Source organism: Pinus tabuliformis, chromosome 8 (genome assembly GCF_031772625.1).
Source record: "Pinus tabuliformis cultivar Carrire ecotype Pingquan chromosome 8, CPIR1, whole genome shotgun sequence".
In the NCBI taxonomy this organism is placed as follows: Eukaryota; Viridiplantae; Streptophyta; class Pinopsida; order Pinales; family Pinaceae; genus Pinus; species Pinus tabuliformis.
In genome coordinates, this window is record NC_142294.1 from 2,019,507,151 (window position 1) to 2,019,651,329 (window position 144,179).

The following is a 144,179-nucleotide window of genomic DNA, read 5'->3' on the forward strand; positions in this document are numbered from 1 at the left end:
TACAACCCTTGCAGCCCACTTCAAGTTGAGTATTGAATTATGTCCTAGTGATGACAAGGAGAAAGAAGAGATGAGCAAGATTCCTTATGCTTTAGCAGTTGGCAGCTTGATGTATGCCATGGTATGCACATGACCAGACATTGCATATTTAGTGGGAGTAGTGAGTAGGTTCCTTGCCAATGTAGGAAAAAAACATTGGCAAGCAGTAAAATGGATTTTGACGTATCTCAAGGGTACTAGTCATGATTGTTTATGTTTTGGTCATGATGACACTGTGGTTGAAGGATTTACAGATGTAGATATGGCTAGAGATATGGACACCAAAAAGTGCACTATAGGTTATTTATAAACATTTGCAGGTGCAGTAGTATCTTGGGTGTCAAAGCTACAAAGAATAGTAGCCCTCTCTAAAGGAGACGTAGATTACATCACTGCAACAAAAGCTTGTGAAGAGATGTTGTGGATGCAGCAATTCCTAGGAGAGATAGGAATAAAGCAGGAAAGTATGTGTTATATTGTGATAGCTAGAGTGGAATTCAATTGGTGAAAAACCCAACATTTCATTAAAAAACCAAGCACATTGACTTAAGGTACCATTGGATCCGGCATGTGTTGGAGGAAGAACAATTATCCTTGGAAAAGATCCATACAGATAGAGGCATGGTAGAACTCAGTGTGACTTGATTCATGACTCTTATTTGGCTTCAAGTGGGTGAATGTTAAGTTTGAAGACAAATTCATGTAGGATTCTAGATCCTTCTACACCGCCTTAGTTTCTATATCTCCATCCAAATCACATGTAGGATTCTAGATCCTTCTACACTGCCATTAGTTTCTAGATCTCCATCTAAATCACATGCAGGATTCTAGATCCTTCTTTAGCTTGTATAAATTTGTAATTTCTCTGGCCAAAGAAGGAAAGCCAAGGTCCAGGCTTGTTACGTAATGCAAAGTTATTTTTGTTCTCGAGTGATTGTTTTATCTATTCCACTATTTCTAATTGAGTAATCTTGTTGTTTCTCCATTTTTCTGTCTCTGAAAATATTCTTCGCTATTGCCGCCTAAGTCTCTAAGTATAAATCTACTGTGTGTTATGTATGCTCTGAACTAACAGAATATGATGTAGATGGGTGGGAGGTGGCTATGCCTCTTAGGGCCAGTGAAGGGAAAGTATTTTTTCCCATGATTTGAAAACCACCTACTTCATTGTTATTCTGCCAAGAGATGAGAAAGGAAATCCAGAAGTTAAAGACTCAAGCAGGCGTTGAACACCATTCGCATTTTGATACAGATCTCCTTGAGGATATTTCAAATTAGTTACCTGACCTTGGTCATACTAGGGGAAGGAAGAATCAATAATTGAATTCAATCACTTTGCACTGGAAAATGAAAAAATTTCTAGGTTTGGTGGTTAAGGATAAGAAAATGGATAAATGCAATGTACACTCCACTCTAGAAGGCATCAAATTAATGCTCAGAAGCTAGAGGTTTTGTTTGGGAAATATTGATTATCTCCTTATGCACATGGAGGGTCACATTGTGTGCAAGTTTGATAGCAGTGATTTTATGGACCCTCCGAGTTCAAGCATGAGAAGGTCAGCTACAATTTCCTCCTTCGAGAATGAGTAGATATGCAAATGGTCGATAACTTTGTTGGGCATCTATGTGGTTGGTCTCAAGCCTAGTGAATGGGGTCCCTACTTGTTTGAAGTTGTTTATAGTGTTCAAATGCTTATTTGATGGATTGTCTTGGTCACCTTTGTTTTTTTGGATAGTTATTTGATATTTTTGGATGTATTGTCTCGGTTGCCTTTGTTTTATTTTTGTTGTATGGGGTCTTTCGTAAAATAAGCCCATGTCCCTATTTTTTTGCTCAAATGGTTACTTGATATTTGGGATGTATTGTCTTACTTGACTTTGTTTTGACTGTGTTGTATGGGGTCTTTCACTCACCAAACCTGTGTTCTTGTTCTACTATGTGACCTTGGGGCAAAAATGGGTTATAGTTTTGTATGAGATCCTAGTCTTGTTTCATGGGGAGGCTCAATCTTGCTTTTGTTTTGGGAAACATTGTGAGGAAATTCAAATCCTTGTGGAGAAAATGAAGATCACTCTACTTTTTACATCTAAATTTCGAGTAATATAAAGTCATAATTTACAAAAAAAAAACGATTAAACAAAAAGAAAAGGAACATTAGATATAAAAGTGAGCAATTTTATCCCACAAGGCATAAAGCAGAGGGTGTCAGGTTGTTCGGTTAAGGCACTGCATGGTGTAAAGGCCATTGATTTGAAACTCCATGGGAAAAAATCCAACCATGATAAGGGTTGGTGTAGCCTAAGATGGGTGCAATCCCCTAATGATTTTGATAGTGAAGAAACTCCTGGATTGAAGCTATTCAAGACACAAGTTAAGGATGACAAACATCTTAGGATTCACATAACCTATCAAACCAAAAAACGTGAGCAATTGTAAAAAAATAAATAAAGGAATTTACATTGATATAAAGAAAAAAATAATTAATTTAAATGAAAGAGATGAAGAAAAAAGTAAAGAGAATAATTCTTGGAAATTAAGATTATTATACAATATATAAATTAAATATTAATTTTAAGTAAATATATTTTATTATAATAAAGTTAATTAATTTGTATTAATTTCAAGGTATATTAAGTGTATTTTACAAAAAAATTGATGATTTTTTTTTGGAGAAAATGATCTCCATCAATTATTGCTTTTGAGCATAGAGAAATAATAGTAACATTGGCAAATTTTGAAATATGAGTTGCAATTGCGTTTTTTAAGCAATTAAAATTAATAATAATAATAATAATAATAATAAAATTAACTTGCACCCTTAGAATGAATAAAAAATGGATTATGAAATTTAAATCCTCTAATTTAGGTAAATATTAAGTATCACGCTATTTCTTTATTTACAATATTTTTTAAAATCAGCATATCATGGTTAATGTTTTCCTAACATTAACAAGGTCCCTTGGTTTTGAGGAGAAAATGTAAAATCCATGGAATTTGTGAATTGTTAAATGACCATAAAGCCATGAACTACATTGTAACTTAAGATTATCAAAATAAAAGCTTAGCAACTATATGTTTCTGGTGGGAAGGGGACTAAAAGACAGAAAATTGAACTACAAGGGGAGTTTAAGAAAATCAATCCCCCAACTTACGATGGAGAGGTGGTGGAGGCGGCTGAAGCATGGCTAGTAAATATGAACAAATAGTTTCAAATATATGAATACGATGATAATATGAAATCAACGCTAGTAGTCTATCAACTGCAAGGTAAAGCCATCTTATGGTGGGAAGAGATAAAAATGGTTCGAGGAATCAATGAGCAGGAAGTTACTTGGGAACAGTTCCAAAAGAACATTAAAGATAAATACATGAATAGGTGGTTCTATGATAAAAAAGCCATAGATTTTCATGACTTAAAATTGGGACAACAGTCCATGGATGATTTCATAACTAAGTTTACCTCTCTGTTAAGATGTGTCCCCCTACATCAGTGAAGAGAAAGCCAAGGTGTAGTGGTTTACTAGCAGCCTACCCAGTTTCATGAAAGAGAAGTTGGAATTCAGCAACTCGAAGACAACGGATGAAGGATTCGAAAGGACCGAATTCTTTATCAACAAATGAAGAAGAAAGGGGGAAGTACCAATGACGGGTTAAGTAGAAAAGGGCAAGAAAATTTATCGAACAAAAAAAATATAAAAGATGTTGTAATTAAGAATGAAAAAAAAATCATCGAGTGGGCCTCCAAGTAAAAATAAATAGAAGTTCAGATTTCATAATGAAATTAGACAAACTCAAGTGTCTAACAGACTAGAGCCCATTCAAACCCAGAAGCCCCCTTTGCAGTGTTGGGGTTGTGGGAGACCCAACTATTATAAAAAATACCCTCACCTTACCAGACTAGAACCAACTGCTAACATTCAAGAAGCTTATACCATCAGTGAGGTGGAAAGGATTATACCAAGGATCAATGCAACCTTAGAGGATCATCAAGATGAATATCAATCTGCAATGTTGGAGTTTGAAGAAAAGATAGTCAACCATCCTCTTTCTATTTTGATAGACCAAGGTGCATGCCTGAGTTATATTAGTCTAAAAATAATTTATTTATGTCATATGAAAAGTGTGAAATTTATAAATCCTTGGTTAGCGCAACCAACTATGGGAGCTAAGATAAGGCTAACCGCAAAGGTAGAGGACTGTTTGGTGAAATAGTTGGACAACAAGTTAAGGAAAATTTTTATGTGTTACCGCTAGGCTCCTATGACATGCTGATAAGTATGAATTAGATAGAAAACTATTGGACCCTAGTAAAATGTAAGGATAAGACTATTAATTTTCTTACTGATGAGGGTGTTAAAAAAGAAATTTCGTGCATTAGAAGAGAAATCAAGTTACGCCCAATTACATCAAATAAATTGGGAAAGTGCTTTCGCAAAGACTACCAAATTTATGTTGTTCAGGTGGGATATACCAATTCTAAAGATAAGGTATCCACACTAGAAAACATACCAGACATCCAAGAGTTTGTAAATTTCTTCCAAATGAAATCTCATGACTGCCTCCTAAGAGAAACATTAATTTCACTATAGAACTAATTCCCGGAGCCACGCCTGTATCCAAATCCCTTATAGAATGAGTATCATTGATTTGAAAGAAATAAAGATGCAACTCCAAGAGCTATTAGACAAAGGCTACATTCACCCTAATGTGTCCCCTTAGGGAGCTCCAGTTTTGTTTGTAAGAAAAAAAGTTGGCACTCTTTGCTTGTGTATTGATTATAGGCAACTGAATAAGTTAATGACTAAAAATAAGTACTTATTACCAAGAATTGATGATCTGTTCAGTCAAGTTAAGGATGCTATTGTGTTTTCAAAATTTGAACTACGATCTAGATATCACCAGATAAGAATAAAATATGAATACATTTATAAAACAATGTTGTAGAACACATTATGGGAATTATGAGTTCATTGTTTTTCCATTCAGACTCACCAATGCTCTAGCAACATTCATGAGATTGATGAATGGTATTTTTCACCCCTTCTTGGACAAGTTTGTTCTAATCTTCCTTGATGGCATTTTGGTTTATTCTAGGAGTTTGGAAGAGCATAAGGAACACCTCTGGATAGTATTGCAAACTTTAAGAGAAAACCAACATTATGCTAAATATAGAAAATGCGATTATTATAATGACCAAATTGAATACTTAGGAAACATCATCTCCTCTGAAGGTATAGCGGTAGATCCGACAAAAATTAGAACCATCATGGAATGAAATATTCCAAAAAAAGTAGCAGATATTTGTTCTTTTATGGGTCTGGCCAAATACTATCGTTGCTTTATAGAAGGGGTCTCTAGATTTTCTCACCCTATAACCTCCTTTCAAAAGAAAGGGAGAACGTTCAAGTGGCTAGTTGAGTGTCAATAAAGTTTTGAACAATTGAAACACTTACTACGACTCTCGTGTTGAAATTTGTGGATCCGGGGAAAGAATTCATAGTTTGTACAGATTCCTGTTAGGAGGGCGTAGGGGGAGTTTTGATGCAAGAAGGTAAGGTAGTATCCTGGAAATCTTATACGCTAAAGGAGAATGAGTAGAGGTACTCTTCCTATGATTTGGAGCTAACAGTTGTAGTCCACACTCTAAAAGTATGGTGATGCTATTTTCTAGGAAAAAGATTCCTACTAATGACATATCATATTAGTTTAACCAATTTATTTAAGAAGCCTAACCTGAATGCACATCAAGCTAGGTGGACTGCATTTCTAAGTGAATTTGACTTTGAAATTAGACATCTTAAGGGGAAAGAGAACCATGTAGTTGATGCGTTAAGTAGAAGATTGCATTATGTATATCAAATTTCATATAGCCAAGTGGAATTTAACTTTTACAAGCAGATTAAGGAAGCTGCCCTAAAGGATCCAAAGTATGAATATTTATGGAAGCAAGCTTAACTTGGACAAAACTCTGGAAGACAAACTGAATATGGTATTAACATAGACCATTTGTTGATTTTTAGAGTGAGTATGTATGTTCCTAATCAGCTATTTCTTAGAAAAAAATTATTAGATTAATTCCACATAAGCCCTTATACAGCTCATTCTGCATATCAAAAACTATTTTCGACAATTAAAAATAATTATTACTAGCCCAGAATGAGGAAGGACATTGCAGGATACTTAGAAAAATTCCTAAAATATCAACAGGTCAAAATGGAACACCATAACCCTACTAGTTTTTTGCACCCATTACCCATTCCTGAGTGGAAATGGGATACGATTACCTTATATTTCATAACCAGATTACCCATATCCAAAAAGCAAAATGATTTGAACAAGGTAGTGATGGATAAATTGAGAAAAGGAGCTCATTTTTTCCCTAACAAATCCACTTACCAAACTTCCCAAGTGGCAAATATATTTATGAGGGAGATATTCATATTACATGGCATGCCAAGAGTGATAGTTTCTGATCGAGACATAAAATTCACCTTTGCATTTTGGAAGGCTCTCTTTACCAGATTGGGTACTGAAATCCGCTTCAGTACTACATTCCACCCACAAATAGATGGGAAAATTGAGTGGGGGAATCAAGTATTAGAGGATATTTTGTGCATGTATGTGATGAACAACTAGGCAAGTGGGAAGAATACCTTCACTTAGTGGAATATTCTTATAACAATAGCTACCATGAGTTGCTAAAAATGAGCCCTTTTTAGGTACTCTACGGGAAAATATGTAGAACACCTTTTAATTGGAATAATCCTAAGAATAAAATTATTATAGGACCTGACATGTTAGAGGAGATGGAAAATATAGTGAAAAGGGTTTGACAAAATTTAAAGGCTACTCAGGACAGACAGAAGACTTATGCTGATAAAAAAATAACTTACCAAGAATTTCAGGTGGGTGACCATGTTTATGTACTCATTAAACCTAAAATAAGTACACTTAGATGGGGAAGTTGTGCAAAATTAGTACCTCGATACTATGGACCTTTCCAGGTTTTGGAAAGAGTAGGATCGATAGCATGCCAACTTGCACTAACCATTCATATATGAGTTAATAATTTGTTTCATGTTTCGCTTTTAAATAAGTATATATATGATTCCAGACATACCATAAATTGGCAAGATGTACAAGTAATTTATATGTTGTAAATTTATAGTTACCAATTTTAATGCAATGAGTGAATGAGGCTAATGACCAAGTCATGATTGTTTGACAGGTCGAATCAAACGGAGAGTTTATGGTAGAACCTCTATGTATACTCGACCAAAGAGAAACAATGTTACGGAAGTGAGCTGTCATCCAAGTTAAAGTGTAGTGGAGACACTTTACCGAGGAGGAAGCCACCTAGGAAGATAAAGAATTTATGCAAGAGGCATATCCCAGAGTTTTTCCAAAAGGTAGGAAAATAAATAAACACTGAGAATGGTGTTCCCCTCGAGAGGGGAGAGATGTGACATGCCTAGGTGTTGTAGATATTTATTATTTAATTTTACTATTGTGGACCTAATAATTTATCAAGTAGAGTAAAATGTTGGGAACTGTATTATTCCTAAGTAATAAATTAGTTTGTTAAAAGAAAAACTATGTTGAGTCCTAGAATTTACGGAGGAGACCATAGTAATTATGTTTGACCAGAAAGTTAACAGTTAAGGGCAATTATCTCTTATTTTCTTTCCCTAGAGACGAGAAAAATATCTTATAGGGAGAGAAGGAAAAAAAGAGGAACATGGAGAGAAAGAATGAAAAAACGTAGGAGGTTGTTGGTGGATTATTATTGCGCTGGACCATAGCCAGTGGGAACTCCTAACTGCAAACTTGTTCAATGGAAAAAGTCTAGGTTGGACTCGGATTTCTTGATGCCAGTGAATTTAAATTGAGAAAACTATTTCCTAAGTTACTATTCTGGAATTGAGGAGCTTGGGGGGAGAAACTGGATGTAATATCCAATTTCTCATTGGAAGGGTGGTGTGGTCTTGTCTATAAATTCTTGGTCATTGACATAGAAGATAATTATTCATGTAGTTATAATTTATTTTCAGGAGTATGTTGGGTAAAGATGTCATTTTTTGGACAGTACCTTGTAAACATGAAAAGTATAACCTATTATTTTTAAATATATACTTATTCTTGTGATGGCTTGTGAAAAATAAAGGTGGCATATGAGGCTAAATCATAAGAAGAATGCGCAATCTATTCTATTTTCGTTTTGGAAAAGTATGAGAATAATTGAAAAAACAGTTTTATTTTCATTGATACTTTTAAGAACTCTCAGTAAGGTTGGTAAACCTTAAGCTAAATGGGTCCAAACATATATATATCACAAGGGGCCCCTTTAGATTAAGGTTTATATCTATATCTATATATATATATATATATATATATATATATATATATATATATATATATATATATATATATGTATGTATGTATGTATGTATGTATGTATATGTATATATATGTATATACACACACACACCCGATTGTCAGATAAGAGATTGGAAATTTAAATGACTAGTTCCAAACAATGTGCATAAATTAAGAGTAACCCCGCTTGAGGGTTTCTGATGAAAATTAATAGAAAAACACCTATTACAATAGAAGATCCATAGAGGGTTTCCTTCCAGATTTATTTCTCGAGCTCAATTAGATTGTTGACAGCCGGAGAAACGATTCTGGAGAGTGTTGCTTTGTTGAGAAAATCAGGATGAGTATGTTAGTAAATAAAGAGAACGAATTAGGTGAAAGTGGTTATTTCATTCTCCTTTCCCTAACAGAAATGATTATAAGCTAGAGAGAACTGTAGGTTTCAAAGATTTTTTTTCTTTCCCTTAAAAAACATAATATATGGACATGTATAAATCAAGTAGCATAATCTTAAGTTGAATTGTTCTTAGAAACTTCAACAACCAAATGTGTTTCACAATTTTATAAAAGAAGTTGTTATCACTCAGATTTTTTCCTTAGAAGTTATTAAAGAAGGAATAGTTTGAGGTAACCACAGACCTAATCTTTTAGACTCGGGTTCTAAACAGAGAAAGGTCAAAGTACTCATCAAAAGGGATGTCTTTAATGAATAACCACTCACCAGGGCAAGAATTGGATCTAAAAGCAAGTCTAGGGCTTACTGAACTTTCTTGTCTTCTTATTATTCTTGGAATAAGGTTGGGATTGTCAAATATAGGGGGAGTATTTGGATCATGATTGGCCCTGGTATAGTGAGTTCTCCCTGAAGCTAGATTTAGAGCTTTTTCTAATTATTTTGCTTTTTCATGAATTTTTGAAATAACTTCTAATAACCCTTGAAGATGCTTAAAAACAAAAAATTGAATTTCTCAAAGGTTTATTAAGACTGGGGTTTTGAGTTCCCCATTATGGTCGCCACTATGTTATCACTCAGATTTTTTTCCTTAGAAGTTATTAAAGAAGGAATAGTCCAAGGTAACCACAAACCTAATCTTTTAGACTTGGTTTCTAGCCAACCTAAGTCTAGAGAGGGCTCTCTCTTTATAATTTAACTTTGTTTTGAATAAGATTTTAGGCTAGTTCTTAGCACTTATGATTGTTTTGTTTTGATTGGATGGTGGAATTAAGAAAACAGATGGGCAGAGCAAGTATTCAGGCCATTGGGCTATGGAGTCAATCAAGAGTGGTTGAACTGGATATGATCAATCACTAAGGTAAGAGTTCACAAGGTAGGCTAGCACAAAAAAAGCAAATCTGTAGGTTCAAATGGATGAGGTAGTCCTAACCATGGCAAAGGGTAATGAAGGATCCTTAACTAGGATTAAGATGAAGAAAGGAAGGATGATCAGTAGCAAAGGGAAATTAAGAATCCTTTACTATGGACCAAAGGGGGGGTAAACTATGGAAGTAAGGGATAAATTAAGAATTCCCATACCAAGACAGTTTAGTAGAAAACATAAAAGAAAGCAAACAATTAAAACAGAGAGCATTTAAGCTAATTCTGATAGTATCATTCCTTGTTTGCTTTTAAGATTTTGTAAGACACACATATGAATATTTGTAACATGAAGAGAAAAAAAATATTTAAACATGAAGAGATAATACTTATTTGTTCCAACTATTCACAAGAATCCAGTGAAATGTCCTCAGCTTTATTTCATATTCGGCAAAAATAGTCTAGTCTTCATTACAATAGCTCCTTATCTCAAAATAAAATGTCTACAGAAATCTATTTTAATCCACCCTAATTACTTCAATTTGTGAAGTATTTATACAAAAATTGATACAAAATATCTCATAACCATATGAGAATTATTCTAGGGAAAATAAAATATCTTCAGCACGAAGATAGAGACAGCTGGAGAACTGTTTTCATGTTGTCCCTTTTATTGTGACTGTGTTGGTTGTTGTAATTCGGATTTGGATCTTTCAATTTCTTTGTAGTTATGTGCTGGAATCACTCTCTATCTTCGACCTACTGATACTCTTTACCTGTTCTTCTTTGACTCTATATTACCTGTTTTACTTGACAACCATTTTTTACCATGTAGATTTACTGTCGTAACTTTATAGTAAATCTGTAAGTTTTGTCCACCATTCACTCTCAGGTAATTTCATCCTTATCATTTTCTTGTATATCTCATCAACTTCTATAAACTTATCAAAATTTGGCTTGCTTGTAAATAAGTGCTTGACCTCATGTTCTATGTAAAACAGATTTTCAAGACCATCATATAGTACTTTTCCAGTGGGAAAAGATTTCACCCCTAAAGTACTAGCTTGGTTTCTAGTCATCTTGTTTAATCTTTCAATGTAATCTTCCTGGTTCATCAACTTGTCATGTGTTACCATAGGACTGGGAAGTCCTTTTTCTCTTAATATGCCATACTTTTTCATAAAACTATCAATGCCTGCTTGGATGCTCTGACATCTTTTCTCCAAATTGAGCATCGTGTTCCTCTTGGTAAGAACCTTCTTTATCAATGATGGTGGTTGTTCTATCATCCATTTCTAGTTCATCCAGCTAGTACCTATCTCTGTTGTTCAAAAATGTGATTAATTGATTGGCTTCTTCAGGCTTATCTCCCAATTTTTCCACTGTCTTGTGGATTGCTTCTATGGCTACTTTGACTAATTCAGTTTGCTAAAAAATAACCTGAATAGAAGGCCAAACATCATTGGTGGAATCAATGATGTTGGCCCAAATAATTTCTTTCATGTCTCCCAATGGCTCTTGCAATGTTAATTCCTTTTCAAGGACTTTTATCCTTTCTACCATCCTTTGGTTCTTCTGAGCTTCTTCTTTCTGTTGTATTGTGCAAGTTTACAATTGGTCTCTAAACATGACACTTTTCTCTAAGTTTCTTAAGCTCAGTGACTTGGATACTCATTTCCTCCATGGCCTTAATCAATTCAATAGTTTTTTCTGTTGGTGTCCCTGTGCTTGTTGATGTACCTATGCCTGTTGATGTACCTGTGCCTACTGATGTACCTGTAACTGGCAAAGAAGTAGCTGGTGGAATTGTTGGTGCTAATGTAGCAGCCAAGGTGGAGGGAACTATTGTGGAAACTGTAGGAATTATAGTCTGAGGAGTGGTGACCAACTCACTCTGTTTGGACTATATTAAATTGTCTAATTCTTTTTCAGTCTCCTTCAATTGCTCGTTCAACTTAAGGACTAGGTCCATAAGCTCTTCCTCCTTCTGTGTTTCCAATACTTCAACTATCTGAGGATTATGTAGAGGAGGAATTTTGAGCTGATTCTTCAGTGCAACTATGTTGTCGTTTTTCTTCTTGATAAGCTTCTCTGTAGCTTGCACATCCTTGGGATCATGTCCCAATTCTATGATCAAGTCCTCTAAGGAATTTATTCTAGTGTCTTTGGCCTGTGAAGAGGCCTTCTCCAATTGGATTTGTACTGATATATTATTTAGCGAATTCTGAAGTTCATGGGCTGCAATTGCTTTATTGGTCAAAGTGGAGTAGACCATTTCACCAGTTTTCTTATGTAACTCAATTTGGTTAATAGGATGGATATCCTTTGCCAATACCTCAAAATTTGTCTTAAGATAATCTGCCATTCATTTGGGTTGTTGCGTAGTTGGTTTCAAAAAAATCATCTGCATTTTCCCTTCTTTTATGTCAAAGGCTGACATTAGCCTTGTTTGGTTTGTTGGAGCCATTTTCAAGTAATGTGCATAACTTTGAACTTTTAATCTTTCATTCCTGGCCTTGATTTCTTTATATTTCTCTTTGATATCTTGGCTCTAGCTAGTAGGAGCCCTGAAGGAGGATACTTCCACACTTTGTTGTCTTTCCAACATTTGAACCTATGAGGTGGAATGTTCTTGTGTGCCTCCCGAAGGAGTGGTATGCATGCTTTCTATTCTCTCTGCACCTGTAGTTCTTGTTGTCTCCTCAGTACACTCATGCTCTGACAATGGATTCAGCCTTTGCCTCTTAGCATAGGTTTGGGCAACAGGTTTGCTGGAAGGAGTAGCCTCCTCTCTATCTCTTTTGAGGTTCCTCTTCTCATTTAGAGCAGTCTGCAAAATAGGAGGATTTCTCATGGTTTTTTCTGGCTAAGCAAGTTCCTCTGAAATCTCAGGTTTTTCTGATTCTTCTGGCTGTTCTGAAAGTCCTGGTTGCTCTGATGGCCCTGGTTTCTCCGATGGCCCTTCTTGCTCTGATGGCCTTGGTTTCTCTGATGTTTTCCCACTGTGTCCCTATGATTTCCTCTGAGATTGAGACTCTCCTGGCACCTATACAAATGAATCCTCATCAAGTCTTCTATCTAAATCTATCAATACATTAGAAACAACAACCTTTATGCTATATCAATCTATCAAAGTGTTTTCCACCCATTCAAATTGATTATCATACCGTTTAATTTCAAGGATTCTATGGTGGATGTAAGGAGATAATTTATTCTTCTGTCTCCTATTGCAAATGAAGTTTAAGGGGTCATAATTCCATATAAAACTTTGCTTCAGTCTCAACCTTTGGAGGATTTCATCTACTTCCTTTCCTGCTTCCCTACTATTACATATGAATGGGCTAAGCTGACCCTTTATTTTAAGTTAAGCCTTCTTATTGGCTTTCAAAAAATTCAGCTCATCTGAATTGATCATTTGCATGTATTATTCCAGAGCAAACAATCTTATGGGTAGGTATCTAGGCAGTTTGTAGGGAGCCAACTCATATCCATAGATTCTAATTTTAGTGTGGTTATGGTACAAGTACCAATCCCCCACTTTATATTTCTTAGACAACTATAGGACCCTCCTGATGTCTGCATTGATTCTTGCGGGGGGGGCTTCCTAGTAGCATAGTTGTCACAAGGTACACAAAGAGATCTATGAAATTTGTATAAGAATATTAAGAGTCAAATTGATGGCTTAATGAAGTCCAGAAAATCACTGATCTGGGGTTGCCATTGGTATCAAGATTTTGGAGGGAAATTGGAAATCTATCAGCTTGATAATAAAATAATAAATGATATAGAACTGAGGAATATTTAAACACTCATTAATTTTCGAATCTCATAAATTGATCATGTATTTTATCAGAAATGAACTTAGCATAGTCAAACAGGATGGCTGGTGGCTATCTAGGAGAGTAGATGGACATAAAGGCTGTAATGATTTCATCAACAAACTCACGGGTAGTATAGCCTAGCACTGGATATCATGTCGATGATGTCTCGACCAAGATTGGAAAATACAGTCCATAGGTGAGGGGGAGAGTCTTTTGGGGTGTATTGTTCTTCTCTGATGAAGGTCTGGTATAACTAAGCAAGTCTGATTGAGGTGAGTGTAGGGTATTTGTTCAGCATATCTCCAATAGAAAGAGGAGTCAAGCTTTGGTTTGGCTGTAATTGTAGCATTTCGTTAATGGATTCAACAGTGATGGTAAATAGAACATACTGGTCAGGGGTTCTCACTGCCCTTTGGATGGGATCATAGTTCATGTGGCAGTAATGTACAATCTCTGAAAAGATATGAACTCTAGGGAACCGGTACTTAGGTAAACCTGATTCCCAAAGTCCAATGGAGTCTCCATGGTTCAGGTACTGGTCTTTGTACTTGCAGAATAGTTTCAAAGGGGATTTTTGGGCGGAAGTATCTTTAATTTGGAAATCTTTTTCTGCAAGTGGGAGATGGTCTAAATCCCTATGAGGAGTCATAATGGGCATGACATTCAATGCAATTGGGGCACCCATCCTTGGCTCTTGTGGATTCAAGGACACGGGCAAAGGGTTTCAGTGAAATTGGGAAGAATTGGTCTATTCCAGGGTATTTTAGAGTCACCAGGAAACTTATCTTACTAAATTACTTAGTATTTGAAGAAATTTAGTTCAGGTTTGGTAAGAAAACAGGGTTTCTCAAAGAAATTGGGGTAAATACCTAGTCCCGGCTTTTGAACAGAGTAATGGTGTTTGTGCCCTATTTGTAGGAAGTGCACACAGTTAAAAGGTGGTTGAGAATTTCAGCAGGTTCATTAAGTTGACGGTTGGTAGTAGTTTGACGGTTGCACGTACTTTTGTGCTTTCTTGGAGGTCAGAATGTTCTTTTTTCTCAATAAAATGAAAAAACTATAAGTTTTTGCATTTTACTCATAAAGTCAATGACTTTGGTGGGTACATTGGGAAAAGGACAGTTGGTGCCAATGGGGGATGTGACGTTTTGGCATGTAGAGGAGGTGGTAAGCAGAATCTATCACACCACTTTTTGGGATAAATCAGATTTGGGGAGAGGCCGCCCGATGTGATTCATTGGGCACCACGTATTGGCGGGGTGAATAGTGAAACCACTTACATCGAGCGCGTAAAGGCTGGCCTTTGGAGGTCGCTTGATATGAGTGTCGATCGTTGGATCTAAAGGGGTCAGATCGCACGGTGATCGGGGCAATGATTTGATCGGAGATTTAATGGAGGGGCCCGACGGTGTTTTAATGAGTGAAAGGATTAATTAACTGCAGATTAGGGAGGCTTAATGATGTCAGGGGTGATTTGATTGGCGGGGACAGATTATTAACTAATCATTGATTGATTAATTAATCTCTTTAACTCGGCAGGGGGTCAAGGTTATTAATTTTTCACTAATTAACTTAATTAATCCCTTTAATTAGTTTATTAATAAGGCTTATGTTTCAAACCTCGGGGGTGGGATATTAACATATGGGTTTTAATAAAATATACGGGAAAGGGTTTTTCTTTGGGAGTTAATAAATCTAATTAAAATTAGTTAATATGAAATGAAAGCGGAAAATAGATTTTGCGCTAAGTATAATGTGTCTGAAACTTATTTACATTTTCACATTTAGACATTATAACTTAGGCTTAATGCATATTTGTGGGTTTTTGTGGAAAAAAAAGGGGTTTTCTATGGGGGTAATTACTTTCCCTAGGAAAATGGTGATTTTACCTTAGGAAAATGGGTTTTTTAGATGAAATGAATGAATTATGGAGGGGGTGAATGTTGGTGTGGGGGCTTTAGTACTTAGACCCTATAAGTTATTGGGCTGAGGGTCCGGTCCCTCCAGAAGTTAGAGTAATGCTCTTAGCCCCTTTAACTTAAGGTTTTAGGTACTTTGACTTTGCTTATGGGAAATTAGTAAAATTAAAAGTAAAATAAATGGGGAACTTAATCACTTAACTTTCTGTAACTGCTAAATTATCATCCATACTTTAGCAACTTGATGATGAAAGTAAATGATATGATCTTAGCTAATCATTCATAACAATTCTACAACCATTCAACTACTTACCATCTACTCATCCTACCATTTTTTCTACTCTTTATTAGGGTTCACTTAAGCTGGCAAACCCTTATCAAAACCTTTTTCTTTCCTTTTACAAAAATAATCTATCGAAGTCTATCCTTATTACATCCAAGGGCTCAGATTAAACTGTTGAGCTCCTTTTATTCACTCTACCTAATCTAATTATCTGTCAAGTTTAAACGGTTTGGTCAAATTTTATTCTCTATCTCTAAGCATGAAATTCAAAACATGGAATAACCAAGATTAAACTGTTTGGTTACCATAGATTGTTGCATGAATAACAAGTTTCACACAATCATTATTATGCAAAAAATTAAATAGTAGTGGCATTTGGACTTGCACACTTTCATGGTCTTTTTTTTCTCGGGGTTCATTTTTTCATCTTTTTTAACCTTTTTAAATCTTTTTGTCCGTTGATTTTTCTTTTGGGACGCACCCCCTTTACATTTTTTTAATTTTTTTGATTTTTTGAATATGGAAAACATTTGCAGAGAGAAAAGGTATGTACATATTACAAATTTGTCCTTAGACATTCAAAAATTAGAACACCTATTGGTATAGCAACATAAAAGAAGAAACACCAAATGAATGCTACTCGCAAAGATTACATACGGGAGAGTAATCACATACACATGTGATCATAGCATGTACCAAATCAATTAAAAAAATGCATTAACCAAATAGTTTACACAAAATGAAAAATAAAACTTCCATTAATGTCACAACTAAGGAAGAATACAAGAAAAAGTATTCATGAAAGAACTTGGCTGTTCTGAGAATTTTTAAAAAAAGAAATGGGGCATATAGCTTAAACAAGCACAATAGTTTGGTATTGAAAAAGCAACATTCATAACGATGGTTTCTAATTGCATTACAACGTATCCAAAGTGATTATGTGACAATAAAAGACCAAAATTGGTGAAGAGAAACCAACCCATATTCATTTTTTCCTTGAGAAACTTTCAAGGAAATTATTACAATCCATACCCTTACTCAAACCCAAAAGTTCTCACAATGGAATTTACTTAAGGAAGGTATAGAGTGGAAACTCTATTACATTTTAGGAAACCTCAATTATATTAAAAAAAAATACCAACCCATTCTAATTTCTACATGGAATAAACCCTCAGTTCACTCTAAGACCGAAAACACATGACAGAACCCTCGAAGAGGGGAATATTAGTAAAGAACACCTGTAAGTTGCGGCATGTATGAAAAATGTTACAACGACACATAGAAGAAAGCCTTGAAGCATAATATCTACTTGGAGCAATGTGTTCAAACCCACGGTGTTGTATCTGAAGACAATATTTTTCCCTGAACTTAAGAAAAAAAACTGGAACAGTTTTCACTGCAACCACAAAAATAGAAAGGGATTTAACGTACTACCTTTTGTTAATTTGAGGCAGACTCGAAACCCAATAGTCGCGACCACATGGAAAACATGACCATTGCTTTTAGAGACAATAAAGAACTACAACAGTTAAGAAGAAGTAAGAAACCAATAATTAAGAGTGAATCGTTTACCATGTTGCATCTGCTCCAAGATCAAATCATCCATTTAGCCACGAACTGGGAGGGAACAACAATAGAAAAAGGAAGATCTAGAATTAGTCGTTGTAGGTGACCTATAGACACCGACATCCTTACACATAACCATGGAAGAAACCCTACTATGGGAGTGTGGGTTCGGCAGAGAGGTCCTTCCAGGCGACTAAAGGGAACAAATGGTCGGTTGTGAGAACGATACAACTGGGTAGTTACCCTTACCAACCTATAACCTCTAGGTGTTGTCAGATCATGAGATTCGTAGATCGACGGTGATGAAAGGACCAAATGTCTCCTTGTTTGTGTGATAGAAGGGTCGAGAACCTGGGCAAGCTGGCAAGGCATTAGTGCCTAGCTAGCTTCAACCCTTATCAATATTTAACCAAATGTAATTTTCGATAATTCGGAAGGGAATAGTCAATATATAGTAACCTTCAGTAATATATATATATTAACCAAAGCACTATTATAGATATGAAATGAGGAAATAAAAAAACAACATAAGATAATCATATATATATATATATATTATACAAACATGCTCGTAAAGGCAACCAAGTTAATTAATTGAAGGTAGCCAAGTTTATTTGAAAAAAATCTTATATCAAAAGTCATATTTCATATTGAAAAAAATTATTGGTTAATTAAGTATGAATTAATAATTTATTTTTATTAAAATCAAGATTAATGAAAATATTGATTAATTAAAAGTATGAATTAATAATTGACTGTTGTTATAATAAAAATATATCCTTAATCTTTAAAGAACACAAGGTTTATATAATGATTTTTCAAAACCTTTTAGTTATCTTTTAAAGAGATTCGAACTCGCATCATGATAATCGTTACAAGAAGGAACAATACAATTTAGACACCTATTTTAGAGAACAAACAAAAAACGAAAGTTTTTTACAAGAAAATGATTCCCTCTAGTAACCTTCTCTCTAGTGTTTTACAAGACTATAAATTCCCTGGTAATTGTCAAACTTGGGAGCCTTGTTCAGAACTTGCCATCGCCCGAACTTGTGGTGAAAGTGATTGAATGGATTAAAATTGCAAAGGTATACTTGCAATATTTATACTTGTCGACAAAATCTAGTGCTGAACATTGGTTATAGCGATGGGTTTAGTTGAATGTATGGGTCAATTGTGATAGCGAGAATGTTTTATAAATGTAAGACAAGGATTTTCACATTTTGGTTGACGATATCACCCTTTTCCTGGATTTGGTTTATCTATTGAATTTTCTTCCTCTTGTCTTCTTGGACCATGGCTTTTTCCTTCGGCTTTAGTATATTCATTGATTTTTCTTGAGGTTTTGTTATTGTTTTTGTTGACAAAATGTAGCCACATACTTTTCATGTTGTGTGGTTGAACTTGGCTATAGTGATGGGTTCACTTGGTGATGGGTTAAGGTTGAACTTGGTATAGTGATGGGTTCGAGAAAGGGAATTGTTTTATATATAATTAGTATTTTGACCCTGTGGATAATAGTATTCATTTATTTATGGTTTCCATCTACCTAAATTTCTGGTAGAAAAGTCTGGTTATTACAAATCTTTGGATAATGGTTTCACTATGGTAGAAAAGTCTTGTTGCTACAAATCTTGGAATAACGGTGTCACTATTTCTTTGCCCTGACTCTTTTTACCCTCATTCACTACACTTTCTCACAAGTGACGTCTCTTATGTCATCGTTGGGGTTTTTTTAACCTTCATTCACTACATTTTCTCAACATTTATACATAGGTAGATAGAGCACGAGGACTTTAACCTAACACGTTGGGTACGAAACCATTCACTCTACGATGTTGGCCATGAAATTTAGAATACTAACTTGTTTTATTTGGAGGTAGGTTTTAGAAGATGTGCTTTTGGCTGGTTGTATTTGGCACTTAATTCACTTTATCTTTAGTGAGTTTCATTTTTCTCACTAGTCAAGGTTTTATGCTTTTTTCGGAAAACCAATGATGTACGATTGATTTAAATTTTTATGGGAAAAATTATGTAGGCAAAGTTTCAACATAGACGTAAAACATTGAGTTTTAACCTGTGAAACTATCTTGTAAAGTTCGTAATACCTATGTTTTTGTTTTATTTTATTTTTATCTCAAAATAATTAGAAGGGAACTAAATCATTTTGATTGTTGGTTTTTTAGAAATAGTTTGTTAAAAAAAATGAACATTATAGTGAAGACTATTAGGGTTAAAAAAACTAAGAGAAGTGGTGTTTAGACACCATTGCTTGGGATCCCACTGGTCTTGAAGGAAAAATTATTTGGACTTTTTCCACCCTTAAAGAGACCAAATTAGAAATAAATAACATAAGCAAACCCATGGGTTCTCATAAACCATCAGTGACTTGACTATGTCAAGCTTACTTGAACTACCCTAACAATAGCCCTCTTAAAGTTCACTCGAGGAAATTAATCTGGTCCCAACCATTCACCAACAATCTCGCGCGAGATCTCACAATCCTCCCTCAAGCTAGGACGCCAATACACTTGTCACCTTGGTACCTATCCAAGTGGTCTATTCCAGAACTTGATGACTCCATTCACCACTACACTACATGTATGCCTTATCAAAGTCCCAAGGCCTTACAAAAATCTGTGTCCCGAAGCAACATGTATCCCTAAACAATAAGTCTTATAAGTTCCTAGGACATACACCTGTCCTGGACCAAAACACTTAGGGTGCTCAAACACCACTCGTGTTATCAAACTAGTGGTGTTCTCATCACATATTGGTTCCTTCATTATCCTCAAACCAGTGACTCCATCTTTGTTTTCTGATCCATACGACCACTCTCTTACTACATCTCTAGTTTTGTTGATCCATATCTTGCCTTGGCCTTCCTCACTACTTTTCTTGCTACTCTTTATATTATTTTCGTTATTTACTGTATCAAATCATTGAACTCAAAAACATTGACTAGATTGTTTCATTCAAGCTCCATTCAAGCTTCACGCATGAGCATACTCTAATAAGTAACTCAACAACTCAGCACACAAATCAATTCATCCTCTACAAGTAGCAATGCATTCTCTTAGCAACACACATTCATACAATGTACCACAACACATTGACTCCACCCAAACTGACTTCTAGCACACTCTCATGTTGGCTCTAGCCACTATTAGGTTGGCTCTGGATCTAGCCACTCCATTTTACATTGGTTGCACATGCTCAAACAAAAAGTGCACCACTTTAACACTTGTTGGCTTCTTCCTTACACTTTGCACACTAGGCATTGATTTAATTCTTCCATAGACACTACATTAAAGTGAACATTCTTTGCTTAATAGATTGTAGCAATGACCTTCCTATCCAACAACTTTCATGCTTCATCTTCCATTGTTGGGGGTTTCTTTGCCACTCCTTCAATTAGCAAATATTGATCCTTTAGAATTAGTGTACCCTCCATTTATGATTTTCATGGGATGAAATTGACCCCATTCAACTTCTCCATATCACTTATTGTAATAGTCTACATACTGTCAAGTAGACTTAGTTCACACCATTAACAATAAGAACTTACAACTTTGATACTAGTTGCTAGGATCATGAAACACAGAGAAAAATGGTGATGTTTAAAAATGGTGTCCCAAAAAAAAAATTATTTGGAGTCTTTCCACCGTTAAATAGACTAAATTATATATAAATACCATAGATAAAAACCATAAATTTTTATAAACATAATTACTCTTAATTGGTTCACTCCGAGTCTTCTCTTCCTTTGCACACCTGAAAACGTGAAAATGTTAGTCATCCTGATTCACTTGTCCACTATAGAGTCCTCGACACGGGGACCCCAGAATCCGATAGCTGGGGCCTTGTGTTGTACTGCAAGGGGTACCATCTTCGTGGCTTTCGTATTCATTACATGCAATTCAAGCGATTGAATGTGAATCATCTCTAACCAGCCATCTACCAGGCAGAAGCGAGGGTGAAACACTAGCACATGCGACAAGGGATAAAGCCTACTCATATCTTCTGTTACTTCTTGTAAATTACCAACTTCTTTCACTATTCAACGGTTGACTAAGATAAGGATGAAATTGACTAGTCACTCATTTCCATGAGTTGCTTTCTCTATAAATTCCACTCTTTGTATGTGGGAGATCACAACAGAAATCTATAGCGAATAGATATCTGGAAGTTACTAACGCTGTTGTGTTAAGTTTGTTTAGTGTATGATTTTCCTGTAGAAATCTACTTCCTCTTTTGCAGACAAAGATTTAAGAGACGACACGGTCTCTACTCCTATACTTCTGGGCTCTCCAAAAGATCACCGAGGTCTCCCCAAAAGATCAGCAGCCGCCCTAGTTATCGGTGATACTATTCGGGATTTTGCTAAGACGAGTACACTGCCGGAAGTTGAGATGAATTCTTCTCTGGAAGATCGAAACAATAGAGCTTTGGAATTCATCGAGACCATCACCACATATGCAGACAAAGTGGACTTGGGTTCTCTCCTCAATCTTGTCGAGAAATGCAGACACCGAATACTTGAGAAGATACGGTCTCAATGGATGAAGTGACAAAGTCACTTTCAAGAAGTGTGTGCCAGTAATCATTTATGATGAAAATTACTGTTCCGAATACGAAAAACATTAAATCCTTCTATTAGGAGTGTGTTGCCATCCTGTATATTTCGAAACTTGTAATAGAATAATAGCACTTTGATGAATTGGATTATACAGAATAATACATGGTCAATGTATAGATTTGTATAGATTTTAGAATGTTTTAGATATATAATAGGAGTTGTTTTGCTTATCGCATATTTTGAAATATTTGATAAATCAAATTTGCAACTACTTATTTGACAGAAGATTCCAGAATACTGAAGCTGCTCACTTATTACATCTATAAAATAATCTAAGATATGGACATATGCTCAAGTTTAAATAGATAAAATTAAAGTCAATTTCTAATTTTCAAATTGGAATATCCAGAATATGCTAAAATCTATATAAAAAATGACCCATGTCTTTTATTAGTATCAATGGGTTGCAGAAACTTGGATCTTGACAAATTTGTGTGACACATTCTACACAGCTTGGGAACCTCTGCTGGTGAACAGAAGCTAATGCCCACCATCCACGAGGAATTGGAGAGAAAAGCTCTTCTCTATAGTATTCTCATGCCCGTCATCAATCAGTGAGTCTTTCTCTTTCTTAAATATGTCCAATTTTCATATTCAAATTTGTTGGAAGTTTTCTTATTTTTGAATTTAAATTGGAACATTTTAGGAATATTTTTAAATTCAATGAACGATAACCAAGTGATTTTGATGAAATATTCTTACCATCTTTTACATATTTATAATATTCCTCGAGTTGAGTGTTAGACTGAATATTCTGACCATCTTTTACATATTAATAATATTCCTCCTTATCATGGAACTGGTGTTTTCATATATATGTTATTATCACCTTGAAACTATATAGAAAATTGCATTAGTACATGGGTTACCTTTAATATATCTTTGCATTAGCGTGAAATTGGTGTTTTCATATAAATGTGATTATCACGTTGAAAGACTTTGGTTAATCATATCATCTTAAAGAGTAAGGCCACCAAGTTTTGAGCCAATCTCATTATCATTGAAACATTTTATGTTACCTCGATATCCAAACCTACCAGACAACTCATGTGCATAAATCATGTCTTACTGATAAGGTGGTTAAAATCCACAATACATAACTCAGTTTACTTTGGCATGTGTTTTATGCACAAGTTGGATGTGGTATAACCTGGTTTGTATTTTTTGGGTATATTTGGCTTATTATTGTAGTGGTGAAATATGGTGCTTGTCAAGAATTTGTTTCAAGTTAAATTTGCACAAAATTGCATTGTAAATTCTCTATTTTGAATTTAATAGCTATTCAATGTCAAGCTCATCTAATTCCCTTGGAAAAAAAAATTTGAAGTTAGATTTAAGACTTATATTTTATGCATACATTAATAGTTACATAGGGAAAGTTTATTTCGATATGATGATGAAATGCCATGTACTTTGTTATCCATGATAAACCCTAGAAATAATGTTTAGTTTGATTAGTCATTTTAGATAAGGTTTTTATGTTTAGGTTCATGTGAAAGTTGTCATATGGTACATTGTTTGCTAGGGTCATCATAAAAAGAGGAAAGATCATGATTCCATTTGTTTTGAGGTCATCGTTTCATAATTGAATTATCTTACAGTTTTGCAAACTTTCGCAACAACTCTAGTTCAACAAATCAAGAATTCGCTATGAAAGTCCCAGTTAGTTCTTGTTAGCTCTGCTACATGCTGTTGATTTTCCAGGAGGAGGAATGAGTTTGGTCCTTGGTCGCTGGCTCAGAGATGGTTTATAATGGTTATCATTGCCTCTCCCTATTTTCCCGCTCACTTCCTTTTACTCCCCACACCTCTGTTTCCACATCCTCTTCCATTCTCCTTATTTCCCTTAAATCCCATTATTTCCATATTCCTATTTAATCCTTTTTAAACTCTGCATAAACCCTTTTTTCTCGGGATCCCGCACACTTTTAGTTTAAACACTACAATACCCCATTACCCTTGTTTTGCACTTGAATTTGGTGTAAAAGTTGTTTTTCCTTAGCACCCGGGTTCTTTAAGTTTAAATGTTATATAACCTGTTCTAACCCTTTTCCTATCCTTTTTCATGTCTTTTCACCTGTCATATCCATTAAAAGCATGTGTTGTAACCCGTCAACCATCCGATCCTCCGCCTGTTGATCCAACACCATACGCTTCTCCCGCCACTGGTACCTGCGCACGCGATAGCCCGCGGGGAAAGTGGTTTCCCCCACCATCCCATCTGTCATGCAGTGCTTATTTACTGGATCACACAACCATATACGAAAAATGCCCATTCCCGTAGAGCAGTGTGGGGAAACTACTTACCACCCATTTGTACGACTCCCGCTCGTTAACCTGCGCTCACCTCCACCACCTGATAGCCGTCAGATATTCCCGACTATGATCTGATGACCCTTGTTCGTCCGATCCCATTGTCATCCGATATCTTCGTACATTGGTCTCCGCTGCTCGCTTGTTTAATCCAACGGCCCACGTTTTATTCCCGCTTCTTCCCGATAGCTGTTGTGAAATTCTTCCCGCCGTCAATCCACGATATCCAATGGTGGATCTGCCTCCATGTTGCTTGTGCCCACTGCCTCTGCCACACTGCCAAGGGACGAAGGATAACAGTGATCAGTGTCCCATCAGCACTCTGCGCATTGAATCCTTAGCTACCACATTCAAAGAATAGCACAACTAAGGACGAGAAGGAAGATCCTCGAGTAGTTCAATGACTACAACAATTATTGAAATTCATTCAAATAATACTTCACCTATTCAGGAAGGACAACAAAGTACCAGTAAATTTCAAATTGATCCATTAAAACAATCAAATTGTATCAAAGAGCATGCCTGATAGTAAATGTGGTTGGTGAGCAGTTGTGACCCCGCCACGCATAGGTTATGTAGAGGAATTTTGTAATAAACCTCCATATATACCCAGAAACAAAATGTAAGAGGGTTGATGAATGTTATTTTGATGTAAAGTTCAACTTCTGGATATTGTAACTACTGTGATATCTGCAGCTTCTGGTCTTCATTTTCAGCTAATGCAAGCTTCTTTTGTTGTCAATTGATCAGTTTCCACTTCTTCTTCTTTGTTCCACGCTGCGCCTGTATGCATTTTTCATTTTCTCTTGATGTTTAGCAGTAGAGGGGCTGTCATCCCACCTCTATGTTAGAATCTAGTTAGTATTATCGAATATGTATGCAGGTTTATGTTGTTTAATGCCAGAGAGCTATCATCCTATCTGTGCATTAGAGAATAGATTTACAAACCTTTAAGTGGTTTCCGCTAGCCATCAGAGGGTCCTGTGCATTTTCTGGTGTGATCAGTATTCCCCATCATCACATTTTATTTAAAACTGTGAGTAATTGGTGGTCTAAAGCCTTGTAGCCTGGGGGTGTTCACTCATGTCTGGGGTCAAGCATAGCAGAAGTGGTTATCTGGCTTGAATATGTGGTGGGCCCCAGTATTGTAGCAATAATGGTACAACTCCTGGGGCTCCCTATCTCTAATTTTATCAACCCGATAGTTTGTACAAACTTGGAAGCGACGGTGCTGTATGCACAAGTACTAGCTCTTGTCGCAGCTGTCACTTGGTCAGCTGGCACAAGTCCGCTAGGGCTCAAGCCAACTTCTATATGCTCTTCAGAAGAAGCTTTCTAGATGATGGACAAAGGCTATCTCGAGGGAAATTGATCTACTTTGCAAAAGTGAACTGAAAGCCAACCAAAACATGAAACCCTAGTAAACCCTAATTTGACTAGTTTGACCTCTATGACGCAATAGTGAAAGTGCAAATGTCTAAAAAGGATGCCATTACCTCTAATGATGTGAAATGCATGAACTCAAACTACTTCTATGAAAAAGAACATTGTTTTTGTATTTTTTCTTAAGTTGATGGAGTGATTGTGATTTTGTTCCTTATTAGGGTTTGGTTGTGCAGAGGTGGTGCGAAAGGAAGGAAAGCTTGGGAAAGGTCAGGGGGGGTTAGGAGAGGTTCCAGGGGATCTCTAACATCATCCCACAGAAGTTCCACACATCCAGATGTTCAGCAACCAAGTTTGCAGGCTTCTACAGGATGTCTATAGGGGATCCTACAGGAAGTCTCGGGATTTCTACAGGAAGGTCTGTGGTTGGAGTTTTGGGTGATGGAGGAGTGGAGGAAGTGTATGGGTGAATAGGTAGGATGGAAATGAGGCTTGTGATGGCTCAGGAACAGAGAACTAAAGTGGAGAAAGAGTGCATGCATGGATCTATAATTAAAATAACTATGTGGCAGCTTGCATGAAAGCATAAGACTGCGTTTTTGTGGTTGGTACAACCCACACCCCCAATCTCTAAACAGAGATGGCAGCGAGTGCACTATCAACCTTTTCTTGACTCTAATGAATTACAATCCTCCTCCTCTAATCTAAACAACTAAAAGCACTTAAACCATAAGCTAATCCTACTTCAATCACACGAAACAAATCAAATCACCAGACTGGAAATTCTAAATGCATGTCAAAACAAAGTAAATAAAGTGTTGCAAGGAAACAAGTAACGATACAAGGAAGAGGAGGTCTATTGCTCTCAGGTTGGGCCCTAACCTAAGAGCTATAGCTCCCTTAAAAACTTAGAATTGAATCCAAAGCTGCCTGCCTTTATTGAATAATCATGAGTCTAACATCATGCCAAAACTGGCTTACAAAAAGACTAATTGGCTAACCAAATTGACTAACTAGCTAATCCCAAAAATGACTAACTACTAGCTACGAAAATGACTACCAACTAGCTTCCCAAAATGACTAACTGAAATGAGGTCTTAAGCCCTCTTATTTATACAATTTGAGGACCCAACAGTCCTCCTAAAATTTAGGGACTTGGCTGCCCAAGACTTGTAGTTAACAGCAGTCCAACTTGACTTGGTTGGCTGCCCTTGTGCTCATTGATTTGGTGGCCTTTGAACTCCGAGCTGATGGTGGAGAATTCGAGGTAAGGGCCCATAAATGAGGGGGACACCTTCCTACAAATCCTCTAGCTTGTTCTCCCACGAATTTGGCTGCCAAGTGCTCATTAATACCTTCAATTTTGTCTCCAAGTTGACCAAAAAGGCTACACAAAGCACCCATTAGACTTGTTGGCATAATGACTAACCAAATTCACTCTATTAACATAAAAATAATCAAAAACATGCAATAAACAAATGAGAATGGTGGACTAAGCCAAATTAGGAGGTTGAATGAGCCCAAATAATTGTACATTTTTGGAGCTCATCATCAACCCCCTACTAAAAGTGTTGCTCATCCTCTGAGCAACCAATCTCTCTCCTCATCTTTGATGGCCCTGATGGCCTCCTTGTCATGCCAAGCTTCTGAAGTGATGTCCTCTTCTCTGTCATGAAACCATGCTTCTTTGCTTCTTCCCACTACTTGCTCCTTTTCCTAAAGAATTCTCAGCTTGGGTATCATTGTGCAAGTATATTCAATCTGATGGCGGAAACGGTGGTGAAAGGAGATGAAACCAGTGGAGGATGGAAGAAAAGAGTGGTTGCATGCCTCCTCAACAGACTTCAAGCTTCAAATCCCTCTCCATAATTGATTCTGGCCTGCCAAAAGGCTTCTACAGGATGTTTTTGGTAAAAATACAGAACTTCCTGTAGAAAGTCCTGTAGCTTCCTGTAGAAGGTTGAACCATGACTAAATTGTGCCCGAACCTTGAAAGAAAAGAGTGTTCATGGAGGGGATGAATGTGCTTAGGGTGGCCAACACAGGTGCTGCCTCCTTAGCTAAAATCTCGGCCGATTTCTCCTTTTGCTGCCCTCTTTTCAAACTTCCTGTAGAAACAGTTCGCTGGCTTCCTGTAGAAACAGTCCTGTAGTGGCTTTTTCTGTCTTCCTGTAGAAACAGTATTCACTGTTTTGGCCTGCTTGGCTGAGGGTGCCTTCTCCTCGACCTGTGTTGTGGTTGCCTTGGGTGTGTCCCTACTTGTTTTGACATTTTTAGTCCTCTCTGCCCGTGTTTGAAACCATTTCTCCCTTGGTGTTTGCGTTTTTACTCCACCCACAGCTTTGGCCTCAGCAGCTTGTCGTTTTTCTTGCTTTTCCTCTAGCTTTTCTTGTTCCTTTACCTGTGGCTTTTCCTTTGGTGGTCTGTCTGGTTATATTGCTGCTGCTGCCCCAAAACTTGACAGTTAAAATGAAATTAGGCTCTCACAAACAGAGTGCAGAGCTTAATTTTCACGCCCACCATCATACATATAACCATCTAAAATTCACATTTTTCACACAGGTTAGCCCTGACAGTGATTTATCTTTTCTACAAGAGAAAAAATGTTGTAACAGGAACTATGGAGGAGAATATTGATGCAGAACCAACGAAGAAATTTCATGAAACCACAAGTAAACTGCTATTTTGACCCACAGGAAGACTTGTTTTAACTTTCCCTACTCCAAACAATTTAATTTACCACCTTTTGAAATTTCATGCACAGGTATGGCGTTTTTCAAGCCTACCTCTCTTCGAAACTCCAATTTGTCGGAGAAAAATCCATTTTCTCTGCTTTTGAAAGCTGTGTCATACTGTCTGGAGAACTTCTTCCTGTAGAACACTGATAAGCAGGGGGTTTTTTTTTTTTAAAAGAAAATGGCCAAGAAAGCTTGGTTTGCTGCTATGGAGCTTGTTGCAGCTGCAAGGACGAGGATAAACTAGAAATAATAGCTGTGAGAGTTCGATGGCTGTTTATGAAGATTTTCGTTGATGGAGGGTGAGCTGGCCAACTACACGTTGGCCCCATGCAGACTGTCGGTCCTCACTGCAGTGTTTAACTATTTGTTCTTTGCCTATAATCACGTCCATCAATCACGCTGAAGTTTAACTGTTCACCACTGCCCGTTTTCAATTTCCTTCCTGAGATGGCTGAGCGCACGTGTCTCATTCACCCACCAAGTGTTGTTGAACTGGATGAGACTGGCCACCAATTTGTCTAAATCCAACCATCTCATTGTTCATGCAGTTCTCGAATTACATTCATGCAACAGAGGAATTAGTTTAGTCACGTACCTGCAAGTCGACTGGCTGCTGTGAAGCTTTTTGCTGCTGCATGCTTGGATTCCTTGGTTGCATGAGGGCGTGGCTGATGATTTTTTATTGCTTTTCCTTGTGCAGGTGTCCTCTGGCCGGATCTGAGCTGCATGCAATCGTTTCCACGTTCAACTCTGCCCGTTCAAGCTGCTGCTGCTGCATGGTCACAAAACCAGAACTTCTTTTTGCCATTTCTCCCAAACGGTAGATCGGATTGATCTGAAACTCGGTGAGCATGTTCCTACCATCATTATGCATCTCCCATAGCAAATTCGTGATCAATGGATGCACGGATTTCGAGAAAAATGGAAAATGGCTGAAGATTTCAGAGCTCGATTTCTCGGAAACCGTGCATCGGAATCGGCTGAAACTGCTTGGGTAGGTTACTATCACCCATGTGCATCTCCCCATGAAACAGGTTTTAAAATGGATGCACGGATATGGAGAAAATGCAAAAATGGCTGATGGTGATGGAGGCTGATTTCTTGGAAACCGTGCACCGGAATTGCATGAAACTGCTCAGGCATGTTGTCATCAACCTTGTACAATTCCCCATAAAACGGTTTGTCAAATGGAAGCATGGTTTTCAAGTTATGGCAAAAACAAATTATGCTCTATGTGTTTTTGCTTCAAGGCACTTTGCATTTTGGTTGCATGGGATGACAAAATGAATTTTGGTTGTGATGCAGCTATAGAGATGATGGAGGAGGAGTTGGAAGACTGCATGAGGACTTCTGAACCCTTGAGGAAGCTACCATGTTCGCCAAACCACTTTTTGAAATGCATGCCTAGTTTCCCACAATTTCTACAGGAAGTTCCTGTAGAAGCACAATGAGAAGCACAAGGAGGTGAAAAAATGATGGATGAAGGCAAGGGATGGACACACAAGTGCTTGTAGGCCTAATCAACAGATTCCCACCATTAGATTCACTTTTGAAATTGGATTTGGCTCGTCCAAAGGTTCTACAGGATGTTTCCTGTAGAAATATAGAGCTTCCTGTAGAAGGCAAGAAAATTCCTTTGACCTTGATTTGAGTGCTCCTCCTGTCATGAAACGTCCTTCTTGCAACCTACAATGTCACTGCTGCAACATGAAATTATTCAATGGAGATTAGATTTATTTTTCTTTTTCTTTTTTCTCTTTTTTTTTTTTTGAAAAACAACTAGGGCGCCTCATGGAGGTTTTCACCCTAATTGCCTGCCTTGGGCGCCTCCAAGGGAGGTTTTCACCCAAATATCTTATTCTCTTTTCTCTTTTTTTTCCAACCCATTGACCGCCTCATGGAGGTTTTCAATCAATGAGCCAATCTAAGGCGCCGCCAAGGAGGTTTTCACCTTAGATTTTTATTTTTCTCTTATTTTCATTTTTTTTTTTCTTTTTTTTTTTTTTTTTTTTCTCTACCCTACCCTACTTGAAAAACAAAATCATTTTCAAGTATAAGAATACTTCCAATGGAGCCATGTGCACATCGAGATTAGAGAAAAAATGATGTGAAGGCTCGAAATGCATGCTTGGACAACTATCCAAATTTTAGAGACAAAATGATCTGACTTTGAAAGTACAAAACATAGCTGAGGAAGAGAGTACTGCTGCAACTTAGTGACTGTCTGGAACCATGTCTCAATATAGCTTTGATATCCTTGGTTCTTTTGCTGATCTGGATCATTCTTCATGTCACCTTCTAACATGACCTTCTCATCTTCCTCTTTTTGCTGATCTTTCTCTTGAGTACATGGAGGATTTGATGATAACCATGAGGGAACTCTCTCGGTCTCTGATTCTGATCTCTTTTCTTCATCAAGTGCAGCCCATGGTTCTTTGATCTCCTCTTTTGAACCTTCTTTTGCCTTTGATCTTTCAATGCTTGCAACATAGTCTCTGCTTTGCAACACTCTTCCTGAGCTATGGTGAAGATCATTGAGCTCAAGAGGAGTTGTTTGCATATGTTGTGCCTCAGATTTGCAATGGGGTTGAGCTGCTCCATTGTATGGCTTTGGAAATGGTACGGGTAGTTGAGTGGAGGTGTGAAATTGAGATGGAGATGGATGGCATTGTGGTTGGATAGGCATTTGGGGCTGCCTTGGTGGAGGAGGAGGCGATGGTTGTGGATGAGCAGGTGGTGGAGGACAATGAGCGGGATGAGAGTTGTACTGGGGCCTCCACTCCTGATAAGGTGCATTCCACTGAGGCTGTGGCTGAGCATAAGAGTGAAATGAATGAGCAACTGGTTGGGCATAATATGGATCTGTGAAGGAACAAGGAGGAGGTGTGAACCAGGAAGGATGAGCAGGGGGACCCCAAGAAGGCATGAAAGTGGCTTGATAGGGGTCATAATAGGTCTCGGGTGTCCCTTGCAGTTCTTGTTGGTAAGATCTAGGTCCATATGGCCTCCTTTGGTTCATATAACGGAGTGATTCAGTGGCTCCTTTGGCTCTCTGATATGCAGCTTTGATTCTGGGTAAGGAAGGGCACTGATCTGTAGGATGGTATTCTTCACAGATGAAACACACTTCTAGGGAGTGCATTGGACATTCGTTCCTAGGATGCTTTCTAGTGCACCTAGGACAAAAAATGGCCAAAGCCCTCTTGGCTTCTTCTTGCTTCTTTTGGATCCGCAAGGTATCCAGTTGCATGGCAAGAAACTGCCTCATATCACTCTTGAAATCTTTGATCTGATTTTCAAATTCATCTTTGGACAAGATGTTGCTCCCAACATCTCTGCTTGTAGCCATTTGCTCCAGAGGAATGTTTTCTTCTTCTTCTCCCCTAGAGGTTCTTCAAATATGTCTTGCTGTCCACCCAGGGGTTCTTCAATCACAGCCATCGAAGAAGAGAGAAGGTTGTGTGAAGCAGTGGGGGTGTTTTGTAATCATTTTTCTAACTTATCTCTACTCCTACAAGGCATGAAATGAAATCTTTTTTTCTTGATTTTTGCTTTTTTTCTTCTTCTACTTGCAAAACTGAAATAAATTGAACTGCAACTAACTATCTCGCTAAAATGAACATGCGGAATTGAAATGAAAGCAGGAAAAGACTAATCTATTTTGCTCAAATGAAATTCCAGGAATGAAATGCTAGTCTACGCTTGCGGAATTGAAATGCTAATCTACGCTTGCAGAAATGAAATTGCGGAATTGAAATGCTAATCTACGCTTGCAGAAATGAAATTGTGGAATTGAAATGCTAATCTATGAAAGCAAGAAATGCTAATCTACTTTTGCATAAATGAAATTGCATAATGGAAATGAAATAAACTACTTAGCAGAAGGTTGTAGTAGAAAATAGAAGAATAGCAACAATCACCAATACTCTGCCACTTCCCCGACAACGGCGCCAAAAAGATGGTGGGCCCTAGTATTGTAGCAATAATGCTACAACTCCTGGGGCTCCCTATCTCTAATTTTATCAACCTGGTAGTTCGTACAAACTTGGAAGCGACGGTGCTGTATGCACAAGTACTAGCTCTTGTCGCAGCTGTCACTTGGTCAGCTGGCACAAGTCCGCTAGGGCTCAAGCCAACTTCTATATGCTCTTCAGAAGAAGCTTTCTAGATGATGGACAAAGGCTATCTCGAGGGAAATTGATCTACTTTGCAAAAGTGAACTGAAATCCAACCAAAACATGAAACCCTAGTAAACCCTAATTTGACTAGTTTGACCTCTATGATGTAATAGTGAAAGTGCAAATGTCTAAAAAGGATTCCATTACCTCTAATGATGTGAAATGCATGAACTCAAACTACTTCTATGAAAAAGAACATTGTTTTTGTATTTTTTCTTAAGTTGATGGAGTGATTGTGATTTTGTTCCTTATTAGGGTTTGGTTGTGCAGAGGTGGTGCGAAAGGAAGGAAAGCTTGGGAAAGGTCAGGGGGGGCTAGGAGAGGTTCCAGGGGATCTCTAACATCATCCCACAGAAGTTCCACACGTCCAGATGTTCAGAAACCGAGTTTGCAGGCTTCTACAGGATGTCTGCAGGGGATCCTACAGGAAGTCTCGGGATTTCTATAGGAAGGTCTGTGGTTGGAGTTTTGGGTGATGGAGGAGTGGAGGAAGTGTATGGGTGAATAGGTAGGATGGAAATGAGGCTTGTGATGGCTCAGGAACAGAGAACTAAAGTGGAGAAAGAGTGCATGCATGGATCTATAATTAAAATAACTATGTGGCAGCTTGCATGAAAGCATAAGACTGTGTTTTTTGTGGTTGGTACAGCCCACACCCCCAATCTCTAAATAGAGATGGCAGCGAGTGCACTATCAACCTTTTCTTGACTCTAATGAATTACAATCCTCCTCCTCTAATCTAAACAACTAAAAGCACTTAAACCATAAGCTAATCCTACTTCAATCACACGAAACAAATCAAATCACCAGACTGGAAATTCTAAATGCATGTCAAAACAAAGGAAATAAAGTGCTGCAAGGAAACAAGTAACGATACAAGGAAGAGGAGGTCTATTGCTCTCAGGTTGGGCCCTAACCTGAGAGCTATAGCTCCCTTAAAACTCAGAATTGAATCCAAAGCTGCCTGCCTTTATTGAATAATCATGAGTCTAACATCATGCCAAAACTGGCTTACAAAAAGACTAATTGGCTAACCAAATTGACTAACTAGCTAATCCCAAAAATGACTAACTACTAGCTACGAAAATGACTACCAACTAGCTTCCCAAAATGACTAATTGAAATGAGGTCTTAAGCCCTCTTATTTATACAATTTGAGGACCCAACAGTCCTCCTAAAATTTAGGGACTTGGCTGCCCAAGACTTGTAGTTAACAGCAGTCCAACTTGACTTGCTTGGCTGCCCTTGTGCTCATTGATTTGGTGGTCTTTGAACTCCGAGCTGATGGTGGAGAATTCGAGGTAAGGGCCCATAAATGAGGGGGACACCTTCCTACAAATCCTCTAGCTTGTTCTCCCACGAATTTGGCTGCCAAGTGCTCATTAAGACCTTCAATTTTGTCTCCAAGTTGACCAAAAAGGCTACACAAAGCACCCATTAGACTTGTTGGCATAATGAATAACCAAATTCACTCTATTAACATAAAAATAATCAAAAACATGCAATAAACAAATGAGAATGGTGGACTAAGCCAAATTAGGAGGTTGAATGAGCCCAAATAATTGTACATTTTTGGGGCTCATCAATATGCATCATTTCTCTCATTCATCCACCATTTTCCAACAATTTTTTTTAGTTTGTAATGTTTCCGAGCATCTCTGAGATACAACCTAGGAGAATTTCTTGGGGTGATAACATTAATAGGCGCTGTTGCCAGGGAGAGGAGAATTGAAGCTCAACTTCCCTGGGAAAACAACACAGCTTCAAGCTTTGGTGATAGACAAGGTTTGAACACAGTTTATGGTTGTAATCATCTATCTGGCGACTCCACTGGAGGAAGACAAACCTTTGGCGACTCCACATTGAAGTTCTAGCCAATTTTGTGAGACATACGAGAAGAAATCCTCAGAAATCACCAGCTGAACTAGTGCCTGCCCCTGAGAGGATTGTCAAATCGAAGAAAGAATCATAGAAAGGGGCATCAGGATCAGGTAAGCCTAAGAAATCTCTTGCATCTCTGAAAGATAAAGTTTTAGTTGAAGAATTACAATTTAAAGATTTAGATCCCAACACTGTTAATAAGGAAATTCCTTCAGATATCAGTACAACCCCTTTGTCAGCTAGTTCCCCTTTGAATCTCAGTCCAAAGAAAACTTCCCATTTAGTCCAAAACATCCTTTGGTCTCTGCCATCCATCACATTACTTCCTGTTATTCAATCTGCCATTATTCTTCCACATATCCCAATCATGGCAGGACAGCAAGCACCCACAAAGATTGAGAGAATTGTTGCTGCTATATATGGACCTCTGGTTTTTCCTGTTCCTTTAAATTCGATGCCTGTGGGAGAATATCATAAATATATGCCTAAATTCACTAGTACAGAGGGAGTAACAGCAGAAGAATATCTTGAAGCTTTTTACAGTTATGCTGACAATTTAGATATAAGTGAAAATGATGTATGTATGAGAGTTTTTGTTTAGAGCCTTGATGGAGAGGCTAGGAAGTGGTTCATAGAATTACCCCAGAGATCTATAATAGATATTGAAGCCTTAGATGACGCATTTTTGAAGCACTGGGGAGATAAAAAAGACTTTTTGTATTATCATACTGAGTTTGGTAACCTGAAGAGGGAAAATGGTGAATCTTTGCCTGATTTTAATAAAAGATTCAATCGTATGTATAGTAAGATACCAGCTGAGGTAAAGCCTACTCCCACCTTTGCCAAACTCACTTATGCCAATGCTTTTGACTCTGATTTCTACCCGTTATTGAGAGAAAGAAGATGTGCCACTCTAGCTGATATGCAGGATGCACACTAGAAGTAGAATATAATATCATGGCTGCAGAAAGCCTAAAAAATCAAGCTGACAGAAGGAGGCAGAGAGGTCAGGCTTATACTTCTTCTACTTCATCTTCAGAGCCTAAATTAGACAAAATTACTAAGATGATAGAGTCATTGGCTGCTGAAATTTCTAAGCTAAAAGTTGAGCAGAATTCAACAAAAACAAGGCATCAGAATACATTTTCTTCAAGAAATCCAAATCCTTTCATAATAGAAAATGAGCAGTTACAAATTATGCCAAGGGGTGAAGAATCAAAAGAAGATCATAAAGTTAAAGCTCCTTTCCAAAATGTAGTCATGGAGGAGGAACAATTTGAAGAAGATGAGGATGAAATTCACTGCATGGAAGATAAAGGTCGTGCTGCATTTTTTACTCTGGCTGCTTATGAAGAATCATTGCTGCAAGAACAAAACAGTTAGGAGTGGGATAGAGGATCTCTTCTACAAACTGAGGAGTAGCAGAGATATAACCTGAGGTTGAATGCAAAAAAGGTCAAAGAAATTTCTGCCCAAAGAGCTGTTGTCCAAACAGAGTCACAGAATACTAGGCAAAGAGGACCAGCAGCTGATCTAGTCATCCTCAAAGCTCTAGTTCAAGAGGTAAAAGGTTCTGATAAGTTATCTTCTTCTTTCAGCTTTGAGTCAGAAGTTTATAAATTGAAAATATCTGTGCCTCTGGTAGAGTTGGTGAAGAGTGAAGTATTTAGAAAGCCTATCCTTGAGGCTCTTGAGCTAGAAACCACACAAACCTCCACTGACTCTATCAATTTGCAAGACGACAAGCCTGCCATTGTGCTTAGCCCCATGATTGAGCCTACTAATAATAATTCTCCATCTTTTTATGTTTCATTGACCATTCATGACAAAATCCTCCATAACTGCCTGCTAGACATAGGGGCCAACCAAAATCTAATGCATAAAGCTGTCATGGAAGAGTTAGGCCTTGATATCACCAGACCTTATCATGATTTATTCTCTTTTGATTCAAGGAAAGTGAAATGCCTAGGATTAATCAAAGACCTGGCCATAACCTTAACTCAGCTGCCCATGAAAAGTATGATTATGGATATTGTGGTAGCAGATGTCCCTCCTAAGTTTGGCATGCTGTTATCCAGAGGATGGATTAAGAGACTAGGTGGGACATTGTAGAATGATCTATCTTATGCCATTGTCCCAGTGTTTGGAGGAGAAAGAAGGAGGTTTTACAGAGAAGCACAGTTGGCATACATCATCAGTGATGAGAAGAATCCTACAAATCATCCCATTTATGCAGTGGACACTGATTTTGGAGCATGTATCCTCCAAATAGAAGAATCTCAGAAGGCCTCATTGCAGATCAGGAAACCAACAATTCAGGCCAAAGAAGAGCAAGGAAGTTAGGTTTGGGAGATGTTCTTTGATGGAGCATGTTCCATGTATCCGATGCGGATGTGCACAAACACTACAAGACAAGCACTGATGCATGGATTAGAGTGTACATGTCTACACATGTTGATAGAAGTGGTTCTTACAACCAATGATGGTCACCTGTACAATATGAGTATGAGGCTTTGTTGTTGGGCCTTAATGAAGCAAAAGACAGAGGAATCAAGAATATAAAGGTGTTTGGAGATGCTGATTTGATCATTCAACAAGTAAATAAAACATTTCAAGCAAAGCACCCAAGGCTGAAAGCATACAGGGATGAGGTATGGAGAATCAAAGATTGTTTTGATTATTTCTGTATTTCATACATTCCTAGAGCCCAGAATCAGCTTGTTTATTCCCTTGTTGTTTATGCTAGTCTATTTATACCTCCCATGCCTCCCAGACTGGTTTATGAAGTCCAAATGAAGTATAGACCATCCTTGCCTGATAATTTCCACCATTGGAAAGTTTTTAATGATGACGATGAGATAAATAGGTTCTTGCAAGTTATTGTTGAATTTTCTGAAATGCAAATTGACCAAGAGAATTAAGCCTTGGAAGAAAGTCCCCAGTCCCATCTTAGAAATAAAATTGGTAGAGACAACATTGTCCAGCTTCCCAGCAACCATATTCCTAAGGGTTTAATTCCTCTTGAAAGATTGTTTGACCAGAATGATGTGCCTTACAATGCTGCCCAAAAAGAATACCAATCTGCAATCTGTAAGCATGATATAGGAAGTCCAGGTCAGCCTAGATATGTAAATCTATCCACTCATTTGTCAGCTGATCAAAGTGTTGAAAACTGCAATTTAATGAGGCAATTTGCTAATGTGTTTGCCTGGGAGTATAGTGATCTGAAACGTATGATAAAAACATAATTCAACATAAAATCCCTCTGGAGAAAGACACTATTCCTTTCAAACAAAAGCTGAGACCAATAAATCCTATGCTTCTTCCACTGATTGAAAAAGAAATTGAAAAATTGCTAGCTGCAAAGATCACAGTTCCTCTTAGATATTCCAAATGGGTAGCCAATCTAGTAGTGGTGAGGAAGAAGAGTGGAGAAATTAGACTATGTTTCGATTTCAGGAATTTAAACAAGTGCTCAAAGAAAGACAATTATCCCCTGCCAAAGATGGAGCATTTGCTGCAAAAGGTCTCAGGAGCCAAAGTTATGTCTTTCTTGGATGGTTTTTCAAGCTTCAATCAGATTGTTGTGCATCCAAATGACCAAGAGAAGACTGCATTTACCACTCCTTGGGGCACTTTTATGTATGCCAAGATTCCTTTCGGATTGATGAATGTTGGAGCCACCTTTCAGAGAGCTATGGATATAGCATTTGTGGGAGAGAAGGACAAATTTGTCCTTATCTACCTTGATGATGTAACAGTTTACTCCAGCAGTCATAAAAATCATTTACAACATTTAAAAAAAAAGTGTTTCTGAAGTGCAGAAGGTTTGGGATTTCAGTCAATCCTAAAAAGTCACAATTTGCTTTAGAAGAAGGCAAGCTGTTAGGACATGTTGTGTCTGCTGTAGGTGTTCAGATTGATCCAGAAAGAGTAAAAGCAATACAGACTTTGTCTGTCCCAAGATCAAATAAATATGTCCAATCCTTTCTGGGCAAAATAAATTTTGTTAGGAGGTTTATACCAAATTTTGCAGAACTAGTGAAGCATATTACGTCCATGTTGAGAAAAGGGTCAGAGATAAGATGGACTGATGTAGCAAGAAAATCATTTGATTCCATCAAAAAGCTATTATGGAGGCTCCCACTTTAATAAGTCCAGATTACAGCAAGGATTTCCATATATTTTCTTTTGCCTTTGAAGACACCATTGCAACGGTTTTATTGCAAGCAGATGAAGAAGGTTCAGAACATCCAGTAGCACTTTTCAACAAGAACTTGAGGGATGCTGAACTAAGGTATGATATTATTGAGAAACAGGCATATGCCCTTATCAAATCCTTGAAAGCCTTCAGAGTTTATATCTTGCATTCCAAGATAATTGCATATGTACCCTCTGCTGCAATAAAATATGTCTTGACACAACCTGATGTTGATGGAAGGAGGGCAAGATGGATTGCAAAGATGATAGAATTTAATATAGAATTGAAGCCTACCAAGCTTGTCAGAGGTCAGGGGCATGCCAAGTTATTGGCTAAGGAAAATTGCATGTCTTTAGATATTGATTTCCTATGTACATTTACATAAATTGGTCAGACAGATAAAGAAGAGGAAGCAGCTGAACCGGACAGAAAGAAGTCAGTGGCCAAAAATCTAGCTTCTTGTGAATGGTATGCTGCAATAATTAATTTTTTGCTGAAGCTAGAAATCCCTTCAGGATTTACTCAAAGTCAAGCTATAACTATAAATCTTAGGGCAGCTAAATATTGAATCAATGAAAATCTGCTCTACTGGAGGGATCCATCTGGAGTTTTTTTAAGGTGTCTAGACAAAGAACAATTAATAGAAGTCATGCAGCAATTTCATTCCATCATGTGTGGAGGGCACCATTATTGGAAAACCACAACGCATAAGATTCTCAGAGCTGGGTACTATTGGCCCACTTTATTTTCTGATGTATTTTCTTTTGTTAAATCTTGTGATAGGTGCCAAAGATTTGAAGGAAAGCAGCAATTGAAGTCCCTGCCCCTAAAACCAATACACACAAAGGGACCTTTTCAGTAGTGGGGCTTGGACTTTATTGGAGAAATCAATCCACATTCCAGTGGCCAGCACAGGTGGATATTAGTAGCCACTGATTATATCACTAAGTGGATTGAAGCAGTCCCTACTAGGAAGGCTGATCATAACGTGGTCATGAAGTTTTTGACAGAAAATATCTTCAGCGGATTTGGTTGTTCACATAAATTAATCACAGATAATGCAGCAGCCTTCAGGGAAAAAGAATTGGTGGAAATGTGTGATTCTACGAGTATTAAACTTGTTCATTCCACCTCATATTATCCACAAGGAAATGGTCTGGCAAAATCCTCTAATAAAAGTCTGATCAGGATAATTAAAAAGTTGTTAAATGACAATAAAAATAATTGGGATTCAAAGCTCGAGTATGCACTATGGGCTGACAGAGTGACCATTAAGAAATCCACAGGAAATTCTCCTTTCAAGCTGGCATATGACACTGAGGCTTTATTTCCAATTCAACTAACTCTCCCTGTGGCAAAATTCCTTCAAGAAGAGCAAGATGAAGAAGAAGACATGGAAAAAAGGATCATTGATTTAACAGAGGTACATCAGATTAGAGAATAGCTGGTTGAAAAGGTTGCAGCACATCAGAAAAAGATCAAGGAAACCTTTGACAAGAAGGAAAAAATAGATAATTTTTAGGTTGGTGACTTGGTTTTGAAGTGGGATGCAGTAAAGAAAAAGAAAGGCAATCATGGGAAATTTGATGCTTTCTGGACAGGGCCTTTCATCATTTCATAGATTTAAGGGAACAACACCTTCATACTGAAAAGTATGGGAGGAGAAGCAGTTTTTTATGCCCCAGTTAATGGGCGTTTTCTGAAAAATTATGTTATTTAAGGTATTTGGCCTTAAAAGTTGTAAATATTTGGTTTTTATCAATTTTATATAGGCAAACTAGACTCCATGCCCAATGGAGCACTAGAAATTTTGGCTAATGCATTTTCAGCTGGAAAGGCATTGATCTGCAGGTTCTTGAGACCTCACATGGAGGATCTCATCCCCAGAAGGAGCCAGTGTTAGCTTTGCTACATGCTACTGATTTTCCAGAGGAGGAATACGTTTGGTCCTTGGTTGCTAGCTCAGAGATGGCTTATAATGGTTATCATTGCCTATCCCTATTTTCCCGCTCACTTCCTTTTACTCCCCACACCTCCGTTTCCACCTCCTCTTCCGTTCTCCTTATTTCCCCTCAATCCCATTATTTCCATATTCTTGTTTAATCCTTTCTAAACCCCACATAAACCCTTTTTTCCTGGGCTCCCGCGCACTTTTCGTTTAAACACTACAAGACCCCATTACCCTTGTTTTGCACTTGAATTTGGTGTAAAAGTTTTTTTTTTCCTTAGCATCCGGGTTCTTTAAGTTTAAATGTTATATAACCTATTCTAACCCTTTTGCTAGCCTTTTTCACGTCTTTTCACCTGTCATATCCATTAAAATCACGTGCTGTAACCCGTCAACCGTCCGATCCTCCGCCGGCTGATCCAACACCATACGCTTCTCCCGCCACTAGTACCTGTGCACGTGATAGCCCGTGGGGAAAGTGGTTTCTCCCACTGTCCCATCTGCCACATGGCGCTTGTTTACTGGATCACGCGGCCATATATGAAAACTGACCATTCCCGTAGAACGGTGCGGGGAAACCACTTACCACCCATTTGTACGACTCTCGCTCGTTAACCTGCACTCACCTCCACCGCCCAATAGCCGTCGATCTGCCCGACTGTGATCCGATGGCCCTTGTTCATCCGATCCCATTATCGTCCGATATCCTTCGTAGACTGATCTCCACCACTCACTTGTTTAATCCAATAACCCACGTTTTATTCCCGCTTCTTCCCGATAGCTGTTGCGAAATGCTTCCTGCTGTCAATCCACAATATCCAATGGTGGATCTGCCTCCATGTTGCCTCTTCCATGCTGCCAAGGGACGAAGGATAACAGTGATCAACTTCCCACCATCACTCTGCGCATTGAATCCTCAGCTACCACATTCAAAGAACAGCACGGCCAAGGACGAGAAGGACGATCCTCGAGCAGTTCAATGACTACAACAGTTATTGAAATTCATTCAAATAATACTTCACCTGTTCAAGAAGGACAACAAAGTACTAGTAAATGTCAAATTGATCCATTAAAACAATCAAATTGTATCAAAGACCATACCTGATAGTAAATGTGGTTGGTGATCAGTTATGACCCCTCCACGCATAGGTTATGCAGAGCAATTTTGTAATCAACCTCCATATATACCCAGAAACAGAATGTAAGAGGGTTGATGAATGTTATTTTGATGTAAAGTTCAACTTCTGGAGACTGTAACTACTGTGATACTTGCAGCTTTTGGTCTTCATTTTCAGCTAATGCAAGCTTCTTTTGTTGTCAATTGCTTACTTTCCACTTCTTCTTTGTTCCAGGCTGTGCCTGTATGCATTTTTCATTTGCTCTTGATGTTTAGCAGTAGAGGGGCTGTCATCCCACCTCTCTGTTAGAATCTAGTTAGTATTATCGAATATGTATGCAGGTTTCTGTTGTTCAATGCCAGAGAGTTATCATCATGTCGGTGCATTAGAGAATAGATTTACAGACCTTTAACTGGTTGCCGCTGGCCATCACAGGGTCTTGTGCATCTGCTGGTGTGATCAGTATTCCACATCGTCATATTTTCTTTAAAACTGTGAGTAATTGGTGGTCTAAAGCCTTGTAGTCTGGGGGTGTTCACCCATGTCTGGGGATAAGCATAGTAGAAGTGGTTATCTGGCTTGAATATGCATCATTTCTCTCATTCATCCACCATTTTCCAACATTTTTGCTGAGTTTGTAATTTTCCTGAGCATCTAGAGATACAACCTAGGAGAATTTCTTGGGGTGATAATATTTCCATAGCAAAACAATCCATCCTAACACTTGTCTCATTACAAAAGTTCGTTGCTGTGTAATGGTATTATTCTAAATGATTGTTAGTGATGTCAAAGTTGTATTGAGTTATAAAATGCCTTAATTCTCGTGTCTTCCACTTCTTTTCATTCACCCTTACCTCTCCTTTTCCACTTTATACCATCTGTTGCTATCAAAAGTTCACAAGTGTTGTTACTGAATAGGGTTTTCGTTTTCAAAATGAGTCTATCCATGGTCTGAGTGTGGTCTAGGTGTTCTCAAATTGGTTTTCAGGTAAAGAGGAAGCAGCTCCTTACATGTTTATAAGCACGACAACAAAAAAACAATACAAAGGAGGCGTTTAGTGTGTTATGAGCCCACAGATATGAAATTTCTTGAAGAAGACCCACCTTTTATACAACCATTTTCCAACGTGGGATGTGTACAATTTTTCCAAAAATTGCAACGTTTTCATGCGGAAATCACTAAAGACTTTGCCATAAATTTCACTGGGAATGGCACGAAGGTTGGCATCTTGAGTTTGAATGTCTCTCTAGACACCATTGCCCATGCTACTGAAACCCCAAGGTTAGGGGAGACATGGTTTAAATTCTAGAGGTTCCAACTACAAAATTGTGATAAATTTTTGTAGGAAGAACATTGAGGGATTGATATGAAAGTGGGCATCTCCAGAACCTACTTTAAGGAGCATTATTCCAAGTTTCTAATGGTTATTCAAAAATATTTTACATGTGAAGGAAGGTTCCACATGATCTACCAATACCACTTTAGATTGTTGCTCCACTTTGTGGGTAAACAACCCTTAGATATCCCCTTCTATCTCTTCGTAAGTCTAGGGAAAATGGATGACAAGGTTCAAACTAAACCAGACACAAGAAGCACCTCTATTTTTCATCATGATCTTATCAAATTGTTAGTGGTTGAAGAGTTAAATAGATTGAACAAATATTGTCTTACCTTTTTTTTCTTAAGTGGATATGAATTAGATGTTGCCACCCCCTCTAGGAAAACTCCAAAATCTAAATCCACAACCTGTAAAAAAGAGCATCAACCAGTAGCAGAACAAAAACCAATGGTAGAGCAGCAACCAATGGCAGAGAAACCTATAATTGAATCTTCCACAAGCACTAAAAGGAGGATGACCAGAAGACAGACTAGATAATAGAGTACAAAGAAGGGCAAGTTGACTGATATTCTAGAAGCTATAGAAATTGAAGAAAGCCCAGTTGAGCAGCCTATAAAAGTGACCAAAATTGAAACCAAGAAGAAAAGTAACAGGGCTAAGAAATTATACTTTACCCAAGAGGAACATTGTTTCATTTTTAGGCCAAGGAAACCTGTCACAAGATCAATGCAGCAAGTTGAGGAGATACCTAAAGTACCATTGAACAAAACATAACCATCAAATAAGCCAACAAAGAGAAAGAATGGCAAGGAGGTTGTTCAAGTAAAAAGTGAAATAGAGGTTATACAACAACAATTAAGGGAAGCCAGATAACAAGTTATCAAAACCAAACTTCAATTTTAGGAATACCAAAATGAAGTGTTAAAACGAATAGAATTTTATTATGAAATTGCAGACAAAGCTAAAAATATGATAAGGAGGACTTTTCCCTTCCGCAGAATGTGGGATCATATGTATAAAAGGAATAACTAGTTACAGGAAGATATGAAAAGCTTACAGGGATAAGTCACACACTAGAAACTCAAATTGAAATGATCCAGGTTGAACTCAAAAAGAAAAATCTCAAGATCATTACTGAAGTAGATGTTACTCCATGATATGGTAAAATTTTCAATTTTGTCTTCACTATACCTAAACCAGTAAAGTTAACCTTATATATAGTCAACATTGCATTAGGAGTAATAAGGAAGCATTAAGAATCATGAAAATTAGAAAAACTCGGAATTTTGGAACTTTCGTAGCAACTCCCAATAATGAAGCTGAGAATTTGCTATGAAACTATTGTAGCTTTTCATGGAGGTTAAGGTTGGTCTAAAACTTAGAAAAGAAAGTTCTAAAGGCATATGCTTAGCTTACGAACATCAAAGAAGACCTCAGAACTAGCAGAGAGAGAAAAGAGGTAGCATAAGGGTGTTTTTTGAAGTTTCTACCAAAGTTTGCTATGAAACTGTTGAAGACTCTGTTTTTTGCTACGAAATCATAAAAACTATGTTTTTCTACTTTTTCTAAAGATTTTGAATATCAAAAATCTACACTCTACATGGATTACAGATCATGAAGGGTGTCCACTTCATCATGCAAAACTCGTATTTCTCAGAATTCCAAGTCAGCACATAGCCACATCAGCATAATAGCCAACTCATTAAAGAGAAAAATTAGAAAAAATAAATTTAATCATTATCAACATGTTGAAGGTGTAATGACACTCCAGCAAATCCAGTAAGCAGTTGAGCTCGGTTATCTTCATCAACAGAAAGTGGTTAAATATCTTTTCTCTATAAATAGGTAGCTTTTCAACTTTGATAATGGTTGATGGATAATGTGAATAACTAACCCTATGTAATCTCTTGATCCTATTAGTAGAAAATTTGTAGCAACTTTTTTTTTGTACCTGAGATTCCTGCCATGGCATTCATGTGTTCTTACCATGTTGTTTTATGTTTTGCATAATATCTTGATTTCTTGGAAATCTTTTCAAACTGCTCCAATTTCCTTCATTTACTATGTATGACTGTGGATGTTAATTTGATGTCATTTTTAAAGCCGTAGATGCCTCAGCTTCCATTAAACATTGTTGTTGGCCATAATTTGTTTTAATTTGGCTCCATGCCCAATGGTGGTAGTGATCACATTTTTCTTCACCTGCAGAACCACAAAAAAGGAATCAGATTTAGTCATCTGTTTTTTGAGTTATTTCAAGTAAATTTGATAAACATTTGAGAGAGATCCCTCTTAGATTGAAAGGACTAACTTCCATTCCAAGTGGTATGAAATAGTCACACTAGGTTAGAGGTTGAGACAACCCAACTCTTTCTAGCCCAGTGATAACATACTCTTTGAAGTGACAGCCAGTACCAGTAGAGGCTTCATAGGCCAAGTCAACTCTTAATTTTGAACCTATGTTTTGTGTAAATCATGTCAAAGTAGCTCCTCAGAGTGCGATTCAGAGTCAAACCATACTTGTAGTCTTAACTTACAATTCAAATGCAAGTCAAATTCATCTAATGAATTTGTTACTGTGATTTCCATTTATTCATGAATTTGATTTTTGGTGATTTTTTTCTCATGTCCATACTTGCAGAAGTTTTTAGGATTAAAACTCTCTAAACCCAATCTTAAGGAGTGATAGTTGAAACAAAGCAAATGTTCCAAGCATTTTTATGGCTTTAAGAGTGGTTCCAACATGGGGTGTCCATGAGTAGGGCTAATGGTTTAAATACAAGAACTTTCCAAAGTTTAACTCTCTGCCTTGAAGGGTTTATGTAACCATAAAAGAAAGGAAGAAATATGCCCATATTATAGGGATTAAGTAGCTTGTCACTATGTCTCCCCTGTACCCATGAATTTCAAGTCTCACAAGGGTCTTAGCTTTGTAAATTCTCTTTCTGAATTTTATAGCTATTCATTGTTAAGATCATTTGGCTCCCTTGAAAAAATATTTTGAAAGTTAGATTTAAGATTAAGATTTTATGCATTCATTAATAGTTACAAAATGAATCCCAAACATCCTAACCTAAGACAAAATCAAACTAAGACCAAACATGTTACTTGAAATGGAACAAACCGTAAAGAAGGTTCGTCAAAATTTGAAGGATGCCCAAGACTGGCACATACTAAAACACAAACTATGCAATAATATACTCTTGAGTGTTTATAAAGCTCAATCTTGTCTTTGAAAAGGGAAGAAAGGACTTCAAGCTAGTGCAAAAAATTTGAAAGGGGCTAGTGAGGAGAGAAAAAAGTCAAATTTGCAACATCCATATTGTAATACAAAGCTATAATGATGAACATGAAGGATGTCAAATTGAAAACAAAGAAATTGGAAATCTGACAGGAACATTGCAAGACTCACTTTGTCACATTTACGTTTCCTTGAAATTTTTTTATTATTTCACTACTTAAATATACTAAACATCTATAAATATCTACTATACTGTAATATGAAAATGATCCTATATATATTTTAGACTTGTAGGTATACACAACATAATATTTGTAATAAGGTTTTTCCATTCATTTTGTGTTAAATTCCTTTTACAAAGGAAGAATTTAAGCCAAACAAGCAAGTGCATTTTCTGTTATGAGTAGGATATGTAGCATTGTGCCTAATTTCTCTTTTATTTTTGTTATTAACCTCTCGGAATTGTTTCATTCAACATACATTACTTCCAAGTAGATTAACAAATGATTGTTGTCTTGAAAACGTATTTGGTAGAATAACTCTAGAAGTTTGAATAAGTTTTAGTTCAGTGTAATAATACAAATAAATGGTAAAGCTAGATTTATTTTTATTTTTTTTCTGGGTAAAAGTAACTTCTATTAAGCAGGAAAATATTTACATAAGATACATCAACAGAGGGGACTGGGCCACCCTCAGACTATGACAGCTGGGACAAAAAACTCAGACTCAGACCTTTGAGACAGCATTACAAAAAGAGGCCAGATGTGCCTCACAAAATGTCCAGATGTGCCTCACAAAAAACCAGAAGTGCCGCGTGGACACCATTACAGTTCACAAAACCGACTCAGAAACACAAAGCCACTATAGGGCCGAGAGCATGGACAGAGCGAGATTTGAAAGAGTGACCAACAATGACATATGCAAAGACAAAGCAAGACCTGGAACAACGCTGTTGAACAGAATTAGGAAGGGTGACTGGGCGTCGCCGGCAGTTGCTGTTGCGGTGGGCTGGGCGGTAGCCATATGACGGACTCTTCATCCACCTGGATGTGCCCCTCCATACCCTGAAGAGCGTGAACCGGTTCTGCAATCCCAGTTTGGACACATTGATTCATAGCTGGCTGAATCTCTTGCATTGATTCATCGCAGATGGAATTCTCTTGATGCTGAGCCTGCGGAGGCTGGACGACATGAGCCATGGGCGCTTGCGGACGGGGCATCCTGTGCAATCTTCCCTGCATATCCCCCAGCAGAATTTCATTACTGTGTAGACTGTCAAAAGCAGGGGAGGACCCGGTGGGGTTGATTGGAGGAGCCTCGGAAAGATACACTGTAAAATTGACCATGATATCCGTCTGAAGGAGCCCTCTGGGAATGCGAAGGCGGAAGGACTGATAGGAGTCCCTCATGAGCAGAAATTCATCCTCTGAACTGGAAGATGAAGGGGAAATGGTGGCCATCGGAGCTATCGGAGGTGGTTCCTCCCTCTCAGTATCGTAACGAACCCCCGAACGCCCACCTCGACATGGCACCCCCCGACGACGCATCTTCGATCCCCAGCTAAGCTCCTGAAGACACTGCGCAATATGCTGGAGGTAGTGATGCAGAGCAGTGGTTTGCCCTCTGCCCACAGCATACAACATTCTCTTAGCAGCATTCTCTGCGGACGCAGTATATAGCCAGGCCTGCGCTCTTGCCAACTGCTGCGTATCCAACTCCATCAATTCAGATCTCCTCGAAACCGGAGCAGTCTCGCTTACCATCAATGCTGCCTGAACCACGCTCTGATCTCCCGTAACCTCAATCGCCTGGAACTTATCTCCCTTAACATCTACTGCCTGGTGCTTTAATTGTTTGCTGCATGCCATCGCATACTTGTACCTGCTCTCTGTCTTGGCATTGAGACAGGTAGCAAGTTGCGGTGGTGCCTTAATGGCCACCTGCCACTTACCCTTGCTAGACACCCGCATCCGGGGAAAGCTAGATTTATTTATTACTTTATGTTAAAATAAGTAATTTATATTGCAAAGTAAAAAGTTCCTAACTAGGCAACATCTATAGCACATAACATATCACATATTCTTCATTTATAATATTATTTGATATGCTGCACACCACGTTGCCTTTGCACCATGTGGTGCAATTGCTAGTTAAGTATGTATAAATAATAATCCGTGCTAAAATATTTATTGATTTACCACATTGAATATTTTATTATATACAACATTAAAATATTTTCTTTTAACAATTTTTTTCTATTTATGGATATATATGAAGTTTATATCGATATAAATTTCGTGCTGAAATATTTTTGAATACTCTCGCGTTATTTTACTTCTAATTACTTTACATGAAATTAGTTTAAATGCGTAGAGTATTAATTTCATCGCCATTTACAATTGGCTTTCAATTGAGTAATAATGCATGAGATTTCTAAGCATGCATAACTCAATGTTTGTAAAGAATATTTAAAGCTTAATAAATCCCCACTGTTTTGATTTTTCTTCCCTATTTGAAATTTTAGAGTAACATCTCTATTTATATTGTGCACTACCTTTTTTATTATTCTTTTGTGTAATCTATTTTGTTTTTGTGTAAAATTGATTGGCAAAATGCTAAATAGTTAAATGGTTTCAATAATCATAAAATGATAAAGATAATATATAGAGATATAACTAGTGCAACCATGTAAAGTAAATGTCTGGTAAATGTTGATAGGTATCAGTCCATAATAAACATCAAAACACTTACTTTATCATACATCTCAAGTTGCTAAATTAAAAAAATCATAAGAATTAACTAAATTATAATTGTATTTAAAAATAACAAGCAGAGATCCATCTTAAGTATGGATATAGGGGGATCAAATTGCTTTACATGCAAACTTCTTTAAATTGCAAAATACATTGTATTAATTTTAATTGTACTTTTGAATGCTAAGTAGAGTATGCAAATTAAAATGGTTTTTTATTATTAATATATTTTTAAGTATATATAAATATTAATTCCTATTAAAATATTTTATTGATAACCCACATTGAATATTTTTTATATACCACATTAAAATATTTTATTTTAATAATCTGTTTTCTATATATAGATATATGTGAAGCTGAAATATTTTTGAAAAGTATAATATTTAAACATCTTATTCGCACATTTTTTTACTTCTAATTACTTTACAACATATTCATTTTTTTAATTATAGGCGACATTATTTTTCTATTTAGAACATAATTTTTAGAATGAGCTTCTCCACTCCAAGACTCGGTATTAATGATAAAAAAAAAGTAATGTATTAATTAAATATATATACATTAAAAAAATATGTAACAAGATTCTTAAATATGGAGATTCACCCCACTTTATAATGAAGATTCTTAATCTCTAAATAGATTTTGTCACAATAATATGGGCCAATACCATGGCTTCTCAATACCATATGCCCAAAAAACTATAACTCATTTCATATGACACTTATTTATAACACCATATTTAGTTAACAAATTTAATTAAAAAGTAAAAAAATGCATAATTACTTTGAAAATAAATTTGAGCATTTGATTTATGTATGCTACTAAAAATAATTTAGAATATTTTCTGAAGGTTAAATCTCTACAATCCACCTTATCCTTGTTGATAATTAAATTAAAATTAAATTAAATTAAAATCGTGAAACACTATCAATATAAGTATAATAATTTTTTATAAAAATATAAATACAAAACGGCCCATGAAAAAGGCTAACATAAAATGACAATGAGATCCACATAAATAAAATAAGGAAAATGTTTAAAATAAATGATTTATTTTGCGCGAATTATCACACCTCTATGATGTGTTGTTTGTTTTTTTTGGCCTTTCAAAAATTTGCAGCGTAGGTTAGTATGTCTAGCTAATTTAGCTCAATTTTTGGTAGATGGTAGACGTAGAAGGACCTTCTTTGTTCATTGGTATAATATTTTCCAAGGTCTTTATCTTTGGGGTTCTCTAAGAGAAATAGTGTAAATTGTCATGAAAATTTGAGGGAATTTATGCATGAATTCTATTAGAACTATGTGGGGTTTCTTGGTAGCTGGATGTTGCACGCTTTTTCTACGTCTACTGTCTGGGGTCTTGTGTTATATCAAGTATATTTTGGTGTCTCGTGGTTTTGGATTGTGAGATGTCTATTGAGGAATGGTGAGTCTTTTGCAGTCCTTATGTTATCTCAGTAGACTTTGACACTTTTTTTGGAGGTATGGGGAGTACATAATTGGATTAAGGCCATGTCTTCAAGTTGGCTCATATAGTCTCTTCTCTTGTTACTTTGTAGGTCGTGTGATTTTCAATGGATTCTCTAGATGTACCTACAGTGTCACAATGATGCCTCCTAGACAAAGAATATGATGCAGATGGGTGGGAGGTGGTTGTGCCTCTTAGGGCCAGCAAAGGGAAAGACTTTTTTCCCATGATTCGAAAACCACCTACTTCATTGTTATTCTGCCAGAGATGAGAAAGGAAATCCAGAAGTTAGAGACTCAAGCAGGGATTGAACACCAATCCCATTTTGATTTAATTGTCCTTGAGGATATTTCAAATTAGTGACCTGACCTTGGTCATACTACGGGAAGGAAGAATCAATACTTGAATTCAATCACTCTGCAATGGAAAATGAAAAAAATTCTAGGTTTGGTTCTTAAGGATAAGAAAATGGAGAAATGCAATGTACACTCCACTCTAGAAGGCATCAAATTAATGCTCAGAAGCTAGAGGTTTTGTTTGGAAAATATTGATTATTTCCTTATGCACGTGGAGGGTCACATTGTGTGCAAGTTTGATAGTGGTGATTTTATGGACCCTCCGAGTTCAAGCATGAGAAGGTTAGCTACAAATTCCTCCTTCGAGAATGAGTAGAAATGCAGATGGTTGATAACTTTGTTGGGCATCTATGTGTTTGGTCTCAAGTCTGGTCAATAGGGTCCTTATTTGTTTGAAGCTTTTTATAGTGTTCGAATTCTTATTTGATGAATTGTCTCAGTCACCTTTGTTTTTCTTTGTGTTGTATGGGGCTTTTCGCTTGTTAGGCCTACGTGCCTGTTATTTTTTTTTGCTAGTTATTTGGTATTTTTGGATGTATTGTCTCGGTTGCCTTTGTTTTATTTTTGTTGTATGGGGTCTTTTCTAAAATAAGCCCATGTCCCTATTTTGTTTCTCAAATGGTTACTTGATATTTTGGGATGTATTGTCTTACTTCCCTTTGTTTTGGTTGTGTTGTATGGGGTCTTTCGCTCACCAAATATGTGTTCCTGTTCTGCTATGCGACCTTGGGGCAAAAATGGGTTATAGTTTTGTGTGACATCCTAGTCTTGTTTCATGGGGAGGCTCATTCTTGCTTTTGTTTTGGGAAGCATAGTAAGGAAATTCAAATCCTTGTGGAGAAAATGAAGATCAATCTACTTTTTACATCTAAATTTTGAGTAATATAAAGTCATAATTTACAAAAATAAAAGAATTAAACAAAAAGAAAAGGAACATTAGATATAAAAGTGAGAAATTTTATCCCACAAGGCGTAAAGCAGAGGGTGTTAGGCTGTTTGGTTAAGGCACTACATGGTGTAAAGGCCACCGATTCGAAACTCCATGGGAAAAAATCCAACCATGATAAGGGTTGGTGTAGCCCAAGATAGGTGCAATCCCCTAGTGATTTTGATAGTGTATAAACTCTTGGATTGAGTCTATTCAAGCCACAAGTTAAGGGTGACAAACATCTTAGGATTCACATAACCTATCAAACCAAAAAAAAAGTGAGAAATTGTAAAAAAATAAATAAAGGAATTTACATTGATATAAGGAAGAAAATAATTAATTTAAATGAAAGAGATGAAGAGAAAAATAAAGAGAATAATTCTTGGAAATTAAGATTAGTATACAATATATAAATTAAATATTAATTTTAAGTAAATATATTTTATTATAATAAAGTTAATTAATTTATATTAATTTCAAGGTATATTAAGTGTATTGTTCAAAAAAATTGATGATTTTTTTTTTTAGAAATTGGTCTCCATCAATTATTGCTTTTGAGAATAGAGAAATAATAGTAACATTGGCAAATTTTGAAATATGAGTTGCAATTGCATTTTTTTAAGCAGTTAAAATTTAAAAAAAAAAAAAAAAAACAAAAAACAAAAAACAAAAAACAAAAAACAAAAAACAAAAAAACAATTACCTTGCGCCATTAGAATGAATAAAAAATGGATTATGAAATTTAAATCCTCAAATTTAGGTAAATATTAAGTATCACATGATTTCTTTATTTACAATATTTTCTAAAATCAACATATCATGGTTAATGTTTTCCTATCATTAACAAGGTCCTTTGGTTATGAGGAGAAAATGTAAAATCCATGGAATTTGTGAATTTTTAAATGACCATAAAGCCATGAACTATATTGTAACTTAAGGTTATCAAAATAAAAGCCTAGCAACTATATGTTTATGGTGGGAAGGGGACTAAGAGACAAAAAAATGAACTACAAGGGGAGTTTAAGAAAATCAATCCCCCAAATTATGATGGAGAGGTGGTGGAGGCGGCTGAAGCATGGCTAATAAATATGAACAAATACTTTCAAATATATGAATATGATGACAATATGAAATCAAAGCTAGTAGTCTATCAACTGCAAGGTAAAGCCACCTTATGGTGGGAAGAGATTAAAATGGTTCAAGGAATCAATGAGCAGGAAGTTACTTGGGAACAGTTCCAAAAGCACATTAAAGATAAATACATGAATAGGTGGTTCTATGACAAAAAAGCCAAAGATTTTCATGACATAAAATTGGGACAACAATCCATGGATGATTTCATAACTAAGTTTACCTCTCCATTAAGGTGTGTCCCCTACATCAGTGGACAAGGTGCAGTGGTTTACTAGCAGCCTACCCACTTTCATGAAAGAGAAGTTGGAATTCGGCAACCCGAAGACAATGGATGAAGGATTTGAAGGACCGAATTCGTTATCAAAAAATGAAGCAGAAAGAGGGAAGTACCAAGGGTGTCCATTAAATACAAAAGGGTATGAAAATTTATTGAACAACAAAGATATAAAAGATGTTGTAATTAAGAATGCAATAGAAAATCATTGAGTGGGCCTCCAAGTAAAAATAAATAGAATTTTAGATTTCAGAATGAAATTAGACAAACTCAAGCGTCTAACAGACTAGAGCCCATTCAAACCCAGAAGCCCCCTTTGTAGTGTTGGCGTCGTGGGGAACCCCACTATTATGAAAAATACCTTCCCCATACCATATCAGAACCAACTGCTAACATTCAAGAAGCTTCTACCATCAGTGAGGTGGAAAGGACTATACCAAGTATCAATGCAACCTTAGAGGATCATCAAGATGAATATCAATTTTCAATTTTGGAGTGTGAAGAAAATATAGTCAACCATCCTGTTTCTATTTTGATAGACCAAGGTGCATGCCTGAGTTATATCAGTCTAAAAATAATTTATTTATGTCATACGAAAAGTGTGAAATTTATAAATCCTTGGTTAGCGCAACTAGCTATGGGAGCTAAGAGAAGGGTAACCACAAAGGTAGAGGACTATTTGGTTGAAATAGTTGGACAACGGGTTAAGGAAAATTTTAATGTGTTACCGCTAGGCTCCTATGACGTGTTGATAGGTATGAATTAGATAGAAAAGTATTGAACCCTAGTAAAATGCAAGGATAGGACTATTCATTTCCTTACTGATGAGGGTGTTAGAAAAGAAGTTCATGGCATTAGAAGAGAAATCAAGTTACGCCCAATTACATCGAATAAATTGGGAAAGTGCTTTCACAAAGGTTACCAAATTTACGTTGTTCATGTGGGATATACCAATTCTAAAGATAAGTTATCCGCATTGGAAAACATACGAGTCATCCAAGAGTTTGTAAACTTCTTTCCAAATGAAATCTCGAGACTGCCTCCTAAGAGAAACATTAATTTCACTATAGAACTAATTCCCAGAGCCATGCCTGTATCCAAATCCCCTTATATAATGAGTATCACTGAGTTGAAAGAAATAAAGATGCAACTCCAAGAGCTATTAGACAAACGCTACATTCACCCCAATTCGTCCCCTTAGGGAGCTCTAGTTTTGTTTGTAAGAAAAAAAGTTGGCACTCTTCGCTTGTGTATTGATTATAGAAAACTGAATAAGTTAATGATTAAGAATAAGTACTCGTTACCAAGAATTGATGAAATATTTGTTCGATCAAGTTAAGGATGTTATTTTGTTTTCAAAAATTGGTCTACGATCTAGATATCACTAGATAAGAATAAAAGATGAATACATTTATAAAACAATGTTTTAGAACACGTTAAGGGCACTATGAGTTCATTGTTTTTTCCATTCAGACTCACCAATGCTCTGGCAATGTTCATGAGGTTGATAAATGGTATTTTCCACCCCTTCTTGGACAAGTTTGTTCTAATCTTCATTGATGGCATCCTGGTTTATTCTATGATTTTGGAAGAGCATAAGGAACACCTCTAGATTATATTGCAAACTTTAAGAGAAAACCAGCTTTATGCTAAATATAGAAAATGTGATTTTTATAAGGACCAAATTCAATACTTAGGAAAAATCATCTCCTCTGAAGGTATAGCGGTAGATCGAACGAAAATCAAAACCATCATGGAATGACCTATTCCAAGAAATGTAGCAGATATTTGTTCTTTTATGGGTCTGGCCAAATACTATCGTCACTTTATAGAAGGGGTCTCTAGAGTTTCTCACCCTATAACCTCCTTTCAAAAGAAAGGGAGAAGGTTCAAGTGGTTAGTTGAGTGTCAACAAAGTTTTGAACAATTGAAACACTTACTACAACTCCAGTGTTGAAAGTTGTGGATCTCGGGAAAGAATTCACAGTTTGTACATATTCCTGCCAAGAGGGCATAGGGGGAGTTTTGATGCAAGAAGGTAAGGTAGTATCCTACAAACCTCATATGCTAAAGGAGAACAAGTAGAGGTAATCTTCCTATGATTTGGAGCTAACAGCTGTAGTCCACACTCTAAAAGTATGGTGACGCTATTTTCTAGGAAAAAGATTCCTACTGATGACATATCATAGTAGGTTAACCAATTTATTTAAGTAGCCTAACCTGAACGCACGTCAAGCCAGGTGGACTGCATTTCTAAGTGAATTTGATGTTGAAATCAGACATCTTAAGGGGAAAGAGAACCGCGTAGTTGATGCGTTAAGTAGAAGATTGCATTATGTATATGAAATTTCGTATAGTCAAGTGGAATTTAACTTTTACAAGCAGATCAAGGAAGCTGCCCTAAAGGATCCAGAGTATGGATATTTTTGGAAGCAAGCTTAACTTGCACAAAACTCTGGAAGACAAACTGAATATGGTATTAACATAGATAATTTGTTGATTTTTAGAGGGAGTATGTATGTTCCTAATCAGCTATCAATTAGAAAAAAAATATTAGATTAATTCCACAAAATCCCTTATACCACTCATTCTAGATATCAAAAACTATTTTCTACAATTAAAAATAATTATTACTAGCCCAGAATGAGGAAGGACATTGCAGGATACTTAGCAAAATTCCTAAAATATCAACAGGTCAAAATGGAACATCATAACCCTACTAGTTTGTTGCACCCATTACCCATTCCTGAGTTGAAATGGGATACGATTACCTTAGATTTCATAACCGGATTATCCATATCCAAAAAGCAAAATGATTCCATCAAGTTAGTGGTGGATAAATTGAGACAAGAAGCTCATTTTTTCCCTAACAAATCCACTTACCAAACTTCCCAAGTGGCAGATATATTTATGAGGGAGATATTCATATTACATGGCATGCCAAGAGTGATAATTTCTAATCGGGACATAAAGTTCACCTCTGAATTTTGGAAGGCTCTCTTTACTAGATTGAGTACTCAAATCCAGTTTAGTATTGCATTCCAACCACAAACAAATAGGAAAATTGAGTGGGTGAATCAAGTATTAGAGAATATTTTGTGCATGTATGTGATGAAACAACTAGGAAAGTGGGAAGAATACCTTCACTTAGTGGAATCTTCTTATAACAACAACTACCATGAGTTGCTAAAAATGAGCCCTTTTTAGGTACTCTACGGAGAAAGGTGTAGAACACCTTCTAACTGGAATAATCCTAAGAGTAAAATGATTATAGGACACAACGTGTTAGAGGAGATGGAAACTATAGTGAAAAGGGTTCAACAAAATTTAAAGGTTGCTCAGGACAGACAGAAGACTTACGCTGATAAAAAAATAACTCACTGAGAATTTCAGGTGGGTGACCATGTTTATGTACTCATTAAACCTAAAATAAGTACACTTAGATGTAGAAGTTGTGCAAAATTAACACCTCGATACTATGGACCTTTCCAGGTTTTGGAAAGAGTGGGACCGATAGCATACCGACTTGCACTACCCATTCATATACGAGTTAATAATTTGTTTCATGTTTCACTTTTAAAGAAGTATATATGATTCCAGACATACCATAAATTGGAAATATGTACAAGTAATGTATATGGTGTAGATTTATAGTTACCAATTTTAATGCAATGACTGAATGAGGCTAATGACTAAGTCATGATTGTTTGATAAGTCGAATCAAATGGAGAGTTTCTGGTAGAACCTCTGTGTATACTCGACCAAAGAGAAATAATGTTATGGAAGTGATCTATCATCCAGGTTAAAGTGCAGTGGAGACACTTTAGTGAGGAGGAAGCCACCTATGAAGATAAAGAGTTTATGCAAGAGGCATATCCCAAGTTTTTAAAAACAATAGGAAAAGAAATAAACACCGAGGACGGTGTTCCCCTCGAGAGGGGAGAGACATGACACCCCTAGGTGTTGTAGATATTTATTATTTAATTTTACTATTGTGGACCTAGTAATTTATCAAGTAGAGTAAAATGTTGGGAACTGTATTATTCCTAAGTAATAAATTAGTTTGTTAAAAGAAAAATATGTTGAGTCCTAGAATTTACAGAGGAGACCCTAGTGATTACGTTTTACCAGAAAGTTAACAGTTAAGGGAAATTATCTCTTCTTTTCTTCCCCTAGAGATGAGAAAAATATCTCAGAGGGAGAGAAGGAAAAAAATAGAGGAACATGGAGAGAAAGAATGAAAAAAATGTAGAACGTTGTCGGTGGAGTATTATTGAGTTGGACCACAGCCAGTGGAAACTCTTGATTGAAAACTTGGTCGATGGAAAAAATCTAGGTTGGACAGGGATGTCTGGATGCCAGTAAATTTAAATTGAGAAAACTATTTCCTAAGTTACTATTCTGGAACTGAGGAGCTCGGTGGGAGAAACTGAATGTAATATCCAATTTCTCATTGGAATGGTGGTGTGTTCTTGTCTATAAATTCTTGGTCATTAACATAGAAGATAATTATGCATGTGGTTATAATTTCTTTTCAGCAGTATGTTGGATAAAGATGTTATTTTTGGACAGTACCTTGTAAACATGAAAAGTATAACCTATTTTTTTCAAATATATACTTATTCTTGTGATGGCTTGTGAAAAATAAAGGTGGTATATGGGACTAAATCATAAGTAGAATGTGTGATCTATTCTATTTTAATTTTGGAAACGTATGAGAATAATTGAAAAATCTGTTTTATTTTCATTGATACTTTTAAGAACTCTTGGTAAGGTTGGTAAACCTTAATAGAAAAACACCTATTACAACATAGGATCCATAGAGGGTTTCCTTCCAGATTTATTTCTCGAGCTTAGTTAGATTGTTGACAGCCGGAGAAACGATTCTAGAGAGTGTTGCTTTGTTGAGCAAATCAGGATAAGTATGTTAATAAATAAAGAGAACGAATGAGGTGAAAGGGGTTATTTCATTATCCTTTCCCTAATAGAATTGATTATAAGCTAGAGAGGACTGTAGGTTTCAAATATTTTTTTGTTTCCCTTAAAAAGCATAATATATGTACATGTATAAATCAAGTAGCATAATCTTAAGTTGAATTGTGCTCAAAAACTTCAACAACCAAATCTGTTTCACAATTTTATAAAAGAAGCAACACCAAACAAATGCTACTGCTACTTGCAAAGATTACAAATAGGAGAGTAATCACATACACATGTGACCATAGCATGTACCAAATCAATTAAAACAATGCATTAACCAAATATTTTACACAAAATAAAAAATAAAACTTCCATTAATGTCACGACTAAGGAAGAATACAAGAAAAATAATTCATGAAAGAACTTAAATGTTCTGAGAATTTTAAAAAAAAGAAATGGGGCATATAGCTTAAACGAGCATAATAGTTTGGTATTGAAAAAGTAACATTCATAACTATGGTTTCTTACATTACAACGTATCCAAAGTGATTATGTGACAATAAAAGACCAAAATTGGTGAAGAGAAACCAACCCATATTCATTTTTGCCTTGAGAAACTTTCAAGGAAATAATTACAAGCCATACCCTTACTCAAACCGAGAAGTTCTCACAATGTAATTTACCTAAGGAAGGTATACAATGGAAAATATATTACATTTTAGGAAACCTCAATTATATTAAAAGAAAAACACCAACCCATTGTAAGTTCTACATGGAATAAACCCTCAATTCACTCTAAGACTGCAAACCCCATGACAGAACCCTCAAAGAGGGCAAAATTAGTAAAGAGCACCTGTAAGTTGTGGCATGTATGACCAATGTTACAATGACACATAGAAGCAATCCTTTAAGCATAATATCTACCTGGAGCAACGTGTTCAAACCCACGGTGTTGTATCTGAAGACAATATTTAACCCTGAACTTAAAAAAAAAAAAAAAAAAAAAAAAAAAAAACTTAGAATAGTTTTCACTGAAACCGCAAAAATAAAAATGTATTTAACGTATTACCTTTTGTTGATTTGAGGCAGACTCGAAACCCAATAGTTGTGACCACAGGGAAAACATGACCATTGTTTTTAGAGACAGTAAAGAACTATAATAGTTAAGAAGAAGTAAGGAACCAATAATCAAGAGTGAATCATTTACCATGTCGCATCTGCTCCAAGATCAAGTCATCCATTTAGCCACAAACTAGGAGGGAACAACAATAGAAAAAGGCGGATCTAGAATTAGTCGTTGTAGGCGACCTATAGACATCGACATCCTTACACATAACCATGGAAGAAACCCTACTATGGGAGCGTGGGTTTGGCAGAGAGGTCCTTTCGGGCGACTAAAGCGAACAAATGGTCAATTTTGAGAACAAGACAACTAGGTAGTTACGCTTACCAACCTAGAACCTCTAGGTGTCATCAGATTGTGAGATTCGTAGATTGACGCTGATGAAAGGACCAAATGTCTCTTTGTTTGTGTGATAGAAGGGTCGAGAACCTGGGCAAGCTAGCAAGGAATTAGTGCCTAGCTAGCTTCAACCCTTATCAAAATTTAATCAAATGTAATTTTCAATAATTTTGAAGGGAACAGTCAATATATAAGTACCTTCAATAAATAAATAAATAAATATATATATATATATATATATATATATTATACAAACATGCTCGTAAAGGTAACTAAGTTAATTTGAAAAAATTCTTATATCAAAAATCATATTTCATATTGAAAAAAAAATTATTGGTTAATTAAAGGTATGAATTAATAATTTATTTTTATTAAAATCAACATTAATTAAAATATTGATTAATTAAAAGTATGAATTAATAATTGGTTGTTGTTATAATAAAAATATATCCTTAATCTTTAAAGAACACGAGGTTTATATAATAATTTTTCAAAACCTTTCAGTTATCTTTTAGAGATATTCGAACTCGCGTCATGATAATCATTACAAGAAGGAACAATACAATTTAAACACCTATTTTAGAGAACAAACGAAAAATGAAAGTGTTTTACAAGACTATGATCCCTCTAGTAACCTTCTCTCTAGTGTTTTACAAGACTATAAATTCCCTGGTAACTATCAAACTTGGGAGCCTTGTCTGGAACATGCCATCACCCGAACTTGTGGTGAAAGTGATTAAATGGATTAAAATTGCAAAGGTATACTTGCAATATTTATACTTGTCGTCAAAATTTAGTGCTGAACATTGGTTATAGCGATGGGTTTAGGTGAATTTATGGGTCAATTGTGATAGCGGGAATGTTTTATAAATGTAAGACAAGGATTTTCATGATTTGGATGACGATATCACCCTTTTCCTGGATTTGGTTTATCCATTGACTTTTCTTCCTCTTGTCTTCTTGGATCATGGCTTTTTCCTTCGGCTTTAGTATATCCATTAATTTTTCTTGAGGTTATGTTATTGTTTTTGTCGACAAAATGTAGCCACATACTTTTCATGTTGAACTTCACTATAGTGATGGGTTCATTTGATGATGGGTTATGGTTGAACTTGGTATAGTGATGGGTTCAAGAAAGGGAATTGTTTTATATATAATTAGTATTTTGACCCTATGGATAATAGTATTTATTTATTTATGGTTTCCATCTACCCAAATTTCTGGTAGAAAAGTCTGATTATTACAAATCTTTGGACAATGGTTTCACTGTGGTAGAAAAGTCTTGTTGCTACAAATCTTGGAATAACAGTGTCACCATTTCTTTGTCCTGACTTTTTTTACCCTCATTCACTACACTTGCTCACGAGTGACGACTCTTATGGCGTCGTTGGGGTTTTTTACCCTTCATTCACTACATTTGCTCAACATTTATACATAGGCAGGCAGAGCATGAGGACTTTAACCTAACACACTAGGCACATAACCATTCACTCTACGGTGTGGACCATGAAATTTAGAATATTAACTTGTTTTATTTGGATGTAGGTTTTAGAAGATGTGCTTTTGGTTGGTTGTATTGGGCACTTAATTCACTTTATCTTTAGTAAGTTTTATTTTTCTCGCTAGTCAAGGTTTTATGTTTTTTTTTTCGAAAAACCAATGATGTAAGATTGATTTAAATTTTTATGGGAAAAATTATGTAGGCAAAGTTTCAATATAGATGTAAAACATTGAGTTTTAACCTGTGAAACTATCTTGTAAAGTTCATAATACCTATGTTTTAGTTTTATTTTATTTTTATCTCAAAATAATTAGAAGCGAAATAACTCTGTAGAACAGAACTAGGGTTCTGAGAAAATACTCAACGGCGCCGACTGCACAGCACGGAATACGCTCACGGACTGAAAGGAAATCTCTGCGGCGTGACAGAGCTGCAGGGCATTAGCGCTGCGCAATGGAACATCCTCAGGGGAGGGCGTCAGAGCCCTCCCCTTCACAGCACGATCCTGAGCAAACGGTTATCTTTGGATCTGTAGATCAGGAAATCTTAAACAAAGGGAAAAAGCATCAAGATGATGACAAGGAGACCGGAAATCGGAAGGACAAAGACAGCAATACACAAGAAGGAAGAGAAACTCCAGAAGAAGGCCCGAAAATATCCTCAACAACATGCCGACCAGTGGCCAAAGAACGGCCACGAATAGAGCTGCCGGGAGACAAGATTGACAGAAGAATAGAGTACATGAAAGATCATGCCCTCATTGGGAAGTTTATAGGGTTTTGGCCGACTGAGAAAGCCTTATACGGCTGGATTGCGGCGAAATGGAAACCCAAAGGAGATGTCACTCTGCAGCTAGGGCCGAAGGGCTTCTTCACTGCAATCTTTTTCTGTCTAGAGGACAAATACAGGATTCTAGGAGCAGGGCCTTAATTTTTTAACTCAGCGGGACTGTATCTGAGGGAATGGATTCCAAGATTCAACCCAGATAAAGAAGATCTCACATGGGCGCCGGTTTGGATCAGAATGTACTCTCTTCCAGATGAATATTGGGATGAGGACATTCTCAAGGGTATAGGAAATGGAGTGGGAGAATACATCAGAGCGGCAGAAGAAACCAAATCACGTAGATACATCTCCTATGCTCGAATATGTGTCTTTATCCGCCTGAATGAAGCTTTACCAGAGTCGGTAACTCTCGCCCACCGAGATGAAGAATGGATCCAGCCTCTCGACTATGAACACGTACCCTTTCGTTGCAGAAAGTGCCATGCTCTGGGGCATCTCTTCAGGGACTGCCCTCAAAACGCCAAAGCCAATACCCCTGACCCTTCTGAAAGCCTAACCCAGGAAGGCTTTACCAAGGTCCCAAGCCGGAAGCGCTCGCATAAAAAGCCCCAGAATGGGATCAAACCCCAGTCTAACAAAACCCAAGGCCCAGTAACTAAGAACAGCTTCGATATTCTTGCTCAGACCTCCGATGAACAACCCCTGATCTCTGAGACCAACCCTGCTCGCCCTTCTTCCTCATCCCAGCCCCCTCCCTCAGATCCCCCTCCCAAATCTCATCCCCCCATCATCATCCCAACTATCCTCAGCAGAAGTCAGAAAGAAACAACAGAGATTCACAAGGATATGGAAGTCGACGGAAAGGCAGACCTCCCCCAGGACTCAGAGATCAATATAGAAGAAAGCAGTCAAGTGCAACAAATGGAAGAAGAGCCAAAAAGCATAGATCTAAATGGTCTGGATATTCTGGAATTAGAACTAGCTTGCAAAAAGAGAGCATACGACACAATATCAGAGAATCAACTCAATAAGCTCGAAGTGGTCATCTCGAGAGCCTATCATCAGCACCAACTAGGGATACAACCAGGAAGTCATTGGGATGGCAGCCTACGCCCAAAGGACACTAAAAAGAGAGGAAGAAAAACAGATCTCCAGCGAACGATCGAGATTGGGAAAATCCTGGTAGATTCAGGCAGGTATGCTAAGTTGACGAAGTACTACAAGCCCTCCATTAACAGTTGAACCATGAAGCTTGTATCATGGAACTTAAGAGGGCTTAACAGCCCTGGAAAACTCAGGATGTTAAAAAACATGATTAAAATGGAAAAGCCACAGATGTGTTTTCTCCAGGAAACCAAGTGTAACAGTTCTACACTAGGCAGTATACTCTCAAAAGCATGGCCAGGTTGTCGCTCAGTTGCAGTAGACGCCTCGGGAGCCTCAGGAGGGCTTGCTATAGTATGGAATACCCAAGCGGTAACCCTCACAGATTTTCATGCCTCTCATCACCTCATACAGGCGGCCTTTCACATATTGGGTACCAACATTCATGGCAACTTATCAAATGTATATTTCCTGCAAGATACAGGAAGCAAAATTGCCCTCCTTGACACTATAGCAGCTCTGAGCAATAACAGGAGGCACCCACTATGGATTGTTGCAGGAGACTTTAACATGATCACTAAAATCGAGGAGAAGATAGGAGGGAGAATCAGAATGGAACCAGAAGTTGCTCGCTTCAAGGACTTCATCCAAACTGCGTCTCTCATAGATATGTTGTTCTGTAATGGTACCTTCACTTGGAGAAATCGCAGAGCTGGCAAACATCAAATTGCCTCCAAATTGGATCACTTCCTCATCTCAGACAATGCGGTTCATCTAGGAGGAGACATCTCAGCTGCAATACTTGCACACACAGGGTCGGATCACTGGCCGATTGCTCTACAATGGCAAAGACCAGGAGACTTGACAAAAAGACCCTTCCGCTTTGAAGGGTTCTGGCTTTCGCACCCTACATTCAAAGATTTTGTCAAGACCACTTGGGCATCTTTTGTCCCTCCAGAAGGGTCAAAAATGTATCAGTTCCAACAGAAGCTAAGATTTCTAAAAAATCACCTAAAAAGATGGAATAGGGAGACCTTTGGAAATATTTTTAAGGCGCAACAAGAGTTAAATCAGGAACTGGTGGATCTCCAACAAAAGATAATCACAGAAGGGCATACGGAGGCAACCCTGGAACAGGAACGGCTCATCCACAGCCAGCTCGAGGACAGGAGAAAGCAGGAGGAAATCTATTGGAGGCAAAAGTCAAGGGTCAGATGGCTGAAGGAGGGGGAGCGCAACACCAAATTCTTCCACAGAACCACAGTGCAGAGAAGGATGCATAATAATATACCTTTCATCCAGAATCAAGAAGGGGCAAAAGTAGAGAAGCATGAGGAAATCGAAGAGGTACTCCTCAATCACTTCCAACATGTCCACCATGAACCAATGGAAGATCGGCAACAAGCTATTAGAAAAATAATCAGCAACGTGCCAAAGCTCATCACGGAGGAACATAATGAGCTTCTCATACGCCCTATTCTCCCCCAGGAAGTGGATGAGGCAATGTTCCAGCTTAAAGAAGGAAAGGCCCCTGGCCCAGATGGATTTACCACCATGTTCTTTCACGCTTTTTGGGATATGATAAAGTTGGAGGTTTGGCAGATTGTAGAAGAATCAAGAGCCCTGCGCTGGCTTCTTCCCTCCCTCAACTCCACCTTCATCACTCTCATCCCTAAAGAGGAGGACTCTATCACCCCTGATAAATTCAGGCCAATAGCACTATGTAACGTCATCTACAAAGTCATATCTAAAGTTATTGCAAACAGGCTTAAGCCACTCTTACCTCTGCTCATCTCACTGGAACAATCGGGGTACGTGGAAGGACGACAGATAATGGATGGCATTCTCCTCACGCACGAGATAATACACTCCCTCAAGCATTCAAAGCAAGCAGGTATGATACTCAAACTGGATCTCTCTAAAGCGTTTGATAAACTCAGCTGGACTTATATCCAACATATGTTAAAAGCTTTTGGATTTTGCTCCATGTGGATCCGATGGATCATGAGCCTAATCACTTCCACTCACTTTTCCATCCTTGTGAACGGTATCCCCTCCCGCCCCTTCAAACCCTCACGAGGTATCAGGCAAGGGGACCCCCTATCCCCCTTCCTCTTTGTTCTTATGGCTGAGGGTCTTGGTCGACACATCAAACACGCCCTCCATTCTCAACAGCTTAAAGGCATTTCTGTTCACAACACCCCTGCCACCTCTCATCAACAATTCGTTGATGACACCATGTTATTCGGCTACCCCTCTGTCTAGGAAGCCTCTCGCTTAAAAACCCTTCTCAATGATTTCTCTGAAGCCTCTGGCACCCATGTCAACTGCTCCAAATCGCAGATTTTCTTCTTTCACACACCTCCTTCTGTTAAATCTGCTGTCACTCGCATTCTGGGCTTCCCCTCTGCAACCCTCCCCTCTAAATATCTCGGAGCTCCCCTCACTGCCTCAGCCATAAAGCATCCCGCATGGCGCTCTCTCCTAGAGAAGCTTGATTCCCGTCTCAACCTCTGGACATATAGATCTCTAAATTTAGCCAGTCGGGTGGTGCTCATCAAGTCTGTCCTTCAGGCAATGCCTCTTTACCTTTTCTCTATCCTAGCCGCGCCAAAGTGGGTCCTAAAGAGAATAAGGAACCTTCAGCGTGACTTTCTATGGGGCAGCTCGGCTACTAATCGCAAGTGGGTGCTGGTTAAATGGACTACTGTATGCATGCCCAAAGACAAGGGGGGCATCGGGCTGAGGGACCCAGAGTATAGCAATTCCATTATGAACGCCAAGATCTGGTGGCAATGGATCACTAATCCTGAAAAGCCCTGGGTAAAAATCTGGACAGCCAAATATGCCAACAATAGACCTCAAGAAGAGCTCATCAGATTTATTCCCACCGAAAAGGGGTCGCTAATCTGGAATGCGGCCAAACAACACTATCAGCTAATTCAACAGCACAGCTTCTGGGAAATTAGGAATGGTCGCACGGCAAGATTCTGGACAGATGCCTGGAACCAGATGCCCAAGCTTACTAATGTTCTTCATCCATCTCTGATACCAGACAGGCAGGAGCAGCAGCAGGAAAAAGTCCAACAATTTTGGGCACAGGAGACGGAGCATGGATTCAGAAAATGGAGACAGAATAATCAAATACTCAATAATACAAATATCCGGGAGGCAGAAGAGTTGGAGAAAGAGTTAAGGAAAAGAAGCATAAGGCATGATGAAGGCAATGACATCCTCAGATGGGGATACCAACCCAAAGGGACCTACACCACCTCGGAAGCTTACAAATTAGTCTGCAGCTTCCCCACTCCTTCAGATCCATTATGGAGCAAAATATGGGGTCTTGGATCATGGCCCAAAATCTCCTTCTTTCTCTGGCTGGTGGGACATAAAAGAATTCTCACATGGGATAAACTAAGGAGACGAAACTTTCATGGTCCCTCTATCTGTCACAACTGCTATCAAAGCGAAGAAACTCTTCAACACCTCTTGGATACTTGCCCTCTAGCCAATAAGTTATGGGAAAAGGTGAGCTTCAGATGCCAAAAAAGATGTAGAGGGGAAAACGACATCATTAATTCCATAAGACAATGGCCAAAGAACCCCTACAAAAGCGAGATCCTCAACTATCTATGGAACATCATCCCGGGAACTGTCCTATGGAACATTTGGAAGGAAAGAAACAAACGTATATTCAAAAACAACTGCTCTCCAATTGAAGAAATTTGGAACAGGCTACATGGGAATCTCAAAGAAACGATGTCGCTTCGAGCATGGACAAAGGAGGATTTCCCCTCTACAGATAATGAAAAAAGCATTCTTGACAACTGGCAATTGCATCTGCCTCAAGAAGTCTCCAAGAATGGCCCTTCTAATAGCAGCATCAAGGACAACAGCCGCTGGAACGCCCCCCCTAAAAACTCATACAAACTCAACTTTGATGGGGCTTCCAAAGGCAATCCTGGAGAAGCTGGATTTGGAGGAATATTGAGGAACCATGAAGGCACTCCTCTGCAGATCTACTTTGGCAATATTGGGTGGGATACCAACAACTCCGCAGAGTTAGAGGGACTCTGGCAAGGTCTCCTGCTAGCCTGGAACCTCAACCTTCAACCCCTGATTGTAGAAGGCGACTCCCAGATCCTTATAAACATGGCTACGCGCATACAGAACGGCTCTCAAGCTAGGAAAGTTGCTTCCAGTTGGAGGCTAGAAGCGAGGCTGAATGCAATTGAACAAGATCTGCGCAATAACAGAGCCATCTCCTTCAATCACACAAAAAGAGAGGGCAACAAGGTAGCTGACCTCCTGGCCAACATTGGGGTTGAAAATGAACAGACCCTCCTATCAGGAAACACGGATATCATTCCAAACAATCTCCAGGTCCAGGAATGCGAAAGCCTGATCCAAAGAGATGCAGTTTTCCCGGATGCGGGTGACACGACGGCTAGCCATGACGAGCCACATGACATACATGTGCCGCCTCAGGTGTAAGGATGGCATTCAATGCCTGTTCGCCGCCATGGAATATATGGCAAGGTATATCGCAGGTCGGCATTCATTGCCGCATTCAAGTCACGGGCTCGACTGCAACGAGCAGTTATGGTGTCCGAGGATCGAGGTTTCGGTGCAATGGTTAGAAAAGGTGATGGAGGGGCTCAGCGAATGCTGCTTCACGCTCAACGTTTGGCATTCTTCGGTCTGGACGTCGCCTGGTCTTCGGCTCTCCGGGAATCAATACCTGACGTCCCTCGTCTGGTCTTCGACTCTCTGCTTAAGGTATATCATCTCAAGTTTGAGGGGCCTCTGTGTCAATTTCGCCTCTGGGTCATTACCTGTTGCCCGCTCGCCTCTTTGCCATTTCCGCCTCCCCACCCCGCTCTGCTCATCTCCCTCGACGCTCAGGCAAAAATGGTCAGGCCTCGACAGCGATTACTCAGCCGTCGAGGCTCTGCACGCGGAGGGTCCTCTCGGCCTACTGTGGAAGATCCTCACCCCCAATGCTGTTGCTGCCGTTGTCATCGTCTTTCTGCAGCCAATCCTATTCTACCTAGAAAATTCTTGGACTCTAGCAGCCCTGACCCTGACTCAGTGCCTTCGCCAGCCTTCGGTTCAGCCATCTTTACCTTCAACAGCTCGATGGACAGGCCCCGTATCAATGCCCATGTCTCGGTATTATTTCTGGAGGAAGCTCCATCCGATAGCGAAGAACTCCGCGGCAAGGGGACGCAACAGGGTGAAAGGCCAGAATTTGACCAGACCATGCCTGGAAAGGAAGCAGAACAGACCCCCGGCCTTCCCCAGCCTTGGGAGGCGTCCACGTCCAAGAAAGACGACATCAAAGTGGACCCCTTCCCTTCAGCAGAGGAATTGGGAGAATTCGGGTGGTGCCCGATCGTCGAAGAGAAGCCGGAGGAGTAGCTGGTCCTCTGTGCAGCATTACCCTCTCCAGCATCACTCAGGTTCTGTTTCGGCTCTCGGCTTATGTCATATGGTCTTAGTGCATGTTTGTGTCTTGTTTTTTGAAGCCCCTGCGTGGGAAAATGTTGTTGGCTATCTGCTGCCCCTGGGCGGGCTTTCTAGTTTGAAATGGTTGCTCTTTTTTGAAGTACATGGAACCCCTGCGTGGGATGTTTTGGCTAGTTTGAAATGGTTGCTCTTTTTTGAAGAACATGGAACCCCTGCGTGGGATGTTTTGGCTAGTTATGGCACCTCTGCGAAGGTGGCTCTTTTGATATCTTATAGTCCAGAGTGCCAAAGTCTGGCCTCTGGGGATGAAACTCCATGATTGTAATGTTACTATTGTTACTGTATATAATAGATTAGTTTTTTTAGCGAGAAAAAAAAATTAGTAGCGAAATAAATCATTTTGATGGCTAGTTTTTCATAAATAGTTTGTTAAAAAAAATGAATATTATAGTGAAAACTATTAGGGTTAAAAATATTGAGAGAAGTGGTGTTTAGACACCATTGCTTGGGATCCCACTGGTCTTGAAGGAAAAATTATGTGGACTCTTTCCACCCTTAAAGAGACCAAATTAGAAATAAATAGCATAAGCATAAACCATCAGTGACTTGACTAAGTCAAGTTTACTTGAACTACCCTAATAATAGCCCTCTTAAAGTTCACTCGAGGAGATTAATCTGGTCCCAACTACTCACCAACAATCTTGCGCGAGATCTCACAATCCTTCCTCAAGCTAGGATGCCAATACACTTGTCACCTTGGTACCTATCCAAGTGGTCTATTCCACAACTTGATGACTCCATTCACCACTGCACTACATGTATGCCTTATCAAAGTACCAAGTCTTTAAAAAAATCTGTGCCCCTACGCAACATGTATCCCTAAACAATAGGTCGTATAAGCTCCTAAGAAATACACCTGTCCTGGACCAAAAACCTTAGGGTGCTCAAACACCATTGGTGTTATCGGACTAGTGTTGTTCTCATCACATGTTGGTTCCTTCATTATCCTCAAACCATTGACTCCATCTTTGTTTTCTGATCCATACACCCACTCTCTTACTACATCTCTAGTTTTGTTGATCCATATCTTGCCTTGGCCTTTCTCACTACTTGACCTCTCTCTCCATATATCTCCAACCCATGTTATTCATCCACATCCTTGTCATCATTGTGCATCATCTTCCTAGCTTTTCTTGCTACTCTTTATATTATTTTCATTATTTATTGTATCAAATCATTGATCTCAAAAACATTGACTAGACGGTTTCATTCAAGCTCCATTCAAGCTTCATGTAGGAGCATACTCTAATAAGTAACTCTCTCAACACATAAATCGATTCATCCTCTACAAGTAGCAATGGATTCTCTCAGCAACACACATTCATACAATGTACCACAACACATTGACTCCACCCAAATTGACTACTATCACACTCTCATGTTGGCTCTAGCCAGTATTAGGTTGGCTCTGGATCTAGCCACTCCATTTTACATTGGTTGCACCTGCTAAAAAAAAAGTGCACCACTTCAACACTTGTTGGCTTCTTCCTTACACTTTGCACACTAGGCATTAATTCAATTCTTCCATAGACACTACATTAAAGTGAACATTCTTTGCTTAATAGATTGTAGCAATGACCTTCCTATCCAACAACTTCCATGCTTCATCTGCCATTGTTGGGGGTTTCTTTGCCACTCCTTCAATTAGCAAATACTGATCCTTTAGAATTAGTGTATCCTCCATTTATGATTTCCATAGGATTAAATTGACCCCATTCAACTTCTCCACATCACTTATTGTATTAGTCTCCATATTCTTCAATAGACCTAGTTCACACCATTAACAATAAGAACCGGCAACTTTGATACTAGTTGCTAGGATCATGAAACGCGGAGAGAAGTGGTGGTGTTTAAAAATCTTGCCCCAAAAGACAAATTTACTTGGATTCTTTCCATCTTTAAATAAACTAAATTATATATAAACACCATAGTAAAAACCATAAATTTTTTATAAAAATAATTACTCTTAATTTGTTAACTTCCCACATTAATTCATTAAATAAATTAAATTAAATATAAATACCATAGATGAAAAACCATAAATTTTCATAAACATAATTACTCTTAATTGGTTCACTCCGAGTCCTCTCTTCCTTGCACACATGAAAATGTGAAAATGTTAGTCATCTTGATTCACTTGTCCACTATATAGTCCCCGACACAAGGACGCTGGAATCTGACAGCTGGGGCCCTGTGTTGTACTGCAAGGGTACCGTCTGCGTGGTTTCCATATACAGTACGTGCAATTCAAGCAATTGAATTGGAATCAGCTATAACCAACTGCAATGCCGAGCGAAACTGAGGGTGAAACACTAGCGCGTGCGAGAAGGGCTAAAGCCTACTCATACCTTCTTCTGCTTCTTGTAAATTACCAACTTCTTTCACTATTCAATAGTTGAATGAGATAAGGATGAAATTTACTCCCATGTTTTTGACTATTTGCTCATTTCCATGAGCTTCTTTCTCTATAAATTCCACTCTTTGTATGTGGGAGATCACAATAGAAATCTATAGTGAATAGATATCTGGAAGTTACTAACATTGTTGTCTTGAGTTTGTTTAGGGTATGATTTTCCTATAGAAATTTGCTTCCTCTTTTGTAGACAAACATTTAAGATATGACACAGTCTCTACTCCTATACTTCTGGGCTCTCACCTACCAAATCACCGAGGTCTCCCCAAAATATCACTAGCCCTAGTTATCAATGATACTATTCGGGATTTTGCTATGATGAGTACACTACTGGAAGTTGAGATGAATTCTTCTCTGGAATATCGAAACAAGAGAGCTCTGGAATTCATCGAGACCATCACCACATATGCAGACGAAGTGCAGACTTAGGTGCTCTCCTCAATCTTGTCTAGAAATGCAAACACCGAATACTTGAGAAGATACGATCTCAATGGATGAAGTGATAGAGTCAGTAATCGCTTATGATGATGTGAAGCCTGACATATGTCGTATTGCTAGCGAAGACACTTCCCCCATTCTTTCTGCTCATCCAATTTCTGAATTCCTCACAAGGTATTAACCATCTTCACTCTACTCTGTATTGATCGAGCAGAAAACAATTAATGTTCTGAATACAAAAAGCATTAGATCCTTCTTTAATATAATGTTAGGAGTAGCAGGTTGTTTCCCGTTTATTGTTTTATTATCCTGACAAATTATTTCATGTTTTTACCTATAGAGTGCAGATTTCGAAACTTGCAATAGCAAAGTCAATAATTTGTCTTTGCGGCTAACACTTTGATGAATTGTAAAATCCCTAAACTTAAATCGATTATGGATTCCAAGATATTCCATATGGGCGTGGTCAATTATTTAACCTCGCCCATGTAGGTAGGATGCCGGAGGGAATTCTTCAATCAACATAAGGACACATTGTAAAATATTTTTGAGACTGGTTTTGTATAGATTTTAGAATGTTTCAGATATATAATAGGAGTTTTTTTTGTTTATCGCATATTTAAAATATTTGGTAAATCAAATTTGCAACTACTTATTTGATATAAGATTTCAAAATACTGAAGCTGCTCACCTATTACATCTATAAAATAATCTGAGATATGGACATATGCTCAAGTTTAAATAGATAAAAATAAAGTCAATTTCCAATTTTCAAATTTGAATATCCAAAATATGCTAAAATCTATATAAAAAATAATTTTAAGTGTGAAGCTAAATTCATGCAGGATTCTAGATCCTTCTACACTGCGATTAGTTTCTAGATCTCCATTTAAATCACATGCATGATTCTAGATCCTTCTACACCACCATTAGTTTTTAGATCTCCATCAAAAACGCATGCAGGATTCTAGATCCTTCTTCAGCCTCTATAAATTTGTAATTTCTCTGCCCAAGGAAAGAAATCCAAGGCCAGGTCTGTTACATAATGCAAAGTTGTTTCTTTTCTCTAGTGATTGTTTTATCTATTCCACTATTTCTGGGAGTAATCTTGTTGTTTCTCCATTTGTTTATCTTGAAATCATTCTTTGCTATTTCCGTCTAAGTCTCTGAGTATAAATTTGATGTGTGTTATGTATGCTTTGAACTGACAATTGGAATCAAAGCTAGGGTTGAATATCCATCGTGCAAGCCGCTTAGTGCCATCGCCTTACTCTGCAGCATTCATTAAAATGTTGGTTGTTACCTTTGGAGCTGTTGAAGCATCTATCCAAGAAATCAGAAATCGCTGCAAAGAAGAGAGTCTAGGAAAAGGATCTGTTCAGGAAATAGCTGAGGAACGTTAAGACAGTTGTTGCAAGAAATAAAAAGGCCACCGGCATATGGTGAAATGTTCCATGAAGCCTAAAACGTGGAGTGCATAAGTGCTTTACGTGGAGTTCATCATTTTTTTTTCATCAAGCTTGCACGTATACAAACCAACATATGTATGTGTGAAATGTGAAAAGGTTAAAACCTTATATATGTTTTTATATTTATATAATTATATGTTGGAATTTTGAAAAGTATATTTTAAAAAGGAGCAGGAGTTTTGAAAAGGGTATTTTAAAAGGAGGAAGGTCATTATTACTAAATTTTAAAGAGTAATAATTAAAGTTTTATTGTTAAGAAGAGTTTTTTTTTGGGCATCAATATATTGAAAATGGAGACAATAGTTACAGATATGGAGAAGTTGAGCAGGGCTAATTTTTCCCTGTGGAAATCACAAATGGAGGATATATTGATTTTGAGGGATCAATATTTTCCAATTGAGGGCACAACAAAGAAACCCTCATCGATGACAAATGAAGAATGGAATAAGCCAGATAAAAGGTCGATTGCAACAATCCGCCAATATCTAGCAAAGAATGTGTATTTCAATGTGTCCAAAGAAAAGATGGCTAAAGGATTATGGAAGAAGCTCCATGATCTATATGAGAAGGACACGACATGAAACAAAGTGTTCTTGATGAAGAAGCTTTATAATCTAAAAATGAAGGAGGGTGCTTCAGTTGCTGGGCACTTGAATGCATTTAATATTATTACTAGTCATCTTGCCTCTGTTAAAATCATTTTAGATGATGAAATTAGAGCTATTTTGCTAATGTGTTTCTATGCCGGACAGCTAGGAAAATTTAATTGTAGCTATGAGCACTTTAACAACTACAGGGACCATGAAGTTTGATGATGTCAACAATAGTTTAATGAATAAGGAACTGCGACGCAAGTCAATTGTGGAAAACCAGGGAGAAGAAGCTCTAGCTCTAGCTGATCCTGGTAGGAGAATGGATCGAGGCCAGCAAGGGCGATCAAGATCGAGATGCTGATCAAAATCAAGGAGAGGAAGGATCATCTTCTTTCATTTTGGAAAACCTGGGCACATGAAGAAAGAATGACGATTTTAGAAGAAAGGACAAAAGGATCAGAGACCATCTAATACAAATCACAAGTCATCCAGTACAAATGAAGGTGAGACTACTGTTGTAGCCACAGATGGTGATGTGTTGTTTACTGTTTCAGTAGAGGATGCATGTGTATATACATCTAGTAGTAGATTTGATTGGATCCTTGACTTTGGGGCATCTCACCATGTAACCCCATGTAAAGATAGTTTTTGTTTCATATAATCATGGTGATTATGGTAGAGTGCATTTGGGGAATAATCATTTTGCAGTATTGTTGGAGTGGGAAATGTCTAGATCAAGATGAAAGATGGACAAGATATACTGTTGAAACAGGTCAGGCATGTACCATAAATGCACACGAGTTTAATCTCTATCGGACGATTGGATGATGAAGGCTATTGCACAAGCTTTGGAAAAGGAGGCTCAAAAATTAGCAAAGGAGCATTGGTCGTGGCCAAAGGACCCAAGATAGGAACATTATACACATTGAAGACACTGATAGGAAAATCAGATTTGGCTTCTGTCACAAAAGAAGGAAATTCAGTAGATTTGTTGCATAAGCGTTTGGGTCACTTGAGCGAGAAGGGCTTAAAAATCCTTGTTCGTAAAAATTTATTGCTAGGTTGGAAATCCTACAATCTTGATCTTTGTGAGCATTGTATATATGGTAGAAAAATAATGGTTTCATTCCTAAGAGGTGGCCATGACAGAAAGAAAAATGTGTTATAATTAGTACACTCAGATGTGTTTGGGCATGTTAACATCAAATCATTAGGAGGAGCATCATATTTTGTAACATTTATAGATGATGCATCTAGGAAGGTTTGGGCATATCCTATGAAAAGTAAAAGTGAAGTGTTTGGAATATTTCAAAAATTCCATGTTTCTGTTGAAAGGGAGACTAACAAATTGCTGAAGTGTTTAACAACAGATAATGGTGGAGAATATTGCTCAAATGCATTTAAGGAATATTATAATAGGCTTGGCATAAAGCATGAGAAGACTATGCCTGGTATTCCTTAGCAAAATGGTGTCACAAAAAGGATGAATCACACCATTATGGAAAAGGTGCGAAGTATGTGGTCCAATTCTGGTTTGGAGAATAATTTTTGGGCTGAAGCAGTGAAGACCGCTTGCTACCTCATAAATATATCTCCAACTACAGCCTTGGATAGTGGTATCCCTGAAGAAGTTTGGACTGGTAAGAATTTGAATTATTCTCATTTGAAAATATTTGGATGTGAAGCATTCATACATATTCCCAAAGAAAATAAAACTAAGCTAGATGATAAATCTATGAAATGCATTTTTGGGGGATATGCGGATGAAGATTTTGGTTATCGTCTATGGGACCCCATCAAACATAAAATTATTAGAAGCATGGATGTTATATTTAATGAGTCAGAAATCTTTAAGAGGATTGTAGGTGAGTTGGAGGTCAAGAAGGCTATTGACAGGTTTTAAGAGCAACAGGAAAACATACCACCAATACAAGAAAATGAACAGCAAATTCAGGAGCATGAAGAACAAGAAGTGGAGAATGATGAACAACAAGAAGAAGGAATCTTGTAGGAATCTTTACATGAGATTCAACCTGATAATGCACCACCATAGTTGGTTCGCAAATCTTCTAGGCCTCATAAGCCTTCACAAAGGTGTCCTCCTTCAAACTATATTTTGTTGACTAATGAAGGTGAGCCTAATTGTTTTTAAGAATTCTGTAAAGTTGAGCACAGTGAAGAATGGAGGAAAGCAATGAAAGAAGAAATGAACTCTTTGCTAGAAAATAAAACTTGGGAGTTGGTAAACCTCCCAAAAGGTAGAAAGGCTCTACAAAACTGAAGGGTTTATAGGATTAAGCATGAAGGTGATGAAAAGGAGAGGTATAAAGCAAGGCTGGTGGTGAAAGGTTTTAACCAAAAAGAAGGTATTGTCTTCACTGAAATTTTCTCACCTGTTGTTAAAATGTCATCCATTAGGGTCATTCTTGGTCTAGTTGATGCTTTAGACTTAGAATGTGAACAGTTAGATGTAAAACCTGCTTTCCTTCATGGTGAATTGGAGGAAGAAATTTATATGGAGCAGCCAGAAGACTTCATAGAAAAAGGCAAAGAAGGCCTTGTTTATAGGTTGAAGAAAAGTCTCTATGGGTTGAAATAGGAACCTCAACAATGGTACAAGAAATTTGATTCATTCATGTTGGAACATGGTTTTAAGAGGTTGGAATCTGACCATTGTGTCTATATCAAGAGGTATGATCAAGGAAAGTATATCATATTATTGTATATGTTCGTGGCATGTTGATTGTTGGGCATGATAAGAATAAGATCAATAGGTTAAAGAAAGATTTGTGTAGCAAATTTGCAATGAAGGATTTGGGACCAGCACAACAGATATTGGGCATGTGGATTATGCATGACAGGAAAAAAAAAAAGGTTGTGTTTGTCACAAGAAAAATATATCAAGAAGGTGCTTGACAGGTTTAATATGAAGGATGCCAAGCCAGTTGGTACACCCCTTGCATCCCACTTCAAACTAAGTACTGAATTATGTCCTAGTGATGACAAGGAGAAAGAAGGGATGAGCAAGATTCCTTATGCTTCAGTAGTTGGCAGTTTGATGTATGCCATGGTATGCACACGATACATTGCATATTCAATGCGAGTAGTGAGTAGGTTCCTTGCCAATCCAAGAAAACAACATTGGCAAGCAGTAAAATGGATTTTGAGGTATCTCAAGGGTACTAGTCATTATTGTTTATGTTTTGGTCATGATGAGACTGTGCTTGAAGGTTTACAGATGCAGATATGGTTGGAGATTTGGACACCAGAAAGTCCACTACAAGTTATATGTATACATTTGCAGGTGTAGCAGTGTCTTGGGTGTCAAGGCTACAAAGAATAGTAGCCCTCTCTACAACAGAAGCAGAGTACATAGTTGCAACAAAAGCTTGTAAAGAGATGTTATGGATGCAACAATTCCTAGGAGAGATAGGAATAAAGCAGGACATGTGTTATATTGTGATAGTCAAAGTGCCATTCACTTGGTGAAAAATCCAAAATTTCATTCAAAAACCAAGCACATTGACTTAAGGTACCATTGGATCCGACATATGTTGGAGGAAGAACAGTTATCCTTGGAAAATATCCATACAGATAGGAACCCTACTGATATGCTCACTAAGATTCTACCACGAAATAAACATGATTTATGTAGAGGCATGGTAGGACTCCGTGTGACTTGATTCATGACTCTTATTTGGATTCAAGTGGGAGAATGTTAAGTGTGAATCCAAATTCATGCAGGATTCTAGATCCTTCTACACCGCCATTAGTTTCTAGATCTCCATCTAAATCACATGCAGGATTCTAGATCCTTCTACACCGCCATTAGTTTCTAGATCTCCATTGAAAACACATGCAGGATTCTAGATCCTTCTTTGGCCTTTATAAATTTGTAATTTCTCTGGCCAAGGAAAGCAAGCCAAGGTCTAGGCTTGTTACGTAATGCAAAGTGATTTATGTTCTCCAATGATTGTTTTATCTATTCTGCTATTTCTGATTGAGTAATCTTGTTGTTTCTCCATTTGCCTGTCTCTAAAATTATTCTTTGCTATTGTAGTCTAAGTCTGTTGTGTGTTATGTATGCTCTGAACTAACAAATGTCCCATATCTTTTACTAGTATAATATCAATGGGTTGCGTAAAATTTTCAAGACTCCTGACAAATTTGTGTGACAAATTTTGCGTAGCTTGGGATTCTCTGCTGGTGAAGGGAAGCTAATGCCAACCATCCAGGAAGAATTGGAGAGAAAATCTCTTCTCTATAGTCTTCTCATGCCCGTCATGAATTAGTGAGTCTTTCTCTTTCTTAAATATGTCCAATCTTCATATTCAAATTTGTTGGAGGTTTTTTTATTGTTGAATTTAAACTGGGACATTTTAGGAATATTTTAAAATTCGATGAACTATAACCAGGTCAATTTGATAAAATATTCTCACCATATTTTACATATTTATAATATTCCTTCAATTGAGTGTTAGACTGAATATGTTCAATGGTTGGAGATGCAGATACATGGAAGGAATTGACAAGGGAAAGGGAATGTATTTCTTCTTCATAAAATCGGAGGCAAAGACTCCAGGAGGGTTGCTCGCACATCCCGTGCTAACGAGCTATTACAAGAGTAACCACTTCAAGGAGAGGCCTTATGATCCCTACAATGTTTACACCAGTCCTAGCAGACTGTCCATTGTCAGGATTCCTACCAGAGCATGTACTCTCAACTGCTCTGTAGCCTCCTTCAAAATAATGGCGTCCTAAGGATGGGAGCCATCTTCGCTTCTAGATTTATCAGAGCCATAAGCTTCTTGGAAGAGCACTAGAAACAATTTTTCCTCAACACAAAAAATGGCATTCTCAACAAAGAGGTGACTGATCCATCAGTGAGAGAGGTCGTCGGGGAGCTTCTGCACCCAAATCCAGAATTAGGTGATTTTATTGAAAGGAAATGTTCAATAGAATCTTGGCAAGGAATTATAACTCGGCTGTGGCCGAACAGTAAGTATATCGATGTGATTGTGACTGGTGCAATGGCTCAATATATTCCTACTTTGGAATACTACAGTAGAGGGCTACCCCTAGTATGCACCATGTACGCTTCCTCCGAATGCTACTTTGGACTTAATCTGAAACCTCTCTGTAAGCCTTCAAAAGTGTCATACACTTTACTCCTAAATATGGCCTATTTCGAGTTCCTTCATGTTCACCGGAAACGAGAAGCAGGTGGTGACACACTAGATTCGCCAAAGACCTTCGACGAGAAAGAGCGAGAGGAGTTGGAGGAAACTTGTAGACATGAAGCTTGGGCAAGAATACGAGCTTGTGGTCACCACATATACTGGTAAAGCTATATGTACAATATTTTCAATTAGACATTTGTTTGTGTATTCTATTGGTGTGAATGTTGCATTAAAAGTACTCGTTTTATGCAGGTTTGAATCGTTACAGACTCGGGGATGTGCTACGTGTGACTGGCTTCCACAACGCTACGCCTCAATTCCATTTTGTATGCAGACAGAACGTTGTGTTGAGTATAGGCTTAGACAAAAAGGATGAAGTAGAGCTTCACAGTGTGGTACAGAACTCTGTTAAGCATATAGAGCAGTTTGACGCACAGTTGATCGAGTATATTGTTAGGGTTCAAGAGAAATAAATATAACAATCAAGAAACACACATTCAAACCATGTACACCATGATTGTTTGGAAAACCCCAATTGGGGAAAAGCCCAACCAACAATAGATCTATTATTGTCCTTGGCTAAAACATAGCCAAGCCGACCAACAACCTGATCTTTCACAGCTCAACCATGGCTACCTACAATGGAGAATACACAAGCCTTTTAAAGGCTTCAACTACATGTAATACCATGAGCTCAATACCATGAGTCACCAATACTAGGTGCCCAAAACCACAACTGTTAACCATGACTGTTGACATAACCTCAACTCCACCATAGGGTCAAGTTTATCTAAAAATCCCCCCTTTGAACTTGACTTTGGGTTTTCCTTGGCCAAATCTAGCCAATTCTGCTAAGTGAGCCAGCCACCACTCACCTCCAGGCCCTACCAAGCCAATGTCAAGGTGTTTAAGAATTTCACATGTTGTCCTAGCTCAACATGCTTCCACATGCTCCCCTATATCACCTAGGTCTATATCCAAACTTTACCAGTGATTATTTACCGGGGTACACATGCCATATCAAGTCTTACAGTCGTATGCCCATTTACATGTAAAAAAAAAATACAATATTTTTTCAAGTTACTATCCTAGCCTTAAGTCACTATTCACTTAGCAACTTGCTTCCACACAACTTGAACCATTTGCATGTCACCTTGTGAGACCGCTATCTCACTATCTCTTATAACTAATGCTCTTACCAAACCTCTTCATAACCCTTGCGATTATTGTATTTCACGAGCATAAGGCTCTTCAATTTATTGATTATATCACCTAGAATCTTGGAGACACATTCAATCATGTATTACACCATCCTCGGTATATGAAGTTCACAGTTTCTAATCTAGAAATCTAGAAACCATATGGACGCCAACACATTCACAACACTGAATTTCTCCAGTTTCAATGATCAAGTACGAGCTTCACGTCTTCCCTCACATCATCATCATCATCATTTCTAGCTTCCCTCACATCTCTTCTCAAAAAAAAGTATGTGACAGCAAAAGAAAATATGTGACAGCAAAAGACAAGAAAAGAATGCCATGTTGGTTAGTCCCATGCCTGTGAAATTTTACATTTACCATTATTCATATTCATGGGAGAAGAAAAACTATGAATTGAAGCTTCCATCTTCTAGTCATCAAACCGCTGCAGAATGACCGTGACGTTCAAAAACAAAGTTGTGAACCATATATCGTCGTGGTTGGAGTGTGCAAGCCTTTCCTATCCAAGCAATCTCAGGCCTCAATGGATTTATAAATCTTGAAACTACTGTGAGCATAATAAACCAACTGTTGATATTTGCAAGGTTCCGACTCTGCCCCCACTCAGAGGCATCACGAGATGACTTTTCCTTGCCCTTTGTTAGAGCCTAAATCTGCCTTAGGCTGAAGGAAGGCAAAATTCAGGATAACCACAAACCACGCTCAGTCTGGTAGCTAGCCCTACCACAACAGGAGAGGGATCTCTCCGGGTCACACTCAATAAAAATAAACAATAAGGTCTGAGATGACTCAAAATGAATACTGATTTTAAGCTAATAAATAAATAAGAAAGAGGTAATTTAATGAATGACTGAATTTTCTGGGCTGCGTGGGACGAAGGACAGCATGAGCTAGGAAATTGAATCAAAGATGCAGAATATTTTGTGAGGCAAGATAGGCAGGGGGTTTAGCAATCAAATTGAAGTAATATGGAGTGGAAAGACCGTTGAGCGTTTGAAAAGGGCATAACCAATGAATCCTTTTCAAACAGAAGAAGACACATTGAGGCTGAATGCTTTTCCAAGGCAGAGCAATAAACTGGATTCTACCTTTCTTACTTAAAAACATTCAACTAAAAATGATTATGAATGAACTGTAAAACATAACAGGATACACATGAAACAAAAAGAGGAACATATTCTAAACTCATACCGTATGAATCTCATGAATCAGAGCTACATCATTTTATTAATTTCCTGGCCAAACTGTACAGTGAAGCGCTGAGTTTTCTTTCACACCTTTCCCAGAAACTCCAACCCTTTACAAATGATTTTCAATACAAAAATAAACTCCACTATGATAAAATGGATTGACCAAAAATAGGGGATGTTTAATCATTATTAACAGAAGATGAAAAGCCAACCATCTGTAAAAGGAGCAACGTTCAATATGAAATCTGTCTGATGACTAATGAGTAGGCAGAACTTGTAGCGCAGACCTTCTGAGTCGTAACTGAAGACAAAAATAGACCTCTGATCCTATTTCTACTGCCTGGTACTCTTCAATTACCCAGAACTCAAAGTTGAATAACTCATGGCAAGAAGTCAAATGTCTTCTTAACCCTGTAAAACTGGCGCAATGAACCAAACAAAAGGGCAGGAGAAATTTTCAGTAACTTCTGTCTTTTGCAATGTATTGTTATAATACCTATAATTGAAAATCACATTTCCATTCCCCAATCGAATAATACGAATTATGAGCATAATTGCAGATCCTTCCCATTGCAAACATTCCTAGGGTCCACACAATTACAAGGCAAATCCGTATGTTGTTGAGCGTTTTGAGCGAGGTTTGACCGTTTCTGGGCCTCTGGCTGTATGTGCCGCGCGGCAGGCCCAATGCACTGTGCGTCACTAGTGTGCCACGCCAGTTTAAATTTACACTGTGTGTTCATGCCCAGTGCATCGCGCCAGTTGCCCAGTGCTCCGCGCTTGGCAACTTAATGCGTTTTTTGCCCAATTTCTCACTTGATTGCCCTGCCTTGCTTCTCTTTTACAAATGATCTTTTCAAATGAAGGAATTGCTTATAAACAAAGAGCCTTTGAGATTTTAGCTCATGAAACCCACTTTCATAATGTTTGCAGAACTTTGGCATTTTCACATAACTCTGTTTTTGCTTCCACTTTGATTTGTTGAACTAATGATGAATCTCTTTGTCTATTTTGCAAGGATGAATGGCCTGGAACTTTGCAAAGGATGACTAGGGCTGCTCCTAAAGATTTTCACAATTGAAAAACTTTGACAATTACATGACATAAATGACAATTTTCTTCAAAACGGAGTTTTGAAGAAAAGTCATGATCAAGCGATATAACGATGAAATTTTGCGATGAAAACTTATTTGGAAACCTCCCTCATATGCCTGCTGGTGTTATTAGTCATTCTGAAGACTAAACCCTAGACCTAGTGACTGAAATGACTTTCTGATCAAGAGACTAAAACGGGACTGTAAGTGACTTTAAAACTTGATTTTAATGAACAGACCTGAGCGAACAGGGCAAGGCATGAGGGGTAATGAATGACAAGACCCTTCCGTCAGATTATGGCATGCCCCTAGTGGAATGCAGATGATCGAGCTGAATGAGATACCTAAACATGAAATGCAACCAAAGAGGTTTTGATCTCTGACGGAGGGATGACCAGACTGACTCTAACATTGTCTCCAATGGGGATGGTGTCTCCTTGGAGGTGCCAAGAACTGTAGATCTCTAGAAGAGCTAGACAATGCCTTTTCCATTGGGCTATGGAATCATTATTTCGACAAAAAACACAAAACCCTTGACTCATTTATTAAATGAAACTTTACTCAAACTGACTCAAAGACTAACTTGACAAACTCAAACCAAAACTGAAATAAAATGGTATATACAATGACCATCTAAACAGTGGAAAACTTTTCAGAAATGGTACCACTTGAGCAGCCGACCATTGACCAGCCCTCATGGACAATCTTCCCCGTTCATCTCCTTCAGAAGAAAGGCATTCTAACCCCGATATGCTACAATCTTGAAGGGACCTTTCCAGAGATTCTTGAACTTACCGTGCTTACCCTTTTCCTCATTCCTTGCATCCCACTTCAAAACCACATCATCCAACTGAAATTTTTCCACCTTTTCTTTTCTATTATAAATTTTCTTAATCTTCTCTTGCAACTTGGATGTGTTTTGGAAAACTTCTTCTCTTGTCTGCTGCAAATGGATCATTTGATTCAATCTTCTCTGCATTGGATCATCTTCACTGCCGGCCTCCTGAAGAAGTTTGACTACCAGAGCTGCGAGAGAGGTAGGAAACACTGTATCAACTCCATAAACAAGCTCAAAGGGGGACATACCAATGGATTTCTTCTAACTTACCCGATCAGCCCAAAGTGCATTGACCAACTTCTTATGCCAACTCTTCTTGTTGATTTCCAGTAGCTTCTTAATGATATCGACTAAAGATTTGTTAGAAGACTCCGCCTACCCATTGCCATGCGGATGATAGGCAGTTGAGTTACCCAAAATGATTTTATACTTGTTACAAAACTCAATCATCTTCTTTGATTTGAAATTTGTTGCGTTATTAGTGATCAACTTATTCGGGAAACCAAAACGAGACAAAATGTTATTCTCCAGGAATGAAATAATTACTGCATCTATAGCTTGTCTGGTGGGAATTTCTTTGATCCATTTAGTGAAATAATCTGTTGCCGTGAGAATCCACCGATGCTGACCGGAAGAAGTGGGATGAATTTCATCAATGTAATCCAACCCCCACTGCTAAAAATGGGGACTCACCTCAATGGGCTTAAGCAGAAAAGGCTGTAATTTCTCCCTTCCTTCAAAAATCTGACATTTATGATAGCTCTTGACAACCTTATATACATCAGCAAACAATGTCGGCCAATAGTACCCCGCTCTCAGAATTTTATTTTCCGTTGTTTTCCAAAAAATGTGACCACCATAATCTCCTTTGTGGCAATCCTCCATGACCTGCTTTGCTTCTTCTTCCACCAAACAATTCAACAGAACACCACCAGGATATTTCCAATAAAGTGCAGAATTTAGAATGCAAAACTTAGCAGCCTTTAATTTGAGAGTTCTACTTTTGTTTCTAGTCATGCCGGGTGGTGGTGACAAATTCTGAAGCACATATATGATATATGAATACCACGGAGAAAGAACAAACATTTCAGATACCTGAATTGACAAACCTTCCTCATTCTCATCGGACATAGCAGCGATCCGATCTATGTTTAAGGTGTGCAAGTTTGATTCAGCCATTAACGTTGCCAATCCTTGTCCTTTAACAAGCTTTGTGGGCTTTATTTCCACATCAGATCTGTCTTCACTAAAACATCCTTGACAATAGTGTTAGGAACATAAGCAGAAATATGAGAATGTAGAATGTATACCCTAAAATCTTTCAATGCTTTCACAAGTGAAAAGGCTTGCTTTTCAATGATGTTGTACTTTAAGGTTGCATCTCTTATAATTCGGTTGAAGAAAGCAATTGGTATTTCGTGCTCATCTTTTTTCTGCATCAACACAAGCGCCATAGTATACTCCGAAGCAAATGAAAACAATATAAAATCCTGAGTGTAATCTGGGTTGATTATCTAACTAGAGCTGAAGAAAGAGCCAATTTGACTAAATTGAAAGATTTTACAACCTCTTCCATCCACTTCACTTGGTTGTCCTTCTTAAGCATGTTTGTAATCTCTCTTAGGTGTTCGGCAAGATTGGGAACAAAGCGGCGTAAAAAAATCATATTACCATTAAAATATCGAATCTCCTTCTTATTCCGGGGCAGATCAATTCGCTGAATCACTTGTACATGCGCTGGATCAATACGAATGCCATCTTTTGAGATAATGTTCCCAAGTAGTTTTCCCTCATCCATGGCAAACAAGCTCTTCCTTGGATTCAACGACAGGCCATATTTTTTGCACTTTTGAAAGACAATTTTCAGATGATACATGTGTTCTTCAGCTGATTTGGAAAACACCGTCAGATCATCAAGGTACATAACCAAAAAGACATCCTTCTCATTTGCGAAAGCCAAGTCCATTGCCCGCTGAAATGTGGCACCTGCATTCTTCAAATCAAAAGGCATTTTAGCATAATGAAAAGTTCCCCACGAAGTAGTGAACGTTGTCTTGTCTCGGTCATCTTCATGGACCAAAATTTGGTTATATCTAGAAAAACCATCGAGTAGTGACATACGAGATGCTCCAACTACTCATTGAAGTATATGATCCATTTTGGGCAATGGATAGTTATCCTTCAATGAAACTTTATTGAGATTCCTAAAATCAATGCACAAGCGAATCTCACCTGTCTTCTTTCGTACAGGCACCAAATTAGAGATCCAGTCAGAAAATCTGATGGGAACAATGATTCCTGATTTGTACAACCTGTTAATCTCCTTCTCAATTGATGGCAGCAGTTTTGGATTTAGCCTTCTCAACTTCTGTCTGAAAGGTTTCTGATTAGGCTTAATGGGTATAGTGTGTTGAATTATATTGGTATCATATGTCTTTAAGTCAGAATAATCCCAAGCAAACACATCAGCAAAAGATGACAACAAACTGATATATTTGGCTTTTATATTTTGTGGCAATGCTTTAGACAATTTTACCATTTTTGGATTTGCAGCTGTTCTGATATTGACCTCTTCAACACCCTTCTCTGTTGGCTGCAATGTTGGTTTGTGGGCTACGTCATCTTGATCAAAGAGTTCTTCTAAAGGTATCAAGCCTTTAGGAATAATATTATCCTTAAGCTGCAACACTTCCATTTGATTGATCTACACATCATCCTTACCATCATCATTCTCTACATCAATTGAGGTGTCTTTGAACTTACCTTTGTTTTGCAGAAAATCATCAATCTCCTCATCATCTTGGAAAACTTGCCAATATCTCTGATTGTCCGGGATAGTCGGACAATGCTTGACATTTATTTCGAGTTTATTGCTGGAGTTCATTGGAATCTTCAAGCTACTTGCTACCTTAGCAAGTCCATCAGCAATGCCATTTTGAATATGAGGGACACATGTCAAGGTATACTTTGAAAATAATTTCAAGATGTCTATAACTGCATTCTGGTAAGCCTGCATCCGAGGATGCTTTTCTTGATATTTTCCTTTGACTTGCTTAATCATCAATTCGAAGTCGCCGTATACAGTAATCCTCTTAGCGTTCAACTTTCTTAAAAAATTTAAGCCAACAATCAAAGCTTCGTACTCAGCTTCATTGTTCGAACAATCAAAAGCTAGCTTGTAAGAACATATCCGCACATTACTAGGCACTTTGTTCGGAGCGGAAAAATGACTGCATACCCATATACCAATTCCAGCACCATCATTTCCCATGGCACCATCGAAATCCATGGTCCAGAGACGATCTTCATCTTCTCCTAAGTGCTGAAATTCCGTTGGCTCTGTTTTTCCTACTTGATGTCCATTACCTTCAACTTATTGCTCAATGGTGTTTTGTTGTTCTTGTCCTTCTTTCTTCAAAACTTCTCTGATATTTTCTTCTATTTCTGGAATATCATCTGCTACAACTAACTGACTATCAATATCATTGAAACTATCTGAATACAAAACAAAAGACTCTAGATCTGTATGTACATAATTAATCGGATGATTAATTGGTTTCTCCTTGCTTGTAATCATGTATTTCATTTTTTGTTCCCAATACAGTTTTCTCATTTGGCCAAACACAGGAATCGTTGCATAGGAGAAATCTAGTTGTAGTGTCCCTTTCAATTTTGCTGCCCAAGCCCTGGAAAGAAGCATACTGAATCCAGGAGGAACCACAACAATTTCCATCAAAACATTCTTCATTGGGATTTGATCCAAACTTACAACCAAGTCTTTGATGAGCCCGATACATCTTACTCTGTTGGAATCAAATGAATAGAGATCATGGTATTTCCTAGTGATGTCCAAACCCAGCTTATCCATGATAGCCTTCGGCATAAGATTGTGGTAAGCTCCGGAATCGAACATGGCATTATGTAACACAAAATCATGCAATCTTAAACTGATATAAAAAGGTGGCACATCACTATCTGGAGACTCACCATTCAATGCTGGGCCAAAAATCAATTCGGGTTGATCATCTTCGAGATTCACCATATCAGACATTGGATCCAAATTCAAAATTTTAGAAACTTGCCCTCTATAACTGTTGTTCCTCATTATTTCAGTCAAGGGAATGGATACCTTCAATTTATAAATTTCATTCTCTAAACTAAAAGCTGAAGCCTTTTCTACCTCTTTGACTGGGACATCTTTCTTTTCCTTTTCTTTCGATACAATTGGCTGATTTGATTTTTATGCTGATGGTGATTTGCTGATATTAGGATCAACAGCCTCTTTTCCTTTCTTTTGTACAACAAGTGAATCATTCCTTGATGCTGAAACTTCCTTCCTCTTCTGAATTGGGTTAACAGGCACATCTCTGTTTCTAAGTGAATATTGCCGCTGCTGATCGGACAGAGCATTGATATAACCTCTTTGATACTCATCTGATTCTTCTTCCAATACTGTGTCATTTGCTAGAATGAAATATGCATCTTTGTGTGCAACTGAACTTTCTGCATACTCCTCATCTTTAGTAATATAAATAGGAAAATCATCACGAGTAAAAAAGTGGTTTTCTTCCCCTATCACATTCTCTTCCTCATCTGACTCCGGTCCATGCACAAAAATTTGCTGCAGAGGTGGCTGTACTGGTTGTTGTGCTGTCTGATCTTGGGCTCATTACTCTCTCTATTTTATTCTATATTGTGGCTGCTACTGGCCACGGAAGTTAGGATTTCTAACTTGTGGCTCAGGTTTGTCAAGTTTCACCCTTTCAAACATCTACTCTACCTTCCGGAGTAATTGATCTATCGAGGAAGACTCTTCTTTCATTGTGACCTTCTTTTCTTCTTTTGCTCTAGCCCTCTTGGTCAGCAGATTTTCTTCAACGCTGACCGCGATCTTCTGCATGTCTTCCATTGTGGCCGGCTCTCTCTCTCTTAGTTGATAAGCCATGTTAGCATCAAAACCATCCGAAAACTTCACCATGGCTAGCCCCACAGGTGGCCTTAGATGATCAGGAATTGCATTATAAATGGAATTGAATCTAATGCAGTAGTCTTGGACCGACTCACCCACGTTTCGCTTGATCTGCTCATATTCAACAAGAATTTGAAGAGGATTATTTTTCACTTTCCAACGGTCTAAAAATTGTCTTTGTAGGTCGGCCAAGGTAGTGATACTTGCAGTTGACAAAGCTCTGAACCATTTCCTAACTTCACTCGCAAATGTTTGTACAAAGAGTCTCATTGTCACATTTTCTGCATCGATCTCATGAAGGTCATAGAAATCTGCCATTCTGTCCACATGTTGTTGAGCGGTAATGCTATGAGGAGTGCCATCAAACAAAGGAATTTTGCTTTGATAATCTGTAGGCATATCATCCAAAACTTGAGGCAGCACAAGAGGTGCAAGACGAGCAGCTATCACTCTTGGTGGATTTGGTCTTGGGGATGTTGGAGGAGTGGGTGCGACTGATGTGTGAGGCGTATGAGGAGGGGTGTGCAAAGGAGAAGCAATTTTGGATGTAGAAGGAGTAGATGGAGGTAAATTTGTTGTAGGAGTTGCAGATGTAGTTTCTGGGAAATCAACGAGGTTTGAAGCCACAATTGAAGTTTGAAGCTGTGTCACAATATAATCATCAATTGACTGGTTAGCCATTTCAGTTTCTAGGTCTACAAGAAAATGCGGATTGGGGACAGTAGAGCCAACATCACTTTCAGATTTGGTCTCAAACAATGATATTTCAAACTGCTCATCAAAATCAAGCTCTTCAAGATACTAAAAAATGGCAGGACATGAATTGGATTTGAACACGGGAGTTATAGAGCTATCTTGACGAAGAAGTCTTGGAATCAAATTGGGATTTTCATAGACAGGACGAGGATCTGGATCTAGATTAGCTCTGGTATATCTTCTTGAAGTCAGTGTGCTATTTTCAAAAGATCAAAAGGAAATAAACAACTTACTCAACCTATCAAATCCTAAACTTATCATCCGGAAGCTTAAATTATCAGAAGTACTGGGGTGTTTGAGTTTGCAGGTTACGCCTACCATTTACGCAACGAAGAAGACTAACAAACAAAGAATTTCTTCCCTAGTGGAGTCGCCATTATGTTAGATCCTAAATTTGCCTTAGGCTGAAGGAAGGAAAAATTCAAGATAACCACAAACCACGCTCAGTCTAGTAGCTAGCCCTACCAAAACAGGAGAGTGCTCTCTCCGAGTCACACTCAGTAAAAATAAACAATAGGGTCTTATATGACTCAAAATGAATACTGATTTTAGGCTAGTAAATAAATATGAAAGAGGTATTTTAATGAATGACTGAATTTTCTGGGTTGTATGGGACAAAGGATAGGATGAGCTGGGAAATTGAATCAAAGACGCAGAATATTTCGTGAGGCGAGATAGGCAGGAGGTTTAGCAATCAAATTGAAGTAATATGGGGTGGAAAGACCATTGAGCGGTTGAAAAGGGCATAACCAATGAATCATTTTCAAACAGAAGAAGACACACTGAGGATGAATGCTTTTCCAAGGCCAGAGCAATAAACTGGATTCTACCTTTCTTACTTAAAAACATTCAACTGAAAATGATTATGAATGAACTATAAAACATAATAGGATACACATGAAACAGAAAGAAGAACATATGCTAAATTCATACCACATGAATCTCATGAATCAAAGCTGCATCATTTTATTAATTTCCTGGCTAAACTGTACAGTGAAGCGCTGAGTTTCCTTTCACACCTTTCCCAGAAACTCCAACCCTTTACAAATGATTTTCAATAAAAAAATAAACTCCACTATGATAAAATGGATTGACCAAAAATAGGGGATGTTTAATCATTATTAACAGAAGATGAAAAGCCAACCATCTGTAAAAGGAGCAACATTCAATATGAAATCTGTCTGATGACCAATGAGTAGGCAGAACCTGTAGCGCAGACCTTCTGAGTCGTAACTGAAGACAAAAATAGACCTCTGATCCTATTTCTCCGCTATGGTTGATGTTTTCGTTTAAATTTAGGCGTTTCGGTCTTTGACTGTTCATCTTCCCTTTGTTGTTTGAATAAAAGCCAAATTTTTTTAATTAGCATCCTTTTCAATATTTGGGGCACTTTCATTTCGATGTAGCAACTTTTCAGGCATGTTATTTCACTCATATATAACGATGATACGAGTAAAGAACATCGTGGAACATATTCCATACACCTATCAAATATTTCCGTCTAGATTTCCTCGGCCTATTCTATTCTTAACTTTTTGACAAGAGCATTTAATAACATGTAGTATTATATGATAAGATTTCACCCATCGATAAGTCTTTCACCAACATGGAGCGAGAAGAGCTGAGTGATTTGAATTCTTGCAGAGCAACGATAAAAATTTGCTTTCTCTGCCCTGTGTACCGCGCACGAGCCCAACGCGCTGTGCTCACTGTATGTGCCACGCTCGTGGGAAAATACAAAGTGGTAGGAGGCCATGTGCGCCACGACCTCCCAATGCGTCGCACCTTCTCCCAATGTGCCGCACGCATTCCAAACACACAGTTTTACCTTGGCTTCTTTGATGTAAATATGCCATTTGAAAAAGGCCCAACAAAGGTGCCAAGTGAGTCCATTGCAACACAATTCATCAAAGTATTGTGGGATCAACAAAAGCTAGCTGTTTCCGGTGAGTTCATCTTTTCAATTTGGCAGTGAATGTATGTTCGACTAGGAACAGCTCTCTGGCGTCTCTTCAATGGGTTGAATCTTGAGCAGAAACAATGTGTTTTAAATCGAGCTTCATTGCCATCTGAGTCCAAAATATTGCCCTCAGATCTCCAAATCTCATTCTTGACAGAGACATTTACTACCTAGTACTCTTCAGTTACCCAAAATTCAAAGTTGAATAACTCATGGCAAGAAGTCAAATGTCTTCTTAACCCTGTAAAACTAGCACAATGAACCAAACAAAATGGCAGGAGAAATTTTCAGTAACTTCTGTCTTCTGCAATGTATTGTTATAATATCTATAATTTAAAATCACATTTCCAGTCCTCAATCGAATAATACGGCTTATGAGCATAATTGCAGATCCTTCCCATTGCAAACATTCCTAGGGTCCACACAACTACGAGGAAAATCCGTATTTTGTTGAGCGTTTTGAGCAAGTTTTGACCGTTTTCGGGCCTCTGGCTATATGCGCCGCGCGGCAGGCCCAATGCACCGTGCCAGTGTAAATTTACACTGTGTGTTCACGCCCAGTGCACTGCACCCCTCTAGTGCGGTGCGCTAGTTGCCCAGTGTGCCGCGCCTGGCAACTTAATGCATTTTTCACCCAATGTCTCACTTGATTTCCCTGCCTTGCTTCTCTTTTACAAATGATCTTTTCAAATGAAGGAATTGCTTATAAACAAAGAGCCTGTGAGATTTTAGCTCATGAAACCCACCTTCATAATGTTTACAGAACTTTGGCATTTTCACATAACTCTATTTTTTTCTTCCACTTTGATTTGTTGAACTGATGATGAATCTCTTTGTCTATTTTGTAGGGATGAATGGCCTGGAAATTTTCAAAGGATGACCAGGGCTGCTCCTGAAGATTTTCACAATTGAAAAACTTTGACAATTACATGACATAAATGACAATTTTCTTCAAAACAGAGTTTTGAAGAAAAGTCATGATCAAGCAATATAACGATGAAATTTTGTGATGAAAACTTATTTGGAAAACTCCCTCATATTCCTACTGATTTTATTATTCATTCTGAAGACTAAACCCTAGACCTAGTGACTGAAATGACTTGTTGATCAAGAGACTAAAACGGGACTGTAAGTGACTTTAAAACTTGATTTTAATGAACGGACCTAAGCCATCAGGGCAAGGAATGAGGGGTAGTGAATGACAAGACCCTTCCGTCAGATTATGGCATGCCCCTAGTGGAATGCAGATGATCGAGCTGAATGAGACACCTAAACATGAAATGCAACCAAAGAGGTTTTGATCTCTGATGGAGGGATGACCAGACCGACTGTAACACCCTTAACTCGAATAACATTGTTGCAAAACCCTTTTTTTTGCATGCTGCATATGGAAACCTTGTTATCGACATTTCCAGTAGGTTATTTTAGTCCAACATGTGCACCTCCAACACGACCCCATAATATAATTTAGATTTTCAAAAAATATTCTCTATGCCCAGTCCTTGGCAAAGCTTTCAGTTTTCATTTTCTTCTTACTCCTCATCGATCCATTGCTCAATTGGACACTGCTAGTTTGTGCAACAAGCTATTGCTTCAACCAGCACCACCACTTCGTCGATGGGAACATTTCAAATAGCTAGCTAGGGCCCTTGCCAACTAGTGCTCTGATACCACTTGTTAGGGTTCAAGAGAAATAAATATAACAATCAAGCAACACACATTCAAACCATGTACACCATGATTGTTTGGAAAACCCCAATTGGGGAAAAAACCAACCAACAATTGATCTATTATTTTCCTTGGCTAAAACATAGCCAACCCGGCCAAAAACCTTAGCTTTCATAGCTCAACCATGGCAACCTACAATGGAGAATACACAAGCCTTTTAAGGGCTTCAACTACATGTAATACCATGAGCTCAATACCATGAGTCACCAATACTAAGTGCCCGAAACCACAACTGTTAACCATAACTATTGACATAACCTCAACTCCAGCATACGGTCAAGTTTATCTAACATGTACAAGCCATGCCGACACAGCTACAATACCTGGTCACTATGTTCTCTACTGGGAACTTCGCTTCAACAACAAAGCAGTTACAGTTCCTCCTTTGGTTTTTTAAGATTGTTGTCTGACTGTAGAAGAATCCTTGAATTTTGTGTATCAGCAAGGAAGAGCGTCGGATAAGTCTATCGGCCCCTTGGAAATTAGGGTAGTCGAGAAGGGAACGTTCGACGAATTGATTGATTACGCTATTAGTAGAGGGGCATCCATAAATCAATACAAAGCTCCCAGATGCACTAAATTCATCCCCATTGTTGAGCTTCTCAACTGTAGGGTCATGCATTCCTACTTTAGTACGCAGCCACCACAATGGACTCCCGGATGCAGAGATTGGGTGTAACTTGAATGGAGAGATTTGCAATATCCACCGCATTGGACTCACGGATGAAGAGATTGGGCATAACTCAGACGGAGAGATTGGGCGTAACTCGGATTGAGAGATTGGCAATATCATGAGTTTATGTGATTAAACTAGATATGTAATTACATAGGTGGAATATGGATTGATGTTGGAATGGAATATGTAGTTTTCTTATTATTATTATTCTTATTATTATTATTATTATTATTATTATGATATTGGGTTAAAATAAATGGTTGAAATTTCATTTGAGTTTGAAATTTGGTTAACCTTGGTTTCTGTGTTGTTGTGTTGTAGTGAGAAATATAAAGACAATTATTCAAATTTCATGAATGATAGATGACACATTTAAAGAAAAAAATTGTTGAATCTTAATTTTGTTTTGTCAATTTAGAAGTCTTTCAATTCAAGATTCAAGTGTGTAATTTGTATAATTATTTATAACTTTGTACATATAAATTATATTATAATTAAAAAATAGTTAGTATATTTATTTATTATAAAAAAATTATGTTTAGAATTTATAAAAAGAAAATAAAGTTATATTTACAAAATATTTTTATATTTTTAATTATAAATATGATACATATAGATTTGGTATTAGATTTAATTAATTTTAAAATGGGAGATTGTTGTTGAAATAATATTTTAATCATCTACAATAGCTCCAAACCAATTCTAGCATATTTTGTTAATGGAAACATTATCTTCAACATCCTACCTTAATGCTTACATTGCAAACTACAATCACAAATTACAACATTGATGTCAACACTTATATGTTTGGTTTAGCCATCATTACCACTTTCACACAAGCTGGCATCTCACAAACTCCACTCTTTCTCCACCACAACTTTGAGCTCACCAATTGACCCATTTAAGACAAAATTGCTTCTAACCATCATTGACAAATTTGTAGGAATGACGCTTCTTAACATACTTTCAATTGGTTGTTTTTCCAAGGGAGGTGTCTCGATATTAAACCACTCTATTGAAAAACTCAACATAGTGCACCATGTTCATATGTTATATAGTGAAGTTATCTAAATACCGAATGTATCCAACAATTAGTCTTACAAAGTGACCTGCTTCACAAGCTTATTGATATACAAACAATAGCTAGTAGCCACCATTTTACATCCTCCAAGAACCAAAAACTATAATAGAATAGACATAATTAAATGAGTGATTGTTCTTGTGGCACCATATTCAACAACAACTACTAGTTTAAATTACATCACTCTCTTCAATATGGTTGATTCTTCGTATCTCACAAACAAACCTAACTAAAGTACGATAAAACAAATTCTTTAAGAAAGAAGGAAACAAATCACATGATAGAAAAACTAATCAATCACTCTCCTCCAAATAGAAATTATATCCATTTCTTCAGGTCCGATTCTCTGTGTGTTATACTTGAGAATCAACAATTTTGCTCCTGCTAAATCAGAAATCAAGCCTCCAAGAAAATTTGGCCATGGAAGATAGATCCCCAAATTTCTATGAAGGAAATTTGGGACACATGTTGTACGTTGAACGCACTAGACTGAGCACTACCAATCTCCTCCCACCATTACAAACAATCTATGATTGGGCATACAAATGCACTGAACTGCATCAAGATTAGCTACAAAACAAGGGCACAAAGGCCCTTCCAATTTATATTAATGTAAATAACAATCTATTCATCATTGAACACTAAAATTCTTGGTAACACTATACTCATTAAATTTCTTAGAATATTCCAATTCCAGGATATTTCCGTGTCTCTCAAATGTATGGACAAATTTAGCTTAACTCTGGTTCCACCCATTAAAAGTCTTTGAGTCTTCTTTGCTATGTATTTTTGATGCAGGAGCAACCGAACTTAGCCAGCAATGTGAAAGTTTGTTCACATGTTGTCGCTAAACAAGTTGAATTTCATTGACTTGATTGGTCAAAAGTCAGTTTTACTGAGAGGGTTGGATCTCTCAAGAAATGACTTGTATTTTATTATTGTAATAGTTAGAAATTGTCTTATTTTAGATTCAAAGATAAGTTCTTAGCATAGAGCTAGGAATTAGAGATTTGTTGTTAGATTGATTAAAAATAGAGATTGAGTTGCTAAACATAGTTAGAGTGATATTTGACTGATAAAAGGAAGGAAAAATGTAATGAAAGGAGAGAGGATTGAGTGGAGCGAGAACAAGAATAGTGTGAGTGTATTGAAATAGAGGTCTTTATTTGTGTAATCAAGCCAAGGCCGAGACTCTATAATTATTTTATTACGAATGAATAATATTGTGTGTGTGATCAATTCTCAACTCTTCGAAAACCCTCATTGTACCTTTGTTTCCTTTGTATAGGGGTGAGAGTTTATTCCTTTTTTTCTATGTTTCATGTCTAAATCACAGAATTAATAGAAATCTGAGGCCTTTTTAAATATCATTTGTTGATGCCGATTTAATCATGACCGTCAGATCACCCATATCGGGTTGGCGAAGTTTGTTTGCATAGTTTCGGTCCTGTAAGTGTAAATCCAATTTACATTAATATTTAGCGCAAAACACAGTCAGATCTGAAATCCGAACTTGAAATTTTATCAATGAGAACCTATACCCTTACTTGGTCCGTAAGGCTGATCGGATCGGTGCATTGAAGTGGAAGGAGTCTGGCAAGTGAACTTGCGACTTGCAATCGGTCGATTCAATCGTGGGCGTTAGATCGTGAATAAATCACAACCGTTGGATCACAGAAGTGGTCTCGCTACAGTGAATGGTATTTCGGGCGGCTCAAGAGTTGTAAGCTATTTTGAAGATTAGGCACCAGATCCCATTGAACGTTCGACACATAGCGCAAGAAGGGAGAGAGGAAATCCCTTATCGGGTGGTTATTCCGCGTGTATGTGTCACACCCGAAATCTCTGACAATTGTCAAATCAAATAGATCCAAATCAACGATCGTGAAGGATCATACGCATTGACTTTCAGTGTACGACGAGCGCGGCGACTCAAAAGGTAAAATTCATTGTTTTGGCTTGTTTCCAAAGGTATTTTGATTTAAAAGGAAAAGGGCGGGTTATAATTAAAAGGGAACTTTGGGGTGATTATTGGGGTTTCTTGAGTTTTGCTTCCACCTGTGTCATTTGTGGTATCAGAGCAAAAGTTAAGGTTGATTGTAGCAAAAATGCTGCCAAGGAGAGGAGTTGGCATTTGTCGAGGAAGACCTGAAGCAAATGCAGTTCTGTTAGAGGAGATCCAAAGTCTACGTACGAGAATGGAAACAATTGAGACTGCTCAGAGAAGAATACCTAATGAAGGAGCTGACAGTGCTAAAGAAGACTCTTTTGAGGAAGAAGAAGAGGAGGACAATGAAAATACCAGAGTTATCAAGATGTTGGGGAAAGTAGGAGGAAAAGTAAAGATGGAAATTCCCATGTATGAAGGGAGTCTCAATACAGAAGAGCTAATGGATTGGATCAATTCATTGGACAAATATTTTGACTATGAAGAGGAAATTGTTGACAAAAAGAAGGTGAGATTTGCAGTTACAAAATCGAAGGGTCATGTTGCTATTTGGTGGGATGAACTACATACATCCAGAACGAGGAAAGGAAAGTCCAAGATCAAGCAATGGGAAAAAATGGTAAGTAAAATGAAAGCCAAATTTATTCCTAAAGACTATCAATTAAATCTTTTTAAACAATTGAAAACTTTAAGGCAAAAATGAATGTCTGTTAAGGAATACACATAAGAGTTTTATATATTGAGTATTAGAGCAGGACATGCAGAGATGACATGGAGAGGGTAGCTAGATATATCAATGGTGTAAGGTATGACATCCAGGATGAGATCATCTTGTTGAGTTTGAAGACTATTGAAGATGCTTATCAAGCAAGTTTGAAGGCAAAAGAGAAGATGTTGAGAAAACAGACTCAGAGGAATAGAGGAAGAAGCTTCGTAAGAGGTAGACGAACTACCAAACCAAGGGGACAACAACATCAGCATGAAGCAAGCAGCTCAAGTAGTAGACCACCACAAAGGGGAGATTTTAACAGAGGAAGATTTGTGCCCAGAGGAAGAGGTCGAGGGAGAGATGTTCGGTGTTACACATGTGGAGAATGGGGACATGTGTCATGGGATTGTCCTCATAATAAACCAACAAGTCAGAGGAATGTGAATGTAGCTGAGGCAAATCCAGAACCACCTCTACTTATGGAAAAGGAAGAACCCCCTGAAGTAGGAGAATCCCTGTTATTGAGAAGGACCTTGCTTAAGACAGAGAAGGAGATTGAAGAACCAGCTCAGATAAAGAGTTTGTTCAGAACTACATGCAAATCTAAAGGTAAATGTTGTAAAGTGATAATTGACAGTGGAAGCACTGATAACCTTGTTTCTATAGAGATGGTGGACAAGCTAGGGTTGGTAAAGACAATACGCCTTACTCCTTACAGAGTGTCATGGTTACAGAAGGGACATCAGATTATTGTGGCAGAACTATGCAAGGTTGAGATACAAATTGGTACATATAAAGATGTGATATTATGTGATGTAATGCCCATGGATGTATGCCATGTATTACTGGGAAGACCGTGGCAATTTGATCGAAAAGTCATTCATGATGGGAGGAGAAACACTTATACTCTGGAGAAGGATGGAACTAAACATAAAACTGCTACCATTAAAGGATGAAGCTGACAAGGGAGTACTTGAAAACAGTGTTATGTTGATGAGTGGGAAGGAGCTATTACAAGAGGTTGAAAAGGGTGAAGAAATGCATTTTGTTGTCACAGGGAGACCTAAGGTAATTTTTACTTCCACAAACTTAGATGATTTACCTGAAGAAATCAAAACTTTGTTGATATTGTTGTGGATGAGTTGCCAAATGAATTGCCACCGATCAAGAGTATTAGTCATCATATTGATATAATACCAGGAGAAAGTTTGCCAAAAAAAGCAGCATACAGATTAAATCCTCGAGAGAATGCAGAAGTTGGAAGACAAGTGTAAGAATTGATAGATAATAGGCTAATCAGAGAAAGTCTTAGTCCATGTCTTGTACCAATAGTACTTAGTCCAAAGAAAGGAGGAGAATGGCGTATGTGCACAGATTCCAGAGCTATAAACAAAACTACTATCAGGTATAGATTTCCTTTACCATGCATGGATGATTTGATGGATTGTTTGAGTGGACGCAAATATTTTACTAAAATAGATTTGAAGAGTGGATATCATCAAATAAGAATTGGAGAAGGCGATGAATGGAAGACTGCATTTAAAACAAGCAGTGGGTTATATGAGTGGTTAATGATGTCTTTTGGACTCACTAATGCACCTAGCATGTTCATGAGATTAATTAATGAAGTCTTGAAGGAATATGTAGGCAAGTTTGTTATTGTTTATCTTGTTGATATTCTAGTTTTTATTAAAAGTAAAGAAGAACATCTAGAGCATCTTAAGTTGGTTCTAAGAACTCTGTAGAAAGAGAAACTACTGGTAAATCTGAAGAAATGTAGTTTCATGAAGGAATAATTGATTTACTTAGGATTTGTAGTTTCTAAAGAAGGATTGAAAATGGATCCAGAGAAAGTCCAAGCTATCTGGAACTGCCTATTCCTAGAAATATATTTGAGGTAAGGAGCTTCCATGGTCTTGTAAGTTTTTACAGAAATTTTATCAAAGGCTGTAGTCAGATTTGTGCACCAATTCTTGAAAAAATCAAGGAGATCAATCAGCCATTCAAGTGGACAGAAGCAACAGACAAAAATTTTAAATTGTTGAAGAATAAAATCACAGAGAAACCAGTTTTGGCTTTACCTGATTTTGAAAAGGTATTTCAAGTTGAAATAGATGCTAGTGGAGTTGCAGTTGGTGCAGTTTTGAGTCAGGAACAAAGACCAATATCATACTTTAGTGAGAAACTAAATGAAGCTAAGAAGAAGTATTCTTCTTATGATAAAGAATTTTATGCTATTGTACAAGCCTTATAGAAATTGCTGCCAAAAGCATTCATATTGTATTCAAACAATAATGCCTTACAGTTCATCAATAACCAACCAAAATTGAACCAGAAACATGTCAAGTGGGTAGAAGTTTTGCAAAGATTTACTTTTGTGATAAAACACAAGAGTGGTAAGTCAAATAAAGTCATTGATGCATTGAGCAGGGTAAGTTTTATTGTGCAAGAATTCAAAGTGGGTGTTGTAGGATTTGAGGAAATAATTGAAATGTACAAAGATGATGAATATTTCAAAGTTATCTATGCAACAGTTCAGAATCCAATAATTGATAACAAAAGTTAGTGGTTAGATTATCTCATTCACAAAGGTTTATTGTTTAAAAGCAACAAGTTGTGTATTCCCAAATGTTCTATGAGGGAAAACATAATAAAGTAGAAACATAGTGGAGGATTATATGGTCACTTTGGATAAGATAAAACCTTTGCTCAGGTGAATGCTTTTTATTATTGGCCAAAAATGCAGACTAATGTTAAGAAATTTTTTGAGAAGTGCATGATATGTCAACATGCTAAAGGGAAAAGCCAGAATACAGGATTGTACTAGCCATTGCCAATACCAAACCAACTGTGGGATGCAGTTAGCATGGATTTTGTTTTGGGCTTACCTAAAACTCAGAGGGGGAATGATTCTATTTATGTTGTGGTAGATAGATTTTCTAAGATGGCACATTTCATTGCTTGTAAGAATACTAGTGATGCGACACATATAGCTAATCTATTTTTTTTCAGAAATTGTAAGATTATATGGATTTCCTGTAAGTATTGTGTCTGATAGAGACACAAAGTTTGTAGGGAATTTTTGGAGAACTCTTCGAAAGAAATTGGGAGCTAACCTAATTTTTAGTTCAACATACCATCCTCAAAGAGATGGACAGACCGAAGTAGTAAACAGGAGCTTGGGAAACATATTGAGAAGTTTAGTGTATCAAAATCCTAAGCAGTGGGATTTAACACTAGCTCGGGCTGAATTTGCTTATAACGATACTCCAAACCGAAGTACTAGAATGAGTCCATTTCAAATTTGTTTTGGAATGAATCCAAGAGGTGTGTATGAGCTTATAAATTTGGGTAAACATGAGACAAGAAGTGCAAAAGCTGAAGAGTTTGCAAAGCAGATGCAAAGACTACGAGAAGATGTCAAAGGCGGATTGCAGGAAAGCATAAGCAAATACAAATAGACGGTAGATATGAAAATAAGAGAGAAATAATTTCATGTGGGAGATTTAGTGATGGTGTATTTGAGAAAAGAAATATTTCCTGCTACGACTTACAATAAATTGAAAATGAAAAATATAGGATCATGTAGAATTGTAAGAAAGTTTTCAACCAATGCATATGAAATTGAGTTGCTATAAGGGATTGGAATATTCAATGTTGCAGAGTTGTATCCATACAAACAGGCAGAGACAGAGCTATAGGAGGGAACTACAGGGGATGAAGTTCAAACTGTGAACTGGAAAGAACAAATGCCAAAGACAGCTAAGAAAGAAGTGGAAATTATTTTGGAGAAAATAGTATCCAAAGGAACCAAACGACAGACTTATTTCCAATATTTAGTTAAATGGAGAGGACAGCTAGTGGAGGATGCTAGCTGGTTAACAACAACAATGTTGCAGAAGCATGGAGTAAGTCCTGAAATTTTGAAGGACGATTCTTTTCTTCCCCAGGAGTTTGATGCAGGAGCATCCAGACTTAGCCAGCAATGCGAAAGTTTGCTCACATGTTGTGGCTAAACAAGTTGAATTTCATTGACCTGATTGGTCAAAAGTCGGTTTTACTAAGAGGGTTGGATATCTCAAGAAATGAGTTGTATTTTATTATTGTAATAGTTAGAAATTGTCTTATTTTAAATTCAAAGATAAGTTGTTAGCATAAAGCTAGGAATTAGAGATTTGTTGTTAGATTTATTAAATAAAGAGTTTGAATTGTTAGACATAGTTAGAGTGATATCCAATTGATAAAAGGAAGGAAAAATGTAATGAAAGGAGAGAGGATTGAGTGGAGAAAGAGAAAGAATAGTGTCAGGATTGTATTTGAAATAGAGGTCTTTATTTGTGTAATCAAGCCAAGGCCAAGACTCTGTAATTATTTTATTGTGAATGAATAATATTGTGTATGATTAATTCTCAAGTCTATGGAAACACCCATTGTACCTTTGTTTCCTTTGTATATGGGCGAGAGTTTATTCCCTTGTTTTTCTATGTTACATGTCTAAATCACGGAATTAATAGAATTCTGAGGCCTTTTTAAATATCATTGTTTGATGCCAATTTAATCCTGAACGTCGGATCACCCATATCGGCGGCAAAGTTTGTTTGCATAGTTTCGGTCCCGTGAGCGTAAATCTAATTTACACTAAGATTTAGAGCAAAACGCAGTCGGATCTGAAATCCGGACTTGAAATTTTATCAACGGGAACCTATACCCTTATCGGGCCCATAAGACTAATCGGATTGGCGCATTGAAGTGGAACTTGCGACTTGCAGCCGTCCAATTCAATCGTGGCCATTAGATCATGAATAAATCACAATCATTGGATCGCGGAAGTGGTCTCGCAACAGTGAATGGTATTTCGAGTGGCTCAAGAGTTGTAAGCTATTTTGAAGAGTCGGCACGCAATCCCATTGAATGTTCGACAGGTAGCACAAGAAAGGAGAGAGGAAACTGCTCATCGAGCGGTTATTCCACACGTATGTGTCACGCCTGAAATCTCTAACAACCCTTAGATCAACAGTCGTGAAGGATTGTACACATTGACTTTTGGTATACGATGAGTGCGCCGACTCAAAAGGTAAAATTCATTGTTTTGGCTTGTTTCCAAAGGTATTTCAGTTTAAAAGAAAAAGGTTGGGTTAATATTAATAGGGAACTTCAAGGTGATTATTGGGGTTTCTTGAGTTTTGCTTCCGCGTGTGTCAATTTCCATGATATTACTAGCATCCTTCTAATTCTTAAAGAAAGCAAGAAGCCCATTATGCATTTAAAAGGAAATTGCGGGTCTTAGATCTGACATTATTACAAAGAAAACACTGCAACAATAGAAAACTATGGAATCATAATTACAAAGAAAATATTGCAGTAATAGCAGACTATGGAATCATAATTACGAATTCCACAGTAAGCATTGTTAAAAAAAGATAATTACTCTTGCATGAGGAGTTGGGTAAACTTAGAGAGTCAAAGTGATTGAGTGTTTGAGTGTTGAGTCAAGTCGAGTTAAGTGATAGACGGTTTTAGTGTGTGGTTGCATGTCAAGATATTTTAGACAAGTCACTAGTTGGAAAAGGATAAATACCCTTCACTGGGTTCATTGTAAGAATCATGTTTTGTGTGATCAATAGAAGAGCCTCAACTAGTGGATTTGTGTGTGAATTATTTGTTTTGTCTTCTCTGTCTTTCCAACAAATTAGTATCAGAGCTAGGTACAGAGTGAAAAATAACAGATTAGCAACAATCTGTGTGGGAGGAGAAATATATTTTTCCTCCATGTGAGGGAGAACAAATTAACACATCCCACAGTTGTACATAGTTCACTATAACACGTTCAAGTTCAAAAGCAAGCCACGTTAAAAATCTAAAACACGTTCAAGTTCATGAGCGAGCCGCGTTAACAATCTAAAACTTACGTGCTTTTGCATGGATGCGGATCAACGACCGACTGCACAACATTAGGTAACTAACGCGAGATACCTCCACGTGAAGAGAGTTAGCACGTAGGCTAGTCTAGGCCACATTAACCAAGTCAAGAAAATTTGTTTAAATTGTCACGTGGTGAGAGTTGACTCATAAAAGGTTGCTAAGGAGTCACTTAAATACGAAAAGGTATTAAAGGAGCGTGGCCCACGGAAGTTGTTTACCCATATTAAAGTGTTGTGTGTTTTGAAGGACGAATTTATTAAAAGTTTATGGGTTATTCACTGTGATACAAGTTTATGAAAGATAAAAGGTTTTGCCATAAAGTTTGAAGGATTTTAACATAAAAGGCATTTGAAGGTTTTTAGAGTCATATTTTGATATATTGAAAAATTTCAAGTTTATAAAAATTTTGTTTTCTACATATAAAGATTTTGAAAAAAAAACAAAACCATATATAAAAAATAATTAAAAGTTTTTATTGGGTTTTATTGAAAGGGGTATTTTTTGAAAAAGTTTATTAAAGGAGAAATTTTTGAAGAAAGATGGCTTTCTAAAATTTTCGGCCCCAGTTCCCATTGTTTACAGGGAAGGATTATGATGTGTGGGCCATTAAGATGGCAACCATGTTGTAAACACATGATGTTTGGGATTATGTCAAGTTTGGGTTTTCAGAATCTAAGGTTTTGTCATCATTGACAATTGATGAGCTGATGGGATCACTTCTATTGCATGAGGAAAGGATAGACATAAAAAAGGATTTGAATTTAGAGACGCTTTCAAAAGTCAAGTTTCTATTTCAAGAGACAGAGGGTGAGGTAGAAGTAGAACGAGAGGTAGAGGACGAAATGGAAGATATGGTGTTTAGAGAGATGGTCGAGAAAAGCACGAACATGAAAGTAGAAGCAACTACAAAAGCTTCAGCAATAATCAAAGAGTTGACAAATCAAACATGAGATGTTATTATTGCGATAAATTTGGTCACTATGCTCGTGATTACAAGAATAAAATGGATGATCAAGGGAACCAAAGAGCTAATGTCACTACAGAGAGTAATAACTCCATGTTCCTAGCTTTCCATACCATGCATGAACCTTCTGCTAGTGTGTGGTTGTTAGAAAGTGGTTGCAGTAACACATGACATGCAAAAAGGATTTGGTTGCAAATTTCGATCAATCTGTGAAAACAGAGGTAAAGTTGGGGACTGACAAGATAGTGGAAGTAGATGGAAAAGGAGTGGTCAACATTCTAACCAAGTAGGGGGAGCCAAAGACAATCTCATAGGTATATTATGTTCCTAGTCTCAAACATAATTTGATAAGTGTTGGTCAATTGACACAGAAAGGATACAGAGTTATCTTTCAAGGTCAAGAATGTGTTATATACGACAAGCCCCCAAACAAGCAGTTGATAGAAAAGGTGAAGATAACGAGGAACAAACTCTTTCCTCTAATTATGAATTACAATGATTAGGTCAGTTCTTTTACAGTTGCATGTTCTGATGATTATTGGTTATGGAACTTTCGGTTTTGACACTTGCACTTTTCAAGTTTAAGATTATTGCAGCAGAAATAGATGGTTAGAGGATTACCTCCCATCAAAGAACCTCCTAGTACTTTTGAGTGTTGCATTTTGGGAAAGCAACACCCTGAAAGTTTTCCAAAGGGAGTTGCATACACAGAAAAGAAACCTCTTGATCTAGTGCATACAAACTTGTGTGGACCTATGAGGACACAGTCGATTAGTGGAAGTTGTTGCTTCCTCACTTTCATTGATGATTATAGTAGAAAGACTTAGGTTTACTTCTTGAAGAAGAAGTATGAAATTTTTGCAAAGTTCAAGGAATTCAAAACCTTAGCAGAGAACCAAAGTGATTCACAAATCAAGGTATTGAGGTCAGATTGTGGTGGAGAATATGACTCAAAGGCATTCCATGATTACTGCAAACAACATGGAATAAAATACAATTTACAACTAGGTACACACCTCAGAATAATGGTGTAGCAGAGAGAAAGAACATGACAATTATGAACATGGTAAGAAGCATGTTGAAAGGAATAAACGTGTCTAATGAGTATTGGGAAAAAGCAGTTGCATGTGCTATTTATATGATCAACAGATCTCCTACAGAGAGTGTGATGAGCAGGGTACCTGAACAATCATGGTTAGGTATGTCTTGCAGCGTATCTCATCTCATAGTGTTTGGATGTGTAGCTTATGCACGTGTGCTTAAGGAGCGAAGAGGAAAATTGAATGATAAAAGTGAAAATTGCATATTTACTGGTTATAGTGAGCAATCGCTTACAAATTTTATAACCATGTCACAAAGAAGACCATAATTAGCAGAGATGTTGTGTTCAAAGAACAAGAATCATGGAATGGAACTGTAGACAAAAAAAATGATGCATAAGTGCCACTGATGGAAGAAGATGATGTAGCAGAAAATGAGTAGCAAGAATCACAGGTGAAGACACCAAACATAGACAAACCAACAAGGACTCCAAGACTTTCACAGCAACATGGATCTTCAAGCAAATCAATAGATCAAGATTCTCCCAGCAATCAATCAGGTGAAGAATCATGCAATGGTAATAGAAAGATGAGAAGTCTAAAAGATATTTATGATGATTTGAATGTTAGCTCAAATTTTGCATTGTTTTCATTCCAACCTTCTTCATTTGAAGAAGCAATCAGAGATGAAAATTGGGTTTAATCCATGGATGAAGAAATTGAAGCTATTGAAAAGAATGATACATGTTATTTGGTTGATTTACCAAAGGACAAAATCTCATTGGTGTAAAGTGGGTGTACAAGACAAAGATGAATGAGAAAGGTGAATTTGACAGATTCAAAGCTAGACTTGTAGCAAAAGGATTCTTGCAGCAACCAGGAATAGACTTCGAAGAAACGTTTGATCCGGTAGCAAGATTGGATACCGTGAGAGCAGTTCTAGCCACAACAACTCAGAACAAGTGGAAAGTATATCAGTTGGATGTGAAATTAGCCTTCTTGAATGGAATTCTAGAAGAATAAATTTATGTGCAACAACCTCCAAGATATGAAGTTGAAAGGATGAAGAGAAAGTTTACAAGTTGAAGAAAGCACTCTATGGACTGAAGCAAGCGCCTAGAGATTGATATAGTAGAATCAACAACTACATGATTAAAAGTGGATTTTGCAAAAGAAACATTGATCCTACCTTGTACACAAAGGTAAATGAGCAAGAATAGATTTTGATTGTTTGCTTATATGTTGATGACATGATTTTTACAGGTGATTTTGAGATAGATGAATTTAAAGCAACCATGATGAAAGAATTTGGGATGATAGATCTTGGTCTCACGAAATATTTTCTTGGCATAGAAGTTGATCAATCTGAAAAAATGAATTTTTATTTGTCAAAATAAATAAGCCAAAGGTTTATTGAAAATATCCAAGATGGAAAATTCCAAACTTGTCCCTACACTAGTTGCAACAGGTACAAAGTTAAGCAAGGATGATGAAGAATCAGATGTCATTCCAAATTTATTCAAAAGATTGGTTGGTAGCCTCATGTATCTCACAGCTACAAGACCGGATATCATGCAAAGAGTGAGTTTGATTTCCATATTTATAGAGACTCCAAAAGACACACATTGGAGTGCGGTAAAACGAATTCTGAGATACATAGCATGAACTAGATATTGTGGCATAATTTATGAAAGCACAGAAAAGAAGGATTTGATTGGATACAAAAATAGTGATTTTGCAAGCAGTTTGGATGATAGGAAGATCACTTCTGGTTTTGTGTTCCACCTTGGTTTAGGTGTGATTTCGTGGGCATCTAAAAAGCAACCCATTGTGACACTTTTGTCAGCAGAAGTAGAATATGTAGCAGCAACATCAATAGCATGTCAAGCAGTGTGGTTAAGAAGAGTATTTGATGGACTCAAGCATAAACAGTAAGGATCAACAATAATATATTGTGACAACACCTCGGTGATTTCACTATCCAAGAATAATGTGTTTCATCAGAAGAGAAAACATATTGATACTAGATATCACTTTGTTGAATTGAGGCTTTTGTGATCCATAATATTAATACGTAGAGCTTCGGCGTAAATCACATAAAGAGAGACATTTGTCGACGCGTTTCGAACCAACCAGTGTGGTTCATCGTCAGGACAAGTTGAAGAAACAGATCCAGCTTAGCATGTTGAATAGTCTGAGCAGAGACTCCAACGGCTAAATCGACTAACGGCTAATTTTGACCTACGGACCGAGGTCAAATTACTATTCATTAATTTAATATTATTATTATTTTTCATATTAATACATAAAATATTTTTAATGGTTAGTTTTAAAAAATTAATTAATTTATATATATATATAGACTAAAGTTATAATATTAGGTTATTAATATAAAAGTTAAGATTAAAAATAAATAAAATACTATTAGTGTTTAGTTTAAGAAAATAATTCACTTATTTATTTAAAATATTCACTAATTATTGTTAATATAAAACACATATATTAATTATATATATATATATATATATTTCAATTAAAATCATATAGTTAAGGTTAAAAATAAATAAAATAATTTAAATGGTTAGTTAGAAAAGGTCATTTATTTAATTTAATTTAATTATTTGTTATTATATATTAATAATATAAGTAATTTTTTGTTTAATTAAGTTATTTATTAAATATAATTAATAGTCTTGATATTAATATATTATTAATGATGATGATGATGATGATGATGATTAACGTCCACTGAGACCAAATAATGGTCTATCGGACCTAAAGAAACAAATTATCTATTTTGATTTAAGATTTTATTTCTATGCTCAAAAAGCTTGGAGAGAAGCCTCCCGAGCTCACTATAATTTTGACATTGTAAAAGGCTAGGAAGGTCAGTATTGTAACAAAGATTGTGAAACTGAGATCTAATGTGGTTATACGCATGGCATTCTAAGAGGAAGTGGTTTTCATCCTCGATGTTCCTATTCTCACATATATGGCAAATCCTTTCCGTCCATGGCGTTTTAGGAACTGCTCAATGACTTGTTTCACTATGGAGCTCATGAGAATTCGTTCTAATCTTTGCTATATTAGTTTTCTTCTTTGAGCTAGTTAAAATAGAGAGATACTTTTGATCTTCTAGGGTGGGGTTGATGACTTTCTTATAATAACTTAATTTTCTTTTAGCCGCTAAGTCTTTCTCACACCACATTTTTTCTTTGAACTTAGAAGTAACAATATCTTTAATGTTATTTATGTTTTGCAATGCATCATTTTCGTTGATCTCCCAATAGTTTAACCAGGCCCTTGGGTCTTTATGCCACCCTCGATTGAGCCTTAGGTGGTTTTGGCTAGAATTTAAAGCTAGCTTAGGAAGTCTATGATCGTCTATGTTATTGATTTTGTGCTTGTACAACAGAAACCTAAGCATAGCTACGCTCTCAATAGGGGAAAGACCTGCTTCTATAAGGAGAATAGGATAGGGTGTATTACTTTTAATTTTCAGGTTATAAGTTATAAAACGCTTCTGGATTTGCTCAATCTTTCTCCATGATTCTCTGGAAATGCTGCAACCCCAAACCTCACAGCCATATACGATTACAGGAGTGACTAAAGTTTCAAAGAGGAACTTCTTTTTATCCCACATTACAAGGTTTGCTATTTTACAATTATTTTCAAGACCAAAGTAAGCTTTCCACCCCCCATTAATCCTTTTCTCAATGCTATGGTTCCAGTTGAGCTTGTGATGAATATGAATATTAGTAGTCAAAATATTATTGTTAATTTAATATTAATATTATTATTATTATTATTATTATTTATGGAAATAAGTTAAATTAGGTAAAATATATAGATAAATAAAATACTTTTAATGGTTAGTTAAAAAAAAAAAACTTTAATTTAATTTATTTATCTAAATTATATATATATATATATATATATATATATATATATTAGAGTAATAATATTCAGTTATTAAGATAAAAGTTAGGTAAAAGAGAAAATAAATTAAAATATATAATAATAATAATAATATATAAAATAGTTACGAAAGAAATAGTAAAATACATAAAAATGATAATAATATTAAAATATTAGTTTCGAAAAATAATAATAATAATATGTATTAGACAAATAAATAAAATAAATTATATAATAAATATATATAAAAAAAATAAAATAAAATAAAAATAAAATAAAAGATAAAAATAAAAATAAATTTTAAAAATAGTAATAATAAAAAATAAGTAATAATAAAACTACGTAAATATATATTTGTTAAGACCATAAGTACCAATATCAATCAGGGAAAAGGGGGACAACTCAAAAATATATTCGTTAATAGATAAATAAATAAAAATATACATAAAAATAATATAAAATAGATAAATAAATAATAATAATAATAATAATAATGAGTAAATAAATATCTGCTAAGATTATAAATACCAATATCAACTCGGGAAAAGGAGCGATACTAAAAAATAAAAAAAAAAGGACTGGAAAGAGTCCAGAGCAAGAAGGATAAACCAAAGGAGACCGGAAGGCTCCAGGGAAACGACGAAAGTGAAAAAGATGAAAGAGGGGGGGGGGGGAACTAAGATGAAAGTGCAGGGATCCAAATCTACTGATCTTCTAGCCGTCATCTCTATTGAGATTGTTAGGTCTTCTTACAATCTCAATAGCTTCCCTGAGTTTACGATGGTGGAAGTGGGCAACTTTGGCAACAACCTTAGCCTCCTCAATACAAACGTGATGCTTTGTCTTCACCACATTCTCTGCTAACGCTGAATACTTGGTTCTCCCATGTCTTAGGTCAGCTGCATGTTCGATGATCCTCTGATGGATGGAGCGCCCCGTTTCCCTGATGTAGGGGGACCCACAAGAACAAGGGATTAAGTAGACACCCTTCATGTCCTTGGGGTTAACGGGATCTTTTACCGATCGGAGGGAAATATGAATTGTGCTGAGGGGTCTAAAAGAAGAGGGAATATCATACCTCTTAAGGATCCGAGCAATCTTGTTTGTGGTTCCTTGGACATAGGGAAGGTGGACCCCTAGTCGGCATTCCTTAGGTTCTTTCTTAATAGCAGCATTCCTAGATGCTTTAAGGAAAGCCTTCTGACCTAGGTGTCTACTATATCCATTTTCCACAAAGACATCAAGGAGATGGGATCTCTCCTTATCAAAGCTCTCATTATCAGAAATCCTGAGGGCTCGAGTAGCGAGGGTGTTAAGGACACCCATCTTCTGAGCAGGGAAATGATGGGAATCAGCATGAAGATACTACTCAGTATGGTTTTCTTCCGGAACACAGAGTGGGAGAGCTAGTCATCCTTATTCCTAGAAATAAGAATATCTAGGAAAGGGAGGCAACCATTGACCTCTTTCTCCATGGTGAACTTAATGGCAGAGGACTGACCATTGAGGTGATTGAAGAAGCGATCCAGCTCCTCTTGGCCATGGTACCAAATGACATTAGTGTCATCTACATACCTCTTCCAAAGCTTGGGAAGGAGACGAGCCGAGGCTAAAGCTTTGGCTTCGAAATCTTCCATAAAAAGATTCACAACAATTGGGGAAAGGGGGGAGCCCATGGCAACACCACAAGTCTGTTCAAAGAATTCACCCTCGAAACAGAAGAAAGTGGAAGTGAGACAGATCTCAACCAGATGCGCGGTATCAGGATCTGTTAGGTGATAGATCACTTCCAAGGCCTCCTTTATAGGGATGCAAGTATAAAGAGAGACCACATCAAAGCTGACGAGAATGTCCTTAGGGTCCAGCCTAATATCCTTAAGCTCCTTAATGAAGGAAGCAGAGTCTTTAACAAAGGACTTAGTGCGGCCGACTAGGGGCTTAAGTTTAAGGGCAAGGAACTTAGCAAGAAGGTAAGTTGGACCACCAATGGTGTTGACGATAGGCCTCAGAGGGGTCCCCTCCTTGTGGACAAATGTCTCTCTTTATGTGATTTACGCCGAAGCTCTACGTATTGATATCACTTTATTAGAGAACTTGTGAGCAATGGAGAAGTTCACTTGAAGCCTTGTAAATCTAGTGACCAATTGGTTGATATATTTACTAAGTCATTAACACAAGATGTGTTTGAGTTTCATAGAATAAACTTGGGTGTTTTAAGTCTAGCTAAGACATAGACTAGTAGGCATGTTTGATTTGTCATGAGTCATGTTTTAGTTTAGCAATCATAATTAAGGGGGAGTGTTAAAATAAGATAATTACTCCTGCATGAGGAGGTGACTAAAGTTAGAGAGTCAGTTAACTGAGTGATTGAGTGATTGAGTGTTTGAGTGTTGAGTCAAGTCAAGTTAAGTGATAGACGACTTTTAGTGTGTAGTTGCATGTCAAGATACTTTAGGCAAGTCACTAGTTGGAAAGGGTAAATACCCTTCACCGGGTTCATTGTAAGAATCATGTTTTGTGTGATCAATAGAAGAGCCTCAAATCGTGGATTTATGTGTGAATTATTTTTTTTTTCTCTGTCTTTCCAACAAGCATGAGCTTACGATCTGGTTGTTTTCGTCACATTTGAAATACACTAAAATCTTGAACATAAGAAAATTGAAATGAAAGCGTAGAAGCATGGCTATATCTGAGATTAGAGAGAAGGGTGAGACCTTCTTTACACATATCTCATGTAGACGAAGACTTATGAGCGTTGGTTCACATAGATGTCAAGACGACACTATACACAAATTACACAAATTACCATATGGTTGGTCTCACACAACATCAGCTCTAGCAAACAAATGGACAACTCAATCAACACGGGCATGGACAATGTTATGTTGCGGCTTCCCACAAGTGGCTCAACACGGTTCTGCAATGCCACAAAAAGCATCAATGGAAAAATGTCCCTTCCAACTTGACAATTAGGAGAGCCTTAACGCTACCTGTTTTCTCTGTATTTGTGTTTGACGTCTGACTTTAAATTGATATGCAACTACAGACCTTTCAATCTTCTCGTCAGACCACATGGTTGACATTTGAGCTAAAACATATTCAATTCCATTGTTCTAAGATACTCTCCTAAGGCATGGGTGAAGCATATTTACTGGAGAAGCCCCCAAAAAAAATCTATACACAACTTCACACAAAAAAACTATACCCACACTTGTACCTATTCCTTGCCCTGTCATAGGGAGTCAGGCCGGAAAGGGCTCTGATATCAAGAAAGAAAACATAGTTACACACAAATAGTTTTCAGACCTTCCATCACAAATATGATATATATATATATATATATATATATATATATATATATAGTTGGAATTAGACCAACTAATTCTAAATTGGGAGATTGTAGTTGAGAGAATATCTCAATGTCTACAACAAATCAAACCAACTCCAAATGAATTTAGTATACTGCATTAATGGAAACATTATTTTCAACATTAACTACAGGGGAAATGTTGTTTTGTGAGTATACATTTAAAAACAATAAAATAACACATAAAAAAATATTTCAATTTCCACAATAATTTTATATCAATTTTATATAGAGAAATAGAGTAATTAATATTAAAATATTTAATATATGTTCTCATCTTGTCTACTTTTTAATATATAAAATTTCTTCATTGATCAATATAGCGTTTTAAACATAAAATTTAAAAATATAATATTGATATTACAATCTAGTACAAGATGATGTATAATTGATTTTATGTTTTGTTGACATAAAGTAAAATTCAATTATTATTTTAGTCTATATTAAGAGAGATAATTTTATCACAATTTTATATAAAGAGAGTGAAGTAATTGAAATGAAAAAATTCTTGTAATTTCACTTTCATTATGAAAGAGATGCGTAATTTTTTTAATTCTTAATATAAAATTGATATGTATCCTTTAAAAAATTATTAACAAAAGAAATTTCAATTGTTGAATTGAGGCTTCCCTCTCCCACCAAGTTTTTCGAAAGAAAACGCATACGGAGCAGTATCTTCATGCTAATTCCCACCATTTCCCAGCTCAGAAGATGGGTGTTCTCAATACCCTTGCTACTCGGGCCCTAAGGATCTCAGATAAAAAGAGTTTTGAGAAGGGAAAATCCCATCTCCTTGATGTCTTTGTTGAGAATGGTTAGAGTAGATACCTGGGTCAGAAGGCTTTCCTAAAAGCTGCCAAGAATTCTCTTGTTAAAAGGGAACCGAAGGAGTGGATCCCAGGTGTCCATCTTCCGTTTGTTCAAGGGACCACTGATAAGATTGCAAGGATTCTCAAGATGCTTAGTGTCCCGGTAACCTTTAGGCCCTTTAACACCATTCGTAGGTCCCTCAGATCAGTAAAGGATCCTATCGACCCTAAAGATATGAAAGGGGTATATATTATCACTTGTTCCTGTGGGACCCCTTATATTGGTGAGACGGGTCGCTCCATCAATCAAAGGATCAGTGAACACAAAGCTGACGTCAAGCATAGGAGATCAAAGTCTTCCGCTTTAGGTGAGCATGAAGAAAAAACCAATCATCATGTTTGTATTCAGGAGGCTAGTGTCATTGCTAGAGTTTCGCAGTTCCATCATCAGAAATTCAGAGAAGCTCTTGAGATTGAAAAGAGACCAAGTAATCTCAATAGAGAGGATGGCTGGAAAATTAGTAGGTGTTGGGTCCCAGCTCTCTCTTCCTAGTCGCTTTCTTCCTAATCTTTTAAACTTTTAGAATATATTCCATTATTTATTTTATTTTATTTTTTTTATTCTAATCTTTTTTATTTTATTTGTTTATTTTATTATCTTCCATTTTCATTATTATTATTTTTTTTATTCTAATATTTTTTTAATTCTTATTTTTTGTTTTGTTTTTAAATATCATCATCATCATCATCATCATCATCATCATCATCATCATCATCATCATCATCATCATATTTATTTATAATATTTTTATTTTTAATTAATTAATTAATTTTTTTATTATTTTTAACTAGCTTAACCTCTCATTTAAAAATTATATACATATTTTTAATTAGTTAGCTATTCCTTTATATACTTTTAGTTATACGATCTATTCTATTTCCATTTATCTATAAAATAGTCAATATTTTTAACTATTTATTAACTCAGGAACCAATTTAATTAGAATTAATTTATTCTTATAAATTATATATTTAGGTAAAGGTAAGGTCCCTTATTTTATCTTCTGGTTTGTTTGACCCGGGTCCCTAGTCAAATTTAACCGTTACTCTTGTTAGCCGTTGGAGGCTCTGCTCATACTATTTTACAGGAAAAGATGGATCTGATTTTTCAACTTGTCCTGACGATGAACCACATTCATTGGTTCGAAACGCGTCGACAAATGATTTATCTTGTGATTTACGCCGAAAAATTTCTCTTAAGAAAAAGAAATTTCAATATGGATTATAAATAAAATATTTTAGATAAAAATTTCTTATTTCATTGAGAGATACTTTTTAATGCAATATAGAAGGGAGATTTATATTTCTTTTAATGCTTAATATGGAATTGGCATGTAACATTTCAAAAAAATATTATTATTAAAAAAATAGATGTAAATATCTATATAAAACCAAAAATTCTATTTCATAAATATATATTTTTGTATACTTAATTATGGGAAAATGTTATCTCTAATATTACGATTTAAAATAATAAAATAATATTTATATTAACAAATTAAAAAATAATAATAACAAACAAATATTTAATTTTATATAGAAAAATAATCCCAAAAAAATAATTTTTAGCTTTTCAACAGGAAAAAGATGTCACTACTCAATATGAACCTCACAACTAATATTGATTTTGCAATCCAACATCAAAGAGATTATAACACACATACATAAAACAAAACACACGCATATAAAACAAAATCCCCCTCAACACACACAAATTATAACGTTTGTTATAGCGATGGGTTTAGTGGACGTTACGGGTCAATTGTGATAAAGGGAGTGTTTCATAAATATAAGACAAGGATTTTCGCCCTTTGCATCACAATATGTGTCATCACCCTTTTCCATTGACTTCTCTTCACGTTGTCTGCTTGGATCATAAGTTCTTCCTTGGGTTTGGTATGTCCATCGACAAAATTTAGTCACAAACTTTTTCATGTTGTTTTTGTAGACAAAATCAAAATGGGTTATAGCGCTGGTTCCGCAAAAGAATAATAGTATTTATTTATTCAACATTCCCTATGATTTCCATCGACCCAAATTTCTGGTAGAAAACTTTTGTTATTACAAATCTTAAAATTTCTGGTAGAAATGTTTTGTTATTACAAATCCTACAAACCTTGCAATAATTCATTCACTACAGTTGCTCACGACTCTTATGCCCTCGTTGGCCCTTTTTTACCCTTTTTTTACCCTTATGATTCATGCTCTCAACACTACATACTCTGCAAGAGCATGAAGACTTTAACCTGATCACGATAGGTGCTGACCCATTCACTATACGGTGCGGGCCATGAAATCTACAATAATAATTTTTTTTTGTTTATTTCATTTTTATTATATTAAATTAAATTAAGAAGTAAGCTTTAGAGGGTGTGTTTTGGGGAGTTGTTTTGGGCACTTTATCTTGAAATTCACTATAATAATTTTATTCTATTCTATTATAGTATGAAGTAGGCTTTACACGGTGTGTTTTTGGTTAGTTGTTTTGGGTACTTAATTCACTTTATTTTTAAGTGAGTTTTGTTTTTAAGTTGGTTATTTTAATTAATGATCAGAGTTTTTTAGTTGGCTAAAGTTTATTTTATTTTTTTAAACTAATTATTTAGATCATTTAAAGATTGATTCAAATATTTAAGAGAGAGTTAGAATATTAACTTCTAGCATGTCAAACTATTTTGTAAAACTTGTAATAACCATGTTTTTAAATTTTAATTTTAATCATTTAAAAAAAATGGAAGGGGAAATGAATCATTTTGATGGCTCGTCTTCCAAAGGTAGCCCATTAAAATAAATGAACGCTATAGTGAAGACTATTAGGATCATGAAACATCGAGAGAAGTGATGGTGTCTAAAGACACCGTTGCTTGGGATTCGACTGACCCTAAAGGAGAAATTTACTTAGAGTCTTTCCACATTTAAATAAACTAAATTAGAGATGAATACCATGGGCGAAACCATTGGTTCCAAGTCAAATTTACTTGAACTACCCTAACAATCCCCCCTAAAACTTGACTGAGGGAGACTAACCTGGTCCCAATCATTCATCAACCATCTCACCTGAGATCCCACATTCCCTCTCTCAAGCTAAGATGTCAGTACACCTGCTATCTTGGTACCTATCCAAGTGGTCCATTCCACAACTTGATGACTCCATGCGCCACTCCACTACATGTATGACTAGTCAAAGTGTTAAGGCCTTACAAAAATCCATAATTCTGTGAAACATGTATCCTTGAGCAACAAGTCTTACAACTTCATAGGGAAATGCATCTATCTTGGACCGAAACCCTTAAGGTATTCATACACCAGTATTGTTATCACACCATTAAAGTTATCATCACATGTTGCCTCCTTCACTATGCTCAAACCATTGACTCCATCTTTGTTTTCTCATTCATATGACCACTATCTTGCTACACCTCTAGTTTCACCAATCCATATCTTTCCTCGACCTTTCTCGCTACTTGACCTCTCTCTTCGTATCTCTAATCCATGTTATTCATCCACATCCTTATTATCAGTATGCATCCTCTTCCTGGATTTTCTTTCTACTCTTTCTTTTTCCTTCGTTATTTTATCCCTCAAATAATTCAACTCAAAAAAGCTAACTAGCGTGTTTCATTAAATCTTTGTTCAAGCTTCACATGGGAGCATACTCCAATCAACAACTTAGCACACAAATCTTTTCACCCTCTACAAGTAGCAATGTATTCTCCCAACAACACACATTCATACAATGCACCACAACACACCGACTCCATCTAAATTGGCTTTTGGCACACTCTCATGCTAGCTCTAGCCACTCTCATGCTGGATTTGGCTTTGGCCACTCTCCACTCTATGATGGCCACACCTGAACAAACAAACAATGAAACACTTTAACACTAGCTAGCTTCTTCATTACACTCGGCAACTTGGGCGTGGATTCAATTCTTCCTTACATACTACATTAAAATAGACATTCTTTTGGACACTTATTTCTATTATAAGCCCTTTATAATAGAAATATATTAAAAATGTGTAATCATAATGTATAGGAAACGATAGGCAATTTGGAAAAGGCATGGTAAATGGGAGGAGAGCTAGGGTTCTAAGATCGAAACCCTGACGGCGCCGACAGCACAGAGCTACGCGCTCAGGCTCTGCACGAGATTCTCTGCAGCGCAACAGCGCTGAAGGGGAACAGAGACGATCAATGGCGACGACGCAGGGGGGGGCATCGAAGCCCTCCCCCTCACTGCACAACCCAGAGCCTGAGGTCATCTTTGGATCAGTAGATCCGGACATTCTCAGCAAAGGGAAAAAGTAGCAAGGAACTGTCAATGATCCACCAGAAGAACAAGAAACTCAGGGGATCAACCCGAAGGTCACTTCCTCTACATGTCGACCTGTAGCCAAAGAAAGGCCGAGAATAGAATTGCCCGGAGATAAGATCGACAGAAGGATTGAATTCATGAAATATCACGCCATCATTGGAAAATTCATAGGGTTTTGGCCGACTGAGAGAGCCTTAAATGGCTGGATTGCGGCAAAATGGAAACCTAAGGGAGATGTCACTCTCCAGCTTGGACCGAAGGGCTTTTTTACCGCCATCTTTTTCTGCCTGGAGGACAAATACAGAATCCTCGGAGGAGGACCATACTTCTTCAACTCGGCAGGTCTCTACATGAGAGAATGGATACCCAGATTCAACCCTGATAAGGAGGATCTCACATGGGCACCAGTATGGATCCGTTTATACTCACTCCCTGATGAATATTGGGAAGAAGACTGTCTGAAGGGCATAGGAAACGGAGTGGGAGAATACATCAGGGCAGTAGAAGAAACCAAATCTAGGAAGTATATCTCCTACGCAAGAATATGTGTCTTTATCCGTCTAAATGAAGCTTTACCAGAGTCTGTTACCCTTGCCCATCGAGATGAGGAGTGGATCCAGACTCTTGACTATGAGCATGTGCCTTTCAGATGCAGAAGATGCCATGTGCTGGGACATCTGTTTAGAGATTGCCCTCTCAATATCAAAGTCCAATCCTCTGATCCTTCTGAATCCCCACCTCAGGATGGCTTCACCCGAGTATCCAGTCAGAAGTTCTCGCACAAAAAGCATCAGAATGGATCCAAACCCCAATCTACCCATCCTCATCATCCTGCATCCAAGAATAGCTTTGACATTTTAGGCGATTTTACAGAGGATCAGCCTCATGATTCTGATAATATCCCTGCTCGCCCTTCCACTTCCACCCGCCCCCCCCCGTCTAAATCTCCCATGAACATCCCTATTATCCTTAGTCGGAGTCCGGAAGATGCGACGGCGATCCCCAAGGAAATGAAGATGGATGGGACGATAATCCCGCCGCAGGATACAGAGACCAATCAAGAGGGAACCAGTCAAGTACAAAATATGCAGGAAGAGCCAGAGAGCATTGATCTGCATGGATTGGACATTATAGAACTGGAATTAGCTTGCAAGAAAAAAGCATATGAATCCATCTCTGAGACAGATCTAGAAAAGTTGGAAGAGGTCATTTCCAGAGCTTACCACCAAAACCAGCTCGGCATACAGCCTGGCAGCACTTGGGATAGCAGCATGCGTCCAAAGGACTCCAAAAAAAGAGGGCGGAAGACAGATCTCCAGGGAACAATAGAGGTTGGAAAAATCCTGGTGGACTCCGGTAGATATGCAAAGCTGACGAAGTATTATAGTCCTGCCCATACTAGTTGAACCATGAAGCTCATCTCTTGGAATTTAAGAGGGCTCAATAGCCCAGGGAAACTTAGGATGTTGAAAAACATGATCAAGATGGAAAAACCGCAGATGTGTTTCCTCCAGGAAACCAAATGCAATAGTACTACGCTGGGCCGCATTCTCTCGAAAGCTTGGCCAGGATGCAGATCGGTTGCTGTAGATGCCACGGGAGCTTCTGGGGGGCTAGCAATAGCATGGAACACCCAAGCTGTTTCACTCACAGATTTCCACGCCTCCCATCACCTAATACAGGCCACCTTTCACATTCTAGGCACCAACATTCATGGCAATCTATCCAATGTCTATTTTCCGCAGGATTCGGGAAGTAAAAGTGCGCTCCTTGATACCATTGAAGCACTAAGCATAAATCGGCCGCATCCACTATGGATCGTGGGGGGGACTTCAACATGATAACCAAAATCGAGGAGAAGTTAGGAGGTAGAACCAGACTAGAGCCAGAGGTAGATCGATTCAAGGACTTCATTCGATCGGCCTCTCTCATAGATCTGCCATTCTGTAATGGCACCTTCACCTGGAGCAATCGCAGAGGGGGCAAGCATCAGATTGCGTCTAAACTTGATCGCTTTCTGATCTCGGACAATGCGGTGCATCTCGGAGGCGATCTCACGGCTGCAATCTTAGCCCACACTGGGTCGGACCACTGGCCAATAGCTCTGCAATGGCAGAGACCAGGGGATCGAACCAAACGTCATTTCCGCTTCGAGGCATTTTGGCTCACTCATCCTGCATTCAAGGACTTCATCAGAACCACTTGGGCCTCCTTCATCCCACCAGAGGGTTCAAAAATGTATCGGTTTCAGCAAAGGTTGTGGTTCTTAAAAAGTCACCTAAAACGCTGGAATAGGGAGACTTTTGGGAACATATTTGAGGCGCAGCAGGAGCTAAATCAGGAACTGAAGGATCTCCATCAGAAAATAATTAATAAAGGGCACACGGAAGCAACTTTGGATCAGGAACGGCACATACACGATCAGCTTAAAGAAAGGAGAAAACAGGAGGAGATATATTGGAGGCAAAAGTCAAGGGTTAGGTGGCTCAAGGAAGGAGAGCGCAACACTAAGTTCTTCCACAGAACTATAGTACAGAGAAGGATGCACAATAATATTCCTTTCATCCAGAACCAAGAAGGGGCAAAAGTGGAGGAGCATGAGGAAATAGAAAAGACCCTCCTCAATCATTTTAAGCTGGTACACCAGGAGCAGGCAATGGATTGGCAGCAGGCGATTGGAAAAATAACCAGTAACATACCCAAGCTGGTCGCAGAAGAACACAACGAGATTCTCATGCGCCCTATTCTTCCCCAGGAAGTAGATGAGGCAATGACGCAGCTCAACGAAGGTAAGGCCCCTGGCCCAGATGGTTTCACAACCACGTTTTTTCATGCTTTCTGGGATATGATTAAAATGGAGGTTTGGCAGATAGTAGAGGAATCCAGGGCTCTACGCTGGCTCCTCCCCTCCCTCAACTCCACGTTCATCACCCTCATCCCCAAAGAGGAGAACTCCATTACACCTGATAAATTTAGGCCCATTGCTCTCTGTAACGTCATTTATAAAGTCATATCCAAAGTCATTGCTAACAGGTTAAAACCTATTCTACCCATGCTCGTCTCTCCGGAACAGTCGGGATATGTCGAAGGCAGACAGATAATGGACGGTATCATCCTCTCGCATGAAATCATTCATTCGCTCAAACAATCCAAGCAAGAAGGTATGTTACTCAAGCTAGATCCCTCTAAAGCTTTCGACAAGCTCAGCTGGTCCTATATTCATCATATGTTGAAAGCTTTTGGATTTTGCTCCACATGGGTACGCTGGATCATGAGCCTTATCACCTCCACTCATTTCTCAATCCTTGTCAATGGTCTTCCCTCCCATCCATTCAAGCCCTCCCGGGGCATAAGACAAGGGGATCCCCTCTCCCCCTTCCTCTTTGTGCTTATGGCTGAAGGTCTTGGTAGGCATATCAAGCATGCCCTCCATTCTCATCAACTCAGAGGAATCTCCATCCACAACTCCCCTGCCTCCTCCCATCAGCAATTTGTTGATGATACCATGCTTTATGGCTACCCATCGGTTCAGGAAGCCTCCCAGTTGAAATCTCTGCTCAATGATTTTTCCGATGCTTCTGCTACCCAAGTCAATTGTTCCAAATCTCAAATCTTATTCTTCCACACCCCTCCGTCGGTCAAATCTGCTGTGTCTCATATCCTGGGCTTCCACTCTGCCTCACTCCCATCCAATTACCTTAGAGCGCCCCTCACTGCCTCTGCCTTAAAGCAGCCTGCATGGCGCATTCTGTTAGAGAAGCTTGAGTCAAAACTCACTCTTTGGACTCACCGCTCTCTTAATCTAGCTAGTCGGGTGGTGCTTATAAAGTCCGTCCTCCAAGCTATGCCTCTCTATCTCTTCTCTATCCCGGCGACACCAAAATGGGTATTAAAAAGATTGAGGTATCTGCAGCGAGACTTTTTATGGGGTAGCTCAGCCACTAATCGCAAATGGGCATTGGTGAAATGGGATTCTGTCTGCATGCCCAAAATCAAGGGAGGCATTGGACTGAGAGATCCTGAGTACAGCAATGCCATTATGAACGCTAAGATATGGTGGCAATGGGTGACTAATCTAGACAAGCTTTGGGCTAAAATATGGAATGCCAAATATGCCAACAACAGGCCCCAAGAAGAGCTTATCAGATTCACACCCACTGACAGAGGGTCGCTAATCTGGAACGCCGCCAAGCAGCATTATCAGCTCATACAAAAGCATAGCTTTTGGGAAATCAAGAATGGTCACATTGCTCGTTTCTGGAATGACGCTTGGAATCAAATGCCCAACCTCTCTAGTGTTCTTTCCCCAGAGATAACTCAGAACAGGCAGGAGCAGCAGCAGGCTACCGTCCACCAGTTCTGGACACAAGAAACGGAAAATGGATTCAGAAAGTGGCTACCGGGCAACCAAATAACCAGTAACTCAAACACTGAGGAAGTAGTAGAACTCGAGAACGAGTTAAGGAAGAGGAGTATTCGATATGAGGACAACGATGACATACTCAGATGGGGCTATCTACCTAAAGGATCCTACTCCACCTCCGAGGCCTACAATCTAATAGGCGACTTCCCCAACAGGCCGGATCCTCTTTGGGGGAGAATTTGGAGCTTTAAAGCATGGCCCAAAATCTCCCACTTCCTCTGGATGGTAGGACACAAGAAGATTCTCACCTGGGACAGGCTAAGAAGACGCAGTTTCCAGGGTCCCTCAATATGTCACAACTGCTTTCAAAATGAGGAAACCCTGCAGCATCTCTTGGACACATGCCCACTCGCCAAACAACTTTGGGAAAAGATTAGCTTCAGATGCCAAAAGCGGTGCAAAGGAGATGGCGATATCATTGATACCATCCGACAGTGGCCAAAAAATCCTTATGGCTGTGAGATTCTCAATTACCTCTGGAACATCATCCCAGGCACAACATTGTGGAATATCTGGAAGGAAAGGAATCGGCGCATTTTCAAAAACCAGAGCTCTCACATTGAGGTAATATGGAGCAGATTGCATGGCAATCTCAGAGAAACCATGCTTCTTCGTTCTTGGACAAAAGAGGATCTCCCTACCACAGACAATGAGAAAAATATCCTCGACAATTGGAAGCTGCAGCTTCCTCAAGAATATGCTATGCATCAGAGAACAAACTGCAACATCAAGGAAAACAGCAGATGGACCCCCCCACCCATCAAATCTTACAAACTCAACTTTGATGGAGCCTCCAAAGGCAATCCGGGTCCAGCAGGATTTGGAGGTATTATTCGAAATCATAAAGGCTCCCCCTTGCAGATTTACTTTGGCAATATCGGATGGGACACCAATAACTCGGCCGAGCTGGAGGAACTTTGGCAAGGGCTCTCATTAGCCAGGGAACTCAATCTTCAACCACTAATGGTGGAGGGATATTCCCAGATCATCATCAACATGGCCACCCGTATTCAGAATGGCTCTCAAGCCAGAAAAGTTGCTCACAGTTGGAGACTAGAAGCAAGGCTAAACAACATTGGACATGAGATGCGCAATCATAGGGCCCTCTCCTTTCACCACACATGGAGAGAAGGCAATAAGATAGCCGATCTCCTAGCCAACATTGGGGTGGAAAGCAACCGAACCCTCCTAACAGGTAATTTGGACATCATCCCAAGAAATCAACAGACTCAGGACTGTGAGAGTCTTCTCCAAAGTGATGCTGAATCCCCGGATGTGGGTGAGGGCACGTCACATGGAGGCGAGCCACATGCCCAGCATGTGCCGCCCCGTGCCAGCAGTTAAGTGTTATGGGAAGTGTAATGGGTCTTCGCCGCCAGGGGATATGGTTTGGCTGCCCAAGCTCTTGGCATTCAATGCCGAGCAGGGTGAATCGATGGAGGGACAGAGAGCAGTTAAGGCATGCTCGTTTCGAGGTTTTGCAGCGATTCTTCAAGGGGCAGGCAACGCACTACAAATTCATAAGCATGGTGAGAAGGGAATGTTGCAGGTTCAGAAGGAAACGGATTGGGTGGATGATCCACCACCTTGCAGGGCAGTCACAGCACTCTGTAGCTGCTACTCAGGGGAATGTCTTGGGGAGAAGAGGCACATTAAGGACAATTGGAATAAATTGGAGGCGAGGCGGTCATTCTGTGCGTGGTCTGTGGCAGAGTTTTGCTCTGAAGCCGCTCCTCCTGTGTGTGGTCTGTGGCAAAATCCGCTCTGTGATTATTCCTCTGTCACAATTCAGTTACTACATTCCCTCACCGGTCTCTACGGGGTCCTCAATCCTTCGACAGCGGTCCGGGAACAAGAGGAAGGCGGAAGGGGATCCATGGCCAAGCTACGAGAGCGGCAGACGAGCAGGAGGGGACCTGGGCGAGGAGCGTCCTCACGACGCCCAGCAGCAGATGAGCACCATCATTGTTGCTGCTGCTACTGCCATAGGAGGGCGAGAGCAACACCAATTCAGGTCGGGCAGTTCTTGGAGGTTGGCAGCTCAAGTGAAGGAGAATCAGGGCTTCCAGCCTTTGGCTCAGTCGTCTTCACCTTGGGTGGTTCGAAGGAGAATGCGGGTATCAATGCCCATATCTCGGTGCTCTTTACCAAGGCTCCTGAAGGAAATGAAGGAGGGAAGCAGCCAGATTCGGCTGAGCCACCTCAAGAAGGCAAGGGGGAGGAGAGTCCTGTGCTGCAGCCACCAATTGAGGCCAGCACCTCTGGGAAAGAGATCCAGCAATCCCCTCCCAATCCTCCGGAACAGGCACCTCCGAACACTGCAAAGGATCCAATGGACTTGTGGGCAGGGATGCCGGAGGGCCAAGGCTGGAGCTACATTTACGAGGAAGAGCCCGAAGACTAATCCCCAGCAGCGATCTCCGGCATACTCCCTTCTCTCTCGGCATCGGTCTAATCCAATAGTTTCAGCGGGTATTTGTATTCTGTTTGTTACTGTGTCTACTACTGTTTCAGTTAATTTTCAGTTCTTCATTTTGTCATGTAACTGTCAATCTCGCGGCGGGACAAGCTTCACTGCAAGTTTGTTGGATGGAAGCCCCTGCGTGGGACGTGTCGTCACTGTCTAACTCAATGTTGTTCCATGTTCGACTACAGTCATGTCATTTTGGTCTTTTGCTTCAGTATGCTTGGTAAATCCTGTAGATGCCCCTGCGAGGGTGTATTTTGTGTCAAACTATGTTCTCCCAGGTGCCATAGTTGGCCCTGGTTGGCCTGTCTCTCAGTATGTAAAGTTCACATGTAAATACCATATAATATAATAGATAGTCTTTTACCGAGAAAAAAAATAGACATTCTTTTCTTACTAGATTGTAGCAATGAACTTCCTATCCAATGACTTCCAAGCTTCATCTATCATTTTTGGGGGTTTCTTTGCCACTCCTTCAATTGGCAAATATTGATCCTTCTGATTCAATATATACTCAATTTCTCATTTCAATGAGGCAAAATTGTCCCCATTCAACTTCTCCATATTACTTATTGTATTAATCTCCATACTGCTAAGTAGACCTAGCTCACACTATTAACAATAAGAACCTGCAGCTCTGCTAAAAGTTGTTAGGATCAGAAAACACTGAGAGACGCGGTGGGTCTAAAGACATCGTTGCTTGGGATCTCACTCGCCTTGGATGACAAATTTACTTAAAGTATTTACACCTTCAAATAGACTAAATTAGAGATGAATACCATGGTAAAAACCATGGATTCTCATATACATGGAGCTAAACAATTATCGGTAACTTGACCTGGTCAAGTTTCTTGAACTATCCTAAGAAAGACATCTAAGAGGGAGATGAAAATAGAACTTGGGAAATTTTGAAGGGCAATAGAAAACATGAGAGCTCTCGAATAATGTATCTTACTTTAATATCACAAGATCAAGGAGTCAAAGAGCTTGTTTATGATGATAAAAGGTGTATTTGAACCATGATTAATTACAATTGTCTTTGTATTGAGTAATAATGCTTGAGATTTTTAGACTAGAAAACTCATCTGATAAGCTCTTCATAATCCCTAGCAAAAGATATACGATCTGAAAATAGATAATTTATTTGACCAATGAAATGCTCTTTGAGTAATTGCCTTAATTTAGAATCATTTTGATTTTTCTATCTGAGAACTAAAATGATTAGGAAATAGATACATTACATGGGGAAAGTCGTGTCAATGAGAATTGCAAGCACAATTTTGGGAGAGATTTATCGCTCTTACTGATACTGAAGGAGTAGATCATCCACTCCATCCGACAAGCTCTAGGCAACCCAGATCAAATCTCTCATAGGTACCTCTGTGTACTTATTCTGGTTTTGGATCTAATCAAGTTTTTTTCATATTTGTTCTATTCACAGGGAATGAACTATCGCACTACCATTTCTCCAGAAAGGTGATAAATAATTTCTATTCCATCCATATCAATTTATTAATAATTCGGTTCCAGAATTGCGTTGCACTTTGTTATAGTGAAAAAAATAAAAAAAAAATAAAATAAAATGACTCGATCCTATCTGTTCTCATTCCAATTGATCTACCATTTATGGAACCAGGAATAAAGAATTTGATGGAGTATCTAACCACAAATAGATTTATAGAGTGTAGAATATCATGCAAGTCATATAAATTTTCCAATATAATAATAGATTTAGGGATCAGTTTTACCATCTCAAACAGCTCATCTGATGAACAATGTTTGCTTATATGAGAAAAATCCCATAAATTTTCATTGTGAGTGGTCTTGTCAATAACTAAGTCTTTAAAAGTGCCCTCCATGTTCAGAAAGTCAATTATCTATTTTTCATCATCAAACATGCACCAATTAGTGATGTTGTCAGGTATGGATGGTTTGAAAAGAAATTCAATTGAAAATGAATCACGTTCAAAATTTTCAACAGGGATAAATCCAAAAGCTACATTAGCTAACAAATATTATTCTTGATACATAGTTCTAGAAATAGAATCAATATTGAAAGATGAAAACTTTGATATTAAATCCCATACCTATAATTGATAAGCCTTCAAGTGAGCTGAAAGGGAGTGAATAAAATATTTTACTTGTCTAACAATTATCTCAGAATCACCATAGGCTCTTAAGCATTCAACGCCAATATCCAAATCTTTGCGGAGTTCCTGAATAAGAGCCTCATACTTTGCAACATTTTTAGTACATTGAAATTCTAATCTACATGTGATAAAAACTTTATTTTCATTAGGATACAAAGGCATACATCCAACACCAACCCCTTCTTTGGACTTAGGACCATCAAAATATAATGACTAGATTTCAGATTTATCAAGATTTGATACATTATTGATATTGTGAACTTTTTGATCAATTGTAACTAATGCATTAAATGTTTCCAAATGATATTGTTGTTCTAAATTCAAAACTAGAGAAAAATCAGCAATAAAATTTCCAAATAAAGAGTCGACAACCAAGAAATCATTCGTCCTAACCGGTCCATTTGAATCATTTAAATAAGTAATGATATGCTTCATGTATGAATCCCTACTAGTTTTTATTTTATTTGCTTCCCCTTTGTAGGGTAGCTGTAATTGAGTCAAATAGACAACCATAAATATGTTAAGGTGCTGCATCCAATCCCTACTAAAAAATAGTCCATATACTTCAGGAATGTCATCAATCACAATAACTATAATATAATTGACTCTATGGTCTTGTGAAAATCTAATTGGAACAACATTAACTCCTTTACTACTTTAACATTAGTTCTATCAAATTGTACAATCCTTATGTCAGAAGGTTTCATATGTGCATTAATATTCTTAAAAATCAAAAGTGGCATCACATTCGAATAAGCATCTGTGTTGACCATACAATTGTGGACATTACCATTACAGATTTCAAGATTTCATAAAAAGGTCGGGGTTTCTTTTTCTAAGTGGAAGAGCTGTTCGTGGGGCATTTCAAGATCTGAACTTTTTCTAAGGAAGACTTGTCAAAAGAAGTTATATCTTTACCTGTAGGAGATTTCAAGTTGTTGAATTTTTTTTATGAATTATAGGAATTTTCCAAAGCTCATACAAGGATATATTAACTTTTACTTTCTTAAGGTTATTTATTGGATCATATTCTAGATTTAAAAGAACAAATTTATGAGTTCTAGGTGTTTGTTTATTTACATTTTTATATGGTGTACATGGTGTTTGGCCTTTAGCTAAAGTTTTACTCAATGTGAATACCAGGCTAGGATCTTATTCAAATAAATTCAGTGAAAAATCGGGAGGTTGAGTTTCGTTATGATTTTCATAATCAGGTTCAACTTCTTCTTCCTCATTGTAATATGAGTTTAGATTAAGATCTCTTGTTAAAGCCTACAAAACATTCCCCAATCCTTCAACATTCAGACCTTCATTAAGGAGAGTTGATTTATTGGGAGGTGGTCTCCTAAACGATTGCTTAAAATTTCCCCTCTTAGTTGGTCATTCAGATTTTCCTTTCTTAAGGTTGATTATTTCATTAGATAATTTATTTATAACCTTTTGAAGGCTCTTTAGATCTAACGTTGATTGGTATTTCTTAACTATAGGATGTTTTGACATTTCTAGTTTTTTTTCCAGAAGAGGAGGCTGAGTCAGATTGTTTGTTGGTACTGGGTTTTGGACTAAGAATTTCCTTTTCAACGGACAAGGATTTTTCAAACTCTACCCATAAAGTAGGTTTTTGTGCAAAACCTTCATGTAATAGGTGTTAATTTCATATTTTGAACTGATGAAGATTCAACTAGGATTGTGTTCTTTAATGAAGTAAATCTAACGTTGAAGTCTTTGACCTTCACTTTATTCTGCATTTTCATTTTTGAAAGTTCATTGACTAAAACCTCTGGTGGCTTATTGTCTCTGAATGTTTCAAGGAATATAGATTCAAACTACACCCATGAAACAATACTATGGGGAGGCTAAGTGAAATACCATCTATTGGATTTTCCTCATGCCAAATTCTCTTTTACCTGATAGCAAACATAAATTCTCTGATGTGATCCTCAACAGGTTGCTTGAAATTAGGGTCAAACTTTGGAAGGAACTTGTGAGCGTTCCTTGGGAGAGGATGTTTCACACTAGGAATGACAATTGCATCTTGATCAAGCTAAGGGGTTGTATGATCATTTTGTGGGTTGTCTTGATTATTTTTGAGATTAACCTATTATTTGTGATCCAAGGGTATACTTTATATTTTGAGGACTCTGAATAGCCTTCTTCATTAAAGGATTTACCCGAGGAAGAGGGTGAACTAGGTGGCGAAGGAGGAGAATCAAAACCTCCAATCATAATCGGTTGGTTGGAATCACCAACATATATCTCAAATGTAGACTCATTTAGGTCAATAATTGTACCAGTAATAATATTGTGCAACCTATTGTTTACTGTAACGCTAGTATGAGGTATGCCTTCGTGTGGACCTAGTATCGCGGGTTCTTGTAAGTGAAGGTTAAGAGGAGTGACTATGTTTTAAGCACAAGGGCTTCACTCAATGAACATCTAACATAACACATGTGTTTGTGGCATACTAAACAACACCCTTAATTTGTTTACATATTGGAAACTACCTCTAAAAGTCACATTATTTAGCCCCCTACCAATATGAACCCAATACACCTTCCCAATTTAAAAAGTACCTACTTTCACTAGCTATTGTAGGTTTCCAATATTTCATTAGCATTTGTTATACGCCTTTATATTTTTTCATTAATTTGGAGCTCCATTTTTTATACCTGTCAAGATTAAAACCCTTCACCCCCTATTATATGTTCAATTTATTGTGTCATTTTTTTCCTCAATATATATCCCACAAGATGAACCCACATGGTATGGTATTTCTCCCCTAGTGAAGCCCCCATGGTTTTAAGATAATCTTCTTTCAAGGGAAGAAGTTCTTTCGAATCTCTCTTGATTTCCATAAATAAGTTCATGAGATTTTCGAAGAACCTCGTCAATTTCAACTTGTGTATATGGTCAAGTTGAAGTAGTAGGCTCACTATTGGTCTGCTTGAGTTATGGATGAGAGCTAACTAAAGTCTTAGCAAAGGGAGGATCGATGTGACTCCAAGTGACTATAGGTGACTTAACATTTTTTCATATGTGACTACCTTTTTCCATTTACAGTTGGATGTTCCCTCCTTCTAGTGCCATTTTATTGAAATAGGCATTTGTACACCTAAGTCAACAATGACGAAGTGAGTCAGACCGAGGCTCTTTAATAGCCAAATCCGTTTGGATTAGTCACCCCTGATGGGTTTATAGGCTCCATTAGCCTTGGATCCTTTCTTCTTACAAAGTAGTGAATTCGGGAAAGAGTAATCCTAATATAAACTAAAATTATCCTATACTAATATAATTTAATCATACACTAAAATATGGTTAATATAAACTACAATAAAATTATCAAGTTAGCTATACAGATGAAATGATGGGAATAAAACAACTTAAATCTAATATAAGTTTGACAACAAAAGTTTGAATGTTTCACTATTAATGAACTATGTTATAATAAATAATTCTAATTTATATATTGCATTTAGAAATTAGAATTAAGAAACATAATATAGAAACTACTGCTCCAAAATCAAGATATGATACAAAATGTACAAAACTATGTTACAAGAAGTAAAGTAGGCAACAACATATAACGTAACTGGCTCAAAAGAAAAATGCACTGTCAATAAAATTTATAAATAGTATTTATGAAATGGAATTAAATTATGTTCATAAATGCAACTATAAATCAAAACTATTTCTCAATGAAAATAATAATAGGAAAAGTAACTATAATTTTACGGGTTCCTGATCTTGGAAGAGAAACACAAATCAACTATGTTTACTTTTATATTTTACTATAAGAATAAATGTAGATACTAACTAATATACAATTCTAATTATTTCTTGGCCAAGACAACTAAAAGGAAAAATTGTAAAAGATCTCTTTTAAATTCGTATAACTTTAATAATTGGTTTTATGAAAACAATCAATAAATACTACTAGCTAAAGTAATGATATGAATGAGGCAATCATCTACAACAACATTACTATCAATTTATAAAGAAGAAATGACATTTTCTGTCAACTTGAATATCTGAAAAGAAAACTCATAGAATGTCAAATTAAACTAATGCTTGGATCAATAATAATTCTTAGGACACAAGTCACTGAAGAAGAATATCAATCAAATGAAATGATTACAAATTGAAATAATGTTTTATCAACAAAGAAATGTGATAAGAGCACTTGTTTGCTTTAAGAATAAAATCATCAAACAACATCATCTTCTATATCTCAAAAATAATTTGCAGGAGAATAAAGAAGATGTTCATATGACCATGGAACATAATGACAAAACAACCAGATCAAGTGTAATGAAATCAATGAACTTGTATTAAAAGTATTCCACAGTCAACATTTAACCAACATTTCCTTGTCCAAAAATAAATTTCCCTTTTAGATCCCCCTTTTCATCAAAATGAGGGATATACATAAACATAGGCTCACAACCTTTCGAGATCAGATAAAAACTAAAAATTGTCTTTTTAACAGTAAATTACAAAACTAAAAGAAAAATTGTTGTAATTTTCAGTGTTTTAGCAGAATGACCAAGTTCAAATGAAACAGGTGGCAGACCGAGTTCCCATACAAAACTAAGAGCAGGAAGACGATGATAGAGAGTATATTGGGTTGTGAAGTTTGAGATGTCTTTCTTGCATAGGTGGAATGACTGCCACATAAGCAAACTGTAATTAAACAAACTCATGTTAATACTAAAATGAGGTTGCTTCAAAATATTTGATTTTATAGAGACCTTATATTGAAATAAAACATACCTAAAAAACTCCACATGCATAGATAAAAACAAAATCACTATTTATCTACATCAAATCCCTCTAATTATGAAGAAATAGTTACTCTAAGATTAAAATATTTAATTATGATGTATGTGTCCTTTGACTAGATTTTACCCTCAACAATTGGTGACATTTGTTCTTTAGAATTATTCTTCATGTAGAATGAGGCTCTCAATTGGTTTTTCCAAACGATGGAAAATAACCATGTATTTTTGTTTCCCATACATATTGGTAATTAATTTATCTGAATGACGGGTACCCATGGAAGAATCATCATAATTGGCTATGTCACCATGATCACGAGGAGGTTTCCCATATTTGGGCTTGTTGTTTTTTTATAATGGATCAGGATTAGTTTCCAAATTAACCAAGGGAATGCCCACAGGGGGAATTTTATGCCTAGTCCTTCTGGCTTGAACAGTTCTTCTTTAAAGTTGCTTTGTATTAACCATATCCTATTTAATTTGATCAGTTGTTTGTTCTTGTGTAGACTGGGCAGACATTGGTTCGGTTCGAGGAGACTATATGGAGGGTTTTAAATCATGGGTTCTTGCTGCAATTTTGGTAAAGTGAAGGGAGGTTAAAATTTTTAAAATTGCAACCTGACTATCATTTGAAAGAGGTGATCTTAGTGCTCGAACATATGGCTCACACTTGTCTTGTCAGAACTCATCATCTAGGGATGTAGTTGAACCAATAAGAGAGGGCTTAGGGACCATTGTAGTAGAAGATTGAGTAAGAGTAAATGACAAAGGCTTGTGATAGCCATTTTGAGCAAGAAAATAATCCTAGTTATCACCCATTTAAGCCAAATAACGCTTAACTAGCATGCAAATCAAACTATGGTGGAATAAGGACCTTTTAGGGTTCTTGTGGTCGGCTTGATAGGCCCGTGACATTTTCATTAAAATCTTCATCAAATAATAGGGCAAGTTAAGCTTTTGGCCTAAGAAAACCATTAAAATCCTGATATGATACATAAAAACTATGTTATACAATCCTTCACGAGTTATATACCAATGAATAAAATGCAACAAATCACACCATTTGGGTTTCAAAGATGATACATGCATGCCTTTAACATGGTACTCACAGTCCTTACTGGTGAGTACTATGACATTTTGAACTGCGACATTCTTAGACCAACTTTAGCCTTTAAGAGGAAGGTGTGTTGATATTGCTACAAATTCCAAATTAATTTTAATTTCCAGGTTTCCCACACAGGCTCTCCTCCCATTAAAATAGGCAAAAAAATCTTTAATGATCTCATCACTATGTCCCTAGAACAACTGCAAAAAATCCCATTAGCCAACTTGGATGAACAGAGCCAAACATTCTTCATTAGCTTCAATAAGTTATGCCCTAATGAGATTGGTTCACACATCAGGCTGCATGTTGGGGGAAAAGACTAGAAATATATTAAAACATGGTTCAAGAAAATAAAAATACCAACCATTGAACCCTAAGTTGCAGTGCCCTTGGGACTAAAACGAGAAGAGACGAAATGGGGTTTTTTGGAGAACCGTTGTGAAAAACCGAGTAATGAATTCAACTACTGTCAAGTACTAGTTCAAGTGAGACCACGATGGCCTAGGGATATGAGAAATGAGTGGTGTTCATAGGATAACAAGCCACATGACAATTTAAATCACCACAGGTTAACACTTGGGACTTAGCATTCTAGATTAATCGATGAATAGACGTGATAATGTAACACACCATCAAAACTAGTATTTGCCATAAGTGCGAATCCATTAAACAAATAATTGAGAATCATATATTTAATTAGAAATCAATGGACCATTAATTGAAACATGTGATATGATTGAACTGTTAAATGATGTAAATGAAATGTTTAAAAACATACAACGCTACCAATATAGGGTATAAACCTTAGGTTATCACCATTGGTTTGAACATTAAAAAATTTAAAATCACACATCATACATATATAAAAGGATTAATATAAGAGTCGATATGGTAGTTTATATAATTTATCCTATTAGCATTAGAAACTCAATTAGGGCTACTACAGAATCTCTGATGACCCTTAAACTTAAACATTTTCTTGCTATTAGGAGCAACGATAAATTTTGTTATCATAACAATCAAAGGAAATAACCCTTGGCATCACTGATGACTGAAAGAATGGGCCATATAATATTACACACATCATGCAAAAAAATGGAATTCGACATAGAGATCAAAATGATTAGTAGAGAAAAATATGCATAAATCAATCGAATACCAATCCAATCAATTCAAAAATTTACAAAATTAGTAAAAACTCTAGGAGGGCCCATTTCTTTTGTCAAAGTGAAAGGGAGTAGGTAGGCTTGCCAACATACTTTTAAGTGGGGCATGCAGCTTCCAAAGTATATTCCACCACCATTTCAATTCCCTGGTAAATTGAGATTCAACGAAATATGAATAGACTAGCTTGGTGGTAAAATATCTATTACTTGACTTCTTGGATCAACATAACTTCCAAACTATATTCCACCACCATTCCATTTCTCTAGTAAATTGAGATTATCCAAAAGATGAATAGCCTAACTTTGTAGTAAAATCTCTATTACATGGGTTCTTGGACCAACATAGCTCATCCTCTATGTCTTCTCTTAGTTTGCTAGAATTTGAAGCTAGCAAGCCCATATATATTTCCATTTAGTGTTAGAAGAGTATATATTATGGAGCAATGGAACACATAAAATATTGCAGAAATATAAACACAGAAAATGCATAAAACAAGAGAGACACAGATATACGTGGTTCACCTAGTTTGGGCTACATCCACGGAGAAACAGCCAGTCCTTCTTTTATTATATTATCTAGCAAACTGAAGAGATACAACCTACAACAGATCCGTTGTAACACCCTCTTTGCACCCCCCATGTGGAGGGGTGTACAGTCTTCCTAGGGTATACATCCAGTTGAGACCTTTGAATACAAAAGATAGTCAAGCTCCACACCCAACATTTAGAAGGTTTCAACCTTGTCAATTCCAAATTGAATAAATATTTCCATCCATATATACCATAGTATTGGGGGAATTGAGCTTGGACATCAACAAAGAAGTAATAGGTAGATCGATGGAGTAATTTGAGAATAGGACATGTTATGAGACCAGCTCACAAAAAGATAGAAAAGAAGGATCAATGCCTTATAATTTAGCCTCTTCGAGGGGGAAACTTCCTTTACATTACACAAATTAATAATTATTGGATGATACAGATGACAAGACCTCCTTTCTATATATAGGAGTCTAGGAGGTCATAATGTAATCAGAGCCGACATAACAGTAATAATGTAAGGGCACAATAATAACAATAGTGGGCTTCTATGGGGCACAATAATAACAATATGGGGACTACATGGGCACAACAATATAAAGGGGGTTGTACTAAGAACAATAAGGGGTTACACTAGTAGTATAGGGACCTAATAGGACAAGATAAAAGATAATCATCACCTACACCAAGCCAAGGGTCTTCCCCTAGATTCACTTTCTTGTTGTTCCCTATATGACAAATTGTCTAGTTGTTGATCAAATGAAGAGATGAAATAAGATATTTCTAGACAGTGAATCCCTTATAATATTTCCTTGGCTTCCTAAACTAGTCCTCAATTGGTTGATTATGAAAATATTTTTGATTTTAATAATTTACCCCATAGAGAATGGTTATGAGCTAGCCTTCATATCCTATGGGATGCTAAAGGCGCGTTGAAATGGAAAAAAAAATTAATACCCCACCCACCTAATTTTTGAGGAGATGTTGTCTTTTCCTACTTAAATAGGGGGATACCACCTACTTGGTGAGAACCAACACATAAGAAATCAAAACTAATTTTCAGGACCATAGATATAATGCATTTCAAAATTCAAGCAATCGACATCCAATACATTGGGATGCTTTTGAGAATTTCTTTAAAAAGTGTTAACTTGCTAGAAAGTGTTATCATTGGGATTGTTAGAAATATGATCTCATTGATGTCAAAAGTAGTATCATGGAGATTGTTAGAAAGTGATGTCAAAGGTGGATTGAAAAGCATGTCAAAGGTGTTAATAAAGGTGGCTAAGGTTCCTAATAATTGGAGCAATTTTTAGTATAGAAGAGCTGCTTAATTTCTAATGCAAGTGAGATAGATGGATAGTTCTAGGAATTACCTTTCTAATGGTATATGGAAGTATGAAAAATATATCCAAGATCAAAAGATATGGCCAGTCAATTTTTGGAGGTCAAAAGGTCAAGGTTCAAGCTAAATTTGGTGTTAATTTTGGCGGTAGTATGGAGTTTCACCAAACTTGGCAGTCAAAGGTGCAGGGTTCCAGGCATATTGGTTTTGCTACAAGCTAAATAGTGAACCCCCCCCCCCCACCTTTGCTAAACGTTGAACACACACAGGGAATTTCATTTTAATTAGGGTCATCCTTTTGATCTAGGATCAATCAACCTGTGGCAGAGATTGATGCATAATGGTGAAGGTGAAAGGGGTTTATCATCCGCCAATGACAAAAATCAGAACTACCCCCCTGCCCCACATTAGTGTTAGATCAATAAGGGGCAGTCCATGTTTTGATAATGGTTTTCTAATCAACCAATTAACAAAATATTAACGACCCCAATCTGTCACCCAATCGAACATGCATTATCCTAATAGTGGATAGGTAACACACCCATATTGATGACCTAGATGACTCATGGACCAAATAACATGATGTGGGATAAAACAGTGACATGTGTACAACTGTCACAACAACATATGCAACAACATAGTTAGCATGCTGACACAACACATGATGATGTCAGTAGAAGCTATGGCACAAGTGATGTCAGCATGATGTAATCACAAAAAATAATTCGAACAAATAAGGAGGTACACGTTTGAGGAACTAGGCTGAGGTCACAACCCTTGGTTGTATTGGAAAAGGGGCCACCAGACAAGCACTTCAGAAGTCGACGAAGAATTTTGTGGAACCCACTATATTGGGTAGTTCACCAAGTTTAACAATAGATTTAACTGCAACTATATGAAGCAGATAGGTTTGACAACATGTTTGGAAGTAATTCCATATTTAGTAGCTAACTAAAGTTACAAATGGAGATAAACCATCTATTAAAACCTATAAATGCGTAAGCATTAAATAAATTAACATAAGACTTAGAGATTGAGATTATGACTTTTGAGACTGAATACCATTAGTACGCATCAAGATTAGTTGAAAGAAGTGGAACACAAGTGAAAGACAAGTCAAGATGAGGATTTATTGAGCCGAAGATAACCAAAGATAAATCCTAAAATTATCATCTCAAATTCTTTATAAGCAAAAAATGAATAAGTAGAGAAAGGAGTTTCTATTATTATTGTTGTTGAACTATCAATTAGAGATAAAATATCGAAGAAGGAAATTGTTGAAGGTGTATTATAATTCTTTTATGACCAAAGCTTGAGAAAAATTAAATATGCAAGATAATGCATACATGTATTGATGTGTGTATCATAAAGGTGAATTAGAATTGGTATCTAAGGGGTGTCGAAAAATGCAGAGAATGCATTGGTGATTGAAATATGTGGTTGATGTGTGTTAGAGAGAGAGGGGGAATCATGCTTGAAGAAATAAAGTATTGTTGATTTGAGTTTGAAATACAGTATGAAATATGGATCAACATGGCTAGCGAGTTGGATCTTGCAGTCTAGGGGTGGTAGCTCCTTTAAGTAGAAACCGATAAATCGGGGGTGGAAGTTCCTTTCAGTAGCAGCTGATAAATCAAGGGTGGTAGCTACTTTCAATGGTAGCTGATAAATTAGGGGTGGTAGATGATAAATCACGAAGTGGTAAGTTCCTTTGGGTGGCAACCTAAGAAACATGCAAGTAGGAGTTTGTAGGCAGATTGATGTAATACAAGTTGTAACTTATAAATTGAATCATAAATTTGGTGGTTTCCCCATTATATTGTTGTGTATTGATTTATGAATTGGTGTGCTTCTGCTTATTGGTTCAAGAATTATTTACTTTGAGATTTTTTTTTTAAATTGTAATAGTTGTATAATTTGGTCACAATACTAATTCAAACCCCCTCTTAACATTGTCCTAGTTTCTAACATAACCTTCCTCCTCTAGTCAGAAGTCTATTGACTTAGAGTGAGAAACGAGCTTCCTTTTTTTGTACAACCATAAATAATCAACAAATCTATAGTTTTTTGGCTTAAGATTGAAACCCAAGTACTTAAAACGTTCATCTAGAGGGTTGTGTAGGAAAATTAATAAAATATTGACCTAAAAAGATATAGTATTTGATAAAGCATGAGAAATGAAACAAGATCTGTTAATTTTCACTACCATCCCTTAAACTTTATAAAACAAATCTAGAATGGATTTCAAAGCAGAGAGGTCCCCCTAAGAGACAAAGAAAAACTAAAGGTATTATTGACAAAGAGTAAATGTTAAAGACATTATTGATCCACTGCCTTAATTCCAAGCCTATAGACTTTGCATCAGAGAACAACTCATTAAGTGCTACTACAACTAATAGAAAAAGGAAAGAGAAGAGACGATAGCATTGTCACATCCCATGAGAAGCGTTAAAAAATTAGGAGGGGGCTCTATTAATAAGCACCTTGTAGGAAACACATTGGATACATCCCATAATCCAATTGAGAAAATGGAAGCCCATTCCTAGTTTAAGGAGGACAAGACAAAGGAATCTCTAGCTCACACGATCATATGCCTTGGAAAGAATGTTCTTGAGAGTGATTGGTGGGATGTTAGAAAACTTCTTTTAGTGTATGGCCTCTTAGACTAGGGAAGCCACATAATTTATTTTTCTTCCATGGAGAAAAAACATTTTTCTCTACAAAATAAGGTCACTCAGGATAAGCTTTAGGCCACAGGAAATAACCTTGAATATGATCTTATATATGACATTATGGCAAGACATTGACTAGAAGTTGTCAAAAGTAACTCCATCATTCTTTTTGTGGATTGTAGTGAGGAAAGTCGAATTGAACATTCCCAACACCTTTTTGTATTGCTTGTATTCATTCACTAATTTTAGGAGGTTCTCTTAAGAAGATCATAAAACTCCATCAAAAATTCAACTAAAAGGCCATCCAAGCTTGGACTTTCTGTTATGCAGAGCATGGATTGCAACCTTAACCTCATCTTCCATTATTTCATTTTCCAAGACTCTATTCATTTCCTTAGTGAAAATTTGAGGGACTTTGGATATCACCTTCGGGATTTTCTTAATGTGGAAGCTAACAAGTTCTTTAAATTAAGATTCAAAATGGGATATATGTTGGAAGACCTTTTCCTTGAAAGTGAATTCCAAACTGTTGTTCAATTTCTTTATTTCCCAAATTGAATTCAAAATTTTTCTATAGGATTCACATTAATGTTTTCTTTTTTGTCATTACCTCCTTCCTGGATGCATATGGCTCTATTTTTGAGCCTCTAGGAAATTTCCTATCTTTCTTGTAGATATTTTCAAGATGACTACAACCACATAAGATGTGCTAAATTAGATGCTAAAAAAATACCAAAAGAATTCCTTTGATAAAGATTTATGATCCCCCATTCCACTTATTTTATCAAACATTGTGATTTTTCCTTGTAAGTCATTAACCATTTCTTTGTAGCCTCCTTGATCCTAGATATATTCTCTACCAATTGGGACATATGAGATATTGAAGGAGAGAAAACGAAATGAAATGTTTGCATTATTCTTCCACTAGCTTTTAGTCATCTTCCTTGAATCAACTATGATTGTACCTTAAATGGAAAGGTTATTTTTCTTTTGCCAATAACATCATAAAGACGTTCAAAAGATGGTTTGATAAACCTTTTAAATATACCCAATACTTAGTGATAAAAGAATTTTTCATTAGAAAGGTGGAGATGAAGAAGCGATTTAGTCGTTTAAATACAACATCTTCATGGACATCAAAATTTCTCTAGATAGGAGATAATTTAACTAGCTCTCCATCCACAAGGCCATGCTTCTCAATAAACGTTGAGAGGAAACCACTGAATTGGTCTTGTATTAGATTCCCCCCATACCATCCTCAATGGTTTAGTGAAATTTAGGTTTCTACCAATGAGAATACGTGGAACATTCTATACATTGGACCCCTATAAGATTTCCTAGAAATAGAGTTTGTTTATTTATGGACCATAAATATTAATAATCATTAACATAATACCAAACTCCTTAGCTTCCACTAATGAACTGAGATGGTAGAATTATGAGAAGATGTTGAAAATGCCTTAAAGGCAAGACTCCAACTAGTGAGTAGACAATTAGAAATACCTGTTGCATCCATCAAAGAAAAATCCTAAAATCTAAGCCAAGGTCCCAAACCAACTTTTTCTCAAGAACCTTCTAGCATTAGGTCTATGGGATTTTATCAACCTTATGAAGGAAATCTAATTATAAAACCCCCTACCCCTCTTACATTAAAGGATGGAACCATCATGAGGATGACTTTTTTAGGGCATTCCCTTCTCTAAGTGCCATATTAATGGCCACTATTTAGATTTATTGATGTCTAAAACTACTTAATGTTATGACTTTAGGAGGTGGGACTTATGACTAACCAGATTGGATTGAATTAGGTTGAGAGCTTTAAGATCCCTTGAGAGGAGGAACATTCTTTTAGCCTTGTTCATGGGTGAAGGGTGTAACCCTTCCTAGGTGAGGTCTTAGACGGAGGAACCAAGGATGATGGATTAAGACCTTTAAATGGGGATAAGCCCATTAAGGCCAAGGGCTCAACACGAGGACTAGTAGGATTTAGGGGAGAAGTAGAGAGAGAATGGAGAAGGAGATCACTATAATGTATGGATGGAGCATGAGAGGTGAGGGGAAATCACCTCTTTAGTTAGGGAATATTCCAAAAAACAAAAGGAACCTTTTACACCAAAATCAGATGAAGGAATCATAAAACAAGAAAGAACATGAGCTTGATCCTTGCGAATTTCACCTTGAGGTTGGGTCGAATCCCTGCTTGAAGTTTCATACTAAGTGAGAGCTGAGGCCTCTTATAGAACTTTATATTTTCCTTTCGATTGAGAACCAACTTCCAATGCCTTGACCTTTTCCACATTCTTTGATTTTTTACCAAAACTCTTTTCTTGACTAAGGTTGGGGGAAATAATTTTTAATATTACAATTAGATATGACTGATTTCATGGCATACCTAACACTAGAAAGGAAGCTTCTAATAGTCAATTGTTTTAGTCCAAGATGATGATCCAAACACTAGTTCAGTTTCTCCGAGGAGCCTTTCACTTAAATCTACCTCTACTTGTATCCACACACACTTGTGGTCTGACTTAATAGCCTAGTTGGGTTCCAGCTAGCGAAAACAACCAATCTTATTTCCAAGGGCATTGAGGATCTCCACGAATCATTAAAAGAGAGAGAGACTGGGTAGGATAGATCAAACCTCAAAACAAACACTGGCTCATTAGGCTCAAAATCCACTAAACAATTTTAGAGTAGTCTCGACATGCCGCAGTTCCACGAAGACCTCTTAATCTTGCTACATTTGGCTTTCAAAATAAAAATGAAATAGAACCAACCCTTGACCAAAATGTGAAACTTTGGAACATATCCTAGCAGTGAACTCTATGATTTTCCATACATTATGATAAAGAATTCTCCCTCACCACCATTCCACAAAAGCGAGCAACTGGGGTTTTACCGACAAAGTGTGGAATCACCTCCAAATTTGTATCCTTAGTGACCACGATAGAGACTTTTGAAAACCTTGCCTTGATGTGCCTTTTTTCTTTGTCTGTGCTAGGATATTGATCTTCACTTTCATGCCAGGGCTAAGCTTTAGAGAAGAAGGGATTTTAGAGGCTAAATTATGGCAACATTATTGTGATTGGGAGAAGTATCAAGGGAAGGAAAAATAATTTTTATTAACTTGACCTTAAATTTTGGTATTGGATCACACGACTTCGTTTCCTAGGCTACCTCCACTTGCAATGATCCTTGTCATTGATCTAGTGAATGATCCTCCCTTGCGAGCTAGTTATGTGGACAACTAGAGTGTAGAAGAGACAACCAAAGAAAAGGATAATTTGTTCATGATGGAAAAGGGGATAGAGGAAACGTAATCGAACCCCTAGAACCTTTACCTTATGCGCCAAACACCTAAAGGGAAGTTCATTCTAAGCCCTACAAACACAATAAAATCTTGGGAAAAGCCCAAAATTAGTGCACACTTCATAGCCCATGTTGAGAAATCAGTTATCAAACTTATGCGATATTTATTTTATTTATCTAATTAAATTATTTGATAAATAAAAAGAGTAATTAAATTAATAGATAGACAACTAATTCTAATTTCTTATGCATAACTTTAAAGATAAGATAAAATAAATCAATAAATAGAATAAGACAATTAAATACAAATAAATTAAAAATAATAAAATCAATAAATAAATTAAAAATAATAAAATAAATCAATTAAACTATTCAACAGACAATTAAGTATAAATCAATTAAACTAATTACCATACAATTAATTTTAAATCAATTAAAATAATCTTTGATCTCTGTTTTCATTTAAATAGAGAGAGATCAGAGAGAAGTTACAATAAAGATAAGTACAACATAGTTTCTATTACAAAATTAGATTGTTTCCAACCAATTGATCAACAAGAAGATATATTTCCATCCATCTTTCAACAATAGCAAGACGAATTTGGCTTTGCAGTTGAGATTTGGAGGACGGCCGCAACAACAAATCTGAGAAAATTGTGCTCAAAGAACCCTGTGTTTCTCTCAGTACAAGCCGAATTTGGGCAAGCCGTTCTTTGGCAAAGTTAATTGGGTCCGTTCTGGACAAAACCCATGTTCCGGATTTTCCATATTCTGCTTCATTTGCTCAGAATCTCAACCGCAAAACTGTCACTCCTTATTCTAGTGCATTTCTGTGTTGACACTTTTAATGATCAAATCTTCAATCTGGAAATTATCTTGAAGGCTAAAAATGGTGAATAATGTTATAACCAATTTATTAAACTTTCATTGATAAAATCATGCATAATCATCAATTTATTAGAAATAAAGGAGAATAAATAATATTTTTACATAAGAGCATAAATCATTGTAAAATAGAATTATATGATAAATTATGATAAATGACGTGATGAAGAATGGTAGAAATGGGTGGAATAAGCGTTCAAAAGTGACAATAATAATGGTATATTAACAACCCAACATACCCCCACACTCAATATGTTGCATGTCCTCATGCAACCCAAAGACAAAACCCATGTGTTAACCAAGCAATAAAAATTTGAGAACAAATGAATGCTTCCTTAATTAATGAATATTCAATTTTAACAATCTTGATGAAGGCATAACAATTTTTACATTGACATTCAACTATATGTATGAAGCTGCAGCAAAATATGATATAGATAACAACAAACTTCATTAACTATTTTTTCAAAAACTACAAACCAGATTTTGTTGAAATGTTGCAAGTAAATTTACAATATATGAATGCCTCTATGATCCAAAAATCAGATCGTTTTGATGCACGGATCATGAGATATAAACAAAATGGTTGTAGGTGAAAGTGCATGATTTCCGAAATTTTATGAACTAATTTATCTTGAAATTGTCTGGATTTGTATTAATGATACGTCTGTGTTTTCTAAAAATCACAAGAATTGAGTTCATATTATGGAAATCAATTTCTGCACTGTGTAAAAATGAAATTGTATGCCGTAAATGAGGAAGAAAGTAGAAAACATCCATCATGCGTAGCAATTCCTCCCCCTCTTTGAAGAATTAGCATGTCCTCATGCAATGCTAGAAGACAAATAGAGGTGGTTGCTACCAGCTATTGAATTCTATGCTTGGTGTAAAACAACATGGAATAAGGGAGGTGTTGAGAAGGAATAAGAATAGCAATGGATGATAAAGAATATGAATAACAGGGTTATAAGGAAGAAATGAATGAAAGCAACACTCCCCCAAACTGAAAGATGATATGTCGCTGAAAAATGGGAACTGTACAGATGTGTACTGAAGGATGATAAATAATGGTCAAAATGGATTTTTATGAAATTCTCCTAAATTCGTAATAAATTAGAAAATTATGCGATTTTACCTCAAGTTTTACCTCCAAAAATGTGGAATGACATATATGGATTGACATTTGTTGAAGCTGATGTAGGCAGAGTTGGTGCTGAAAGTGATGCAAAAGGTGGAATCCAGGTAAGCACATCATGTCTGAAGAATTGTTCACGTTCGCGAGCCTCTTCTGTTAAGTGCAATAGTGTGGTCATGCTATGAATAGAATTCTGCCCATACTTGTTGTTTTCCTGTAAACAAAGCACTATTTGGCATACAATGTTCTTGAATCCATAGTGTTAGTTTTGAATAGCAACAGATAAGATGCATGCAAAAATTTCAATCAGAAAAACTTTTGTATACATGCAATATTGATATTTTGTCAAATCAACAAGTTATCGCAGAGTGCAGTAATCATATCACATGCAATCCCATAATGCATACATTCCCCCTTCCAATTGAAAAAGGAATCCCATGACCATAAAGCATATGAAGGGTGTTGTGTTGATGACAAGGCAAGGGAATGAACAATACAATAGTAAATGAAGCAGAGTACACATATCAATGATAGGATAGCGGGAGTTACGGTTATAATGAGAGCAAAGTGTGTAAAGATAGTTATGAATAAGAGATAGGACGCTTTGGATTGATGATAAGTTATGGAAAAGAGAAAAGGACAACAATATGCCAAAAAGATACTTTGCTGATGGTATTCTAGCTGAAAATGATGCGATTGATCTGAAAATAATTTCTCATGCGTAAAGGTTCAAAATAGGGAAAAATTAAGGAAATAACTTCTCTGATAAAAAGAAAGAATAAGAAAAGGGTATTATAGTAATAATTGACGATAAGATATAACTTCAATACCATAAGCAGAGCCGCTGCTGCCAGCAGGCGTCCATAACCTCGGCAGGGTTGCTTTTTAACCCATATGAGCCAAGATCCTCAATTTATAAATGGAGAGTTACAGTGTTGTTATACAGAAGAGATCAGTGTGCTGGTGTGGTAACCAGATAACCACACTGCCATTCATTGGGATGTAGCAAAAGTGATCAGGCTGGCTCGTGA

At 37.2% G+C, this 144,179-nt stretch overlaps 1 protein-coding gene and 1 pseudogene across 1 annotated transcript; both read left to right on the top strand.

The window, feature by feature from the left end:
• The first annotated feature begins 14,641 nt into the window (after positions 1 to 14,641).
• Positions 14,642 to 93,048, top strand: LOC149244521 (indole-3-acetic acid-amido synthetase GH3.6-like; annotated as a pseudogene).
• Positions 93,049 to 118,992: 25,944 nt separating this feature from the next.
• LOC149244522 (uncharacterized) lies at positions 118,993 to 122,946 on the top strand. Its single transcript, XM_089371567.1, has one exon. It carries the CDS (start codon positions 118,993 to 118,995, stop codon positions 122,944 to 122,946), a length of 3,954 nt encoding a protein of 1,317 aa, XP_089227693.1.
• The last annotated feature ends 21,233 nt before the right edge of the window (positions 122,947 to 144,179 follow it).

Coding starts and splice junctions, on each gene's coding strand:
- LOC149244522 (XM_089371567.1), top strand. CDS start 118,993: ATGGATCGTGGGGGGGACTTCAACATGATAACCAAAATCGAGGAGAAG.